Source organism: Panicum virgatum, chromosome 9K, assembly GCF_016808335.1.
Source record: "Panicum virgatum strain AP13 chromosome 9K, P.virgatum_v5, whole genome shotgun sequence".
Lineage (NCBI taxonomy): Eukaryota > Viridiplantae > Streptophyta > Magnoliopsida > Poales > Poaceae > Panicum > Panicum virgatum.
Window position 1 is genome coordinate 16,278,821 of NC_053144.1, and position 111,954 is coordinate 16,390,774.

Consider the following 111,954-nt stretch of genomic DNA (forward strand, 5'->3'; position numbering starts at 1 on the left):
CCAGCCACCAGCACCAGCACAGCGAACAGAGTGATAGAAGGAACGGCCTAGAAATTATCTAACTCTGCCACTACTGTATCCATCCATCCATGGCCGCCTTCTTGCATTGGGAGCCTTCAATTCTGTAACTCTTATTAGCAATAATATGCTTTATGATTACGTGTTCTGGTTCCATATATATATATATATACCGCAGAACAAGGAGTGCTGATTCCCTGCCCATGTAATCATCTCTTCACAAAAGAGAGAGAGAGAGAGCTTGGGATCAAACGAAATTCACGTTGGGATTATTATCTGCTATAACATGTGTTTTTTTACCTTTTATTTGTTCATGCATTTCTACATGACACAGCCATGCAGTAGTACTGTATTATTTCCTACATGGCGCAATCTTTTTCTTCTATCTTCTGCGCTGTGTCAATATATAGTTTATTAGTAAAATATATCACCATGTAAAGTTAAATGTCAGCTCAGTTGCTCATCTCTCTATCGCAGTATTTGTCCCTATTTTTTAAAAAAGTTGCTCCTCTGTGTATCAATGTGATTGTGGTACTAGTCACTTTAGACGACTTCAGTGTGATAAAAGCAACTGTATAAGACAAAGCAAGGACTGTCTTCATGTTCAGCTTATTTGTTTCATTCATTACGAGTGATTTCATGGTAGTGATGCTACAAACAATATATAATAATGCGCCTCAAAAAGTTTCATTAATCAGATTCTCACTTGTATATATGCTGCGCAACCAACACCTCTGTTCTCTTAGCCAGCATCACACCTCTTCCTCCGGTGATCATTGGTGACGACCATGGGATGGAATTCGGGGAAGGAAAGGTAGTCCATGGCATGCATAAGCAAAGTTCCCAATAAAAATAGGAATCAGAGACACCAGGAGCATGAAAGGTCCGCAACCTTTCCTCCTTAGCACTGCCGGCCAAGAAGATCGGTGTCCACAGTGATCCTTTCACGGTCGATGCCGGAGAAAGGCAGAAAAAGCAGGCAAACGCGGGGCTGAGTGACAATGGTGAAGTCAAAGGCCAAAGGAGGGCACAGCTGGATTCAAAGAGGTGGTGGCCGGCAGGCGATAGGGGCAAGGGCCACGCCTTGGCAAATCGAGACTCCGTGTAATACCCGCCTTCTGTGTGCTGCGATGACACTGGTACAGAGGATAATGTCAGTGGGGGCTTTGGTGTACACTGATTACTTGGTTTGTTTGGTTCCAAACTGTGTAATAGTTGTATCAAACACAAATTATACAAATATTAGTTGTACTTGGTTCATGGGCTAACGCGCTACATCACCTGTACAAGCTAGGCGTATCAGATCCGTGGATCAGGCAAGACAGTACGTGTTCACCCCACTAGTAGTGTCTATATATATATATATATATATATATATATATATATATATATATATATATATATATATATATATATATAACCAAGTGTTCGATGAAAGTGTCTCAACAATAGATACAAATACATATTTGTATAGCCGTTTATTTACTACATTCATTCATTACAAGTCAAAATTGTCGCAGACTGCACTTCGTGCCGTTCATTGGTTTGATGCTCCAGATCGCAACGGTGGTTGAATCCTCGGCTATGAGCTACCGGGAGTTGGAGACACCAGGAACATCAAATCTCTTCCCTGGGGGCATCCGGGCCGGGTGTTCTTCTTCAGCCAGCATAGAGACCAGTTCATCGTTAGCTCGACATCTCTTGCGGCATGGCGATTTAGTAAACCTCGCGTCGTCCTTGGAGTGCGCTGGGCACAACGGTTGATGGTACGTTGGCAACACAGCGCCCCGCCCACTGCTCACATCAAGAACCTTTCTAGCGTCCGTAACGTCATCCTTGTCCTCATTCGCATCGTCTGGTTGAACCGGATAGAATTGTACTGCACCTCGTCTGCTCCGATCTAGGAGTGCACGTCTGGATGCAAGTGCATGGATCTCTTCACATATCAGAAAGGCTGGGAAAATCGATCACGTAGTGATTTATCTGATTTAACATGTATTTCTTTTTACCTTTTGTGTGCGCATTATTTTTCTACAGCCATGCAGTATGTATAGCACTGTATTATTTTCTTTTGAAAAGGAGTAACTTTTAAACCTCGTTTATACGTTATAGGTTCATTTTTCCAACGATGAAACAAACCATCTAAAACACAACTTGGTCTTAACGCTCACAACCAAAAGAATAAGGGTGCGTTTGTTCCTGGCACGTGTTACTAGACATCATACTATCGCACGGGTCCATCGAAAGTAAAGTATTCTAGAGATAGAAATTATTCTAGAATAAAATAAAATATTTAAACACCATACTATTGCACAAGTCCACCATTGATAAAATATTCTAGTGACAGAAATTGTTCCAGAATAAAATAAAATGTTCCAAAATAAGATAAAAATACTAAAGAGATATAAATTATTTCGTAACAAATAAAAAGGTTTAAGAAAGAATTATATAAACATAACTAAGTGTGGTCTAGTCTTGATGATCTCGTCGTAATAAACACAACAGTGCAATTAAAATTTAATTTGAACAATTAGTTCATAAGATAGAACATTTTTTGTTTGAAGCATATGTTGCACGCAAATTCGATATGTGGGCTGCGGCAGATCTCCTCCTGTGATGCATCGGTGCCGGCTCGAGCGTGCTATGAATAGAAAACCCCAAAGAAAAAATGCTGCCACAAAATCGAAGTGTGTTTATTTGGCTGATGCGTGAGGCCATCCGATCCTTGAGTCCAGCCGTCACCAAATCTGAAAAACACAAGTGCTTGCGGAGGACTATCATCCACAGAACTTCTTCCGTCTCTCTCCCCTATATCTTATCTGCACCTTGTCAATAGTTTATTAGGATTAATACATCACCACATGAAGTTGAATGTGATTGTGAGGTACTGGTCACTTTAGACTTCAAGTGTGATAAAAGCAACTGTATACGACAGAGCAAGGACTGTCTTAAGTTGAGTTTATTTGTTTCATTCATTACCAGCAGTGATTCCATGAGTGCTAAAAGGAGTGATGCTGCAAACAACAATAATGCACCTCAATAGATTTCAATCATCTTTTAGCAACATCTATTTATGTTCTTCATCTTCCTCCGGTGATCACCAGTAACCATGGAATGGAATACCGAGGAAGGAAAGGTAGCCAATGGCATGCATTGGCAAAAGTTCCCAAAGAAATTAGGAATCGGAGACACCGGGAGCACTAAAGGTCCTCAACCTTATCCTCAGCACTAGAATGGTCACTTCGCAAATAGGAGGTTGAGGAACAACATCGCGCGAGCACCAACAACGACTTCCTCCGACATCACAGTGGGACGCTGAAACAATTCCTTGCAGGGCCGTACCGGCAAATTCGAAGGCCCTGTGCGAAACTATGAACTGGACCCTAGTACCATCGTTGCGCCTGCAAGTGCCCAGTGAAATCCGGAAGGTGGAAGTGCAGACGTGACTTGTGTCGTGCCTGGCGAGCGGTTATAGTGGAAGCGAAAAAGATTGCACTGCGATCTGCAGATTTGATTGAAAGACAATGGTCAAGCGGCATATTTCCTCTTCTATGACATATTTGGGCTACAGTTTGCTTCGTATTGGATCAAAATATAACTAAAACAAAATCTACTATATAACTATACTTAGTATACTCATTATATTTTGGGGCCCTAAAATTTGAGGGCCCTGTGCGGTCGCACGGCCCGCACGGGCCTAGATACGGCCCTGATTCCTTGGGGTCAGGCGATTCATGGCTGCCACCCTATACAAGCTCGATGTCCACAATGACATCGATCAAGTCTTGTCTCTCGATCAGTGGCGCAAGCAATGCTCGAACAGTCGCACAAGCCGAGGTCGGGCGAGCTCGCCGCCAGATTGGTGTGCATAGCCACGCGCACGCGCTCTCCAGCATCCATGCTTTCCTGCCAGAAATGGCGATTGGTGCTGTGCGCTCCACAAGCCATTTGTGCTCACAAGCATATACTATGGCGTCGGGATCGGGGATTTTCGGGTCATGAGTTAATTGCCTTCGATGGGGAAGAGACGAGTGCGGCTTTCTGTAAACCCGCTACAATTCACTCAACGTGTGGATTCAATTTCAAAAGAAATGGATTTTTAATTAATTGAGAAATTAATAAACCAAGCACCGTCTGTTTTTTTCCTTTAAGCTATATGCTTTGCAGTCTGCGTACTGCAGTTTGTGTTGACTGTAGACATTCGATTGTGAATGTTTAAGCAGGCTGGGATTTTCCTTAATCTAAAAAAAAAAACTAGGCTGAAGGATCAAACCTGGAATCTCTTAGACCGTCGCTATCCATTGGGCCATGGGGTCATCATTTGACGATAAGGTAACTAAATATAGTACACTGATGTGTTTCCTTCTCGATCTCCATACATTTGTCAGCTCTGGCCAAAGAATACATAAGAGATGCTACGAGTGTAAGCAGTAATATATTTAACTGAGCACTATATTATATGGGGATAGAGGCATCGCCTATCCGAGCCCACGTTTTTCTAGTATTTGAAGAAGAAAGCATCTGAACATTGAGCAAGGCACAAAATTAAATCTGCATGTTCACACTTTTCTATTGCATTCATTCATTTGTATGAGTGATTGTAGATTGCATTTCGTACAATTCATTGGTTGATGCTCCTGATTGCAACGTAGTTGAATGTGCATGTTCTGATGATCAGTCTCCCATCTAGAATATATATGCACACTTCATCTGGCCGCCTCATAATAAGACACACACGCACACATGGAAACAGTACTACTCCAAGCAAGGCCTCAGCTATCTGACCAAGTTATTGGGAGTTGGAGGCACCAGGAGCATCAAATCTCTCTTGGATGGGAACGAGCATCCACGCCACGAGCATCCTTCTTCAACTTCATTAAGGCCTTGAGCATGACGTCTTGCTTCACCTTCGTTATGGCATCCTTCTTCAACTTCCTTAAGGTCTTCCTCACCATACTTGTTCCAACACATGTAATTCTTTTTGAGTCCACATGTGATCAAATGATGAAAAATGGTGTCCCGTTGTCCGAACTTCTTCTAGTTGAGACAATCAACAAAGGGGCAATACATTGTGGCACACCCCGATTTCTCATGTCTGCCTCTGCTTGAGCTAGAAAATCATTGACCCCACTTAGAAATGTCTCTCAAACTCGGGGTTGTCTGTACATCCAAGTCCGATCAGCCGCCATCTACAAGTTCAAATGTTCAATAAATAAATTATTTTGAAAGAAATAATATATCATCATAATCTAAAGAGGAGAAGGGATAACATATTCTCTTCATACAATTACCACCAAGTTTGGGAGAGGCAAATTCTGTTTTTTTTCAGATATATAGTTGATAATTTGAGCCTTCCCTACTAATTAGCAATATTAAGAGGGACAATTCCATACCTTGACAAGGAAAGGAGGGTGGAGCCGCGCTTGAGGGTGGTGGAGCGACGACGGCCGATGGGACCGGCGGTGACGACGACCACGTGCGCCGGAGGGTGGTGGAGCCGCGATTGAGGGTGGTGGAGGAGGCGGAGGGGCGAACAAAGGCACTGGAGACGAAGGAGAGGCGGCGGCCGTGGCGGCGAAGGAACTCCGGCACCGGCAGCGCCGGGTGGACACCCACCGCCTGTCGCAGCCTGTCGCAGCGGGAGGACGACGATGACGCTTCTACAGTGCTACTACAGTGCTAGTAACGGGCGTTAAGTTGCTATACGTAACGGGCACACACTAACATTACCAACATAGCACATCAGTAACGGTCTTTAAGATCCGTTACTCATAATTGTGCTATTAGTAACGGTCATTAACCGACCGTTACAGTTATTGGTATTTTTAGTAGCAGACGTTAAGCGACCGTTACGGATAATGACTTCATTTGTAATGATTGTATTTAAGGACCGTTACGAGATGACGCCAAGTAACGGACTTGTTAAAAGCCCATTACCATTGTGACTTATCAGTAACGGCTGTTGTGGTGGCGTGGTCGGGCTCGGGCTTGCCAGACTTATTGGTAATGCGCGTTGTTTCACGGCCATTATATGTTCTGATTTGTAACGGGCTTCAAGCGCCCGTTACTAATGTTGTGTTACCCATTTAAGGTTTTCACGTAGTGAAGCATCCACGCCACGAGATCCACGCCACGTAGTGAAGCATCCATTGATTTGTCAACATCGCTTGCACCATGGCAACTAGAGGCTGTGTGCAGTCGCATAGGCTGGGACGTGCCTCAATGATAGTTTCAATCAATTTGTCACCTATTAGGAGTTACGAGTATATGCGCATTAACACCACACAGGCGTCTCAGCAAATACATACATTATTCCGTTGATCACTGATGACCATGAGATTGAAGACCAGGACAGTAAAGGTAGTCCATGGAGCAAAAGTTCCCAAAGAAAAGAGGAATCAAAGACACCGGAAGAACAACAAAGAAATACCCTCTTCTTTCCCCAGCACTAGGCACTAGCATCCAAAACGGTAGGAAATTGGAGGTTGAGGAAGAGCGTCTAGCCGGAGCCAAAAGGACCATCATAATAAGTCAACGATTGAATGGCACTGTTGTCCTTCCTTTTGGAGCCAAGGGTGACGATTGGTACACAGATAAACAACGGCTGGCAGGGAGCTGTAACCAAGCGGCGGTGGATGGCGAGGCCAATGGCAGGCAGGGGCCATTGTTAGTTATTCCGTTTGCCAACAATCGTTATCTCAGCACTACACTGTAGACAGAAATGAATGTACCATTAATATTTTGATGGAAAATATATCAGTACCCTTTAGTCATGTTTGTATGATACAAGATAATTAAGTAAGATTCGTTCATGAATCATTTTCAAAGGATAATATACTTGCCAATTCAAAGTACACATATGTGGATAAAGTATATATACCTTATCCCATCAAAATAATATCCCATCCAAGCATAATTATTTATTTTCCCTTGGTATTTGATGAAAACATATGAACAATAGAGCGAGCAAGGTTCACTCTGTGTACATTCACTTGTTAATTACTTAATTGCATTCATTCATTATGAGTGATTCGTAGGACCCACACTGATCAAGCAATGCACTTTGTGCTATAGCAGCGTGGTTAATGCTGCTGATTGTAGTGTGTTTGAATGTGCATGTTTTGATGTCTAGCTCCTATCTATACATATGCACACTTCATCCCGCGGTCTCGTAAATAAAACACACATATATCACTCAAGTGTTTACTAGTAACCATGAGAGATGGGAGATCTAGGAGGCGTGCTAGTGCCTAGTAGAGAAGTACCAGTCCATGGCCTCAGCTCTTTGACCAAGTTACTGGGGTTTGGGAGCCACCAGGAACACCAAGGCTCTTTGAGGGGACCATCCGTGCCAAGAGACCTTGAAGGACTGCAGGGATGATTTCATTCCAAGCTGGGTATCATGGGTGCTTCGCAACCCTGACGACATCTATCCTTGATGTCAGCTGTAACATCCAAGGTACATCTCAATGGCTGCAGATTCACGCTGGTGCGCCATCGTGCCTCCGATCACCCAAACCTCGCCCCTCATTTCCTTGGATTCTCACGTGCACATCTAGGCACCAGTGTAGCTGTGCAGGTTGGCCCGGTGGGTGGACATATATCTTACCTGCAATACCTTGCCCAAGCAAGCGCTTTCGAATCACTAGTATGCTTGACATTGAGAGTGCTAATTTTGCAAATTCCTTTGTACGTAAAGGCTGAAATTTTGGTAACATGTTGCTTAACTTTCAATTCTTAACTCTCACCACAAGTACCATACCAGAGCTTGATAGAGGACACAGTAATGTCGATCAAGGTTTCTCTATGACAGTTGGCAATAATGTCCTGTTTTACCATGTGAATAATTACTGATACAACAAGTACATTGCCATATCTGCTAAAATTTTAATAACCCGTCTACCTTGGGTGTGTTTAGATCCCAAATTTTTCCCCGCACTACAGTAACTTCCAATATTTGACCACTAATTAGAAATATTAAATGCGGATAGCTGATAAAACCATTACATAACCCTCCTGGTGTAATTGCGAGACAAATATTTTAAGCCTAATTGGACCATGATTAGATAATATCGTGCTACAGTAAACAATCTCTAATGACGAATTAATTAGGCTTAATAGATTCGTCTCACGATTTCCCATTAATCCGTGTTATTAATTTTATAATTAGATCATGTTTAGTTCTTCTAATTTTCTTTTGAAAATTGCTACATTGAATAACGTCCAAATGTTTACGGGATCTAAACACACCCTTTGTTTTTGGTTTCTCCATTTGTCAGCTTTTGGGCTGTTTAGAGTCATTATGTACGAGAAAGGATAAGAAAATGTAACCAATATCAATATCATAATATAAAAGCTACATGTGGGAACACAAAGATAATAAAAGAAAATCGGATACATATGCTATGGATGTAAGCATAATGTTTTCCTCGTGGCTAATCTATACTATAAAAATAAAAAATAATTAAAATTTTTTCTCATCCAAGATCGGACCCACTGTATTACTCACGTGCGTCAGACGTGCCTGTTAAGCGGAGAGAGTTGGAGAGTGTTTCCGCCAAAAACATTTTTTTTCTCTCACCCGCGTTTGTCAGACCCGCCGGACCGAAAACACTCGCCGGCCCTTGCCTCCATCTTCCTTTCACAACTCCCCTCCCTCTTCCTCCACTCTGCGGCCTCCCTTCCGCTCCTTCCCTCCGCACTCCGCGGGCGGCTCACTGAAGTCTCCACTGCGGGACGACCAGTGCGCCAGCCCGCCCGCATGCCTCTCTTGCAGCGAGGCTGAAGCTTCGCTCGGTGCAGGCAGACTGCAGACGGAGGCGGCACCCGCACGGCCGGACGGCTGCTATGGCCACAATCCTGTGGGCAGATTCCAGCGAGAGCTCGAGTGCACGTATGAAACGACGGTCATGGGTCTTGCAGGGGGAAGTAGGCGGGAGCTCTGCTCGCGAGCAAGCGAGGAGGCAGGCAAGGAGCGGCGGAGGTCGGCAGGAGCTCTGCTGCAGCAAGCATGGAGCGGCGGAGGGATAGGAAAGCAGAGTGCAGATGCCAAGCGGTGGCGAGGCCTCCGCACAACCAGATGGCTGGGCAGCCGGAGATAAGGAGGAAACCACCGGGCCAAGAACTCGCGCCGGTGAACTGCGGGGCCTCCGGGACGGGCGATGCTGGCAAAGGAAGAAGAGGATCGAGAGATCAGGAATTGTTTTCTTATTTGGAACGGGACCCACGATTGGTCTTAACAGAACTAGCTCGACCTGAATCTACTATGGGCCCCACTCTTACCTCTTAAGATCAAATACACTCCTGACGCCCTTAGCGGTGGAAAATTGTGGAAGTGTCGAATTGGTAGCAATTATTTTGTGAATAAAGTGGAATGTCCACGAATTTGCTTTTGTTAGTTCTTTTTGTCCTGAATCTGTGCATAAAGCAAATTTGAACAACGGATTTTGCCATTTCTTTTCAATGAAAAAGCAACAAGCAGAATAAGACTTACCTAATGGTATAATCATGTATTCAGTAATTTTCAAAAGGAAATATATTCATTTATGGCTGCGGCCGTCTGGTGTCATGTTTGGCGCTAAGAATTAAGTCACATTTGGTAATCAATTGTTTGATTCCATGGTCCAGAAGGTTGCGGAGTCAGTCGACATGCATAGATGTATCCTAGAAGGTTTGACTTGGGTATTCATACCATAAGGTACCTCTACTTCATGACAGCTTTGCTTTGCTTTGCTTTGTCAAGATTTTACTTTTATTTGTTACAATAAAACTGAATCAAATAGTATCATTTGGAGATGGTTTCTTCAAGAATCCATCTAGAGTAGTTTTGCTGTCGCAGTTCTTATATGTAGGGCCATTTTATTAGATGCAATGCCAAAGCTGTGTTTGGTAGGTCCCCATATCAATTTATTTAGGGCGTGTAAATTGAACCAATACCATTATTACTAGTATTGTCTCTGTTTTGCCCCACTTCTTATAAGCATTTTGCTTGAATACATTGTTTTAATTAAAAAAATCTTATTTATAAGTTTTTTATTTTTAAAAAATACATGTGTGCAGCACGTGCATCTCTACTAGTAATATATATAAATATAACCGGGTGTTTGATGAAAGTGTCTCAACAACATATCCAAATACATTGTCTGTATAGTCATTTATTTATTCCATCCATTCATTATAAGCTAAAATTGTCGTAGACTTCACTTCACACAATTCATTGGATGATACTCCTGATCGCGCAAGGTGGTTACGTTGAATGTGCATGTTCTAATTAGTCTGCCATCTAGATATATATAGGCACCCTTCATCTCTTTTAGTTTCCTCATAAAACGCACACACATAGAAAATGTACTACACCATAGCCTCGGCTATAAGCTACCCGGCCGGGAGTTGGAGGCACCAGGAACATCAAATCTCTTCCATGGGAGCATCCAGGCCAAGTGATCTTCTTCTGCCGTAGACACCAGTTCATTGTTAGCTCAAGATTGCCTGGCGCATCGCATTTCTCACCCCCAATTTGGAGTCCGCTGCGACATTCGCGGTACATCGCCTCGGTTGCTGGTACGTTAATTGGGGGACAAAATTCCGTCTCCACTGCTGACAGCAAAGTACCCTGCGAGCATACGTAATGTCATCATGGCATGTTTCGGATCTGCTTGAACCGGAGGTGTACTGCACCTTGTCTGCTATGAGCCTACGATCCTGCAAGTGTTTCTGAATGTCTTCACATATCAGAAAGGCTGGGATCAACAAAATTCACGTAGAGGTTATCTGATTTAACATGTGTTTTTCTTACTTTGTGTTCAGATATTTCTAGAGTACATGACAAAGCCATGCTGTATATTTTATTTGTTTGCTAAAGAAAAGAAAAAGGAGCAAATTTTAGCCCTCGTTTATGTGGCACATGTTCATTTTTCCTACTATGAAATAAACCATCTAGAATGCAACTCTGCCTTAACGCTCCCAACCGACAGAACAAAGCTAACCCCTTGCCAGTGCTTGGCTGATGCATCAGAACGTACGTTCTTGAATCCATGCATGTCACAAAATCTGAAACACAAGTGCTTATTAGTCACCTGACCAATCTTACCAAAGAACCTCTTCCGTCTCTATCTCCTATCTTCTGCACCTTGTCAATAGTTTAGGAAAAAAAATATTTCACCATATGAAGTTAAATGCGATTGTGAGGTACTAGTCACTTTAGACTTCATCAGTTTCATAAAACCAATGCAACTACCGTGCGACAGAGCGAGGACTGTCTTCATGTTCAGTTATTTGTCTCATTCATTACCAGTGATTCCATACTGCAATTAAGGAGTGATGCTGCAAACAATAATAATGCCCCCTCAATGAGTTTGAATCAGTTTCCCACTTGTTTGCGCAACCGACAGCGCTGTTCTCTATGCAACATCTATATATATACTTTTCCTCTTCCTCCGGTGATCACCGGTGACCATGGAATGGAATACCAGTGAAGGAAATGTAGCCAATGGTATGCATCGGCAAAAGGTCCCAAAGAAAATAGGAATCAGAGACACCAGGAGCATCAAAGTGCCCCAACCTTTCCTCGTCAGCACTAGAAGAAAGCTCAGTTTGCAAATACTAGGAGGTTGAGGAACAACGTCGCGCGGGCACCACCAACACCAAGGACTATCTCCGAAGTCACAGTGGGCTGCTCAAACACTACGCGCCGATCAGGGGATCCACGCTTGCTCGCAGGAGATGGCGATTGGAGCTGCACGCTCCACCAGACATGCATCTTCGCAAGCATAGCATGGCCTCGAGGTCGGAGATTTCTGGGTAGTGAGTTGGCTTCGATGGGGAAGAGACGAGTGTGGCTTTCTCTCAACCCACTACAATTTCGATCAACGTGTGGGTTCAATTTTTTTAAAAAATGGAATTTTTTAATTAATTTATAAATTAATAAACCAACTAGAGGCTGAAGGATCAAACCTAGAATCTCTGGTTCCATAGAGGCATAGACGATCATTTGATGACACTCAACATGATTATGGTAAGGTAACTAAATAGAAGAAAGAATACAGAAGATGCTATTAGTGTAAGTAGTGAAGCAGGGCTACGTACAATGTTTGTTCTCACAGCTAGTAATATATTTAACCGAGCACTTTGAGCACAAACCAGCAGTGGGTGAAAATGGTTCAGTGACCATTGGTGGTGGACGGCGAAGCTAATAAGGCATCCACACTGAAGAATTAGAACTCCCAGTGATGGCGCTTCTTACAGCTGTGACACTAAATAGGCTTCCATCAAGTTTATCTAAGATTCATTCTTCGATATATTTCCAGCTGGTCGATGCCTTTGTTATGAACCCAACGATCTTTTTGCAGTTCATTAGCCTGAACAATAGTAACAATGAAGACAGGCGACACAATTATTATTTGCTTAGTTTGCAATAATAGTGATCTCAGCATTATTGGTCGAAACATTTTCAGCACCCTTTAGTCTTATACAAGTGAATCAAGATTCATACATAAATAATTTTGAAAATAATTGCCAAGTGCACTTATGTGGATAGAGGCATCATCACCTTAATTATTCCATCCAAAAAAATAACTGATCCAAGCCCGATTGTTTTCCTCTAGTGTTTGGTGAAAGACTCTGAACAACAAAGCGATGTACACCGCCTGCAGGCTGCATATAAATTCATTTATTTGTTGCAAAATATTGCAATAATTCACTACGAGTGATTCGTAGGACACCCGCACTAACTAGACTTTATACGATACAATCAATGCTCCTGATTGTAATGTGTTTGAATGTGCATGTTTCGATCAGTCTCCCATGCTCTCTCTGTATATGCGCACCTAGCACCCGGCCGTCTCATATATAAAACACATATAACTATCAAGTGTTTACTACCAGTAACCATGAGATCTAGGAGTGGTCGAGAAGCACCAACCCGTGGCCTCAGCTCTCTGACCAAGTTACCGGGGGTTGCGAGGCACCAGGAACACCAAGGCTCTTTGAGGGAACCATCCGTGGCAAGATATGCCCAAGATTAGTAGAGGAACATTTGTATCAAGCTCAGAGTAGAATCTTGGTGCGCCACAACCCTAACAATATGCTTGATGTCCTCTGCGACATCCAAGGAGCGTGATGGGGGTGGGCCCGGTGATTCTTGCTCCATCCAATGGCCTCGGAGTCTTGCGAAGCACACAGATCGACCACACACTGGACAACACCGCCCATCGCCTACATTTTCGGGGGCGGAGGGGTGGGTGATGCCCCACCCGCCCCTAGAAATGATTTTTTGGTTCTAGAATTTTATTTAAATGAAACTAAAAAACAATAAAATCATATTTCAGCATATATAATAGTTAAGAGTGTGAAATCATAATATATAACTAACTCATTTTCTAATATCTCGTACAACTTAAGGCTCACTTTGTGGTTTCCACACTCATTAACTTTATAGACTGAAATATACTATTAGTATTTTTTCTCTAGTTCCATAGATCATCATAGGCTTTTGCTAAAAATTTCACTTTTCATGTGATTTGCTTTTTTTTGAACTAAATGAATTTTTGGAATAAATTTGAAAATCATTTGTAGAGGCTGATGAGACCTGCCCCCTATGAATAGTATTTTTAGGGGCGAGTCACCCCCTCACCCACCGTGTTGTGTTAGCCTGATAGGTGTGATATAGGAACACCTTATGCTGCAAACAATAATAATGCCCCTCAATGAGTTTCAATCAGTTTCTCACTTGTATGCACAACCAACATGTCTGTTCTCTTAGCAACATCTAAATATATATATTCTTCCTCTTCCTCCTGACCATGGAATGGAATACCGGGGAAGGAAAGGTAGTAGCCAATTTGCATGAATCAGCAAAAATTCCCAAAGAAAATAGGAATAAGAGACACCGGGAGCATCAAAGTGCCCCAACCTTTCCTCGTCGGCACTAGAATGCTCAGTTAGCAGATAGAAGGTTGAGGAACAACATCGCGCGGGCAGCACCAAGGACTATCTCCGACGTCACAGTGGACCACTCAAACACTTCATGCGGATCAGGGGATCCATGTGTCCGCCACTCTACAAGCTCGATGCCCACAGTTCCTGGATCAGCCGCGCAAGCAATTCTCGATCAGCCGCACGAGCCGAGGTCGCGGGCGAGCTCGCCAGCAGATCCGTGTGCATATATAGCCACGCGCCCACGCGCTCTCCAGCATTTGATGAAAGCATCTGAGAACACAACAGAGCAAGGCACATAATGTGCGCATGTTCTGATGATCCCATATATCTGGGTATATATGCACACTTCATCATCTCGCCGACACATAGAACAACACATACTCACATGGAAAAACTACTATTCCATTGCCTCAGACCCCTCAGTAGTCAGTTGTTTGACCAAATTTAATTATCGGGAGTTGGAGGCATCAGGAACATCAAATCTCTTGGATGGGAGCATTTAGTCCATGTCAGGAGATCTCTTCTAGAACCGTTGAAGAACTACAACATCCAACAATAGAGAAAAGAAGGTTGAGGAACAACGTCTAGCCGGAGCCAAGAAGGAGTCCTCGATCAGACATCTATCCTGCATCCAAGCCTTGGCTCAGGAGAAGGGGATGGACCATCCACAGCCTCCAACGAGTAAGCACCACTAAGCAGCAGCGGGCGAAAATGGTTCAGTGATGATTGTTACACAAACAAACAGCAGGGCACTTGAGCCCAAGAGGTGGTGGGACGGCAAGGCTAAGGCATCCACACTGAAGAATTAGAGCTCCCAGTGATACACTAAATAGGCCTCCATCAAGTTTATCTAAGATTCTGTCACGGTACCAGGCTGCGATTCCACAATCCCGGATAGAATCGCAAAGACTAGGGAAGAATGGAAGAACTGGAGGACGAAACAGAGGAAGAACCCGAGGAAGAAGATGGAGATAGGTTCACGATTCTGTTATTCGATAATCTATTCAGTTACAGGAGCGGGTCTATATACCGCTCATTCACGGCTCGCAGGCCGGCAAAGGCCCATGGGCCAAATAAGCAACGGAACGGTTTACAACTCCTGTGCTACTCACTCTTGGTGGGAGGCTGCTGGTGGGCCCTGACATTGCTCCCCCCACGAAGACCGGCTTGTCCCCAAGCCGGGGCATCAGGAAACTGGCGCTGTACATCAATAATCTCCTCCCAGGTACTCATGGATGACGGCAACTCGGACCAGCGGATGCGGAGCTGATGAATCGGTGAAGTTCCCGTGCAAATCACACGTTGATCCACCACCGCAATAGGAGATACTTGCTGCATGGGGTCAGTAGGCAAGGAGGACAGATCAGAACTGACCTTGGTTGTAGCTGGCACATGTTGCTTCAACTGGGACACATGAACCACCGAATGAATCTTGCATTGGGGAGGAAGGTCCAATTTATAAGCCACCCGACCGATACGCTGAAGAATTTTGAATGGTCCAAAGAAACTGAAGGAAAGCTTCTGGTTTGAACAATTCGCCACTGATGTCTGAATGTAAGGTTGTATCTTCAAGTAGACAAGATCTCCTTCCTGAAAGACTCGCTCAGAGCATTTTTTGTCAGCATGGGACTTCACCCTTTGCTGTGCACGCAGCAACTGTTGCTGAATCAGTCGCGATAGCAAGTCACGCTCCTTGAGCCAAGCATCAAGATCAGGAATGGAGTTTGCTGTCAGGTTTGCTATGCCAAAGTGTCGAGGAGGATGGCCATAAAGTACCTCAAATAGAAATTTGCCCAGTGCTGAATGGAATGCAGTGTTGTACCAAAACTCTGCTAAAGGAAGCCACTTGTGCCATTGTCTTGGACAGGAATGGACAATGCATCTCAAGAAATTTTCTAGACACTGGTTTAGCTTCTCGGTCTGCCCATCTGTTTGCAGGTGATACGAAGAGCTCATGATCAACTGAGTATCAGTCAGCTTGAACAGTTCTTGCCAAAGGTTGCTTGTGAAAATTTTGTCTCTGTCAGATATCAATGATTGTGGGAGTCCATGCAGCTTGTAGACATGATTCATGAATGCCTGAGCAACTTGCAAAGCAGTAAAAGGATGGGCCAGGGGAATAAAATGGGCATACTTGGTAAACTTGTCAACAACAACCATAATGACATCACACCTGTTGGATATCGGTAAACCCTCGATGAAATCCAGGCTGACAATTGTCCAAGGCTGACAGGGAACAGGTAAAGGGTCCAATAATTCAGGTGTTTTGACATGCTCAACTTTCGCCTGCTGACAAATGGGCATTCCTTAATGAACTGTCTAATAGTATCTTTCATTTTCGGCCACCAAAATAGTGCTTTAACTCTGTGATAAGTAGCATGGAATCCTGAATGACCCCCCCCCCCCCCACTCCACTATTATGCAATGCTTGTAAGACATGTTGCTGGGCCAATTGGTTCTGGCCTAACCAAACTCTACCCTTGTGTCTGATGACTCCTTCCTCCAGACTGAATCCAGTTGCATTTGGTGAGTGCAATGCTAATCCAGTGAGCAGCTTCATAGCGAGGGCATCATCTTTGTACCCCTCCACCAGGTTTTCAATCCAAGCAGGTGTACAGCTCGAAATGGCACAAATAGAATGCAAGGATGGGTACCTGGACAGAGAATCTGCTGCAGCATTATTGCAGCCTTTTTTGTAGACAATTCTGTAATTCAAATCCATCAGCTTCAACAGGGCTTTGTGCTGAATTTTGGTATGAACTCTTTGCTCAGTTAAGTGCAAGAGGCTCTTATGATCAGTTTTGATGATGAATTCCATGTTCTGCAGGTAAGGTCTCCATTTTTCCACTGCCATCAAGATGGCCATGCACTCCTTTTCATATACTGACAGTGCCTGGTTTTGTTTGCTAAGTGGTTTACTGAGATAAGCAATAGGGTGGCCATCTTGCATCAAAACTGCCCCTAACCCCAGGTCACAGGCATCTGTCTCCAGCACAAAAGGCTTTGTAAAGTCTGGAATAGCTAGTACTGGTGCTTTTACCAAGGCATCTTTCAGCAATGAGAATGCCTCCTCAGTAACTGTAGTCCATTGGAAGGGTGCTCCCTTTTTCAGAAGCAGAGACAGTGATCGACTGATCAAGCCATAGTTCTTGATGAACTTTCTGTAATAGCCAGTCAAGCCCAGGAATCCCCTTAATGTCTTCAAATTTGTTGGGGTAGGCCACTGTTGAACTGCTGTCACTTTTGAAGGTTCAGTTGCAACACCCTGTGCAGAGATGCAATGCCCCAAATATTCAATCTCCTTCTGAGCAAAAGAGCACTTGGACAACTTGATGAAGAATTGGTGCTGCTGGATGATGTCAAACACCTGTTTCAGCAAAGCCAGGTGGTCTTCCATGGTCTTGGAGTAAATCAATATGGCATCCATGAAGACCAATACACCTTTCCTGAGTAAGGGCTCAAATATTTTGTTCATCACTCCTTGAAGGTTGACTGGGGCATTAGTGAGCACAAAAGGCATTACCAAAAACTCATATAGGCCACTATGAGTGTGAAAGGCTGTCTTGTGCTCATCTCCTTGTGACACCCGGATCTGATGGTATCCTGCCCTGAAGTCCAACTTTGAGAACCATTGTGCTCCAGCTAGTTCATCAATGAGCTCCTCCACTACAGGCATATGGTGTTTTTTTAATAGTAATATTGTTCAGATGTCTGTAATCCACGCAAAAGTGCCATGTGCCATCTTTCTTTCTGACCAACAGGACTGGGGAGGCAAAGGGACTAGAGCAGGGTCTAATGATACCATTCTTCAGCATGTCAGCTGTGGCAAAACCACCTGAATTGTCCCGGCTCAAGTGCGCTGGCCATCACCATAAAGGCAACACCGACACAAACACACTTCAAACGGAATAATTCTTGGTCTGTCGGGTAACGTCCCGATACAACCACCGGTTCTCGGATCGAACAAGCATACCCCGCACGAAGGCGAGTCCAGAGATATTACAACCACATATTTTACAACACAAGCATAGTAGTTATTACAAACCAGTTCAAAGCATTATTACAGATCCAAACTCAGTAAACGTTATACAAGCCATAAGTTTAAAGTTCAGAGTTTAAAGCAGCGGAAAGAAAACACGACGGGTACAACACGTCGCAAAAGCATACCAAGCTAGCCCAAGCAAGGTATCACTCATCGGGGTCATTGCTGGCCGAAGACGGATCCCACTCTACGGACCAGCCAGGAGGCAAAGAGCAGGGCCAAGACAGACTAGCGATCTGGTCCTCAAAACTCATACTTGAAAAAGGTTTCAACAGCAAGGCTGAGTATTCTAATACTCAGCAAGACTTAACCGTCAACGGATATACTTAGTCCACCTAGCTAGACTATGCAAGGTTTTGTATGCTCTGGTTTTTCTTTTGCTGAAAAGCAATAAAGAGTAGGTCCTTACTTTCAAATTTTAGCTTCCAAGATTCTAGTTGATTAACCATTCTATGTAAGCAACTACTCCTATTCAACCATGGTAGAACTTTAAGCAAACATCAAGATTGATCATAATAATGTTACTCTTATTACTCTGTGTGGCAAAGCGATCAAGCAGTCCCAAACCGTGAGAAGCGGATGATTCGAATCGAATTTGTTAACCTGGCCAAGCGGACCTAATACACACGTTTGGAACACCGTCGGGTTGTTCCCAAACAACTGTTTACCTTTCATTCTGACCTGTGGATAGGGTTACTCTACCCGACTACAGGGCACCATCTTCCTCCCTGTAGCCGCGGTGTTGCGCAACATAAACATAAATAAAAACCTATCTCTAAGAGAGAGTGAAAGGTATATCCACTCACCGGTCCGATCGGCTACAAGACTTACCACGTACCATATTTACGGCATGTGGCTAGTACGTTCAAAAACTTAACCACCACTACCACACACCGCGACCTTAGCAAGTTCATCAACACAGACGGGGTCTCACACAAGGTCATGATATCGAACACGACCCCGTCCGTCGTCCTTATATTGATAGCAGAAAGTAAACAAGCAATTCCTATAGAGCTCGTGAGTGACAGGCAATCAATCGACTTTTACTGGTCCTATAAGATTAGCAATTATTCGAATTCAGGTCTAGTGTGTTCAGTACATAGGTTCCTAGGATCATGCATCTAGGGTTTCAATTCAAATCCTAAGAACTGTAAATGCACAAGTAATAACGATAAATTGTAATAATTTGAAATACTGGGTTATGTCCGGGGCTTGCCTTCTCGGTAGTTGCTAGCTAAAACAGCCTTGGGCTCTTCCGAACTTTGGTCCGGGTCTTCAGTCAGTTCAGCAGCGTTCACCTGGGCTTCTGGATCACCTCCTTCAGACTCCGGGATCAACTCGTACGTCCCGTCCGCTAGAGCAGTCGTATCTATATGTGATGCAAGAACAGTATTACACAAACACACTTCACGATAAAGTTGTAGTCCAACATTTAGCAAACAAGCATTCATATGGGCAAGCGTTTATAGGGTAGTTATTTAACAATGATTACTACACAAAACAACAAGATCAACTTCACAAAACAATTTGATTAAACTTACAAAGTAAGTGTTAGTTAGTTTATATAGCATATAAATCATGGTTTGCAAAGAATGGAGTACTCAGTATACAAACAGTATCTAACTTCAGTAAAATTACTTCAAATAGTAAATACAGAGAGCAATCTACCCTGTAAAATTCATTCCATTTCATGCCACCAATTAATCAGAAAAAAACAGTTATTCAGACTACACCTAGAGCAAGATCAAATTCTACAGAACAAACTACAGTACTTATGAAGCTTAAAATTTTTCAGAACAGGATTCACATGATTATGAACACCTCATAAATTTTTCAGAATTTATATAGGCATAAAACTGAAATAATAATTTTGACAAAAATTAAACCACATATGATAAAACTAATTAGTAAAGGAAGTTATATAGTGTTTCTGGATCCTAAATTTTACACACATTAACATATGACCAAAATAGAGTTCTACAAAAATTCTCAGAATTTTCTAAGTAAGGAAACTATTTATCACAATTAAAGCCTACTTAACAAGCATTAAATCAAAGAAATAGTTAAATAGATCGAAAATTTTCCAAACTTGGGCAACAGCAATGTTTTAGTGACATGTGATCATGGAAAAAGTTTCACACACAAACCTTTATTATTTCTAACAGTACAAATAAATTAGCAAAACTAGTAGATTTAAGAATCTTGAAACTTTGACCTAGATAATGATGTCAAAAAGGTTTCAAATTTTTACCAGATGCTAACAACACTGCAAGACACATCCTAGCCAAAAACCACATATAGTTACTAAGTAGAACTCATGGAACAAATAAAGTCTATTTATTCTATTCTTTTTCTTGGATTAAAATACAGATCAAAACTGAAGATGTGAATGTAACAAATTTTGTAGATCTTGTAACAAGGATTCCAAAACATTTGGGTTTGTATTTTTATGATTTTCTCCGAATTTCTAGGCATTTTCAAATTTCACTGGTTTGAATTCTAGAGTTCATGAACATTTCTCAAATTAGCCCCTGGAACTTTCTTTTCTTTTCAAACGAGGTCCCTGGCCGGAGCAGGGGAGGGATGGCGCTGCAGATCCCGGCGAGGTCCGGCCCTGGGGCGAGGGGGGAGGTTAGGGGAAAGAAGGAGGAAGTCCTTGCGCACCTTTTTGTGGTCTTGGATCGGTGGGAGAAGGTCGGGAAGGTGCTCGATGGCGGTGGACAGGGAACAGCGGCGGAAGTTCAACGGCGGCGAGGTTCTCCGGTGAGGGATTGGCGACAAGGGGAGGCTGGTGAGCTTCGCGGGCCCAAGGTGGAGCTCGCTAGGTGGTCGAGAGGGTCAGAAAAGGTCTGGAGCGGCGGGTTCACGGCGGCGTCTAGCTCACCGGAGTTCGGGCGGCGGCAGTGGTGTTCTGGGGTTTCCAGGCAAGGAATTGGCGAGAGAGTGAGTGGAACAGAATGAGAGGGTTCCCCTGGTGCCGAGGCACGCGCGAGGGAGGGAACTGGGGCTCTGTCCCGAGCTCTCCACGACGACGGCGAGGTGGCGGCCGCGCGGATGGCCGGGGTGGCGTGGCGAAGACAGGGAAGCTCCAACCCGAGGGGAAAAGGGCGGCGAGGAGCTCGGGCGCGACGCGTGGGTGCCACGGAGAGCAGGAGGTGGCCTGCGGCCCTCCACGGCGGCGGGCGGCGCCGCTCAGCGCCGGCGGCAGAGAGAAACAGAGAAGCAGAGAGGTGGGAGATGAAGTCTGGACTGATTTGCAATTTCCAAAAAGTTTAGGGGCCCTACTATAAAACAAAAATATATCCTAAACTAGGGCTCAAATGAAAAAGTGCCCAACATGAAAGTTGTTCAACTTTTCAAGATCTACAACTTTGATGTTGTGCAAAAATTGATTTGACCAAAGGTTAAAGAGTTATTTTGAAAACATATGAAGGATTTTGAATTTAATGGACTTTTGTCTTTTCCAATGCAAATTCAGTTTAATTTCAAATTAAAAAGCAAAATTTTCTGCCAAGCAATGATTACACTGAATTTTACAAATAAACCCTCCACAAAAACAATATTTGCTCTCCCTATTCAAATTAAGTTATAGAAAAGACACTGCATTAAATCATATTTACACAACTACCCTTAGATTTTTACAATAAGATCCTTTTTCAAGCAAAATAAGCACATGATGTATAAAATAAATACAATTCTACTGTGCAGACACCTAGGGTGTCACATCAGCCAACTGTTTTTCAATTTCATTCTTCTGTGAAGGGGCATACCTATAAGCCCTCACATTCACTGGTGAAGCTCCAGGAAGTAGTGCAATCTGATGGTCACAGTATCTGGGTGGTGGAAGAGAGTCTGGTTCTTTGAATAGGTGCCTGTACTCATGAATCAGCTGCTGAACCTCTAGAACAGTAGTGGACTCATCTAAACTGTGGATGGTCTGGTTAGTCAAATCATCACTGTTTGTTTCAACACCCATAGTTTGAGGCCACAATTGAACACAATGGGATATGGCTTTCCTCTTTAGCAGCCCTTTCAGTTTGTTTCCACTGATTGCAGTGCACTTGGAAATTTCAGACTTGATTCCATGGAGAGTGATCCTTTTCCCATTGTAGGTTAGCTTCATGACTTTCTTCCCCCAGTGTACCCACATTGGATTGCAAGCCTCCAGCCAATCCTCTCCCACAATCATGTCAAAACATTTCAAGGGTAGCACCCTGGCATCTGAGAGGAATACATGTCCCTGGGCTGTCCACTGGAAGTTCTTGACTTCTGTGTTACAAGTCATAGGATTGCCATTGGCAGTTGTGTACTGAGATGCTGAACAAGGGACAAGCTTATCTGTCATATGATTGGCCAGATTTTCACTGATGAAGGTCCCAATGCTACCAGAATCGACTAAGATGACCACTTCCAAGCCTTGTACTGTGCCATGTAGTCTCATTGTCTTTCTTCTACTCTGTTCAGGGAGAGCATCTGAGCTTACTGCCATAACCACATCACATTCTTCAGTGCATTCCTCAGATGATTCAGACAAGCTTCTTCTGGTAGCAAAGCCTCCCATAACTCTTCTATCACATGCAATGAAATCTATGCTAGACAAGTATGATTACGGTCCCACTTGTCACCACATTTGAAACACAAACTGTGTTTCCTTCTGTACTGCACTAGTTCCTTTAGTTTATCAGAATGGTCTGCTTTGTCATTCTTCTGTTTTGGAGCATCTTGTTTTTCTTCAGACAACGTTCTGAACTTCTTTGCAGAATTGGCCTTGCCGCGGACTGAATCCTTCAAGATGAATTTCTTCTTGCCTTTAGCCAATTCTTCCTCCTGTAGCAGGGCGAGGGAACTTTCTTCTGCAACATCTTTGGGACGGTGCAGAGCAATTGCCGCACGTATCTCCTCCGATAATCCACCAAGAAATCGAGTGACGAAATATGTGTCATCGTAATGGGTGTTGTACTGAAGAATACCATGAGAAAGCTGCTCAAACATTTCCAGGTACTCTAATATAGAGGATGTCTGTCTTAGGAAGTCAAGCTGACGAAGCTGGATCTGGTACTGGTCACGATCGAAGCACTTGAACACCTTCTCGCAGAACTCATCCCAGTCTGAAATGCGGCCTCGGCGTTCCACGGTCTGCAGCCAGATTGCAGCTGCCCCTTTGAAGTTGAGTGCCACGAATCGCGTCTTCAGGTTGGGGCTCACCGCGAACACCTCGAAATACATATCACAATGATCACGCCACAGTCTAGGGTTATCACCATCGAATATGGGGAAATGCAATTTGGGCAGATGTGGCGCTCGGCCAGCAGCATCTCTAGCCGAATCGCGAGGAGGAGCAGGGATGAAATCTAGGCCTGGAAACATACCCGTGACCGGGCGCGGCAGGTGGGATCCAAGGATTCCCCCGCCCACGTCCCGGTGGTGGTGGTCGTCGCGGTGCCCGCTGGGCTGCTCCCCGTTCGACGCAAATGGGCACGTCGCCAGTGGTGGAGCAAGATTCAGGTCGAAGGGATCCGTCCAACGTGATGGAGGTGGATGAGACGCTGTGGCAGGCCGCAGCGGGGGCGGTGGAGGAGACGGAGGTGGTGGCGCCGTCTCGAGTCACTGTAGACGTGCCGTCAGCCGCTCGGACTGCGTGAGGATCCTCCCGGTGGCCTCCTCCGCGGACGTCCTCCAGGCTTCTAGCCCGGATAGCTTGTTCAGCGCCTGAGTCATCAGAGCCTCGAATCCCTCGAACCTCTTCGTGAGATCGTCCATGGTGGTCATCATCGTCGCCTCAAACTTGGTGGGCTTTCGTGGCGCCAGTTCGCGGCGCGGGTCCGCGTTCCTCAACTATCCTAAGCGGCGCAAGGGAACAAAGTGGGAAACGACACCGGAGTGGCTAATCGATGCTATGCGGTGGCCGCCGACGACCCGCCGACGACGAGTCGTCAGCAGCGGGGCGTGGACGCCGGAGTCAGAGCGACTCGGCGGAGCGTATTGGAGCAGAATGCGCTCCTGGCGAGGAACGGGAGAAAAAATTTTAGGGGAAAAGCGCGGAGCAAGGCTCTTGATACCAAATGTCACGGTACCAGACTGCGATTCCACGATCCCGGATAGAATCGCAAAGACTAGGGAAGAATGGAAGAACTGGAGGACGAAACAGAGGAAGAACCCGAGGAAGAAGACGGAGATAGGTTCACGATTCTGTTATTCGATAATCTGTTCAGTTACAGGAGCAGGTCTATATACCGCTCGTTCACGGCTCGCAGGCCGGCAACGGCCCATGGGCCAAATAAGCAACGGAACGGTTTACAACTCCCGTGCTACTCACTCTTGGTGGGAGGCTGCTGGTGGGCCCTGACAGATTCATTCTTCGATATTTCCTTTTTTTTCTTTTTGAGATCATTCTTCGATATGTCCCGATTGTGTTTCCTCTAATGTTTGGTGAAAGACTCTGAACAACAAAGGGATGTACACCGCCTGCACGCTGCACATAAATTGATTTATTTGTTGCAAAAATTGCAATAATTCATTATGACTGATTTGTAGGACACCCGCACTAACTGGACTTTATACGATACAGTCAATGTGCATGTTTTGATCAGTCTCATGCATCTCTATATATATATGCACAACCTACCATCCGGCCATCTCATATATAAAACACATATACTATCAAGTGTTCACTGCCAGTAGCCATGAGAGTCTAAAGCTATGAAGAAAAACATAGATCTAAAGCTACAGCAAAAAAATTGTACTAAAGCATACCATATTATATGTTCATTGTGTAGATCTACTCATTTGGAGTCTAACACAATTTGATTTTCTATTTTATGATTTTTCTGTGATTTACTATGATTTTTCAAAACTGATTTAGGGGGTAATTTGACCGGTTTTGGAAAGTTCAGGGGGTGATATAGACGATTTCATAGTTTGGGGGGTTATGTAGACCAATCCCATAGTTGAGGGGGTGATATAGACTTTTTCCTCGACTAAATGTCCATCCAATATTCAAGCGGCATATTTGCCTAAGCAACATGCAAGTGCGGCACCTAAAATAATACACTCAAATATTATGAAGTTCTATAAGGGGCTTGGCATGAGTTGTGTAGTGTTGCTAGCTACGGAGGTTTAGTTGAAACGAGGTGATGAAATTATTGCTGTAAAGTTTCATGAACCATGGATATTGCAGACCGATCTTCGAGGACTGGAGGTGCAGTAGAGTTTGAACCTAGGCCTTGTTTAAATGCATAAAGTTTTGGGTGTAAAACACCGTAACATTTTCATTTGTATTTTATAATTATTGTCCAGCCATGGGTTAACTAGGCTCAAAATATTCGTCTCGTAAATTATAATTAAACTGTGTAATTAGTTATTTTATTTAACTATATTTAATACTTCATGCATGCGTAGAAAAATTCGATGTGACAGGGAATCTTGTAAAGTTTTGGAATTTTAAAGGCAACTAAATGTGGCAGCACCGCCCAAATTAATCCGGCTCAAGTGCGCTAACCATCACCCTCAAGGTAATCCCGGTTAACACGCCCTTCAAACGGAGTAATCCGGCAGGGCTGTCGGGTAAAGTCCCGAAAAATCCACCTGAGCGTCGATCGAACCCAAAGCTTACATGCAACCCACACGAAGGTGAGTCCAGAGAGTACAACATTTCACAAATACATTACATTACAGAGTCTTAACTTAATTATTACAAACCAAGTTCGAAATCTCAGAAAGGTACTTGAAGTTCAAATTGAAAGTAGTTCAGTGTTCAACTACAGCGGAAATAAAGCGAGTTCTAAACGACGACACAAGATGTCATGATGAAGCCCGTACATGACATCACTCGGCATTGTCATTGTTGGCCGGAGTCGTATCCCACTCCACCGACCAACCAGGAGGTAAAGTACACGGCCAAGTCAAGCTAGCTATCTGATCTTCAAACATATCACCTGAAACAAAGTTGAGCCACAAGCAAACTGAGTATACTAATACTCAGCAAGGCTTACCCGACTAAGGGTATACTTAGCCCTTAATCTAGACATGCAAGGCTTTTGGCTTGAGGGGTTTGTCTTGCCGAAAAGCAGTAAAGAGTAGATCCTTAATTTCAGGTTTTATCTTCCAAATTCTAGTTCAATTAACCAATCTAGGTGAGCATCTATCCAATAGCATACATGGTGGAAAACAATTATTTTTCATCATTCAACCATATTCATCATCCTCATTGTTCCACTTCTTACTCTATGTGGCAAAAGGGTTAAGCAGTCCCAAACCGTGAGAAGCGGACGATTCGAATCGAATTTGTTAACCTGGCCAGGCAGACCTAAATACACGCATGGGAACCCAGTCCCCACGCAACATTTCCCCTTTCTTTCCGGCTCGTGGATCAGGGTCACCCCCTTCGACTACAAGAGCCCCACGCCACGGTCGACGCCGGGTCGTGACCACGCTTGCACCCGCATGTGGCCGCATGAGAAACAACGTTCAAAGAGGGTGAGGGAAAAGTCCACTCCCCAGGCCGATCAGGTATTTAAGCTTACCGATTACCATATTTCTCGGCATGTGGTTAGTACGTTCAAACGCTTAACCACCACTACCACACACTGCGGCCTTATCCATTTTCACTAAACAGACGGGGTATCACAAGTACAACAACCCCGCCCGTAAACCTTATGATTGCAGCATGTAGTAGACATTCAACTCCTATGAGCTCGCGAGTGACAGGAAATCACTCGACTTCTACCGAACCATTAGCATAGCCAACTAGCGAACTATACATGCTAGTATTCAAATATAGGTACTTAAGATTATGCAACTAGGGTTCCAAACAATTCCTACAAACTTAAATGCACAAGTAGATAGGAATATAAGCAGTTGCATAAATTTAAAATAGATAGGACATGCTCCGGGGCTTGCCTTTCTAAGCAAAGTTAGCCTTGGGCTCTTCCGAACTTTGGTTCTGGTCTTCGGCGGCTTCAGTTAAATTAGCTTGGGCTTCATGCTGCTCACTCTCGGACTCCGGCACCAGCTTGTACGTACCGTCGGCGAGAGTAGGCGTATCTATATGAAATGCACATGCATGAGTTGTGTGACCATAACAATTTATTATTTCCTTCACTATAAAGTTATAAAATATTTCATTTACATCTCCTTGGGCAATCGTTTATAGAGTATTACCTAGATTAACTATTTCACATTAAGTGAGGGTTTTGCCTTTTTATAAAAGCTATTTTCATGAACAAACACAAATTATTCCTAACTGTTGTTAAAGATAGTTTCCAGTGCTGAGATTTTTATACAGAGTACTTTGCTGAAACACAAACCTACTGTCAAAAATTTCAGACATTTTCGTCAAGCAGATTAATCACTAAATAGCGTAAGCTGCTACTACTAGAATCAAGATTAAATTGTACAGGTGAAACCATGCGAGTACTAGTAACGAAACCTTAACTAAGTGTTGAGGATCTGATGATGAACCTACTATAATTTTTCAGCTTTAAAAGAGAAACATACAAGGCATGAAAAAATAAAGCAATATATAGTGGCATAGATCAAGATTAATTTATACATACCATTATACTGAGATACTGAGCCTCAAATTTTTACAGAGTGATTAGGTGAACATAATAGACTTATGGTCAAAATATCATGTTTTTCCAGGCATAGGAACTATTTTCCTTGATTTAATGTATTTATCCTTACCAAAAATCATTTGGTCCAGTTGGGTTTAACTAAAAATTCTCAAACTTTTTCTGTAGAATCTGGGAACGAAACTAAAGGCACTGTAAAAGTTTGAACCCATGAATCATATCATAACAACTTGGACAAATAAAACCATTTATCCTAGGCATACATCAAGTCCTAAATAAAACCTATAGCTAGGAGTGTCAACTAGACACCAAACTTTTACACATGGCTAAACTTCTAACATGCAACATACGGACCAAAAATAGTAGACATTCAGTGGATACAACTTGAGATACACTAAAAGCTATATTTTCTTTGTATTTTAAATAGAGCAAAACCTATTGAGCAAAATAAAAAGTGCATGTAACAAAAGTTGTAGATCTAGTCACAAGGATTCCAGAACAGTTGAGTTTGTATTTTTCCGATTTTTCTAAGAATTTATATCGATTTTACAAGTTCGCTGTTTTTTGAAACAAAAAGAAAAACAAAACCGACTCTCGCATATATACCCCTGGAAAGTTTTGGGGAAATTGCAAAAAGGTCCCCGCCGGACTTAACAGGGGAGGGGCGGACCTTGGGGGTTTAAATCCGGCGAGGTCGCTCGCCAGCGGCGAGGGGAAAGTGGGGGATTAGCACCAGGGGCTCAAGTGGAACCCGTAGGTGGTCTCGGTGTGCGCGGAGGCGGCCTGTGGCGCGCCGGCCACGGTGAGCAGGGGCGGGCGGCGGGCGGACGTGGCGGCGGCGGCGCTCCGACGGCTTTGGGCAGTGGAGGTCGGGTCGTCGAGCACCGGTGGGAGGTGGGGGAGCTCGTGGGCGAGTCGATTTGGGTCGAGGAGGGGCGGAAGGGATAGCTCCGCGTGGACAGGGGAGGGGCGGCGGCAATGGCGGGCACCGGTGGTGGCTCTCGCGTTCCGGCGAGGGCAGTGGCGGGAGCGGCTGAGTGGCGGCTTGGGGAGATGGAGTGGAAGGCGACGAACGTGTCTGGGTGGTCGTAGTAGGTCGAGGCGAGCCCGGATGGCGGCTCAGCGTGGAGGGCGAGTTCGGCGGCGGTAATGGTGGCGGCCGTGAGCTTTTCTGGGCACAGGGGAGGCCGAGGCTTGGTTCTTGGGCGAGAGGAGTGGAGAGGGGAGGGAAGCGAGCGTTCTGACTAAAGGGAAGGGGCCTGGGGGTTTGCGGGCGTGGCATAGGGAGGCACTCATGGCCGGGCGGCGTCGCAGCGAGACGGTCAGGCAGCGGCGGTGAGCGCGCGTCGCGTTGCGGGCGTCGGGGCGCGGCGTGTTCGGTTGGAACGGGGCGTCAGCGGGCTCAGCAAGCGCGCGCGGCAGCGGCGCAGCAAGCGGGCAGCAGGGCGCAGCGAGCGCGAGCGTGCGCACTCGAGCACTCTGCGCACGCGGCGTCAACGCAGAGAGGAGGAAGGGGGAGAGAGAAAGAGAGTAGAGAGAGAAAGAGATTTGACCTTAAGTTTTCTCAAAAATTTTCACATGAACTCAAAAATCTCCAAAAACAAAAGTTGTTCAAAATTCCAAATCCTACAACTCTCATTTCAGGCACATTTTCATTTGAAGCTCCGTTTGAAAGTTAAAATTTGAAACTTAAAGGTAACCAAGAGTTCCCTACACAGTTTGTATTTCAAAATTTTCTCCAAATTTTGCATGGCAACTTAAAAACTTTGAACATGAAAGTTGTTTGTCATATAAAACTTTACAACTTTGGTTTTAGGCAAAAGTTTATTTAAGCAACGGTTTGAATTTTACCTTTTAGGCCTAATTAAAGAATTTTCAAAATCAATATATGTTATAAAACTTGAGTTGAAACAACTTGTCATTTCATGTACAAAATTTTATTTTCTCCTCTTGAGTTCAACTAGACTTTGGTTCATCATGATGTTGGTGAGATGCCTATGCAATTTCATAAGCATACTCACAATGGTTAAAAAGTTATTCACGTGTTCTGACTTAGGGTCAAATTAATTTGATATGTTTTATTCCTAATTTTTGTTTATAACTTCTTTGCTCGTTTTAGGTCTAACCCACGCTGAATTGCCATTAACAGTTTGGGCGTGTTCTCTCAGTGGTTTAAATGTTACGAATGGTTCCTAAATTAAGGTTTAAATTTTGTTAACACGCGTATAAACACGTGTAGGTGTTCAAATTAAACCCACTTCAAAATGCATCTTCGGAGGATTAATTCTTAATTAGCGTTTTAAGAATCTGGGTTATCACACTAAACAAGGCCCTAGCATATGTTCAGTTTACCGATATGATTGTGGTATGTTGGCACGCCTTACAAAAATTTCAGATTCGGATGTAAATATAAATATAAAAGTGTAGGAAAGGTAGGATGCGGATAATGTAGTCAATTGTATTGCAATGAGCCCTTTGGGCGGTATATATAGGAGTACAAGGCTTGGAGGGCAAGGCACCTCCCCTAGAGATAAGGAAGGTTATCACGGGATTACATCAATCCTAAACTACCATATATGGAGTTGCCTAATATACTCTAACATCCCCCGCAGTCGTAGCGGTAGCAACACGAACAGTCAGACTGGAGAACAATGGAGACGTATCCCCCCTGCAGTCGGAACGCCGGTGCGAAAGCTTTGACTAGAGACTCATGCAGATGATAGCCCTTTAGTGCCGTAGTAGCCGAGGTCGAGGTGGACGTGGTCGAAGACGTGGAGGGGGCGCGGGTCGAAGCGTCGTCGAGGTGCTCGAGTACGCAAACTCAGCAGCTTCTTGCCGAAGACAGCAGCAGGACGGTGCGGCGGATGACGATGGTAGACGACGCGGTTTGCGACTTAGGTCACGCTCAGGATAAGGGTGGCGACGGCGCAGGTTGCAGCAAGTGTCGCGCTCAGATCAGGGGTGGCGACGACGTCTTCCTTCAGGAACATCGGCGGCGATGTCCGCGCGAGAACGGATGGAGGCGCGGAGGCGGATCGAGCGCCTGCTTGACGAAGACCGGCGGCGAGTGGCGCCACCGCCTGAAAAGGCGGCGACACCGGTAGGGTGGCTTGATCACGAACGTCGTCACTGCAGCCTAGAGGGCGCAGCAAAAACCTCGTCCTTCGGGAGGGTCGACGATGGATCGAAGACGAACGGCAGGGCGACGCAAACCGATCTTAGATCGAAAAAAGGGAAAATCAGCAGCAGCATCAAGACGAACATGCGGGTACAATCTCGGGTGCACCAAGTAATGCCCCCTCAAACCTTATCCTCATCCGCCTGTTGGCCAGAGGACAAAAGAAGGGGCAAAAACAGAGGGGGCGAGACCCGAGCGGCCTCTACTCCAGCTGCGGAGTGGACCGGCGGCCCCCGGGCCGCCCTAGCTGCTGCATCCTCGCGCACAAGGCGGCGGCGGAAGCGGCGCTGAGGACGAAGGGGACGCAGGCTTGACTGCGCGGAGGAGAGAGCCGGCGATGGAAGGCGGGAGGGGCGAAGCCCCTGGGCGCTGCGGCCCGGCGGCGACGTCGATCGGCGGTGCGGTGGCCCGCCGGCCCCGATGGCGCAGTGGCCTAGCGTCCCCGCGGTGGTCCTCCGCAGCCACGCGCTCGCGCTCATGGCAGCGGTGTGGTGGCGCTGGTTGGAGTCGGGGCGCCTGGCCTGATGCGCGGGAGGGGCGGGCGGATCCGGATGCGGAGCCGAGAGGGAGGACGACGCGGAGGCATGCAGGCCCAGTGGCGCCCCCATGGCGATGTGGTACCCGATGGGGACGTCGAGCGGCGCCGCCATGGGGCGGCCAGGGAAGAGGTAGGTCTTTCTGCTGTGCTTGATGACGACGGCGGCGCGGATCAGAGGGATCCGCGGCGCATCCTAGGAGGGCGCTGCCCCCGGCGGAGATCAATCTCGATCTCCCCGGGGGCGCGCGGGTGCAGCGGAAGTGGCGGTGCAGCTAGGGTTAGGATCTCGTAACCTACGCGTCTGATGCCATGTAGGAAAGGTAGGGTGCGTATAATGTGGTCAATTGTATTGCAATGAGCCCCTTGGGCGGTATATATATAGGAGTACAAGGCTTGGATGGCAAGACACCTCCCCTAGAGATAAGGAAGGCTATCACGGGATTACATCAATCCTAAACTACCATATCTGGAGTTGCCTAATATACTCTAACAAAAATTAATTTTTCACTATGTTTTTCTATAATACGTGCGTGCCGCACGTACACTCTGCTAGTATGATAAAGGTTCTGAACTTCTGTGTTATATTATATTAGTAAGGAGTTCCTGCTTGGATAAAGTGAAGATGTATCTGAAACCTATCAGAAGCAAGAAATTAATCTAAATGAAATACTCTGTAATGAAACCGCAACTTTAATATCGTTATCCCACTACTCAGATTAGACGATGGCAAAATATATTAAGAAGGCACTCATTGGCAGTTGAAATGTCTAAACTGACTCAGAAAGAAACCTATTAGTTCATCCATGAATATTCAATACCATGCAGATGCAGGATATATTAACATTTGGTGGCTGATACCATCTTATCACCAGCAGTAACTGATATTGCCCCGCTAGACAGTTTATTTAATGGTTGGTACTAGGCTGCCAACACCACCCAGAATTAAACTGCTAGTCTTACAGGTGCAACTCTGTGCCAACCTTTCCTTTATAACTTGAGATTTTAGCTGAACAGGTTAACTCAAGACATCGATATGGTAACCAGGAGGTCATCAATCCAAGATTTAACAGGGACAAAAGATTTTAGACAAAGAGAGCGACAGGGATACGCTAGGTCATACTCTCAATCCAACCCATAATAAGTTGAAGCTATACAGCTAGCTGAGCCTAGAAATGAAGGATTGTTCAAGAATGAACAGAATCTTCACGTTCAGTTTTCCAAATTTTTTTATTTTCGCAACAAATTAAGCCATACAAATGATCAGTGCATTACACATTAGAAACGATTGAAACAGGCAATGCAGGCGATAATGTTGAGAAACATTGCGATGTTTGCAGAGACGAATGACAGATGGCAGCAATTTATGGTAGAAAGCTCAACTTATATTTCCTAAATAACTGGCCTTAAAAAACCCATCAGATTTGATATTTACAATTAGTTCTACTTTTTGGAACCCTGTTTCCAACAATAATGCATATATGAGGGGCTTTATTAGATGGAATGCATTCTAGACAAATATAGGTACAGTTACCAGAAACTTACTCTGCTTGAAGAGTTACGAGTCCTCCATGTTCACCCCATTCAGTGATGCACAATTGTGAGACAAGGACATGTATCCTTCATGCCTTGTTGCAACTTGCAAAGCATAGAACAGCCAACTGCAGACTCAATTTAGGCCAAAATAAATCTGTAATTCCTGTATTTTAAAAAATATTTTACCTGAAAAAGAAACACGCTGCTCAGTTCTGTTACATAGATATGCTGGATAACGAAAAGCATAGCTGATAACATCAAAGGGGCTCCATTCCATGGTTATTAGTGACTCCATATGGCAGCGATCTAGCAGAAAGAATGAACAAAGATGTCATTCTAGGCCAAATTCCTGGCATAAGTCACATTTACATTGTCTCCAAGACAAAACTTGACGCTATCAACATGTTAGGCTTACTTTTGAGGCTATTAGCCTATACTCAACAAACCTAAAAACTGCAGGTTTATGCTAATAGTTATGAATCCCAACTTCAGCTACCGCAGCCAGGCCAGTTCCCATAATAAATATAGGAATCCAGTATATAGCCGCTCCTTTTTCACTCCACGTATGCAAGTTCACTGGTTGACGAGTTTTCTGATTGCAACGCATCAGGAAGTGTGCGGTATTCCCTCTCTGTGATGAACCTCACTTCATATTGCTCACTGGTTGGATCTGCTCTCTCTTTCGGAAGGAAGCCCCGCTCTCGTGCAAGCACCCACTGATCGATGACACCACATTTAATAGCATGTTTGACTGCCTTGTGCAGGTAAACCTTGTCTGTGACCAGGTGAGGGTTAATTGCCAGCATCCTTATGAGGGCTGAAAAAATAAAGAAGACACTAAATGTTAACCCAGACGAATGCATGTCAGACTAACAACATGGGCCTTAGAATCACATAAACAGAAAAGATGAAAACAGTTTTTAATCAAGCTGGCATATTGTCGCCACAGAGTAAAGTTATATTGTCTTTGTTGCAGCTGGAGGATGCCCGGAAAATGGCCCTCACGGAGTGCAGAACTTAGGAGGTTACAGTCTGAGTTCTTTGCCAAGCACAGCGGAAATGCAATTCTTGGGTGAGGGAAGGGGGAAGTAATAGGCTATGTCTGCTAGATTTATTTTCCAGTTATCATAAAGCTTACTGTGACTAAAACATTATAATGCGCAAGTCTATGCATCAAGATGCATATACTGGAGGTTTATCCTTCATCTTAAAACAAAATCAGCATTATCTCCACATAGTGAAAGTGACAGGACATATTTAGAGATTCAGTGCCTAATGTATGGCATCATTATGAAAAAGTAACATATCCTGTAGGAGTATAAAGGAAAAAAAAACATATGAGGTACCTGCAACAATGGCATCACCCGATTGTGACATTTCACTGGTGAAAGGAGTGATCGGTGCATCTTCTGTCCCACGAACCCAGCCATTGTGCTTTTCTGTGTAATAGTGAATCTTGGAGGTACCGTTTGTCACAAAGAGGACCTTGAGATTATCATGCCACAATTTCATAATAACTTCTGGACTGTAGTGTGTAAATTTGGACTTATTATTATCATTTGTGTCAAATTTCTCAGATGGTTTAATATCGCAGAGAAACTCGAGTTCTTGTTTCGTGACTTCAATAATATTGGCAGCTTCCCATGCCTCCGTGATGAGTGACATGGTTTCCTTACTGGATGACCATAGTGGAAGTGGAAGATTAAGATCAAAGAATATTATACCACCAAATTTCTTTGAAACATCAATGGCTTTTAACAATGATGACCGTGTAGTGGGCTCAAGCAAAGCTGATGAATTATAGTAAAACATCTTAGCCTGTATTAAGATGAAGAAGAAAGTTAGAAAAGATATTATCGTACATGTTCTGGGTGCAGCAGCTGTCAGTGCCTTGACACTAATAGGTTCTTATGCAATTCTTAGTATTGTTTAACATATCACTGGTATATTGATTTTTAATGTGGATTACAGAATCAAGTTAAGACATGGCCTGCAAAAACAGATAGTAAAGCAGTACGATAAACGGGTTCCTATATTTGGTTCCTACTGGGCCTAACTATGAAACAGGTTAACCCTGACCTGTGCATCAAATATTTCGTTGTCATAATGATATTTATCCATTTATGATGCAAACTTAAAGCGACATGAGTCATGCTTTACAATTGATTTATGCCAAATTTTATTAGATCTAGCAGCTAACTGTTAGTATTTGCTTCGGATCTACAATAATCTCATATACTGGCTCTGTTTGTTCTTCAGGTATAGGTATTGGAAAAAATATGTACAGAATGGCATCAACATCTGATTATGAGATGGGGTTCTATGTATTGCAAATTACCAACAGAGGTACAGGATGCCGAGGAAAGAATAGAAGTATTGCTTTAGCTTAGACATATTAATCTTGATATAAGTTATACAATGAGCTAAAGTTTTGTTTGTGACACTTAAAAATCCATATCATATTAAACATGAATATCAAGAGTATGTGCAACAAATTCGAAACACTTTGGATAGACTCTTAACATACTTGTAGCGGTATTTCACTCCTATTTTCATCCTCATAAATCACAAATAACGCGTAACACAACATAAATTACAGGCCAAGGGTAAGAAAATATATCAAAGAATTGGAAAAGAAAAGGAAAAAAAATTGACCATGGGAAGAATACATTCCGCTGAGACTGATTTAGGAGAGGGGGAGTACCAAATCCTTTAGGGAGGTAACCCCACAGCATGAGAGCACCCAGATAAGAGAACTAGAAAAATATGAATGCAAGTTGAGAATACGACTTACTGCATTATTAAATATTTTGAAAATACATCCTTATAAACTGAAATAGGAGGCAACCCACACCTCTATGTGTAACAAAGTGAACACCTAAACTTTTTCCAGGATCATAAACTAAACACACAAGAATCAGATGTTTTCATACCATTATTAATAAATAATAATTAATAATTACACAGAGCATCTAAAAATGACAAAGTATTATACTGAAGAAATTATGTCACAAATTTCATACCTCCTTTAGAACTGCTGGGTTGATATCAGACTGCAGAAAACAATCCTCAGCGCATGGTTTAACACAGTTTGCCTTCAGACTGCCTTTGCTTGTGACCTTCATCAAGGACATGGCAGTTGGTGCTGAAGGGTCCATACAGACTGCTCGTGTTTGAACTCCATTGATGTTTAAGTAGTACAGCAAACTTTGACCATACTCATCATCACCTAATTTTCCCATGAATGCAACCCTGCCACCAATCGCTGCTAAAGCTAGAGCAACATTGGATGAAGGCCCTCCAGGTGCCCTCATAAATTTATCTGGAGACCAAAACATGTCCTTCATTCTATCATGAATCTCATGATCTATCAGCCTATTAGCAGGTCTCCCAGAAGGAATAAATGAGTATTTAGCAGGTCCAAAGCAGCACACTAGTGGCATTAAACTATCAACCTCTCCAATATCTTCATGCAATGCTAACTCTATTTTAGTTTCCAGGTCATTGGCCAAATTCTTTATCACAGTCTGATCTTCTCTTTCATTAGAGGGCATCAGATCTTTGCCCTGGTCATCTCCTTCATTGTCACTAGATTCCTCTGTAGTCTTATCTTTTCTTCTTCCCCTCTTCTTTGGCTCCTTTGCCTTGTCCATCCCCTCCTCTGAGCTTGCAGTAGTAGCAGCTGTAACATAACAGCGAAAAAATATGATGCTGCAACTTATAGAAAGAAAGTGCTTCAGATGACCAGAACTGCAACCAGTATATTTACCTTTCTTACGGCCTCGCCTCTTAACTTTCTTGGTCTCTTCAGGGGATTCTTGTTCAGAGCTTATTTGGCTTTCTTTTCTTTCACCTTCCAATGTTTCTGTGGTGGCTTTCTTTTTCCCGCGACTTGGAGCTCTTTTCTTTTTAGTTGAAGTTTCACTGTCACTATCTTCATCACTTGAACCTTCCACAGCATTTTGAGAAGTCCTTGACGCAGCATTCACAGTTCGGTTAAGCAACCGCAATGTAGGCTTAGCCATGTTCTTCCCCAAAATGTTTGTCTTGTAATGTATTTGACTCCTGCACACAAGTCACCAGATTATAGGAGTGCACCCTAAAAGTATGTCATCTGTAACTTTACAAATTCAAAGGTCATGTTTTGTTTAAAAACAAAAAAGTGTACTTTTAATATAAACCAGCTATTCTGAGAGAGTAAAGACATTTCAGTATGCACAATGCATGTAGGCACGTACTAGCAAATACTATTAAGGAAATGCATCAGAAATAAAGCATGACTTGGATCTCTGTCATTTTTCTTGCCCGTACACCAATCTGACACATACATGTTAACACAACCCAAATGAATTGACCAAACATTCAGGTCCGTCAGTCCGTGCATAGGCGGACAGAGCCGCATTGCTAGTCCCAGAATGAACAAAAAGACAATTCTTGATCCTAATCTCACCTACCCCCACTGCAGATTGCAGCGACCATTCGGGGGAAAACGGCATCTTTCACAAGCATTCACGCTGATAATTGGAATATAAAGCAGCGAATCGTTATGTCGAGAGATTACCTGATGCGATGACAAGAGGGCAGGGAACAAGTGAGCTGCGGAGGGAGAAGAAGAGAAGCCATCAATGGAGGGGAGTCGCAAAAATCCTCGCAGCTCCTCCTGGGACAGGGAGAAGCGCGACTGGTCTGTTCAGCGCTCACCAGCGAGGGACAGCAAAACCCTGTGTGAGGGGACAAGGAGGGGATTTGGCTGAAACAAATTACCTACTTGCCCATATTTCTGAGGATAAGGGGCATAAGCGTAATAAGGGCATAGGCCGATAGGCGTATTCCACGAATACGCTTTCTTGGTCTGTTCGTGTAAAAAAACATTTTTCTTTCCATCGGTGCCGCGCTCTGCGAACCGCCGCCGCCTCCGTTCCGCCTCGATGAAATCCGGCCCCCTTCGCGCTCCCGATCCAATTTCTCCGCCCGAAAGGTATTGATCTCTTCTTCGTTGCCCCGATCAAGTGGCACTCGAGTTGTTTCTTCTCACATTCTTGCTGGCATTTGCAGTAGAACCCTTGATTCCTATCCTGCCTGCCACCATTTCAAGTTGTTTTAGCGATTTTTTTGAAGGAAATGTTTTAGCGATTATTTTTAAGGATGTTTTAGCGATTATTGTTGTCGTTGGTGTTTAACTTGGGAATGCTCTGGAATATCTTGCCTCAGGGTTACAGTGATCCCTCGACTCTTGGTCGTCTCTGACTTTTCAGCACCGGCCACTGTTGCAATACTATCTTCCCGCTGTTCTAGGTCTTCTCATTGTTACTGCTACAGTGCTACAGATGTGTGAAATGAAACCTCTCTGTGCTGGTACCATCGTTAGAATGGACTTGGTGCAAATCATTGTAAAACTTACCCAAGCATTGCACTGTGAGTTTTTTGTGAATTCAATAGTGTGTTCTGATCAATTGCATTGATCCGACCTAGTGGTTACCATCTTTGGTGTGAGAGTGAGTTAAGCAGATGATTCGTGCAGCAGATTACTGTTCTAAAGGATTGGTTGATATCTCCTAATTCTCATTCTGATATAACTTGAGCCCTTCATTTACCTCCCTTTTTCTTGCACAGTTGAAACAGTTTTACTAATGTTCTTCTCATGTTGGCAGTAAGGAGCCTGTTGGGTCATTGACAAGAGCAGGTCCGCATTTCCCAAGGCGCTGTTCATTTGTGGAATCCTTTGTCAATGCAAGTTCCCAAGAGCAAGAGATTGTCATTGCCTTAGGGAGCAATGTGGGTGACACTATCAGTACAGCACCTGACCAACCGCTGTTCCTATACTCTGCTGTAAGAGGGACAGCCAAGCTTTGGACCATGAGTTAGGTCAAACAAAAATTGACTAGGGTTCAGGCCCAACTGATGAAGAAAGATATTGTCCCAGACCAAGTGATCATGTTGTGATATTCTATGGTAAGCATCACATGAGTGGAAACACGAGGCCATTTGTTCTAGTTCCTTGATGGAGCTAGCAATCCTGAGATGGATGCAAAGTTGGCAGTCACTCAATATGCAGAAATGCATTCAGCTATGAAAGAACCTTGAGCAAGGAGATACTTTGGTCAGAAAACTGAGGCCTATGAAGGGTGTCGCCTGTACGGCTGTACGTCATGGGCATACGAAATCTGATACCAGATAGTTTTAGTGATCAATGAAGATTGTAGAATTGGATGATGCCATTTCTCTGGTCAAATTGCTCGTATCTGAACACGTGGATATAATTGAAATTTGTACACGATCCACACACCCTTTTGAAATAAGGTTCTCGGAGGATGGGGAGCTTCAAAGATTGGTGACTATGCTGGATGCAATCCTGAAGATACCCCAGCAAAAGGGAAGCTATTATCAGTTGATACATTATATGTTGTTTGGGGGGGGGGGGGGGGGGGGGGAGTTGAGTCGTGATATGCAAAAAGTCACAGGAGAACTGTGGATCAAGGAGTATAAATAGTTGATGATTTACCTGGTGGGTGTCTTAACCTTGGTGTTCCTTAGAGTGACTGGTAGGAATACTTCATAGAAAATGATTGTTATCATCCAGCTTCGTTCTGTTATCATCTATCATAAGAGAGATGTGGCAAAGAAGGATTGGTCTTCACGTGTGCTATTTTACTTGAAAGTTGAACCATCCAGGAAAAGATTTCTATGTGGAAAATGTAACTGTGTCAGTCGCATTGGGAGGCATACTACCACTGTTTCTGCCACCACATATGCCATATTGGGTGGCGCCAACAAAATTAGAACTGACGATGCTAGATTTGGTGTTGATACTGCAAACATATGTTAAGCGTATGCATTATTTGAAGCAAATAAAGCTGGAAAAGTTTTCTGACACTGAAGTCTTGGACTTATTTTCCTTTTAGACAACAAAGCAAGAAATGTGTACTAACCAATCAAGTTTATTTTGTATACCTATTTACAGTTTTGGCATCTGCATGTAGTTCATATGGCTGAGTGACAAAGATGGGGCTACTTGACTGCAAGATACTATTAATCCTAAGTGAAAAAAATTACTGTTCTGTTTAAGGGCACTTCCATTTCACTTGATCTTTTTTTTTTAATCTATTTATGGATTTTCTAACTTTTTTCTTTGCATAACCATTTTTTACATTGTCTTCTGTCAGCCATTTATCTATTTGGGTTTGAGAACTTTTGCACTTGTTTTGTTTTTCTTATGCAGATTTTTGCCCTTGTCAATGAATATGATGTTGCTCTTTCCTTTCTGGATACAAACTGTCTTGTTAGTTAATAAGAATTTCTGTACACTCTGACTTCTGTGCATATGCATGCCTGTCAGTCAACTGATTTCCAGGTGCAATGAAATTTGGGGAACATACAACGCATTTGCATCTCTTGTACTCGTTTCATCACATGGGATGCCATCAGGGCAGTGTGTTACTTTGCATATGCCTTCTTCTGCTTGAGCATGTACCAGCCCTTGTGCCCTGTGCACGATTGTTCGCGCAACGTGCGTCTGTCGTTGTCTATTGTTACTTCTGAATTCTGATCATAGATAGTGCGTGCAAGAAATGTGGACTGACAGAAACTCTCTTCTGTGAGTGCACTACAGAGTGGAGTTTGCGTGTCAATTCTTGTGAGTGCATGCATGTGGTTGTACCCTGCAGGCCTGCACCCTGCCTGTATTTCTAGTCCATGTGGCTGGTCTGATTTGTATCTTTTTGCATACTCCCTCTGTCCATAAAAGAATGCAACTCTCACTTCCCTAGAAGTCAAACGGTTTCAAGTATGACCAAATTTAAAAAAAATACTAACACTAAAATTGTTTGACTCATCGGAAAACGAGAGTTGCATTTTTGGGCGGACGGAGGGAGTAGTCATTTTCGTGAAGATGTGAAAAACAGCTAGGCTAGGCATTTACTATAGGCAACATATCAGGTGCAAATCAACCTCTTCGTTGAACAACGTGCAAACTTCTAATCTGGGTCATAGGATCAACATCAGGGGTGCGGTGATTAAGTGGAAAATTATTCTATCCCCCATGCCCCCTGAATGTTGATCCTATGGCCCCCCTAAATCCTAATCCTATGACCCAGATTAGAAGTTTGCACGGTTGCACGAAGAAGTTGGTTTGCACCTGGTACGTTGCCTTTACTGTAAGCATTTGCAAATATTTTGTATTTTAGCTAGAAGTTACCTAAATTAGATTATAGTCTGCATTCTGGACTTTCTACCTTAAGACTCACGACTTGGGTTCAGTCCTTGATGCAATTTGTAACTATTGCCCTGTCATAATAATATATTTGGGTTTTGTACGAATTACATAACGTACTTCTTAGTGTTAAGAGCTTTCTCATACGCAATTTGTTCACAGGTCACAAGTTTTCAATTTCATCAAACAAAAGTGCATAACTATTTATCTCCTAAACTAAAGTGAAATGACAACGTTTTATGGATGCTTTGATGATACACCCCCCTGCAATGTTGTTGAAACAAAAAAAAAAACATAGGTAACGAAAAAGATCACTCTTTATTAACATGACTAAAAGGCGTACCCCAAGTCTTTATTAACATGACTAATCTAGGATATTTGTTATTCCATGGAAAATTTACCACTCACCAAATGTTGAAATATTGTATTATGTACAGTTGAGATTTACTATTAGTGCATTAGCAGCATTGTTCTGAGTATTTTGAATAATGCAGTTTTATTTCCAGTATAGATTAGCAATGGTGATGTTTCTAGATTCCAACAACCATTGACATCTATAGAAGAAGCAATCAATATTGCCTTTCATTATGTTGAGCCGTTGAGATGACAAGAGTGCTTTTCCTTTCATCAATGTGTTGCCTGACCAATTGGAGGAACTTGAATTGTTGAACATGAACTCATTCTTACTTTTTTAGGGAATCGAATGTCACTACCATTGAAGTAATTTATCATCTATACCCTGCATATTAAGGTAATTTAGTACTTTTTTTAGGGAATTGAAAGCCACTGCCATTGCAGCAGTTTATCATCTACCCTGCATATTAAGGTAAAAATCTTACCCCTCTCTTCCTGCATTAGTTGTATTTGCTTCATTTTTGCAATCAGTGTCCATCCATCTTACTATTACTAATTGAAGGCTTCAAAAACTCCTTTTGAAGCCTCCAGGTGAAGCCACCTAGGATTCTAGGTGGACAGTCTAAAAATATAGAAAAATTCTATAAATTCTCACAAAAATCAGAAACCTCCGGCCATCAATCCAGCAACTCTAATCATAATAGTCATTGGATCTGTTATCTTTTTTGAATAAATTACCAACCTTTGCTATTATGAAAATAGACTAAAATAACCCCCTAAACATACATTTAAATTACCCACATTTGCCATTATAAAAAATAATCTAAAATAACCCCTAATCTTCATGTAAATTACCCACTTATGCCATTATAAAATAATATCAAATAACCCCCTAAGTTTTCATATATATTATCTAATGATAACATAATAAAAAGTTAAAATCACCTCAAATCTGAATCAATTATGTTATTATAATAAAATCTTAAATTGCATCAATATAAAATTCTAAATTATTATTTCTATCATTATTAATATATTATTTATATTATTATTTATATAATCATTTATATAAACGTGTATATATATATATACCATGTTTGTCACCATATATTCATGTACAAGAGAAGAGATAAAAATACCAAATTTCATGTTGTTCATATAGCTCAAATAAAGTGTTCAATTAAACACATATCAAACATATATGGAGGTGATGCAAAGTGAGAAAAAATTGTTAGTAACTAAACTTATCACATTGATTATAATTATATAATAATAAATATGTATCTTTGCTATACTGGATTAGAATATTTAATTGATTAAAGAGAGCGTAAGATATATGGATAATTATTAGATATCTCTAACTAGTCCGTGCGAGAGCACATGTTGATAGACTAGTATTTTGGAATCAGTTGGTAATTCAGTGGTTGCATGAAGCCAGAGATGAATGGGTAACTGAAGTATCAAGTTCAAAAGCATAGAAGCCAAATGAAACTTCTGTTATAATTTGAAAATTGATCGTCCAAAAGAATACAGGAGCATCTGATGGCTTTCTACATCAATTCCCTAGTAAACCTATGATACCTATATCCTCTCTATATCATTCCTATTGACATGGACACATTTTACAAGCACCAATGGCTGTCCTAATCTTTTCAAGCAGCCAGCATCGCAGAGTTATTCTATCTGAGTCTAAATCCTTTCTAAACTTTGCAAAATGTCTCGCAAGTTCAGTAATCTTGAACTCGGATATGTAGCCCGTTGGGAGCTGCCACTCTCGGAAACTTCGATATTGTGTTGTTTCCTTCCTCCTCCCATCTGCAGGACAAGATCAGTGCCACAATGTCGTCAGTAAACTGTTCTTGTGGGTTTTTTTAGCTTTCAAGGATTTAAGAGAGAAACAGACCTGTATCGTGTGACAAAATAGTGAAGGAAAGTTGCAATTTCAACTGTTCCTACTTCCTTCCCTGGGCACATACGGGAACCTCCTCCAAACAACATGAAGTGGGGATGTGATTCCAGGCCCTTCTCCTATTGGCAGCAAGAATCATCAGGTTAGAATTTGTGACAAATCTTGTTCCATGTTTATTATGTGGAACATTTGCTTGCTGTATTCCTTACCAGCCATCTCCATGGGTTGAAAACCATCGGTTCTGGATACAGGCATGGGTCATAATTTATCTCCCTTGTGTAAACATAAATTCTCCAACCTTTAGGAATAACATACCCTGAAAAAAATACATAACAATGCATCAGAACTAGCTTGCAATTTACATAAAAATGCTATCAGTAGAAGTATGGATCCCGTAGGATTCTCACCATTCATTTCGACATCCTGGGTAGTTTTCCTCAGGAGCCCATTGACAACCGTAGCTAGTCTTAGAGTCTCATAAATGACCTGCATATTAGAGGAACCAATTAGTTTATCATGTCCAGAGTACAGTTCTACTCTGGTTGCTTTTTGGGTGTCATCTCCAACTTACAGCTTTGGTGAAGGTCATTGACTTATAATCATTCCAGTCAAGGGCATCGCCTGGCGATTTTCCCTTCCTGATGTCAAGGTGTTCTTTCTGCAACAGCCAGCAGATCACCGGTTAGCTCAAGGATTATAGGACTGTCTTTTGGAACTGAACATGGTTGTGAAGTATATATGTACCCTGATTTGTTCAAGAGCTTTTGGATTGTCTGACAGGTACTTGACCGCCATCATGGATGTCGTCGACACGGTCTCATATCCAGAGTATATGAGGGTGATGAGCAGGTCAATGATCTGGTCATCGCTGAGTTTGGCCCTGGTACCCTCGTTGCCACTCAAAAGCGCATCCAGCATGTCATCTTGAGCGCAACCAGAGGACCTCCGGTCTATGATCATCTGCCTCAGCATTGCCACAAGCTTCTTCCTTGCCTGAAAGACAACATCGCTGCTGTTAGAGGGCTCAATTCTGCTCAACTTTTCTCTGATGTTTTCAGGCATGCAAGGAGCAAACAGTACCTGAAGCCCTTTGCTGTAGTTGGTTCCTGGGATGTTGATTGGCAGGGAGAAGGTACCAAGTACAAGGGTGTACAGCTCTGCCTTGAGGGCGTCAGAGAGTGGGCCAGCCGAGATGCCAGCAATCTGCCTGAGAGCTGATAGCAAGGCCATCTGATGGAAAGAAAAAAAAAAGAGGCAGATAAGATTCTGTAATAATAAAGTTGCCATGTCATGCAAGAAGTATGAAATTCAGCACCCAAAAGCAAGAAACAATGCCAAGTGTTCTTTTGCATTGAGACATGTGATGGTGATGATGGTGCATGGAGTGTTTGTTGTGCACTTTGGAATGTGTAGAGAGAGATGCAGATGGCTTTCCCCCCTGTCCGGCCCCTTTTCTTCAGCTCAAATTTTTTCGGCTATCCAGCAGTGCAGTACAGGTTCTAGAAAGCCAAAGATTCCCCTTTTGGTAGAGAGAGGAAAGGAGGGGGAAGATCCCCCCCTTTTGCTCTCAACTCTTTTTTCAGCAGTCCATGAATTTCAGTTTTCAAATGGGCGCCATCATTCTGCCGTGTCGGCCTGTGGCCTTGCCTCACTGGATTGGAGGGCAAGTGAGTGAAAATTGGCAAATGCTTTTTATAAAAAAAAGAAAATTGGCAAATGCAGTGAAAAGGTGAGAAGAAACGTCAACTCTCTCAGATTTGTTGCCAACCAGATTCAACAACAAAATGGGACTGGTGTTTTAGGTCTCAAAATGCGGCACTCAAGGTAAACCAAGATTTTCCACCGTGGGGCCCACGGAGTTACTGCCCCTCTTTTTGCTCACGCTCCTCTGCTTTGGCCTTTACTCTCAGAGTAGTGATATGTGATTGTTTTTTCTCTGTCAGCAGGCTCTCAGTCCAGGCAGCAAGCAACAGGACTACAGGAGCAGAGAGGTAAAGCAAGCCTGAGGTGTTACCTCCTTGGTCATCTCCTGGATGTCGACGCGGCGGCCGGCCCAGCCATGGAGGTGCGCGCGCATGAAGGCGTCGATCTTGGGGAGGAGCGCGCCGCGGATCATGGCGGGGCGGGTGAGCGCGAGCATGGCGCCGCGCATGGCGCGGTGGAGCGGCCCGTGCACGGCGGCGATGTTGTTGGGCCCCAGGATGTCGAGCATGGACTGCGGGTAGCCCGGGACGAAGCCGGCGCCCTCGCTGGCCAGCGTCCGCCGGTTCAGCTCCGGGTCCATGCACACCACCGTGGGGCACCCCAGGATGTGCGTCCGGAACAGGCTCCCGTACCTGCACAGCTCCACCGTGAGAAAAACAAGTTCTTCTCCAAAAGAAGGATGGAGATTAAAAGGAAAAAAAACTTTGGAGCAGAGCAGGTGGGGACACGGCCTCTCAGGAGTTGTTTATTGGGAGTGAGGTAGGAGGACTGGAGGAGGATGATGAATGGCATGGTATCTTGGAGCAGGAACAGTGGGGGGCTGCGAGCTTTTGGGGAACACGGCACTGATGTTCCTCCCCTTCTCCGGATCACTTTTTCTTGCCACACTTTCCACCAAATGATTGATCCGATGAGGCGGCACGGCACCCGGGACGACATCGACATGGCTGGAGTCTGGCGAGAGCAGAGCACGTAGCTCCGCCGTGTTCTGTTCTGGGTCCGTTCATGGCATGGGAGGAGAGAGCAGAGCAAAGGCTGGCGGCGGAATGCGCCGGCCAGCGCCGCGGTGGGAGCCGCCGGAGGAGGAGGAGGAGGCGGCGGGGCGGGCGGGTACCTCAGCCTCCTGGCCTTCATGAAGCTGGGCCCCTGCTTGAGGAACTCGGTGGTCTCGCCGAAGAGCGGCCACCCCATTGTGCCCGGCGGCAGGCCCCAGCGGCGGCTGTACCGCACCTCGTTCCACCGCAGCAGCAGGCTGCTCGCCACCACCGCCGCCGCCGCGAGGACCGTGAGCAGGAGCAGCAGCGCCATCTTTCTCGCTCGCTCTCTCTCTCTCCCCGCCCGGTGTGCCTCGAAGAGGGAGGAGGATCGGCAGAGCAAGGAGAAGGGGGCGCTTGCTTGCTGCTGTACTGGGGAACCGAGCAGGCCTTTATATAGGCCGCGGCCACCCCGCTCGGTCACTGGACGGGGAGAGAGCAGGAATTATTGCCACCCGGGCCTCTTTCACTTTTTATTCTATTTATTAATTTACCTGCTTCAAAAAGAAAAAAAGATTTGTGTATTTACCTCCCTCTCTCTCTCTTCTCTCTCTTAAATTGCAAGCTGCAGGGGATTCAGATTCTCTGACTTTACGAAGGAAAGGCACGCGTGCCTTTACACCTGCAGTCCCGCCCGATGCTCACCACTTCCAGTCAGCTTAAGTATCCAGCATTTCTGTGTGGCCCGGCTCCCATTATCAGCCCAAGTAAGGCCCAATCTGAGAAAAAGGAAAGCTGCCTCATGGTGCTATCTGGCTGCCGGCCGCCGACGCTGCCTATTTGCAATTTTCAGTATAGAAACACCAAGTATAACATTCCAAAAGCTGCAAACAATGAGGCTTCTGGAGCTCAAAATACACTAGCTCCAAACATTCCACCAAAAACTGCTACTACAACAATGAATTTCTATAGTTAGCCCTACAGTTTGCATGGTTTCTAGAGCTCAAAATATACTAGCTCGAAATGTTCCACCAAAAGCTGCTACTACTGCAATTAATTTCTACAGTTAGCCATATATTTTGCATGCCTCCAGGAGCTCCACCTATTATCCTGAAATAACAAAATATCATCATAAAAGAACAAAATATCCTTGCACATGACAGGAGCTACTAAATGATGCTGTAACCCCTAAAGAAGATCTTGAATAGGCATATCATCAATTTCGCTAGGACCCTGCAAAACACAAATAAAAAATTAAAACAAGGCAATAATTGAAAATAGTTTAGAGAAATGAGAGAGCAATATGGAAAACTACCGTAAGCAAATCTCTAAAGCTAGTGAAGGCATTGCAATCCACATGAGAATTGTCAGGTGGTACTTGACTTTCTACATTACAACCACCCTCTTCATGCTGCATAAAGCATAAACCTTGCTGTTTAGAAAGTAGCAGTAAATACAAATACTATATTGAAAGGGTTTTCAGCAGCATACAGTAGTTTTATTTGGCACTTTCTTTTTATACTTCCGTGTCTTGTCAAGCCAGCTTCTATGTCTCTTCGAACTTCTTGGTTGAACCTCTTTTTTCTTTAGGCGTGCAGCACTAAGCAAAGCCTCATCTTGGTGAACATCAGGTTGGGGTGCTGATTCACTCAATATATTTGTAGAGGTGCAGATTTTGTCCTTTAGCTGCTTACCAAAAAGTTCAAGTGCATCGTCCATCAACAAGGAATATTCTGTAGACCTTGCAGCTTCATATGCCAAATTCAAAGATTTTTGAGACAAAAACCTATAGCGGATCATAGCGTCCAGTTTTGGATTTTCAATGATCCTTCTTCCTTTGCTGTCATGTATGTTTCCCTCCCTTGCTTCCCTTGTCCAACGCTTCAGAACATGCTTCCTGCTTGACCATATGCCAACTCCCTTTGGCATCTACCTTGTAAGTAATTTTTTTGATCACGACAAGTGTAGCTAAGATTGATTGCTCCTCCAACCATCCGACTAGCCAACTCATGTGCTGCTTTTGGCCTAATTCCTGAATCATCCGCGGCCTCAATTTCAAAAGCTTGCACTTCTGAAATCCTTCTCTGTGATAGCAGCAGATGAAAGGTTTGTGGCAAGTGAAGAACATGATTGTGTGCAAGCACTAGATCTAACACTTCATATGTTCCTTCCACTCGATCTAATGTAAGACCGATTCGAACTGGACAACCTGTCCTTGTTTTAGCTCGAGGATTCTTTGTGTTATGATCTCTCTTGTCTCGTGCTCGATAGCCCTCTTTTGCACACACAAATCGACATGAAGTTATCTTCCCATCATATTTGCTTTCATTTGCGTACCTTTTTCTGACCTCAAAACCTACATGACCTCCATAATCTACCCAAAATGTCCAAGCATCATCTAAATTTCTAAATTTCTGACCAATTTGAGGTACCCAAATAGGATTAACATTCTCCCTGTGTGGAATAAAATGCATACGTATTGCTTACAAATCAGGATGTAAACAACAATCAAAGAAAAATAATACGAAAAACCTAGCTTACTTGTTGGGTTCTTCAACTGAATCTTCATTGGCCGTCGGCTGCAGCACAGCCTCCAGCAAGCTTGAACCTTGTGCCTCCCCATCTTGGCCAGGTGTTGTGGTCGCAGATTGATGTCCTGAAAGCACAGCCATTGTAGAGGTCGGCACTTCGTTGTCCAGCACAGCACACGAGCAAGATCCGCGCAGCACAGACTGGCCGTCCTTTGCAAGTAAAGGAGGCGCAACGCGCCCCCGTAGAAGCTGAGACAGCGAGCAGCACGGCAACACCGTCGTGGACGGCCGCGGCGGCAGAGACAAGGGCCAGCGATGAGAGAAACTGCGATTCGGAGAAACTGGAAAGCCGCGCGGCGAGGTCCGCTCGCGCGTCCTCGCGCGCTAATTTTTCCCAGCGCCGGCGGGTTCCGCGCCAAAGCGTGCGGCGGCGGCGGCCGGATTGCGGCATGAGGCAGCGCTGCCTTTTTTCCCTCTTCGATTGGGCCTTACTGGGCTGAGAAAACTGGGCTGACTGTAAAAAGATTGAATCCTCATCATCCATTGGATGGAGAATGGAGGGCATCCACAAGGGGTAAAGGCACGCGTGCCTTTGCTTCAGCAAGGCAGACAATCTGAATCGGCTGCAGGAGGCTGCAGATAGAGGAGGGAGGGAGGGTCCACATTCCAAGGCGGGGCGAGGCTTGGCCTTGACCGTGGGGTCGCGACAAGGGTCAGAGCTCTGAACGGGCTCCTCCGTGTGCTGTGCGCGCGCGTGTGAACCCTGCGGGGCTGGTCGTAGTCATGTGATCGTCCAATCCAACGGCAAAGAAAAATGGAGCCCCAGCTTGAGCTTGCAGCAGTGCCCCGTCCGTCGTCTACCCGTCTCCACTCCGGAGCGCCGTGGCCTGCCGCGGCCGCGCATGCCCGGCCTCGGGAACGACGCCCGCGGTGGGCGGCGCCCGTCGTCCCGCTGTAAGGATGGCAAAGGATCGATTCGTATGGACATAGATTTAGATATCTCGGATAATTATATTTGTGTTTCTTTCTAATTTTCATCTTTTAGGATAGAAATGGATTGAATTCGCACGGATACGAATTCGGATATCTTAAATATTTTCAGATATTTATTTTCCTATTTTCTTACCGTTTTCATCCCAGTCCCTGGCGCCTGGCTCCGCGCCGCTCCGGTCAAAGCCAGCCGAGCCGAGCCGAACCGAACCCCATGTGTGCGCCTGCGCTGCGCACGCTCGCTTGTTGTTTTCTTCAGGCCGTGCGTGCACACATGCGACGCCCACTGCTCACAGCTCACCTCACTCCTGCCGCTACACGGCACCCAGCAGCCTGCCCTCCGAGGCCCTGACGGTGCTGGTGCCGTATCCACGCCATACGCTTTGATACGGTGGGCAGAGCAAGTGCAAGAGATCTCTTGTGCGTGCGCCGGCGGAATAGATTTTGTCGTTATTGTATTATTCTTCGGAAATAATCACGCGTATTTCGTTTCATATATACAGTACTAACCTCTACTTGGTTCATATATATAGGAACATATATATTCTGTTTCATATATGTTCCTATATATGAAACGAGTGCGCCGCCGTTTCATATATAGGAACATTTATTCTAAGGATATATAACAGGCAAGCTCTACTTCGGTTCGTTTTAGAAAAGCACATTTACAAGCAACGAACTCGTTTATCTTCTCCACCCATTTAGTAGTAGCACATGACCTTGTTTGGCTGTCCTTCTCAGTGGCCTTCTTTTCTTTCTTTTTTTCTCTTTTTTTTGAGCATTCGTCAGTGGCCTTCTAAGAAGGACAGCCTGTGCTAAAACCAAATAGAGGGAGTCTGCTAAAACCAAATAGAGGGATGATCATAGAAGAAATCACCAAGCAAAGGCAAAAGCCTAGTAACACCACGTCATACAAACGTTATTGGTTCCTTGATCTCCGGGATCTTAGCGAAGAAAGCAGAGGATGGAAACAAAATAAAGAGTGCTACATTCTCTTCTCTTTTTGTGTACATAGTTGACATATGATTGTTCCTAGAACCTTTTTTCTTTAGAAATCTACTTGAAGATTTCTATTAAAACCTGCCCCTATGTTCATGAATTCCTAGAACCTTCATTTTAGTGTAAGCCATTTTGGAGCGTCACGAGGGCTTCTCCCGTGAAGACATTTTCATTTTTCCCATTTGGCAGGGCTCCACCAAAAATGGAAAAAGTCTTACTAAGCACATCCTAAATAGAGCGAGAATATTTTAAAATATAAATCTTCTAATTGTATAATTTCTATACATTACACATGCTTACAGTGAGATTAATATTGGTTAAATAGAATTAGAAGTTGTGCTCTAAAAAATAGAATTAGAAGCTGTCGGAAGTTATGGCAATCATTCCTTCATTTCTCATTTCTAGTGCACCACACCCAGCAAGTACAAACCGAGCTTTGAAGTTATATTATCTTGACAATTATACTAAATGACCAGATCTTTTCTAATGCATACTCCCTCTGTTTTTATTTACATGTCATTTTAGATTTGTTCTAAGTTAAAATTGATTAACTTTCACCAGGTCTATGGAAAAACATAACAACAACTATACTATCCAAATGTACTATCAATGTATTTCAGGGTGGATTCAATGGAACAAATTTAGTATTTAAATGTTATTATTTTTTTCTATAAATTTGTTCAATGCTTGTCAAATTTAACTTAGAACAAATCTAGTACGACATATAAATAAAATAGAGGGAGTAGAAGAATTGCGCATCATTATTGTATCGATAGATAAACGGCTCGAGATCCTCCACTCCTTCCACTCCCAAGCTCCTCAACTGCCCAACACAAAGAACTTTGCAAGCTCAACACCGGGACATCATGAATGTGAAGTGATCATTCGCTGCATAGTTTTCATCTTGAAAGGAGATGCTGTCCTCGATCCTAAACGGAGATTTGTTTGTGAGTGGGGCTGATCCAATCAATCATGAGATTGGCAACAAAAGAAAAAATGGGAAAGGGAATGCATGCATGGGTGGTCGACGGCCGGCGCCATGTGCAGCATACATGGCCGTGTCCAGCTACTGATTGCTCATGCACTGTGCTGTGCTCCATGAGATTTTTGATTGCATGGATAGATTTGATTCTCAATAACTACTACTACTACTCTAGTAGTAGTAGTAGTAGAATAATGAATCCATATATGTCTGGTAGCCTAGTGTAGCATAGTAGGTTCAAAGCTTTGTAAAAATTGATCAAAATAAAAAAAAATGAAAAGCACAGAGAGAGATGCTGGTTGCAAGCAACTGAGGTGGCACATGGGGTGGTTCCCATTGGACCATTTCTGTGGGAGGGGTTGATTGAGCATAGTACGAAGGTACTCGGGGGGCAGCAATGAGCAAATACAAGAGCCAGATCAAGCCGGTAGCAGATCAGTACACCAGCAATCACCTCACATGCAGATCAAGTATGTGGTTACAAGGTTTGTTAGATCTTGTGATTTAACAAGCTACACCACCTGTGTTTAGGTGAGGATGGGAGAGATCTTTTCAGGAAGAGAAGAGGGAGGAGCTCTCCGCCTCGGGGCTCCGGCTCTGGCTGGCCAAGACTCACCTACTAGGTGCATGTGAGTGTTGGTGGCAGCACATAAATAAATCTGTGGCCCTACTACACGGCCGATTCCACTAGTGCACACCCCTGCTCCTCTCTGTTCCTACTCTGTTCCCGGCCAGTTTCACTTTTAGTTTTACCGGTACCTTCCTCTCGCTCGAGTTACGACTGCTGGTAGTACTTGGTTATTCAAATGTACTAGTGTAAATACAGATGTAAGGAATTTACACGTGTACTGTATTTTTTACTCGAAACATAATGCTAAATTTGATATTTGAACAATCACGGGTGCCATTAGACAGTAACTGTATGTTTCACTTAGCTGGAAAGTACGAGTTATGCCATATCGAAATTTACATGTCCCATACAGAGGTTTCAAGTCACAAAAATGACTTGAAAGGCAGTTTTGTGACAGCATTATCTATTATCTTATTATTATGCAAACAAACGGAGCCTCCACGTTCGCTCTCAAGGTCTAGAAAATTCTTACATTAATCGGAGAAAATAAGAGAAATTAAAATTACCCACCACTGCTATTATGATAAAAATCGACCCAAATATCTTTGTGTCTAACTAAATATAGCCCACCACGGCATTACAAAGAAATTAATCTAATATTTAATATAGTAATGAGACTCCAAACAACTAGCGTTGGGTAAGCTAGGAGATTCTTAAAAATTACGATCATGATTTTAATTCATTTTTTCTACGGGAATAAATATTGACAAAAAATCTTGGATAAGCTTCAGAAAAATATTTGCACACCATAGCACCATGCTGGAAAAAGTAGAAAAGTTATAGCCTCACAGTGTACTGAGATGTCTTATTATTTGGTCAACAAACGGAGCCTCCACGTTCGATCTCAATGTTTAAAAATTCCCACATTTATCGGAGAGAATAAGAGAAATTAAAATTACACACCACTGTGTTTGACTAAATATAGCCCACCATGCCATTATGAAGAAACTAATCTAATATGTAACATAGTAATGAGACTCCAAACAACTAGAGTTGGTTAAGCTAGGAGATTCTTAAAAATTACTATTATAATTTTTTTATTTATTTTTTCTACAGGCATAAACATTGATAAAAAAATCCGGACAAGCTTCAGGAAAATATTTGCACACCACAGCACCACGCTAGAAAAAATAGAAAAGTTATAACCTCACAGATTACTGAGAAATACTATCATTTTAGTTGAATATTATAATTTTATTTTTAGCACACAATCGAAACATGTATAGACAAAGTTAATATGTGTTCTGTTTACTTATATTTCAGTCAAAAGTCATGTTGAAACTAATAAATGGCGCTGAAAAAATCAGAAACGACCTTATGTCACCCATTGTTTTTCTCACTTAGTCAAATCAGTTGCAGCATATTTGAATTGATTAAATGAGTACCCAAGGCTAAGAGAGAAACAAAATAGGTGCACTATATCCATATGCCATTGAAAACGATAAGGGGCATGAGAAAAAATAAGAAAAAAAAGAAAAGGAAAATGAGAAAAATGAAAGACCATAAGCCAGCGCGGATACGGAGTGGACGACGCGGAGTGAAGTGTGGATGAACTATTATTGGATTGGGGCAAAAACAAAGAAATGAATAGTTGGGGGAGAATATGATTCACACACTCTATGGATTCTACAAATTAAGCTGGGAATAAGAGAGTAAACCTCTCCTTTTTGTCTCTCCACTTGAGCAACTAAGATAACAGCAAACAAGCAACAGCAGCAGATGAGTACTAGGAAGACGCCAAGAAGCTGCCGCAAATCATTGACTTAGAATCCAAATTAAATAAATAAAAACATTACGCTGCAACATTAACTGCAACACATAAATCTAAAAAATGCTGAAAAAATTTCTTATGTCTATCTTCTAATGAATAATAATATGTTTGCCATTGATGCAATCCTCAAAACACAACTTTGAATACTGTTAAAAAATTTACACTTTAGTGAAACTAAATATTTTTTAATCAACGTATACAACAACAAGCTTAGAACTATCTCAAAATAGTATCCAATTCAAACCTAGAAGGAGTATGAAAATAAAATCAAATTATTGATCCTCAAAATAGCTTTAATAGATCTTAATTTTCGTCAACAAAAAAAAGTTGATTTATGAAAGCCGACTAAAAAACGTAACCTTAAATATACTTACACCTAGCCACATAAATAATAAATATAAATAATTAAATAATTTAAAATGTAACATTAGAGATGACAATATCTAGCCGCATAAATGCGCATGTGGCCTTCCTAGTTCTCCCTAAATTTCCATCGACCATTAGACTTATCCGTAATTGTAAGCAAACATGGATGGGTGCGTTCGCATGATCGAGACTTGGGCACACATTGTGGAGGCACGTAAACACACTCATGTAAGCACAAGCAAACTTAGTTTAGGCACCTCATAGCCAATCCACAGGTGATGATGTATCATGATCATTAGCTGCATATATGCCTCAGTGTTTCTAGGAAGACGTCTGCGTATCTTCTGATATCCATTCGTGCACGCACGCGTAACAGATACGCGGAGACGCGTCGGCGCAGCTCAAACCCATCGCACCACGCCGGCGGCGCTTTGTTCCGTTGTGCTTTGTTTCTGGGAGCCGGCGACTGTTGGGCGAGATCACGACGGATTTCGTAGGGCATGGCCGGCGCCCGTCGTTCACCCATCCACCACGCACGCACGCAGCACGTCCACAGTGCCCCCGATCCGTGCGTGGATGGAAGATGGATCATGGATCCATCGCAGCGCAGCGCCCTCTTTGTTGAGCGAGAGCCTAGAGGGAGGCCGCTGTAGGGGGTTTCTATATCACAACTATCATACACAATTCCCGAGAAAAGAATCTCACATGCATGGAGTACTAAACAAAGTTTATTTGCAAAATCTTTTCACGGATGGGTGTAACTTTTCACGACGAATCTAATGACAGTAATTAATTGATGATTGACTACAGTGATGCTACAGTAACAATCCTCCAAACGCACGGTCAGAGACCTCGTTAGGTTCGTCTCGCGAAGTAGCGCAGGGTTGTGGAGTTAGTTTTGTAAATTACCTTTATTTACACCTAATTATTGGATAAAATTTTTGTGCTACTTGTACTACTTCAAACCAAACGGTGCCAGAGGTCACCTGTGAGAGTTGCTGCGGCACATCCATCAAATCCAACAGCATGGATGGGGATGGAGGGGAAGCCGCGCCAAGGCCAAGCCAAAGCCATCTTTTTGACCCGATGGGGACGGCGACCACCGGGGCTTTGTCGTCGGCCGCCGGTTGATCCGCCGCGCGCCCTGCCCTGTGCTGCCGGCGCACGCACACGAGGGCAGGGCGCGCGGCGGATCCCCCGGCGGCCGACGCGTGTGCGTGCGCCGGCAGCACAGGGCAACAGCAGAGCACAGCCGCGCTGAGCAGGGGAGAGGGGGACGTGTCGCAGGCCGTCGTGTCCGACATGGCGCGCACTAGTCCTTGCGGCCTCTCATCTGATTTTGAATTTGTGATTTAGGGCTTTGCTTTATTGCAGGGGGAAGATAGTGCACTGGAACGTGATATGCACAGTAGTTTTCCCACCAGGCTAAGGCAGTCCCAGTGAGTTGGTGTGCTACCAGAAGGATCTTGTCTCGGTCCTGACACTCGAACGGCTCGAGCTTCCTCTGAATCACATGCATCCAATCGTCTGCATCCAAGGGGTTGCTAGATCCGGCATAGGTGGGCGGCTTGGTCCTCAGAAAAGCTGTCAGCTTGTCATTCATGGTTTGCTCTCGAGGCCGCTTGTCAACGAGGGCATTGGCCAGAGTTTCTAGGATGAGGGCCTGGTTGTATGTTATCTGGGCCTGGTCTCCGAGGGGTGGTGGTGGTGGCAGTAGCACTTCTCCTTGATTCTCTCCTCGGTTCTGGCTCACTTCTTGTTCATCCTGGGGCGGGTTCTGTCCATTAGGCTGCACTCCCGTACCAGCGACTGCAGGGTTCCGAATGCGGGAGGCCCTCGTAACGCTTCGGTAAGCCATCTGTTGATTAGGTAGAGTTTTTGTGAGATTGGGATTAAGTGATGTTTAAGTTGTTTATTTCATATTTTTGAAAAAGGCAGAATCTACCTTCTGCCGATAAGCACACAACCAACCAGCACACAAATATAGCAAACAACAAGCACAAACAACTTCATTACTTGCAAGGGAGGGTACAACACGGGGCAAGACTAAAACACGTACTACACGTCCGGATACAGATTCATACTTAAGGGTACGACTTGAGCCAAGGGGCTTGGGAGGGTGCAACAACAGAATGGCATCGGTCATTCTACTCGCGGGGCGAGCCTTCTTCTAGGGTGGAGTGTGCGAGTAGACCTTGCTCGCCGTTCTCTAGGTTTCCATTTTCCCTGGGTTGCGTATCTGTTTCTCCTTCATCAGCAGTAGTAGACCTTTCAGGGTTCTCGAGTGGGGCTTGTGGAGTTATCACGAGTGGTCCCCATCCTATGACGGGTGTCCCGAGTAGAACTTGGTCTTCCCCAATTGCCGGGACTGGGGTTCCACTTCTAGTCCATTCTTGCATTCGCCGGTCTCGGGCTTGCCTGAGGCTCTCCTGAGCAACTGCTTCACTGCTGACCGCGGCTGCGGCTCTTGCCTCGGCTTGGGCTGCTCGTATCTGTTGCAGTCTCACCGCGAGCTCTGCTTGCTCGGCTCGATGGGTCTGCTCCCTCAGAATGTTGGCTTGCTCGTCAAAGAGCTGATCCAAGGAGGCTAGGTACGTAGCCACTTGGTACAGGGAGTCTTCTTCATGGCGGCGCCGTTCCAGACTTCTCATGCGGGCTTCCCAAACTGGGGTTCTGATGGCCGATGGAAAGAACCTCATTGGTGTGGAGGCGAGGTGTCTTTCAAAAATCCGGCACAAGTAACGGAGTGCCTTCCTGATGGCCAAGGGATAGGTGTCTTGGTGCCTAAACCCTGTAGCGGTCACTCGCCATGGCTGGATGTCGGGGTAGCGGTCACTCCTGGTGATGAATAGGATCATCCTGCAGCGGAGGGTACCATGGTGCTCGTACTATCTGTTGTAGTACCTTGAGCGTTCTGTAATGCCAAGGCTTTCCAGGGCGTTGATCAACAGGCTGGGGAAGCCAGGTGCAGCTTGGCAATCGCCCTGGGTCCATCCTTCCTCAGCCATCTGAAAAACAAAGATTAGGTGAATCCGTTTTGCCTAAAAACGGTCTGTGAGGTTAAACAGGATTGGACCTAATGGGAAGGGCTTGGAAAAAGGGGTCCCGCTCCTAGGGGTCACGTCCTACGGCCAACCTACGGCTCTGATACCACCTGAAGCGTCCCCTCATGAGAGAAAACTTAAATGTGATACAAACATCAGTCCCAGGAGGCTGATGACACGTTTATTACATCAGATGATTCATTACCATACAACTCTACGCGGTAGTGAGCAGAGAAGCGCCACTATCGCAAGGATTACAACCCACACCCACACAACGATATTAATAATAAAAAGAGGGTCATCAGAGTCTTGCGCCATGCGGAATCTCCTGCTGGTGACCCAAATCCACAGGCAAGGCTAGGTGCAGGACGGTACCCTACTCAACGTCCTCTGGAACGAAGTCTGGGTCTTCCTCTGTAAAAATTAAGAATGGAGTGAGTACAAATGTACTCAGCAAGTCCAACCACATCCACGGAGGGGGTATAAACAGAATATAATGCACAGGGTAATTCAAGGATAAGGTTAAGGTTTACTTTTGCGGAAAACAATATTTTATGCAAGGGTTCATTTGAAAGCAAGCATTTTCAAAACCAGTTTTCTTGTACCGAGTAACACGAATGGTTGATCCACACAGGATCCAAGTTTTAGACTGCTACCGGACTCCTCATCCGTCGTAGCACACGGCACAACTGCCGAACACATTTCCAAAACAACTCACGCCAACCCATCCCACAATAAACACTAGTTATGTGACCACACCGTAACTCGCCCAGTACCGTGGGCACGGCTATTCGAATAGGTTTTAACTCTGCAGAGGTGTGCAACTTTACCCACAAGCGGGGTACCGCAACTCGATCACCTTAGTGTCGGTGCAGATCCCAACAAAGCCATTACCCACCTTAGCTAGACCTGACTAGCCATCACGGGATGCACCAAGGGGTCATTGACCTATCACAGAGGTTTTAACCAGGGCGTAAGTCACACAGAGCTAATCCCTTCTCCTTGATCACCCGTTGCTCTCAGCTCTCCTGATGGCTATCAGACTAACTAGTGGGGTTTATGCTAGGCCGTTGCCCATACAACGGTCGAGTGGTTTGCACGATAGCGGAGTTAGGTGAGATGACACACCAACTCAGTCCTTAGTGGTGACAAGATGGATATCTCCCTTCCTTGCTTTGCCACACAGGCACAAGCACACCAAACGGCAAATCACACAGAAATGCCATCCATCCCGTTTAGACTTATCTTTTCGAAAATCCCACTTTTATCCCTTCCCCCCCCCACACACACCTTTTCTTTATAAAACAAGTTGTATTGTGTATAAGATCCTAAGCGTTTTAGCAGCGATTAACGTCCAAACAAAATCAGACATTAATCTAGGTGGTCAAGGAATAGTTATCACAAATCAAGGGGTGGCTATCCAATCGTGTTTTCAGCAGGCAAAACATATGCAATTTTGTAAAATAGGCCAATAGGTTGTGTTTATAAAAACTAGGACAAAAGCATGCATCAAAGGATAGGATTGAACTTGTCGTCTTCAAATCCTTCCGGGAGGTCCTGATCGAAGCTCTGTCCTTCGGGTTCGGGGTCGCGGAACTAGTCCTCATTCGCTGGCTCGCAGTACTGCTCGTCAACGGGTTCTCCCTCGATCACACCGTGATCTACAATGCATACAAGCATGCACACAATCAAGAAACAGAAATAAAAGTTTTATCATTGAGCTCGAATCGGAAATAGTTAAGATATGGAGTTCGGGGTAATATTTTTGGGTGGTTTCCTAATGGCATGGTCAAAACTATGTTATGAGGGGCGTGATAAAGTTTTAGGTCGATCTGAGACTATTTGGCGCATGAAATGATGGGTTATACACAGGTTTAGGGGTTAAATAAGGATCCAGGGACTTGTTTGTAATTATATTTGAGAAGGCAGGGGCTTGGTTTGTATTTTAGAAACTATTTGGGTCATTCTAAAAAGGGTCAGGGGTTTATTTATAAATATGTTGTATAGTGGAAGGGTTTGTTTGTAAATATCATAAAGGGCAGGGATGCTTTTGCATAAAAGCCAAAGGGTGGGGGGTTCTTTTAACTATTAGAGGAAAGGGAAGGGGGTTATGGGCAAAATGCCCTCTTCTTCCTCCACCCCACGCTGGAAAACAGGGGAGGGGGCGGCGCGTCGCCGGCGGCGCCCGAGCGGCGGCCCTGGGTCTCGGGAGCGGCTCTGGAGTGAGGGAAAAGAGAGAGGGAGGATGGAGAGCCCGATTCCCCTACCTAGCTCTGGACGGGGTGAGGTAGGGAGGTGGGGCGACGGGAGCGGGTGGCGGTGGCGACGGCGGCTCTAGGTGGCGGCACTGCGGGCTAGGGAGGAGAGCTAGGGCCAGCGGGTGAGGTTGTGGGGAGGGTGAGCCGCACTGGGAGCCTATTTAAAGGCGAAGTAAGGCGGTGGGGGGTGGAGTGCGGCGGTGGCGGTCGGCGAGCCTCGCGGGCGCCATTAATGGCGTTCGGGGCCGGCTGCTTGTGTCGCGACGCGGCGTGCGGCGATGGCGTGGGCGTCGAGGCCGTTGTCGCGCACGTGGAGGAGGGGGGCGCGAGCTGTGCTCGCTGTGTGCGCGAGCGCCCAGGCGGTGTTGCTGTGCCGAGCGGCACGGCGTGGCGCGTGGCCCGCGCGCGCGGACAGGGAAGTGAGCAGTGCGCGTGTACAGTTCGTGGTGATAGCGGTGCTGTGCGCGGCCGCGGGCGCGCGTAGGCGAGCGGCGGGCTGCTGCAGCGAGCGGGACCGGGGCGGCCGGCGAGCGGCGCGCGTCGCGTGCCGCACGCGTGCGTCGAGGCGGCGAGGAGACTCGGCGGGCGCGGCGGAGCAGGTGACAGGACGGGTCGAGCAGCGGCGAGTGGCAAGCGGCGCGGCGGCGTCCTGGGCACGCGGAGCGCGTGGGTGCGGCGCACGGGCAGGGCTCGGGGCGTGCACGTGGGCGAGCAGCGCGGCGTGCGCGGCCCGGGGTGCACGGCCAGGGAGGGAAGGCGTGTGCGCGGCGTCGCGGCGAGCGCGTGGGCACACGCGCGTGCTGGCAGGCCGGGATCGGGACGTGGCGGGGGTGGCGTGCGGGCGTGGCCGCGAGCGGCGTTCGGGGGGCGCGGGAGCGGGACAGAGCCGAAGGGGGAAGAGGGAGAAGCAAGGAAGGGGGTAGAAAAGAAAAAGAAAAAGAAAAATAGGAAAAGGGAAAAGGAGGGAAAAAGGAAAGGAGGGGGAGAGAAAAAGAGAGAGAGAGGGCGAGCGCGCCGGCGCTGATCGCGGCGGGCGGTCGCGCATGGGCGACAAGCCGCCGAGCGGCGCGGGACGGGATGACGACGAGGGAAGAAAAAAGGAAGGGGTACGGTCGGCGGAAAAAAATGGAACGACGAGGGAAATTGGATGTCAGGACAGCGGAAAATTCAGGGAGGAGATTAGGGTTTAGGATTAAATGAGCTCAACAATGAAATAATTTTGGAAATAATTTAGCGAGTGTTTTATTTAGTAAATTTTTCTGGATGTCACAGTCTCCTTACTATGTTAAATATTGGATTAATTTATTTATAATGGTGTGGTGGGCTATATTTTATTAGACATATGGGTATTTTGGGTCGATTTTATCATAATGACAGTGATTAGATTAATTTCTTTATAATGGCGTGGTGGGCTATATTTAGTCAGACACAGGGGTATTTTGTATCGATTTTTATCATAATGGCAGAGGTGGGTAATTTTAATTTCTCTTATTTTTTTCGATTAACGTGAAAATTTCTAGGCCTTGATGGAGCTACTGTTTGTCTTTTTACGGCAAAGATCTTTTTACTGTTTGTCTCTCCGCCACCTCAACATATACGATGGAGCTAAAAGTTACTCCTTCCGTCCCAAAATACTAGTCATCCTAAGATTTAAAATTTGTCCAAAAAAACAAGTCACCCTAATCTATTTAAAAAGTGCATGTGCATGTAAGAATCAATTAGTGCCAAATATGGATAATATATAGGGGAAAATATGGTCATTTTACCTTCTTGTTAATTTGTCTTAGAATTACTAGGATGACTAGTTTTATGGGACGGAGGGAGTAGGCTGCAAAGATCTTTGCCGTCGGCAGATAGTTGTATTATTAACTCAATTTTATCGTAGAACATTTTTATACTATACTAGTAGTTGATTCGCATCAAGGCGGCAAGACTAGCGGTGCTAGGACAGGCCACAGAGAGAGAAACCGATACCGCTTCGCCTGGGTTGCCCCCCGCGCGGGTGACCAGGGCGAACCCTAGCACTGCCGCACCCCCACCCTCTCCCCTCCCTCCACCACCTCGCCGCCGCCAGAGACGAGCCGCCGGAACCTCGTGCGTCCTCTCAAGGAAGACGGCGGCGAGGCTTTCGCCAGGAGGGGTGCAGGGGACCTGCGCGGCGAGGAAGCTCGGCAGCCATGGCGGCGGCGTCGCGGTGGGGCGCGGCGGAGACACGGTGGGGCTGCGGACTAGGAGCTCGGGAGGTGGAAGGGGTTGGCATGGGGCGGCGGCCTCCTTCGATTGCGGCGCCGCCTGGTTCCATCGGAGATGCGCGTGCGGCGGCGGCAACGTGCGGCGGCGCGGCGGACGGCGGTGGGGTCGTGAGGGGGGGCTGGTGCGGTGCTGCAACACTGTGCCCCCCTCGCTTCCCTTCTTGTCTTCAGCAGCGGCGGCGGGGACGCTGCCGCATCGAAAACAGGGCTTGGGGCGCCAAATCCGCCGCCCAGGTGGGTTAATGCGGTGCCCTCGAGCCTCGATCTACGCATTCCGGCCGTGCTGCGGCGGCGGCGTGGTGTGCGACGGGGTCTCCGGCGGATGGTTCGGCTCCGCCATGGTGGTGGGGCCAGGGCAACTAGGTGGTGCTCCGAGGCACCATGGTGGTGCTGCAGGGCATGCTGTGTCGCTCCTCCGGTGGTGCCTGTCGCGGGTTTCAACCGCCATTTCGTTGTTGCTGGGCGGGCCGTTTTGTGCTGCAGGCTGGGGTGCGCTCCGGGCGAAAGCCATGGTGACGACGGCCTCGGGCGTCGCTCTCCCCGTTGGGGGCGCCAGGCGGAGCTGCTCAACCTGTTGCATGAGAGGTTTCCGGGTGAAAACCCTATCCACTTGTGGATGAGCGTCGGCGGCATCTTTGGCGTCGCTTCCTTCTTGAAGGCGTCGCTTCGAGACTGGGTCTAGGCTTGCGACGGTGCGTCGCCATTGGTGGGGGAAGGAGGCCTTGGGTGGAAGTGGTCCGGGGGTGGTGGTGATTCGTTCGTGTCTGTGTTGGGAGGTGCTGAGGGCTCATGGTTGCTGTTGGGCTGTGGGTCGGCGCTTGTGGTGCGGTGGTGATCTCGGTGGGGCAAGTTTATCTTTGAGCTATGGCAGCTTAGCAAATTTTGGCGAAGCAGTGTCCAGCGGCGGTGCGTCGCTTCAAGGTGGTTGCTTCTGTGTTATGAGGAGGTGGATATGGCGAGCCCCCCACTAGTTTGAGGTGTCTTGAGGGTCAAGATTTGACTTTGCTTAGCTGTGGTGGCCGGGATATCGATGACTATGGGCGTGTGGCTCGGAGTTGGCAGCACTATGGAGGAGGAGCTGTGGGTCTCTACTCGAGCTTGCAGCGGGCTGCGTCATTTTTGACGTGGAACAATGTTGCATGACTGCCCTTGTTTTGGTAGATTCTTGTTGGTTTCTTTTCTAGTTGTGGTGGTGATGGCGTCGTGTTGGGTTTTCACTCGATTTTTTTATTTTTATAATTAACTTAGCATTGTATGGTTTGGTCTCGTTTATCTTAATACGAGACACCTTCTTCTTAGGTCAGTCTCAATGAGAGTTTTATGGAGAGTTTCATGGCATTAAATATCATCAATTTTGCTGATGTGGCAAAGAAAGTGAAGCATGGAGTTTCATGGGATGTGAGGAGAGTTTTATCATCATGAAACTCATCTGGTACGGCTACCTAGTTTACAGATACACTATGCTCTGCCTTTAATTTTAAAAAAAAGACTTGCGGTGTTGTGCCCTGTTTGCTTTAGTTTGTGCTACGAATAGTGCTACTTTGACCATTAATTACGAGTATTAATGAAATCTAATTACAAAATTACCTTAAGAATCATGCACTATTTTATGAGACGAATCTAACGAGACTTTTGACCGCACGATTAGAGGGCGGTTACTGTATCATTACTGTAGCCAATTATAGATTAATTACCGTCATTAGATTCGTCGCGAAAAATTATACTCATACATGAAAAAATTTTACAAATAAACTTCGTTTAGTACACTATGCATGTAAGATTTTCTCGTTGCGCTGGGTGCAACCAAACAGAGCCAGTGTTGTGCCTGCAGTACAAGAAGGGGAAGGAGTACGGGAGACCGCGGCTGAACAAGGTGTGCCCTACTACGGCTCCATAGCTGCTGGCCTAGCTACTGCACTAATGAGCGACACAGTACCTGTCGCGCGCGCCTCAACACCGCACACACAATTACTAGGGCCCTGTTTCACACTCGGCCTGCCCTGCCCTCCCTGGCCTGTGACCCCTGCTGGCTAGTGGGAGCACCGCACCCACGACCCACGACACCCTACTGGGCGGCCGCGGCAGAGTTGCGGCGGCGGTGGCCGGCGACAAATCAATGGCGCGCGCGTGCACGTGTGGGTGTGGCCCGGGTCCCGCCCGTCGTCCATCTGGACGCCGGATGCTTGCATTTATCGCCGGGCGGGCCGGCCGGCCGGCTCCTGCGCCGCCGCCGCGCAGCTAGTGGCAGCTCCTCCATCTACTGCATCCAACGAGCGATGGGTCGATCGGCAATGTTCCTCAGCAGCAATGAGCAGATGGTGCGCGCGCGCGTGCGGGGCGGCCGGCAACGGCATTGATGGGCATTTGTTGCGCACAGGTAGGCGATGCGGGCGGGGCGGGGCAACATGACACGCATGCAGATGGGGTCCGACTCCGATCGATCGACACCCCCTCTGCAGATCACACCACACGCACGCTTCGCCCGCTTTGCGGTGGGGGTCGAGGGCTACCGCTACGCCAGAGCGGCGGGCGGCGGCACCACACTAGGCTCGGAGGCATGTAGGCCGTGCGTAGGCGTAGCCTGTGCCTGGCGGCCTCAGCTCCTGCCGCGGTCGGAGCAGCCGATCGAGCTCTGCTGCAGGGGGCCGCCCGCCTGGGCTGCGGCGGCAGGGATAAGGTCCTTTCTCCTTGTCCCCTTGTGTACGCCGCCGGCCGCAGTTGAGCTCGACCAGGAGATGGATTGGATCCAAATTCTACCACAGGACGGCCGGATCGACTGAGGTGCCAAGGACACGTATCTCATCTCTCGGTACAAGTTTTGAAAAAGAGAAGTTTTGCGGTACAAATAAAAGGGAATAAAATGTACTAGTACCTAGTTTAGTCAGGTGTAAAAAGTTTTAAACTTTAACCTAAATAATTTGAAAGTCCAATTCTAAAAGAGTCGGACTTTTATCTTATACTATAATTTAAGCTAAAAATATGTGAGGATTACACTGCATTATGAATAGACCACTCGAGCTATGACGCGTAGGACCATTAAATTACCACGCTGCAAGTGAGGTAGGAGTAGACCACCGTACGCACATGCACGAGGGACACAGGAGCGCTCAAATCACCTCGCGCGCGTCGGAGGAATCTTCGCGGAACGTACGCCCAGGCATGCATCAGGGCCGAAGATCCACCGTATCGCCCAAAAGGCAGACTGTGCGGGTACGGCGGTACTTGCCGATCCGACTGGGTACAGTACCATCCTACTCCCTCCGTCCTAAAATAAATGCAATTATATGGTTCAAATTTTATCTCACAAAGAATGCAACTTTAACTTAGTAACCACAAAAGACAAGAGTCTCCGGAAACTTCTCATAAAAAAACAAGCCAATATTTAGATTTTTCTTACAAAAGACAAAAGGCATTTTGGTAATTTGCAACTAGCATTGGTTCATGTGTTCGGTCCTAGAATTATATTTATTTTGAGACGGAGGGAGTACAACGAGTAGTCCATACCCTCCACCAGCTCTCCACCAGCAGTCCCCACCAGACCCAGGGCCGCCATCCATCAAGACAGAGAACCAAGGGTAGGGGTACGGCGTCTCGTCGAATTAATGTAGCGTGGAGTGAGTGTGTCCAGCCAGGCAGCGTCCGTGCCGGTGCCGGCACCGGCACCGGCACCGGCACCGGCGTGAAGTGAAGGCGGATGGATCGTGGTCTGGATACGAGCGCAGCCACGCGCACGAGCAGGGAACGACGGAATGTCGCTGCCGCGCCCTCCTCCTTCCTCCGATCCACATGCACGCCTGCGTCCATCACCCACTCGCATGGCAACCAGACTCGCACATGCCCATCATCCAACCACATCCTCTGCTCTCGCCAGCACGACGACGTGTGCCTCTTGTTGCTTCTGCGTCGAAGGCCGCTAGCTGCAGGTGTTTTTTTTTTAACAATATCCACCCGTTCGTGCGCCCCGCCTCCTGCGGGTTTTCAGCTCCATCTTCCTTTTTTTTCAATATCCCGCGTACTGTAGTGGAGAAAGGAAGAGAGAGCTTGTTTGTTGCGTTGTTGCTTGGCTTGGCTTGGCTTGGCATGGGGACGGACGCAACGCCCGGCTGCCGGTGGCGCTCCACTCCGCTCCCTCCGCTATCACCCAATGCAATCAATCAAATCATAGTTGCACGAGCGCCTCCCCCTTGTCCTGGCATTGGCATGCTTTCCGTCCTTCCCCCGGCGAGCGGATGCCGCCGCCTCTCGCTTTCGGCTTTCCGGCACGCCGGCCGGCCACTGGCTGCTACTCGTGCGTGTATTTTACATAGCAAGCCGTCCATGTGTTCGCCGGCCGCGCATCTCAACTCGCTGCCTGCCAGCGTGCGCTACAAATTCCCGGCCCTCTACTGGCCGGCCGGCCGTAGGAGCGTACGTACTCTAGAGTCTAGTTATTGAATCCTGTGGCGCTACCGTACTGGCGTTTACATGGAGCCCCGCCCCGCCGTCCACCCACGATCTATCAAGGAAGTCTTTGCGAATTCTTTTTTCCCAGATAGGACTAGCTAGGTAGGAGTTCATGTGCTGGGGGAGGCGCCAACAAAAGGAATAGTGCCGTTCAAGGTCGTATGAACTTTCGCGGCTTTCTTGAAATCAACAAAAGTTTGCTGCCCGTATAGCCTCTCGCTCGTCAAGATGCAAGAAACTTTGGCACATCACCCGGGCCACGCTAGATTATTGCTAGTAGTACTAAATACCAGAGGCCTACCACGTAGAAAATCGTGCGAAGAGAAATTGGACATCCCACTCACCGCGTCGTACTATGGGAGCAGCAGCACCTCATGCAACGCCAAATTGAAACCAAGGCTAGCTAGCTAGCTTGCTTGTCCGGCGATCGGCGGCTAGCAGAGACGACGAGCGAGGGAGGGAGAAAACAACAAGCCCTCCGGTGCTCACTGAAAGGAACAGGATGACAGCTACTTGGGCGCAAATTTGTCACCAGATCATCATCAGCAAATCATTCAAGGATCGAGCCGTGTTACCTCTCGCGCGCCAACACGCCCGGCTCTGCTGGCCGGCTCTCCTAGAGTACTAGCTAGCTAGGCAGCTCCTATACCGGCCGGCTCCGGCTTCAGCTCTTCGCTGTAGTATTCAACACTGTTCTGCACTATTCTGCACCGAAACGTGAAGCCGGAACACAACCCAATGGCCAAACTGAACTGGGAAACATGCGAAGCCGGCGAAGGCAGTTTTCTTTGGCTTCACAGGCTTTGTGCTACGGTGGTCTATAGTATGTGAACAGTGACGAAATCGGAGCTGGTAGAAGCTCTCATATCATCGGTTGCAGCTAGCATTGCACGGATGGATGGACGGATATGGGTCTGCAAACTGCAATTGTATGTCAAGGTCACGGTAGGGGCGCCGTTCCCATCGAAAATCCGGGCATTACGTCCTTAAATACAAAATAATTGTACATCAGGTGAGTAAACCACGCCTAGCTAATTATGTATACGTGTGGCCGCTTGCTAGCTGCGTGTAGCGATCACACATTCAATTGGAAAGGGGTGACGATCGAGCTTCCAATCATCAAAGTGCTGTTGTGGCAGCACTGTTCTCCGTATATAGGACGCGATTGCATGATTAGGGTTTGATAGGATCCCTCCCATCCCATCCCCTCGTGTGACAGGGACATCATTTTAACTATCTCGCGTCCGGCCAACCTTCACTTGTAGCTAGATAGTAGCGTCCTGGAATGTAAGTTATTCTAGAATTTTTAGGACAAATTATGGTTGTGTAGAAAAGACTCTTCCACCCCTAATTATTAAGTATTGGAAATGTGCTAAGATCAGTCTCAATAGAAGTTCCACGAGGGTTTCATGACATGAAATAACATCAATTTTGCTGACATAATAAGGAGAAAATGATGGAGTTTCATGTGATGTGAGAAGAATTTTATCACTATGAAACTCATCTGGTACGGTTACCTAGTTTCCAGTTTAGATATATGTTCCCATAAAACTCCCACTGAGACTAGCCTAATTAAACTAGCATGTCTTTTCCCATGCACCCCCCATATACTCCCCCCTACATGGTTGTATGCACATCTTTCTATTGGGAAAGACCCGAAAACGATGCACAATTAAGATGATTGGGTCACTTTCAACCTAGAATGACTTATATTTGAGGACAAATTTTGAGTCACAGAACGACTTACATTTGAGGACGGAGAGAGTAAGTCGCTAATAAGTCTTTGGCAAGGAAAAGGAGCCCTATGGTTAAGGATGCTTGAAACACCAGCTGGGTCATTGAAACGGGTGTGTTCTTCTTGGTGACTTGTAATAAATAAGTGACACAAAGCCTTAGAGGGTTCTTTTTTTCCTTAAGGATCAACATTGACACCTTTTTTTAGACTAATCAACAGTGACACCTGAATAATTATCGAGATCGACCTCTAACTTTTCGCTGGATGAAAGGCTTATTTAATAAGATGCTTAAATTGACCAGCAGGGCCTGAATTTTGGAAACTCTCGGCCCTTTTGCTTTCCCAGGGATAAAGAAGGCCGGAAAGATTATTCAAACAAGAGTATCTCGGCAATGGGGAAATAATTGTGTTCCAAGGAGCTAATCGTGTTATCACCTCCATCACACAATAGCAGGCGTGCATCCATGTACGCGTGGACCGGGACACCTCGGCGTGATGTGCACTAGTGCACTGATCCATCGAGGTTTTCAACTATTATTGGGCTTTGGATATACATGTTGAATCTATTTGTGGAGGCAATTCCGATAGTACTACTCCTTTTGATCGAGCTTATCTGGATTGTAATCCTGTTTCCCTAACAGCTTTTGTAGTACTGTGTATACCACATATATATAAGCCATGCATGCATGGACACATGAACATAAGTCGTGCAGCGTTAATTCTAAGCATTTAGAAGGACACATTTATTTCTGCTCTACCTTATGTTCAAAGTATCATATCAATCTGGTGGGAAATTTCCAATCAACTTTGATGTATATATATGTACCCCCTTCTATGTGTTATATAAACATTTGGCACATGATATCTTCACCTTTCAGTGAAACAATATAAGGTCTTTTTCCAAATAATATTGTCACGGGCTGGATAATATATACTAGTATGTCATCAAGAGTAATAGCCACGATGGTGATGGCACGTAACCTCACATCAGGAGAGCAATGTATGAGGAAGAAGCTAGTAGGGAGGCAGGTTGGGAGCGAGAGAAGCACCGCCCTGCTGCTGCCTCCATTTGCGGCGGGTTCTTGTTTGATGGCGTGGCTCACCGAGGATGGTAATAAAACCATATCATTGTTTTTCTAAAAAATATAGATGATATATGGCATTTAAGATGAAATGCAATTTAATCTCCAATAGCGTTTTGGTTGGAAAATACAGGTAGACCAAATGGATGCACGAAACATTTGAAAAAGTTCCTTTTCATTTATTTTTATTGATGCCGAGCAATCAATATTCCAAATGCGACTCTACTAGCTAATTGAATTTGGAATGCAGAAACTAGTGCCTTCTCATTTATTTTTATTGAGTAACCCAAAAAAGAAGACAGAAATTAAACTAGTGCCCATATATATCCAACAGTCCAACACAACCACAAGTTACTAGGATATGCGTAGCGCGATCAAGGACATATGGTAAACATGCACGACAGACGACCGCTTGATCTATCCATCTACCCGCAGCAAAGCAGCCGTGCAACCGTGCGTGGCCAGCAAACCGTGGGCCCCACATTTGGTACACGTGACGGCGATGCTGGCTGACCTTTGCACTGCGTACAATGGATGTCCAGTTCTACTTCAATTCGTCCACTGGAGCTGGATATGCATGCGTGGAAAATTCCACGCAAAAAAAATAATAATAATGTAGCTGCAGATGATGGACACTGGCGCTCGCGAGTGACGGCATTCTGAGCTATGACAATGACAATGTACAGCTGCGAGCTGCAGCACCCTCGCTCGCTCGCTCACGTCCCAGGTCGTGTCCATCTCTCCATCACACGTGCACCTGGCCGCTACTACTAGCTCCTTGATCGATCCGATCATTGTGCCTGGGCACGCTGTGCCCACGAATGGTGGCCGTGAGCTGCGCGCACGCACGCCGACCTCGTCTGATAACCTTATCAGGCAAAAAAAAAGGCATGGATGGTGTTCAATGCAGACTTCTGAGTTCCACTAGTATTTTCTAACTAGATGACGATGCACTTACAAAGTGAGGAAAAATAAAGACACTGCATTCATAATTTTTTCTAAATTACACAGTACAACTCAGATAGTCACAACGCATACACACTCATCCCTAACGCACATACATAAAAACCCTATCCCTATGAGCATCTTCGAAGACTGAACTAGATTGACAAAGTCACCACATGTACGAACGGTAAAATTATAGATACGTTTTTCCATGTTTCTAAAAAATCATACGGAGTTACGAACAGTCAGCGAGAGTCAAAGTTTCAAAAGTTAAATAATTCACAGCACTTTTTGGAGAATAAGGTAGGCGCCATGCCCGTCGACGTGGCACATTGGCGGCGCTTAGACTTTGCGGACCATTTCCGTAGAGGAAAAGCAAGTCGATGACTGATGGTGACTCGATCGTACGCGCCGGGTTTGGTCTGGGTCGTGGCTGCCTGCTTTTCCCAAGTACGGGCGCGAATTTAGAACGCGATCGAGAGGCGCCTTTGGTGTACGACTAGAATAATGCCTCCGGGCAGATCGCAATTTATTGGGCTCGCACCTCGTGCGAGAGGGACTGGCCCGCACGGGCGGCCGCGTGGAGTTGGTCGTGGATCCACCCAGTAAACGATCGAGAAGTGGCCCGCAGGTGCGCACGAGCTAGACGACGTCTCGTGTATGCGAGGCCCTTAATTTCGGCTGGGAAAGGGGCGAGCACTAGTTTAAACTATTGGCAGAAAATTAATTCTGGACGCTAGCAAGCAGCTGCTGGCTGCACACGTACGCTGCCAGTAGCACTGACGAGCGATGACTAACGCGGCAGCAAACAAAACAAATGGTGGTGCCGGATCGGTTTGAATCAATCCCCCTGTCCGGGCTCCGGTTTCCAGAGCCCGTGGATTTTTAAAGTCTCGGTCGTCAGTTGTTAATCTTCCTTGTTTCCCACTAATATAGGCCACGCCAAATAAACTACTCGCGCTGGAGGCCAGGACACGCACTTGCAAATCGCATCACCTCGCAACCGGACATGATCCACCTGCGTACGTGCGTGGATGGGTCACGATATACTAGAACATTGCGCGGCAACGCCGCGCAGAAATATGCCCTCCAGTTTAGGTTTATTTTAAAAAATTAAACTGCAAAAAATCCGGGGGGATTTTCGTAAAATTGGTAGACTGCGTGGGTTATTTGGTAAATTTGGCGTCGACGGAGTACCGGTCGATTACTGAAAGGTTCAAGGGTTTTTTCATAAAATTGATGGACTTCAGAATCATTTTAACAAAGTCCAGGGTTTTTTTTACAAAATTCACGGAGTACGACACGATTACTAAAAGTTTAGGGTTTTTTTTTGTAAATTAAGGATCCACAAAGTCTGAGGGATTTTCCATTAAATTGATGGACTCTATGTTCATTTTAATAAAGCTCGGGGTTTTTTTGCAAAATTTACGTCCGTATCTATTTCTGGCCGTCGGATCGCGATCCGACGGCCGATATTTTCCGGCCTACGTGGCCCATCTCCCTGGCCAAGACCGCTACGCGGTTTCAGTATTGAAAGATATCCGGGCAGGGCAGAGGGCAGCGGCAGCTTTCGCTTTTGAAAGAAAAAAAAAGAGGGGCGGATGAGAGCGGACAAGCGGCGTCACCTGATTTTCTACGGGAACCGCGGAAAAGGTGCCCGTCTGACCGCCGCTGTGTTTTACTGCTGCATGCACGCACGGCTGTGCCCTTTTGTACTGCGCCTCAGGATATCCGCCTTTTTTTTAATCGTCTGCCGACGGTTTCTGCAGCGCGGGCGACGACTGTAGTGGAGGTTCGCGCGTGATTAGCGACTGATGGTGGTGCTTTATTGATTAGCTGTGCCATTGACCACTAAGCCAGATGCTGGCGTCCGACTCCGGCGAACAAGACACCCGAGGAGGAAAAAGTGGATCATCTGAATCTGCCCTGTATCTTTATTTGCTTGATTGTCCCGTTCACTGCTGCATTGTTAATTGCAAGATTTTTTTGTATGTGTATGGCCAGTTTCTGGAACGCATAGATGTGCCAAAAAGAATCAAGGCGGTGACCCAAGAGTACACTCAGTGAGTATCTCCACTCGCCCTGTCGCTGCCGACGAGGAGCTTGACAAGCGAGTAGCCGAGTACAGTACTACACTACACGGATAGACGCGACCTGTAGTGGGAGAGGGACATACAGGCATGAAGCAAAGCAAGGGAAGGCAAGTGTTGCTGGTAGTGGTAGCCGTCGGAGCCGTTCGCGCAACAATGCAGGGGGTAGGGTAGTACGGCGAGCTAGCGGATGGATCGCAATCGCATCGTATCGAACGCGCGCACGAGCGGCCTGGCAGGTAGATGCCGATGGAGCGCCTGTCGGACAGGCACAGGTGCGTACGCGCCGCACTGTTCGCGGCCGTCCTGCTGATGCCGCCCGCCTCTACACAACACCGCATCTGCATCAGCATCTGAGAAATTAATAAGGCCGGACCCACCGTGCGCTTCCACCTACGAGTAGTATATTTTCTGCATGTATATTTTTTTTAAAAAATTTTGCAACGAAGTTATACGAGTTGATTTTGCGTGGCCGTCAGATTGTTCTTACGGATTAAAGAAGCGGTGACTGATTAATTAATTAGTCGCAGCAGCAGCATGTGCAATCCTGCTGCTGGGAGAATTATTGGTGGGGATGGATGGAAGAAGCAAGCTGTACCGGGTTAGTTTTTGCGTGGGGCTGGGCCTTCCTGTCGCGCGGCCCATCTAAGGCTGCTGCTGCTGCGCGCACGAGCGCACCTGCTGGCTGCGCACTGTTGGCGCACTGGCACAGTACTTGCCGCCGCAGAAACGAGAAGGAAATAAACAAATAAATAAATAAAGCAACCTGGAGCAAGTGACAAACCGGGGGGGAAAGTTTGCTCCCGGTCAAAAGCGCCCCATGGATGGACTGATGGGTGATCGATGATGCCGGACGGCACAGGATCCATCCCAACAGCACCAGTACCTGTTGTCAGCGCGCCGGGGAGGGACCCGCCGCCGGGCGTGCGGCCACACCCCCACGACCGAGGACGGAAGGGAAGGGAAGGGGAAGGGAATCCCAGGCGGCAGGCACCGCCCCCCCGTGCGGCGCGCGTCACGCCTACGTATACGAGCGCGCGCGGCCACGAATGATTTCGGCTGCCGCGCCGTGCCCGTGCGGACTCGGCGGGAGCGTACACAGCACGATGGCCTATCGTGTCGACCGCGGATTCGTGCGCCGAGCTGCCATCTCTTTTTTTTTTTTCCTGATTGCCCGAGCTGCCATCTCCAGCCACTGTGACGCTGTCAGCCATGTAGGCATGTACCCTTGCCGTCCCCTCTGAACAGCTGGGCCTCCGTCCCCTGCGGTCGGTAATCCGGCGCGGCCCGGGAGGGCCCAAGAGGCCAAGACAAACGCACTGGCCGCGCTGCGTGCATCGGATGCCTGGCGCTGGCAGAGCTGCCGCTGCTGGTGCTGGCCACGGATTGGATCCAGGCACATGTTGCGCGCACGATCGGCATCCAGCGGACGCACGCCGCAGCAGCTCATCATGGAGTCTCGGCAGTGGCTGCTCACTGCTGGAGTAGCTCGATCGGCCGGGCCTCCGGTTGCCGGCTCCCAATCGGATCTAGCAGCACAGTAGTAGAATAAGTACTTCTACAAGGATCAGTTACAGCCGTGCATGCAACTTGTACCTGAGTATGTGTGCATGATAGTTTTTTTTTCTTGAGAGGAATGTGTGCGTGATGGTTAGGAGGAGCACTGTGTTGTTGGGCTAGCGAGGGCTAATCCCACCCAACTCCTCCAACCAGCAGCGCGAGGGCCCAGCCCAGGCCTCCAAACAACTGCCCCAACTGCCGCACACCCCACCCAGCACGCTGTGTCAGTGCGTGGCGTGTCCTTGCGTGTGTGTGTTCAGGCCACCAGGACCCTGATGCGGCCAGGGAGATTCACCGCTCCGCTGGATGAACGCAGGGGCGCAGGGTTACACTACACGTGTGGTTCCTTCCAATAATGATTCATGCACACGACTACACGTACAATGTGCTTATTGGGCCGAATCATACGATGGGCAACTAAAGATAAAATGGGCTGTGGGCATGGCGGATCCAGCGTATTTGGGCCGAAACATATGATGGGCTGCTCAGGTGAAAAGAATCGGAAGAATCTGATGCAACGCCGGGCATGGTTTACCTTTCAGCCAACATCAATACATGCATTTTATAGAAAAAAGAAGTACTGTATGTTTTCAGCCAGATGCATTTTTATTCATAACCGAATACGCACGCTGATCCTTTTTCAAGCACTGTACTATAATTTACTTACGCACAGAACCGGCTGACGGGCCCACCATAAAAGAAGGTGTTGCCACCGCCGGCGTCCACGGCCACCTTGTAGCACCGCTCGTCGTTGGCCACGGCGGCCACGCTGCGGAGGCTGGGGTCCGCCGGGTAGGCCATGCGGTCCATGAGGCTGATGTCCGCGAAGTAGGCCGCCCGCGTGTACCCCTCGCCGGGGCCGTGCCCGCTGCCCATCGCCGGCGGCGCGTCGCCGCGCCGCGCGGACCCCACGGCGCCGTACCACGCCGCCTCCGTCGCGTGCCGGGACAGGCTCGCGAAGAGCGACGCCGGCCAGTGGCCCAGCGGGAACCGCACGGGCCCCGCGACGCGGTACAGCCACCAGTCGCCGCCGATGCCCGGGCGCTCGTCCTGATGAAAATAATGGCACAAACTCATTACGCATCACACATCCATTACTGAACGAGATGCTCCATCGACATGGCAAGCAAAGCAACCTTGACGATCTGGAGGATCATGCTGGAGTCGGTCTGGTTGTAGGAGGAGAGCGCCTCCACGACCATCCCGGGCTTGGGTATCCCAGTGTAGCTGTCTTTGAACGGCACGAACCCCGGGCAGTCCGTGTTGTAGCAGCCCGTTCTCCAGTCCCTGTCCGTCTGCACAGGTTGATCATCACCATCAGTTTGAATTTGAACGAAATTTCGTCGAATCGGGGATTGTTCGAGAGGAATTCATCCAGAGAAGAGCATGGCCATCACTGACGTACCGTCCATTGTGCAAACAGATGCAGCTTGGTGTCCTTGTACAGACTGGGGAGTGTCTGCAGAAACGAACAACAGCCAAAAGTTAGGCTGACCACAGCGGAGGGAGCAAGAGCAAATTTGCTCCCTCCTCGTTTTCCACGCCCTCTCTGTCTACAGTGCCAAACAGTGCATCTACAGTGTCAAACAGTGTATTTGCTCCTTCATTTGCTCCCTCCACTGTGGACGGTGATGAAAGAAGGCTTCTACTGTTTGAGCAGACCGTGATGAATTCAAGTCAAGGTCGCAATGAGATTCTGTGGAAGTTAACGGCATGTGTATGCGTACATGAAGCCCTGCCCTGATGGCGTTGTACTCGGCTCCTTGATCGTTGGAAACCTGTATTACTGCGGCGCTGTAAGCATCAGATTTTGTGTGCTCATGCCCCCACGCGCTGATCCTTGCGTAGATGCCAAACACTTGATCGCTCCTGTTCGTCAATCCAGCAATCTACCGCAGGGGAAACAAAACAGAGTAGTAAATCTAGCATGAACAGGGAATTTCACAGGTCTAAATTGAAGTAATAATGTGCATGCAGTGGATCTTCCCCCCTACCCCTGCATATTTTATTGAAAAAAGCATATAAACTTACAGAATTTGCAAGAGTAGGCCTCGGGAAAGAAACGTCTTTTGTGCTGGATTCTCCTTGAACTCCTGGATTTCTATTCTGCCCGAAAAGCTGTATAGCAAATAAAACTCCATGGAATTAAGTCATCGAATAAGGGCCTCAATGAACTGTTTGATCTGGATCCAAATCCTTGAAAAAAATTCAGAATTGTACCCCAAATTTTCAGAGAAGCTGGTTAATTTTGTTCAAAATGGATGGGATTGCAGCTCAATGCATAGCTGTTTTGAGTTTTCAAAGCCCTTATTTTTTGAAATAATACAGGAGCACTGCAATTTGCACTAGAGAAGGAAGCATGATCATAGTATTTACAGAGTTTGAGTTCGACTTACACCGGCAGCGTTAACCAAATTCTTCATCGGCAGAGGCGCTCCTGTGACAAAGCAGAAGGATTGAAGGTAGAGAAACGTGAGAACAGTTGCTGCGTAGCGATCCATTTTCATAGCGTCTGGCTACGATGGCACGCATAAGAACTCCTATTTATGAGGCTGGAAATGAAGCTTCCGATATCAAGAAATAAATACCCATATATGGCAACCTGATATGTTATCTCTACCATCAAATAATTTTGTTCCATCTTTCCATTTTGTTTTGAAATGTCCAAAGATTCTTATGGAAAGATATACTAAATGCTAACATTTCTTTAGAACCTTATTTATAGCACTCATATACTGCTACATTAAATGGCCGCATCGTATCCAACTTCTGAACAAATTTATCGATTTCCCTATTCTTATCTCATCAGTGGATTGGGAGAAGGAATTATCCTAATTGATTTCTACACAGCCTGTCTTCTCTATTTGCCTTTCTCCAAATGAATAAAAGGCCATGTTTGGTTAGCCTCCTGAATTTTTTTTTCACAAAAAGACGAATATATGCATGGAGTACTAAACGAAGTTTATTTGCGAAACCTTTTCACGAATGGGTGTAACTTTTCGAGACGAATCTAATGAGCCAAGTTCCACCACGATCGGCTACAGAGATGCTACCGTAACCGCCCCTAATCATCCTATAATCATGCGGTCAAAAGCCTTATTATCTAAAACACATGCTACAATACCATAATTTGAAGGTTGTTTTGTAATTAGACTTCATTTAATACCTCTAATTAGTGTAGAACCCCTAACAATCACTCCCTTTCTCTTCTTATTTTGTGCAGCCTTATCCATCACTCTTACTTTCTGCTCTGCATCAGATCATTTCATAACATATATAATTTATACCTGCTAAAAAACATATACCTCATCGTTCTCTCTATGGACAAAATATTGGCTCTATTCTTTTTTTGATCAAAATAATTTCCATTCCAATTTACGAATATAATTTTTCCACGTTAGCACGACCTTTTCACTTGTTCTTATACAGGAAATAGTTTTTTTTTAATTGTTGAATTGCGTTTGTTGCTATGTCCTGCCTTTCAGAATTGCTGAATGGCTTTTTTCTTTTCTTTTTAGCGTAGTGTGATTTAGAGTAAAAGCAAATATCCAACGTGCAATATGCACATGATCTACCCGCAAAAAAATATATGCACATGATCTATTTGAAATTTGGCAAAAAGCATGGTTTATTTAGACCAAATGTACGCGTATGAATTTGATTCCGGTTCGAGTTCAGCCCGTTGAGGCCGTAGCTAAGCAAACAGAGAAGGCGGAGCCAAAGGTCCCAAACAACCCCCGTCTTGCTGTCTCTGCCCCCCTGCGCATCAGCAGTTCAGCACCCCACTCGCCGCCGCCGGAGACATGAACCAGCCGGTGCAGAAGAACACCCTCTATGTCGGTAAGTGCATCGATCCCTTCAGGCATCTTCCTCTTCTAGGCTTGGCCGAGCACGCGCTCTCCTCCCTTCTTGGCCGCGCGCGCCGCCTGCTCGACGAAATTCCTCACCGGGGAACTCCCGGTGGCCACGGCAGGACCTCGTACTTTCCTGGCCGTCCGCGGGGCGAATTCGCCTTGCGGGTGTCCTAATCCGAGCCCCCTCGCTCTTGGTTGGCGCAGGTGGCCTGGCGGAGGAGGTGGACGAGAAGATCCTGCACGCGGCGTTCGTGCCCTTCGGCGAGGTCAAGGACGTCAAGACGCCGCTCGACCAGTCCACGCAGAAGCACCGCTCCTTCGGGTTCGTCACCTTCCTCGAGCGCGAGGACGCCGCCGCCGCCATGGACAACATGGACGGCGCCGAGCTCTTCGGACGTGTCCTCACCGTCAACTACGCCTTCCCCGAGCGCATCAAGGGAGGGGAGCAGGGATGGGCCGCGCAGCCGAGTAAAGTCCAATGCTTCCTGTTCCTGCCTCACTGCCCGATTGCTTGTTTTGGTGGCCTGACTAACTTATTAGGGCAAGAACTGCCAAGTATTATTCCTCTTGACAAAAGATTTGATTGCAATGCGGTTCAAAAGCATCACTGGAACATTAAGGGTGAGGAAATTGTAGGATTTGGGGCGGCGAGGCTTATGATTTGTAGGTACTGCTATGCTAATAGAAGGTTTTGGAATTTTATTACAATCTATTTTAAGGTTCCATTATAACGCGATTTCTCCTGTGCAATTGTGATGATATTCCGGGGGACAAAATGAGAATGCGTTCATGAAAACTCAAAAGGTAAGAATTGTTGAAATCCTACTTACCTGGGGAAAATGGGTTTATGTGAAAAGTGAAAGCTGAAATAAATGCTTAAACATCATACCAGTACAGCACTACAAATGTTATTCAGCTGTAGCCACTTCCGTCTTCAACCATTAACAAATTTCTTCCCACATGCACAAGCAGGATGAATCCTTGTGCTTGAAGTTTTTAAAAGATGTCACCAAGTTGTAGTTGCCGAATGTTCTTTGCGTTTGCATATAAGGTCCTTGTTTATTCATTTAAAGTATTCAGTTGTAATTCTTTGTACTTAGTAGCAATGAACAGCCAGATGGGTGTGTTTGGAGATTTGCAACTTTTAGGTCCTTGTAGTTACCTGAATGGTTGCTTGCATGATAGAAATAGCAACCTCTGCTTGGTTTGGTTCAAACCCCTGGGTTAATGTTCTGTTATCCTCTGGAATGTCCCAAATCTTTCAATCTGTGTCTTCTTTGTAAGCATTGCAGAAGGAAAGAAATTTTTTTGTGTTATATAATGATTATAGGAAGATATTGTTGAAGAAACCATTTAGAGTTGAGAGGTTTTATCTTCATCGCATTACCATGTGACATGTGCTAATAGTAACGTGGTTCATGCTTTTCATGCTGCAGCAATTCATTGGTGTCCTCAAGTAGTTCATTGGCTTAGACTTACTTTTTTAAAAGATGCATGTTATAGTAGCACTTAATGAACATAGAGGATCTGCGTATTATGCAGTTCCCATTGCCTCCTTTATCATCAACTAACTTAGTCACGGGACCTATCTAACCAGATAGGTTAGTTTTTTTTTTGAAAGCACCCAGGAGCACTGGGGAGTCGTGTAAGATTTTAGGCGCCCACGCTGACCGGACTCAACGCAGACGAGATTGCCCGAGTAGTCTCGGAACGTGCCCACCGAGCAGACTCACGCACACACACCCACCCTCACACCCACACACCCACCTGCTCAGCCTTGGTGCGACACCCAAATTCGTTCCCGATGGGAATCGAACCTGGGTTGGTAGCGCTCCACTGAGCGAATCTACCACTGAGCCAGAGGCTCGTTTGCTGGGTTGGTAGCGCTCCACTGAGCGAATCTACCACTGAGCCAGTTGACCAAGCTGTTCATCTAGCATGTGACCTTGATCAACACCATTCATTGGGATTGATAGAGGGAATTTAGTAGATAATGGAATTTTTCCATATGTTAATGTTTATCATTCAAGCCTGATTTGTCAAACTAGACACCATTTTTTCAACCTGGAGAACCAGGACAGATTGGGTTGGGTTACTCATGGCTTTTCACCATCCACCCATCCTAATCTAATAAGCTGTCCAATGGTAGGTCAACCTTTTTACCACATGCCTTCACATTATATGAAGTGAAGTGATGCTCTTGCTGGCAACAGTCACCATGATGGTCCGCTACTTTGCTTGTTCATCTGGAAAATAATCTGATACAGAACCATGCGTCGTCCTGTTTTCCTAAAGGACCATTTTTTAGAAAATCAAGGGAAAGTATGGTCTAATATGCCTAAGTGGTTTGCTGTCTGGAGGATTGACTTGCAACCTCACCCCTCCATGCCCCAGTTCACAGACTGGGTGATGAGTGGATGGCCATCTGATTTTCCTGCTATGGAGCCTGAAAACTATAATTAAAACGCTCACATTTATCAAATTTGTATTTAACTATAAAGATTTGAACTCCTGGTCGAACCATATATCTGCATGTTGTACCGTTCAACTGATGAACCGAGCATCTCTATGGTATGGTGTCAGTAACTATGTGTGATTTGGCACCAAGTTTACCTGACATGATGACTATATCATTGATGTTTTTATGTAGCTCAATAAATTAGTTTAGTACAAAAGGAACTTATATACAATCTGAAAAAGAGTGGTTTACGAAGTGAGGAACATAATTTTTTTTAACTAACATAGAGGAAAGGCCTTATTATGTAATAACACTTTATCGAGATAAGATGGTACAGATAAGGCATAGGTTTCGGTTTATAGGCCTTTTAGTTTTTTATTGCCCTATACACCATTGTTGGCCCTTCATTTCTCACATTTCTCACATCCAATTTGCCTGTTAGCATGATTGTAATCCTTTCCTCGAAACCTTTGATATGTATGCCTTTCATTTTAATACTGTAAATTTGTGATGCTCCAATGAAACCAAGTTGGCAACACCAACCTAACTTCTAATGAATCAAGCTAATGGTGCGTTAGTAAAAACTTACTGCCGATTCTCTTATCTCTTGCCCCAAAAAGAGCATGGTTACTTTGCTGCATACTTTTTTGTTACTGCAGTTCTCCAGTATTAATTATTGCTTATAGTAAGGCCCGAAATAAATTTCTGCATAATTAGATAACCTTTGAGTTGTGCTGTGCTGTACAGGGTTCACTTTTTTTGAGTTTGTAGGCACTTTGTCAGTCTTTCATCAACATGATTACAATTATATATAACCTTATTGCTCACGAATTTCTTGTTTCTATTCAGTTTGGGCTGATGCGGACACTTGGTTCGAGAGGCAGCAGCAGGAAGAGGAGATGCAGCGTCTGCAGGCAGAGCAGCGCGCGGCAATGCAAGTAGCAGAGAAGCTGCACAGAGAGAAACTTGCTGCCGAAAGAGAAGGTGAGAAAGAAGAGGAGGCGGATCCCATGGCTGCAGCAGAAGCTCAGGCCTTGAAGCAGAGTTCTTAAGAACTGGATATAGACTTAAGAACATCTGCCGCTTTCCTGTCCATTTGTCAAATACACATGCTTTTCTCGGCCGTGGTTAAGGTGTGACTAACATGCTAGACTTGGGAGTGCTGTTTGTTTAGTTGAAAGAATCCTATTTGTCTTAACGTGGGATGCTTTGTGTTTTGTTTGGCCTTCTGATAGACTAAAATGTACTGCACGCTCGCACATTGACACAGCATGTAGTGAGTGATATGCAGGTTAAATTTGTATGTTGAAGTGTGCAGTCAGCATTCCAAGTGGTATAGTAATAGAGTAGATAGAACAAGGCCGGGCAGGACAAACCACTTCGCCCTCCCTTGGAGGCTTTGAACTATTTAGGGCTTTGTTGTAATGACGTGGTATGCGCAACAGTCAACGTGGAAGGCACTTGAAGCTGTCTAGTTGTAAATTCGAGGTGCTTCTGCTGGACCAGTGTTAAAAAAATAGTATGTACTAAACATCCTAATTAAGTATTTGAAATGCCGCGTGCGCCGCACAACACTTGCGAGTAAGGCTGGATATCAAGCCGGCTCGTTAAGATAACGAGTTGGCTCAGCTTGGCTCATTATCTTCATGAGCTAAAAACCGAGCTCGGCTCGGCTCGGCTCGCTTGACAGCTCGAGCCGGCTCGAATACAAGACAGCAGCAACTTTGATTGCGGCCTCGTGTGGAGCAGGGGCCTCGAGGAGGCGTGAAGCGGAGCCTGGGGGCCGGGCGGCGCGCGGCAAGGAGCGCAATAGTGGCTGGACTGTGACGGAATCGACAAATTAAAACTCTAATTAAGCATAATGATCGTCATTTGAACACATCGGGCGCATTAGCTTAACGGCTTAATTTGACGATCCTTTCTCAACCCACGGCCCGATCGAAACAACACCGGTAGTCCCACGCGATGGTGGGCGTAGATGGTACAAGCACGACAAAATACTTGAAAATATACAAGGATGAATGAACCGATAAACAAGAGTTTTACAAACTGAGTTCAAATTTACACAATGATGGTATAATTTTACAAAACGTAAAATATAGGTAACCGAAGTTCAAAAAGAAAAGAAATCTAATACTACATTAGCCTTCACCAGTTCTGAATTTTCATGACCGGTCAGACCGGTTTATCCAACCGGTCGGACCGGTCTCCTCTCCTCTGCAGCCTCCACCGGTCTGACCGGTCTGTGCAAAACAGAAAGGCTGAAAACTCTGCCCACAAGTGATCCCTAACCTACGGGTCTCGCTCCACCACCTCCCACCCCTCTGCATCCCGGCAGATGAACTTGACACAGCAGGGGCAGAAGTCCACGTCTGGGTGTCCTGTAATAATAATGGTGGCAACAAACCCTGAGTATTCTAATACTCAGCAAGGCTTACCCGACTAGTGGGTATAACTTAGCCCACATATCTAGACATGCAAGGCTTTCTGGCTGGTGGTTATTTTGCATAAAAAACTTCTAAAATGAGTCCTTATTTTTCCACTTTTAGCTCACAATTCTATATACTATCATTCTCAACTAGTATTTGCACCTGCTAAGCAAATCATGACAAACATGGGATAATGATTTATGATAGTCATTTCCAATCATCACTTAAAATTCCATATAGCATTACTACGATGCGGTGCTGCGATCAAGGTGCTCATATCCGAGAGCGACTGACGGCGAATCGATCCGATTTAACCTTGCAAGGTGGACCTAACCAACACGGCACGCGAAAGCCCCATCGGACCCCACGCACCAACCTTTCCCCTCCCCACCTCGAACTACAGGAACCAGCCCAACGACATATGGTCAGCCGAGCTCAACGTGAGACCACCAAAAGTAAACATATGCATCCCAATTCTCCGCGACTACTCGACTCGCCCCAGGAGTTGGGTGCGGGTTCCTGTACTTTCGAAGCAAAGCAGTACTCGACTTACCGGTTTCGACTACCTCCTACTCCCGGTATGCGGTTAGTACTGTTCAAACTCAATCACAGGGCCAGACAACGAACAGTCCTTAACCGACACAGACGGGGCTAACTTTTCCCCCGCCCGGTCTCCAAATTCTTTTCCTTTCTTACCTAATTCAATATTCCATATATTCAAAATAACCAAATACACTATATCTCGCGAGTGACCCGAAATCACTCATCTTCTACCGAGTTCTATTAAGCATAGCATTTCTATCGTCCTCTACATACTAGTATAACTCGAGGAAACCTAGGGATCATGCAACTAGGGTTCCAAACAATTCCTGAACCTAATGCACAAGTAATAGAAACATAAATATAGGTGTCATAATTTGAAATAGAAGGATGTGCACCGGGGCTTGCCTTCGGGCTGCTGCTCGACACTGGGCTCAGCTGGGCCTTGGGCCGAGTCCTTGTGAACCTCCTGCTTGGCTCGCTCTGGTTCCTCCTGGGGCTCTGCAATCACCTCGTACACAACCTCCTCTACGGCGGCTGCTACACGTATGCATATGATATGAGAAATGCAATTATGATTTGTAGTGATAAATTAGTCATTGAACGAGTATAAGTACTAATAATCTACCTAAAAATACACCCATACTAGTCGACAACATTTCCAGAGATCCGGAATATCCGGACCACTACCCGGAGTGTCCGGACCCCCAAGTCCAGAGTTTCCGGGCCTATACCCGGAGTTTTCCCCGGAGTGTCCCAAACCCGGAGTATCCGGGCTTATACCCGGAGTTTCGTCCGGAGTGTTCCAAAACCCGGAGTATCCGGGCTTATACCCGGAGTCTCCGGACCCGACTGCATTTTCGCCCCAAAAACTGAAATCTTGATTTTTGGCAAAACCACCCCACCAAATTTGAAACCCTCTTGAATCCTAGTTGAAGGATGCATATAGAGATGATTGACTAAAGGAAATCACCTAGAGCATCCTAAAACAACCAAATCGGCGAGCCCTAGCTTCTAGTACCTTGAGCTAGTTCCTCTTGCAAGAAAACTTGAAAACGATGTCGCCCCAAGGTGGAATACTAGTAGAAGATGATCCCCCACGCCGAGTAAAGCTCCCTTGGCCTCGGAATCAAGTTGAAATGAACGATTTCGGAATCTAGAGCTTAGGGGAGAGGGAGAGCTCGGGAGGGAGGTGAGGGAGAGAGAGGTAACGGGAGAGAGTGAGAGTGAGGGGGGGGGAGAGTGATATTTTCTATTTAAATGATTGTGGGGTCCAGATGACCAAATTATGGAAATAGAAACTCCACGCCCGGAGTATCTGGGCTAATGGCCGGAGTATCCGGGTGTTACAATCCTTCCCCCTTAAAGAAATTTCGTCCCGAGATTTAATGGAGGTGCTAAATTAAGAAAATTAGAAATTGGTGAGTACCTTGATATGTTTGTAGTAATTCCGGATATTTAGACCGAACAAAGTCCTCCGTCTCCCAAGTAGCTTCTCACTCGGAGTGATTACTCCATTGCACCTTATAAAATTTGCTAGTTTGATTCCGAGTGACTCGGGTTTTGAAATCAACAATTTTCACCGGGTGCTCGGGATACACAAGATCGGGCTCCAACTGTAGCTCCTCTAGATCCACAATCTTGGTGGGAACACGGAGGCATTTTCTGAGCTGAGAGACGCGGAATATATTATGGACCGCGGATAATTGTGTAGGAAGTTCCAGGCGATATGCCACTGGCCCACATCACTCAATAATAGGAAACAACCCAACATAGCGAGGGCAAGCTTTCCTTTTACTCCAAATCGCTGGACCCCCTTCATTGGAGATACCCGCAAATAAACCTGATCCCCCACTTGGAAGGAGATAGCTTGCCACTTTTCGTCCGCATAACTCTTTTGGCGGGTTTGAGACGCTTTCAAATTTTTCTGTATGAGCTGAACTTGCTCCTCAGCTTCCTGAACTATATCAGGCCCAAAGAAATTTCTCTCCCCAGCTTCCGACCAATTTAATGGTGTTCTACACCTCCGTCCATATAATGCCTCAAAAGGAGCCATTTTGATACTCTCCTGGTAGCTGTTGTTGTAAGAAAATTCTGCAAGTGGCAGTCATTCATCCCACTTTTTACTGTAAGAGAGTACACAGGCTTGCAGCATATCCTCCAGAATTTGATTGATCCTCTCTGTCTGACCGTCCGTCTGAGGATGATAAGCTGAACTACGAATGAGCTGAGTACCGAGGGCTGAGTGTAACTGCTCCCAGAAGCGTGCAACAAACTGGGCACTACGGTCAGAAATAATAGTCCGGGGTACCCCATGCAAGCTAAGAATCCGACTGATATACAACTCCGCATAGTGCTGTGCCCTATAAATGGTCTTCACAGGTAAGAAATGGGCTGACTTCGTGAGACGGTCCACAATCACCCAAATAGAGTCATACCCCTTTGAGGTCTTGGGAAGCCCAACAATGAAATCCATACTAATATCTTCCCACTTCCACGATGGTATACTCAGGGGCTGCAAGGGACCAGCTGGTCTCAAATGACTCGCTTTCACCCTTCTGCAAATATCACACTCAGATATATATCTGGAAATTTCCCGCTTCATCCTCGTCCACCAAAATCGCTGTTTCAGATCTTGATACATTTTGTTGCTGCCCGGGTGAATAGAATATATGGAAAGATGAGCCTCATCAAGGATTTGTTTCCGAAGCTCAAAATTTTTAGGCACTACTAACCGATCTTGAAACCAAAGAACCCCCTCACTATCTCGATGGAAGCACTGCACCTGAGGATCATTCTCACTGAGCCGTTGCCTGATCTTATCCATGCCCGCATCATTTTTCTGAGCCTCCACAATTTGATCTCTGAGTGTAGGTGTGAGGGTAAGATTAGTAAGTGTGCTTTCAGATACAATAGCCAGATTTAATTTTTCCATTTCTTGGCACAAGGTTTCATGCACCACTGAGGCTAAGGTGCAACTGCAACTTGCCTTGCGACTCAGTGCATCCGCAACGACATTCGCCTTACCCGGGTGATAATGAATCTCCAAATCATAATCCTTTATCAACTCTAACCACCGCCTCTGGCGCAAATTGAGCCCACTCTGGGTAAAAACATACTTAAGACTCTTGTGGTCCGAGTATATGTGAACAGGATTGCCCAGGAGATAATGACGCCAGATCTTTAATGCATGTACTACTGCTGCCAGCTCCAGATCATGAGTGGCATAATTCTCCTCATGTCGTCTGAGGGCTCTGGAGGCATAAGCAATCACTTGCTGGTCCTGCATTAGGACGCAGCCTAGGCCCATACCTGATGCATTACAACAAATATTAATGGCCGAATAATATCCGACGAAAACAAACAGGGATGAGAATGTAGTCGAGACCCGTACCTGATGCATCACAGTACACATCAAAAGGCCGGGTAATATCTGGCTGAGCGAGGACAGGGGCAGACGTCAGAAGCTTTCTCGAAGTCTAGAAGGTCTGCTCGCATTTGTCGTCCCAACTAAATCTCACCCCTTTCTTGAGTAACTCAGTCACGGGCCTAGCAATTTTTGAGAACTCCGGTACAAACCGGCGATAATAGCCTGCTAGCCCAAGGAAACTCCGGATCTCTGAAACAGACTCTGGAGTCTTCCAATTCAGGACATCCTGAATCTTGCTAGGATCAACAGAAATCCCCTTGTCTGAGATGATGTGGCCCAAGAACTGGACTTCCTTGAGCCAGAAATCACATTTACTGAATTTGGCGTACAGTTTGTGCTCCCGCAGGTGCTGAAGCACAATGCGGAGATGCTCTGCATGTTCTTCTTCATTCTTGGAAAATATCAGGATGTCGTCAATGAAAATCACAACGAACTTATCTAGCTCGGACATGAACACCGAGTTCATGAGATACATGAAATGAGCAGGGGCATTCGTTAGCCCGAAAGACATGACCAGATATTCAAAAAGTCCGTATCTGGTGGAAAAAGTCGTCTTGGGAATATCCTCAGCTCTAATCTTTATCTGATAATAGCCAGAGCGGAGATCAATCTTGAAAAATACTTTGGCCCCGAATAGCTGATCAAACAGAATATCAATCCGGGGAAGGGGATATTTATTTTTGATGGTGACGGCATTCAGAAGTCTATAGTCCACACACAACCTGAGGCTTTGATCTTTTTTCTTAACAAAGAGTGCAGGACAGCCCCAAGGTGAAGTGCTAGGACGAATGTAACCCTTATCAAGCAACTCTTGCAATTATTTCTTTAGCTCGGCTAACTCATTGGGTGGCATACGGTAGGGTCTTCGGGAAATGGGTGCCGTGCCCGGTTGCAACTCAATGGCAAACTCCACATCACGATCTGGAGGCATTCCAGGCAACTCATCCGAAAAGACATCCGGATACTCACATACCACTGGTATGTCTGCTAACTTTTTGCCCTCAACCTGATTGACCGTGGGAGTCACTGACATGTGATCCCTTAAGTTCAAGGTCATACTACCATGGATAGAAGATTTGATGTGCACAGATTATGAGGTCGTGTCCAGATTAACTCCCTGACCTTCCATCCACTTCATGCCCAATATAATATCTATCCTTTGTGTTGGTAACATTATCAGGGTTGTAGGAAAATTTTTTCCATGCAATTGCAGGGGTACTTGCTTGACAAACTGATTAGTGATTAACTTTCCCCCAGGTGAGTAAATATGATACGGTTTGGGCATGCTCTCTATCTTCAGCCCTAATCTAACTGCACATTCTTTGCTAATAAAAGTATGGGATGCCCCTGAATCAAATAATACTGTAATGGGTCGATCGTTTACTGAGAACGTACCCGCCATCACTGGAGCGCCCTCAGGAATACCCTCGAGGTGGTGTAGTGCACTTGCCCCGTCTTGAAATGAGCCACGTGCTGCTTCTGGCTCTGCTGACTGGACTACTGGCCCTGTTTTGGTGGCATCGGGTAGTTCCGTGCAAAGTGCCCCGGCTGCCCACAGTTGTAACATGGAAACAAATTGGGGCGTACTCCCGGCTGCTGCACCCAGACCTTCTGCTCGCTCTGCTGAGGAACAGGAGGCCTGACCATCCTTTGAGGCAGTGTATACTGGGGTGGCCGATACCCCCACTGCTGCTGTGGCTGGTGCTGAAAGGGGGCTCTCTATGGGCCTGACTGGACAAGGCAAAACCGATGTGGGGCGCTGCTCGAAGATCCTGCTGCCGGTGCTTTTCTCTTTTTCTCTGCCTTATGAGCCAGGTGGGCGTCCTCCTGTATGATAGCCCCATTCACTAACTCGCTGAACGTGTTGAACTTGAACATTGCCAGGCGATCCTGGAGCTTGCTGCTAAGCCCCTGCCTGAAGCACGCCTGTTTCTTCTCATCAGTGTCTACATGATAACCAGCATATTGGGATAGGATGTTGAACGTCTGGGCATACTGCATCATACTGTTGTTGCCCTGCTTTAGGGCCAAGAACTCATTCAATTTTCTTCTAATTACCCCTGCTAGAACATGATGTGCCCTGAAGGCTTCCTTGAACTCTGCCCACGTGAATTGAGTACCAGCAGGAAACATAGCCACGTGGTTGTCCCACCACGTACGTGCGGGACCTCGGAGCTGCTGTGCTGCAAAGTCAGCTTTGTCCCCATCATTGTATGGGTATAGCGTGAATTTGGACTCGATGGTCTTAAGCCAGTTGTCGGCTTCCAATGGCTCGTCCGCTTTGTGAAAGAGCGGCGGCTGGGTCCCCCGGAACTCTTGGTACCCAGGAACAGGTGGTGGGTGGTGTCCTGGCCGTGGCGCTGCCCCCTGCTCCACGAGCTGACGAAGGAGTGCTGTCTGCTCGTCGCGCCCAGTCAGCATGCCCGCAATGGCCTGAGCCAAATCCGGAGGGTTCGGTGGTTCCCCCATTCTGCATTCAGCCATAGTTGGATTAGTCCCATAATTTTGATTACAAAACAATCAACCATGGAAGAATGCAGAAAGCATAAATTAAATCAAAAAGCCGGGAATCTTTTTGCAACCAAATCCGGAGTATCCGGATTATCATCCGGACACCCCAATCCGGACTATCCGGAGTATCCGGACACCCCACCCGGACTATCCGGACCTTTGTCCGGAGTATCCGGTTACATCACAAGGCCGAAAGTTCTGCATAACCCCATCTGAAATATCCGGACTACCATCCGGAATGTCCGGACACAACACCCGGAGTATCCGGACCTTTGTCCGGAGTATCCGAATACCCCCGTGGTGTTTCACTTCATTCCCACCTCCAAAATGCATGATTTTTTTTTAAAACAATGAATAACATGATGCATAATCGCCCTACGGTAATCTCTCAGCCCAAACCAACCATCTACACGCGACTCTAATACTACCTCTATAGGGCTTAGTACGAATAACCCCACCCAATTTATTTTAAATTAGAAATTCACTGTTAACTTAAGAAATTAAAAAAAAATAGTCGTACTCATACCACCTCCAGTGCGTTTCGGCTCTGATACCAGCTGTGACAGAACCGCCAAATTAAAACTCTAGTTAAGCATAATGGCCATCATTTGAACACACCGGGCGCATTAGCTTAACGGCTTAATTTGGCGATCCTTTCTCAACCCACGGCCCGATCGAAACAGCACCGGTAGTCCCACGCGATGGTGGGCGCAGATGGTACAAGCACGACAAAATACTTGAAAATATACAAGGATGAATGAACTGATAAACAAGAGTTTTACAAACTGAGTTCAAATTTACACAATGATGGTATAATTTTACAAAACTTACAATATAGGTAACCGAAGTTCAAAAAGAAAAGAAATCTAATACTACATTAACCTTCACCAGTTCTGAATTTTCATGACCGGTCAGACCGGTTTATCCAACCGGTCGGACCGGTCTCCTCTCCTCTACAGCCTCCACCGGTTAGACCGGTCCCACGGACCGGTCAGACCGGTCTGTGCAAAACAGAAAGGCTGAACACTCTGCCCACAAGTGATCCCTAACCTACGAGTCTCGCTCCCCCACCTCCCACCCCTCTGCATCCCGGCAGATGAACTTGACACAGCAGGGGCAGAAGTCCATGTCTGGGTGTCCTGTAATAATAATGGTGGCAACAAATCCTGAGTATTCTAATACTCAGCAAGGCTTACCCGACCAGTGGGTATAACTTAGCCCACATATCTAGACATGCAAGGCTTTCTGGCTGGTGGTTATTTTGCATAAAAAGCTTCTAAAATGAGTCCTTATTTTTCCACTTTTAGCTCACAATTCTATATACTATCATTCTCAACTAGTATTTGCACCTGCTAAGCAAATCATGACAAACATGGGATAATGATTTATGATAGTCATTTCCAATCATCACTTAAAATTCCATATAGCATTACTACGATGCGGTGCTGCGATCAAGGTGCTCATATCCGAGAGCGACTAATGGCGAATCGATCCAATTTAACCTTGCAAGGTGGACCTAACCAACACGGCACGCGAAAGCCCCGTCGGACCCCACACACCAACCTTTCCCCTCCCCGCCTCGAACTACAGGAACTAGCCCAACGACATATGGTCAGCCGAGCTCAACGTGAGACCACCAAAAGTAAACATATGCATCCCAATTCTCTGCGACTACTCGACTCGCCCCAGGAGTTGGGTGCGGGTTCCTGTACTTTCGAAGCAAAGCAGTACTCGGCTTACCGGTTTCGACTACCTCCTACTCCCTCTATGCGGTTAGTACTGTTCAAACTCAATCACAGGGCCAGACAACGAACGGTCCTTAACCGACACAGACGGGGCTAACTTTTCCCCCGCCCGGTCTCTAAATTCTTTTCCTTTCTTACCTAATTCAATATTCCATATATTCAAAATAACCAAATACCCTATATCTCACGAGTGATCTGAAATCACTCGTCTTCTACCGAGTTCTATTAAGCATAGCATTTCTATCGTCCTCTACATACTAGTATAACTCGAGGAAACATAGGGATCATGCAACTAGGGTTCCAAACAATTCCTGAACCTAATGCACAAGTAATAGAAATATAAATATAGGTGTCATAATTTGAAATAGAAGGATGTGCACCGGGGCTTGCCTTCGGGCTGCTGCTCGACACTGGGCTCAGCTGGGCCTTGGGCCGAGTCCTTGTGAACCTCCTGCTTGGCTCGCTCTGGCTGCTCCTGGGGCTCTGCAATCACCTCGTACACAACCTCCTCTACGGCGGCTGCTACACGTATGCATATGATATGAGAAATGCAATTATGATTTGTAGTGATAAATTAGTCATTGAACGAGTATAAGTACTAATAATCTACCTAAAAATACACCCATACTAGTCGACAACATTTCCAGAGATCCGGAATATCCGGACCACTACCCGGAGTGTCCGGACCCCCCAAGTCCAGAGTTTCCGGGCCTGTACCCGGAGTTTTCCCCGGAGTGTCCCAAACCCGGAGTATCCGGGCTTATACCCGGAGTTTCGCTCGGAGTGTTCCAAAATCCGGAGTATCCGGGCTTATACTCGGAGTCTCCGGACCCGACTGTATTTTCGCCCCAAAAACTGAAATCTTGATTTTTGGCAAAACCACCCCACCAAATTTGAAACCCTCTTGAATCCTAGTTGAAGGATGCATATAGAGATGATTGACTAAAGGAAATCACCTAGAGCATCCAAAAACAACCAAATCGGCGAGCCCTACCTTCTAGTACCTTGAGCTAGTTCCTCTTGCAAGAAAACTCGAAAATGATGTCGCCCCAAGGTGGAATACTAGTAGAAGATAATCCCCCACGCCGAGTGAAGCTCCCTTGGCCTCGGAATCAAGTTGAAATGAACGATTTCGGAATCTAGAGCTTAGGGGAGAGGGTGAGCTCGTGAGGGAGGTGAGGGAGAGAGAGGTAACAGGAGAGAGTGAGAGTGAGGGGAGGAGAGAGAGTGATATTTTCTATTTAAATGATTGTGGGGTCCAGATGACCAAATTATGGAAATAGAAACTCCACGTCTGGAGTATCCGGGCCAATGGCCGGAGTATCCGGGTGTTACAATCGACGGGCAGAGTTACAGATTGCAGGCGAGGCGAGGGAGGGGAGGCCGGGGAGGTCGGCAATCAGGCGATTATGCGGCGCCGGTGGGCGGCGGGCGACCATGCGCCACCGGCGCGAGGCGAGCGGGCGGGGGCAGCCGGGCAGGGGGACCGGACACCAGGTAGCCGTGCGGCACCGTCCGGGGGCACCCAGCCGCGCGGTCCCTACAGGCTGCAACTGCCTTCTATCGTCTGTGCGAGCATCGATTGGGGTGGGGAATTGGGAGCGGCGGCCGGCGCCATGGACGCAGTCAGGGAGGAGGGAGCAAGACAACGGGAGTTGAGCGGCGGCGGGTGCGTCGCATAGGAGCGAGAGAGATCGAGAGTTCGAGGGCTTTTATTTATTTATTTTTTTGACGCAGGGGTCCCTGTTTGGTTGCAGGGACTTTTTCATAAGTCCTTGGGATATTTGGGACTAAAAACTCAAACAGGAGAGACCTTTTGAGGCTAAAAGTCTGTTAGGGGTTAAATTTTAAAAAGTCCCTCAAGAGGAGTTTTTTTTAAGACTTTTAGACCCAGATTCCACGCTACCCTCTCCCTTGGGTCCACGAGCGAGGCCACCCATGACGCCGTGACCCCTACCTCCTGCTCCCCCGTGAGGTCTGCTGTGCATGCAGAGCTGCCCATGCGGCCATGCAAGTGCATGCAGGCATGCAAGGGGTATTTGAGTCCTTTCATCACTACAATTAATAATCTCTAGTTCCTTTAGTCTCTCAAATCAAACGCGGAGGACTTTTTATTTTAGCTCACGGACTACAATTAGCCCAGGGACTATTGGGAACCAAACAGGGTCCGCTCGAGCTGGATTGGACTTTTTTTGGAAGAAATACAGGTGGATTGGACTTCTTGTTGGGCTTAGATTTAGGGCATCCGTAGTGTATAAGGATGGAGTGGACCTTAAGGTGGGACCCGCTGGCGATAAGGTCTGCCAGTGTTATGTTTAAGGTCTCACGTTGCCTCTAAGGTGGGACCCATGTTTAATTTAAAAAATCCTCTCCACTCCAGCTGCTTGTCCTTCCTATGAGAGTCTCCACAGGTGTCCGCCAGGGATTGGTCTCAAGCTTAAGGTCGGGTTCTACCCTTTTTGATCTTAGGACCTCCTTAGGACCTGCTGCTATTATGTATAAGGTGGCCTCTAAGGGCTTAAGACCCCCTCTATTTCCCACACTACTGATGTCCTTATAAACTTCAGCTACATGCTCCAACTTGTTTGAGCTCGCGAGCAGCTCGAGCTGGCTCGTTATCTCTAGCGAGCTAAAAGTACAGCTTGGCTCGTTAAGAAATGTGAACGAGCCGAGTCGAGCCGAGCTACTAATGAGCCGAGTCGAGCGAGTTAACGAGCTACGAGTTTTTCGTCCAGCCCTACTTGCGAGTATCCGAAGCTAGCAGCCTCATACTTCGCGTACTGGATCAGAATGAAGCAGCCCGTATGAATGTCGATGATTGGTTCCCTATGCCTCCCGTGCCTATATGCTGCATGATAATATATGCCCAGTTTCTTTTTTATCTCGAAATTTCTGTTCGGCAAAGGCCAAATCTTAGATTCTCATAAGAACTCTACTATGCTTCTAATATGGTTCAAGAACGAAACCAGGCAAGAATGCCCTCAAGTTTTGGTCCATGATATTGCCTTATAAGAGTCTACCCCTACCAGAGTTAGGCCACCGAACAAAATACACATTAATACAACTTTATGAGAAACCTGGAAATTATTTCCTTTTTTTTGCAGAACACTACAAAATAAGTTAGCTTAATTTGTTGGTTAGATTTCTTGTGGCCGAATCTACTCAGTGAAGCTACCTAACAGAGTAGCTCAGTTTGCTCAAGTGGAGTCTTTCATCAATAGATTTATTTAGACTCTGTCGTAAACCATGCTAGCTACAATTATACAACAAGCCAACAAGGGCTAACAAAGCAACGTTTCATACGTTCAATCGGTACCTCAATTTATACTTGACAATTAGTTTCCATGAACCAATTTCAAACAAGCAAAGCGTGCGCACTATACAGTATACATACAGCCTTTCTATGAGGGCATTCGTCAGTCCTGCTAACCGCTGGACAACCTCCGTTCCGTATTGTAGTTTGTTTGACTTTTTTTTATTCTAAATTTGATCATTCATCTTATTTAAAAAATTTATACAAATATTACCAATTTAAATCATTCTTGAAGATCTTATATTTATAAAGCAACCTACAACAAAAGAAGTGATATTTTACACAAATTTTTGAGTAAGATGAGTGGTCAAATTTAGAGTCAAAAAATCAAAAAGATCTATAATTTGAAATGGATGGAGTACGTCGAGCACGGTTCCTGTTGCCGCATTCACATGTAGTATATCATTATAGGGCGAGTTGATGGTTTTATTTGATGATTTTTCCTCCGCAAAGCTTGCAAAATTCTCACACTTGTACAGACACATCTGAGAACTTCAACCGCAACCCTGGATTGTAGTAAGACCCTACTACGTCCCGCTATTATGGAAACGCACTTTATTTCAATAGTGAAGCACTCTGCTGCTTATAAGATCAGCTAGATGTACAGCTCTTCGCACCTTTCTGTTTTCTTATCTTCTCTTTTTCCACGATGCTTACGAGTTTTAGGAAAATCACAACACTAATGAAATCAGGAGGGCTGCACTGGAGTTAAGAGAAACTGTCGATGAGGATCCTAGTACCTACCATGCCTATAGACGAAAGCCGAAATTCCAAGTTGCTTGTTGTGTGACAAACTACATACCGAGCAAGGGGTCAGGGGCGGGCCCCATTGAATTCAAGGGTATTCGATTGAATACCTATTATTTTGAGGAAAAAAACAAGTATATATAGTGTATACATGTATGTATATTCAGAAAAATGAGAAAATAGAGAAAATCTCGTGAATCTCAGTATTCTTTTCCGAAATGGGCCGAGCAGCCCAAATAACAGCCCAATTGGCCTGCCATCTTATCCCCCAGGCCTCCTCACCGGCCCACCCCAGTCCCCTATCGCCCCCTCCTCCCACACCCTCTCCCTCAGCGTCAGGTCGACATCCGCGCGGCGCGAACAGCCGAGCAGCAGCAGCTAACCCTAGCGGCGCAGCGGCCGGGCTGCAGACGCACGGCGGCGGCGGCGCGACGCGGCGCAGCGGGGGTGCGGCAAGCCAGCGGGCGGTGGCGGACACGCAGGCACCAGGCGCGGCAAGCCGAGAGGCCGCGACGCGAAGCTCAAAGGCACGAGCAGACCGGCGCCGGCTAGGCGCAGGCGCGCACAGCGGTGGCGGCCGGCTAACCCGAGCTGGCGGCCTGCGGCAGCAGCGGCGCGGGCAAGCGGTAGCGAGCGCGGAGCGCTGCGTGATGCGGCTCGGCTCGTAGAGCGCTGTGCGGCCACGGGCCCACGGTGGCCGGTGGTCCTGCTCGGAAGCGGAGGTGCGGAGCAGCGGAGCCGCGGCCCGCGGAGGGCAGCGGGTGCGGCGCGCCGGCGCAGCACTCGCCCCTCAGCTACTCTCGTACTTAGCTACGGCTTGTGCTCTGCAGACCTCACGGCGGGCAGGTGGAGGTGGCTTGTCAGAAACTCACAATTGAGAATTGGTAAGATAATTGTGCTAATTGCTATTTCAATTCTCTGGAAAGAAACTCACAATTGAGAATTGGTAAGATAATTGTGCTAATTGCTATTTCAATTCTCTGGAATTCGTGACAATGGAACAGAGGCAGTGATGTAGTGAGCATTTCTTGATTTTGTAGATCCCAAGTGAAGTCTGAAGTATGAGGAGGAAGAGTGGTAGTGCTACTGCAGATTTGAGGTCTTTCTTGGAAAGAGCTGCTGCAAAGAAGGGACAACCTGATCCGGAGAATGTTACTCCATCTATAAAGAACCTGCTGCAAAGAAGAAACAACCTGACGCTGTAATTTGTAAGCTTTCTTATCAATGTTGTTAGGCTATTTTATGATTTTATTCTCTATATATTTGAGATGTCGCTCCTTGATATATTTATTATTTAGTACATCTATTATCTATATATATTGAACAGTTTCAAGTTATGATAATTTTTGTGATGTTAGTACTCAATTATAAGTTATGAATCCGTACTAGGCTGTTAAAAAATTGCACCTGTCAAAAATTTTGAATACCCAAAGCCAAAATTCTGGGCCCGCCCCTGCAAGGGGTACAGAGTAGACAGATCGACAACAGTGCTGGGAGGAAACAAATGTTGCACGCATGTTTGATGTCAGGCGTCGAAGCACTCATATAGAGAATTCTACTCCATCCACTAGGAGCGCTGATAGCCTTTGTCTACTACTTAAATATATATAGGGCTCTTTTTTAAATATATAAATGAACTGAAGGGTTCATCAAGGAACTTTACTGTAGAAGTTAACCTGGCTACTCGCATTGAGTGAATATATCTTGCTCACCGAGCTGGAGCAAGGCATGGACGAGTAGCGCAATTTCTTAGCGGCGGGCCTCAAGACTCCGCTGGTGATCGCCTCCTGCCGAAGAAACTCAAGAAGGGCGATTGGAAAGGCGAAATCTACTAGGCTCATTGATCGGGCAGACCTCTGGTTCTGCTTGCTTTTCTTTTCGCCATCGCTTCCTGGTTGTTTCTGTTGTACCGGACGTTTTTAGCTGTTGGCTGTTTTCACCACTGTTGGTGATCCTGAACGTCGAATTTGTGCTTTGTTTATATGGCCGTTAAAACTCTGTGCTGTAAACGCGCTTCTGAGCTTCATTTTCTTAATGAAAATGGGGCAGGGCTACTAGCATGTCGTTCTAAAAAAAAAGTATGCAGCTAGTCACTGTGTTCTTTTTTTGGAAAGAGAAAGAGGAATAAGCACTGTATTTTCGTTTTTTAACACACTTTTAGATTGATTGATTGATTGAACATCAAGTGGTACTGCCAACATCTTTTTATTTGAGCATCGCAAATTAAAAAAAATGTTGCGAGCAACAAGCAACATTCCACCATAAAACTCCAGATCTTCCTTATGACCGCCCTCACATCTTTCCAGACCTGATAATGAAATACAAAATCATTTCTCTCATGTTTTAATCAGCACCAGTCTCCCAGCACAGGAAAGAAGTTTTCCTCCCAACCCACTATCCTTTTCACTATCCTACCTACCAAGTCCACCAAGGGTTGCAAATCCTCTCTCCTCAATTTCTGGTAACGCAAAGGGATACCTAAGTATTTTATTGGGAAAGACTAGCTGCATACTCTTTCTTCTTTATTGCAGATCTGTGACATTGATTTTACGTTCAGTCTCAACGCCAAAGAAAATTCTGTGTAGCGAGATTATCCCGTTACTGTCGATTCTTCATTGTTTTTTTTTTTTGAGTTTGTAGACATCTAATTGTTGTAAGGTTTGGCATTTAGTCACAGCTTTGGCTTCTTGCTTACTGTTATACCAAAGGTCTCGGTCATGTCAAGTTCTTCAGACTTGGTGCCACCAGGCAGCTCCCAATTGAAGTGATAAAGAAGACTAGCGAGCAACTCTTTGTTGGCTAATCCGAGCATCATGCCTGGGCGTATTCTCTTGCCTGCACCAAACGAGGTGTGGTTAAAGTTGGTGCCCTTGAAATCAATGTTGCTGCCGTCAAATGTTTCTGTCCTGAACAGCTCACCATCACCCTCAGAACTTGTTGTCCCTTGCTATTGCCCGAACGTTCACGAACACCTTTCCCTTCGACACATTGTAGCCCGAACCTGGCATGTCTCACGACACTATCAGTGGAACAGGAGTGGTACTGGAGGATGCAGCCTTTAAGTCTCCTTGAACACCAGATGCACATAGAGCTAGCTTAGTTTGTCAGAGGTACACTATCAGTGGAACAGGAGTGGTACTGGAGGATGCAGCCTTTAAGGCTCCTTGAACACCAGATGCACATAGAGCTAGCTTAGTTTGTCAGAGGTGAGGGAGACCTTGAGAGGATACGATGTGACGGAACCGCCAAATTAAAACTCCAAATTAAACATAATGGCCGTTATTTGAACACATCGGGCGCATTAACTTAATGGTTTAATTTGGCGATCCTTTCTCAACCCACGGCCCGATCGAAACAATATCGTTAGTCACACGCAAAGGTGGGCGCAAATGGTACAAGCACGACATAATACTTGAAAATATAGGAACGAAAACAATATGAAATACTTATTTTACAAGCTGAGTTCCAAATATATATAAAGGGTAAAAAACGAAATAACTTTTACAAAACATTACAAGAGTAGCCAATGTTCAAAGGAACAGTTTCTACACCTAACTTTACTCCACCCTATCCTGCCTGCACCCAACCGGTCAGACCGATTCCTTCAACCGGTCAGACCGGTTGCCACTACCTGATCCACACCACCAGTCAGACCGGTCACACTGACCGGTCAGACCGGTCCTCGCAAAACAGAGGGGTTGCACATACAGCCCTCAAGGGTGCAACCCGACAACTTCCTAGTCTAGGGGTCTCGCTCCACCACTTCCCACCCCTCTGCATCTCGGTGGATGAACTTGACACAGCAGGGGCAGAAGTCAACATCCGGATGGCCTGAAATGATTGTGTCAACAAACCCTGAGTATATTAATACTCAGCAAGACTTATCCGACCAGTGTGTATAACTTAGCCCACCTACCTAGACATGCAAGGCCTTTGGCTAGTGGCTTATTTTGCAGAAAACAACGACTAAAGCAATTCCTTAAATTCCATATTTTAGCTCCAGGTTCTATATAAATTTACTCTAATCTAATATTTGCACGAATTAACTATATCAAACATGGTGGTGCAATCAATAATAATTCAATGTTTTTATCATCATAGATATATAAATATACTCATTATCCCATCATAATACTACGATGCGACACAGTGATCAAGGTGCTCATATCCGAGAGGGACTGACGGCGAATCGATCCGAGTTAACCTTGCAAGGTGGACCTAACCAACACGGCACGTATTTGCCCCGTCGGACTATACATGCCAACCATTCCCCTCCCCGCCTCGAACTACAGGAACCAGCCCAACGACATATGGTCAGCCGAGCTCAACGTGAGACCACCACAAGTAAACAATGCATCCCCATTTCTTCGCGACTACTCGACTACCCCAGGAGTTGGGTGCGGGTTCCTGTACTTTCGAAGCAAGACAGTACTCGGCTTACCGGTTTCGACTACCTCCTACTCCCGGTATGCGGTTAGTACAAATTCAAACATGATCAGCAGGGCCAACAACGGTACGGTCCTTAACCGACACAGACGGGACTAAGACACTCAGAAACCCTGTCCTGCTGTCATACCTACATATCCACATCATTCCCGTCCGGTCTCAATTCTCCATTCCTTACATATCCAATTCAACAACTCATATCCTGAAATATTAATATATCTTGTATCTCGCAAGTAACCGGAAATTACTCGACTTCTAATTATCCTATTTCTCGCGAGTGACCAGAGATCACTCGTCTTCTACTGAGAATCATTAAGCATAGCACTTCTATCGTCCTATACATACTAGTATAACTCAAGGGAATCTAGGGATCATGCAACTAGGGTTCCAATCAACTCCTGAAACATAATGCACACGTAATAAATACATATATAGGTTGCGTCTGCTGCTCAGTGCTAGGGTGAATTGGGCCTTGGGCCGGCTCCCCACGATCCTCCTGCTGCGGGGCTTGCCTCTGCGGCTCCCGTGGCTCCGCAACCACCTCGTATATCACCTCCTCCGCGGCGGCTGCTACACGTATGCATATGCATATGACATGAGAGAATGCATGCATGATTTATAAAAATTACAAGTAACCAATAACCAAATCAATTTCGATCTATTTTCACTAACCAACCCTGATTTAACCCTCTCAGCCCTATTAGCACCGGTCAGACCGGTCTGACTTGTGTGCGACTCGAGACCAAAAATTCCAGGGTATCTGGACACCTACTCGGAGTATCCGGACTCCCAAGTCCGGAGTTTCCGGGCCTAAACCAGGAATTGCCAAAACCACCACAAACCCGGAGTATCTGAACCAATGGCCGGACTGTCGGGACCCCTACCGGTCAGACCGGTCCCTCCGACCGGTCAGACCGGTCCTACCCAGAACAAAAGCTAAAATACATGTCGTGGTGAAATCCGGCCATTAATCCTAAAACCCTACTAGGAACCAGTTCAGGGATACATTGGAACGTATTTGACCGGAGGAAATCACCTAAAACCATCTAGAAGAGGAGATCGACCATCCCTAGCAAAATACCTTGAATGAGCCTCTTCCCCACGAAAAACTTGGATTCCACTTCACTACGGGAAGGAGCACATGGAAGAGATGATCCACCACGCCGGATTGAAGGTTCCCTCGGCCTTGGATCGAGTGGAAAAAGAGGATTGCAAAGTTTAGGGTTTGGAGAGAGGGGGAGCTCGAGAGAGAGCTCGGGCTGGCGTGAGAGTTGGTGAGGATGAGTGATCTGGTGGAGAGAGAGAAGAGTGTGATTTCAATGCTGTGGGCCCAAACGGTTGACCCAGGTTCGACCGGTCAGACCGGTTGTCTCGACCGGTCAGACCGGTCCGGCCCAGGCTGACATGAATTTTTGCTAACTCATGGTTTAGTGTTTAGGTTCGAAACTAATGCCCCGGATTAAACTTAATTAAAGTTGATTAACACCTGGGTGTTACATAGGACAAGTTAACTGAAGATGGCATGATGTCCAGATTGCAGTGGTCATAACTACAAGCAAGAAAAATACTAGAAATAGGATCAAAACCGGATCCAAAGTATTGAAAAAGTAGAGTACCAACATATAGATTACATTTTTAGAAAAATATCGGCACCATTTTGTACTTTTCTATATGTAAATTATTTATGATTTTTAATTTTTAATTTAAATATTTTTAGTTTTTATAAAAATAAAAAACTCCTTTGAAACCACTCAAGAGGTCAAATGTAGCCGATTTCAACTGATGACGACCCTTGCTATTTGATTTTATATTTGAAGGTTGAAAATGAGATTCCGTGACAATTGGAGTGTGTAAACTGAACTTTTATCAGGCAAAACACCATCAAGTTTTTGTTCTAGATAACCAGCCACATATATGATTTATATTATATAAAGGAAACCAGCAATATATTTTTTTTTGTACAAGAACCTGATCGCTGGTACGATAGTTTCTCTTCACTGCTCATTAGTCATAGCTCGGGGTAGTGAATGGTAGTTGTCAAGTTGCCAGCGCTGCTTGTCAGCTGAAAGAAGTCCTGTTTGCAAAAGCGTGGTACCACCTATTTGGAAGAACACTTGAGTCTATTGACCTTGTTCGACTAGGGACTGCCACGACCTTGCTGGCACGGTAGCTTTTTGGCTTGGGCGTGGAACTGTTAAATTTCTCGGCGCCTCCCATGTCTAGATGTGTATCTATTAGCTAGCAAAGAAAGTTACAATACAAAGAAAAATACACACGGTTATCAAGCAAAGTCCAAGATAACGCATGCATGGTGGATGCACCCTCGAGGACTCATATATGCAGAACGAATCCTAGCTAACTAGGTTTCACAAGCCACGTCCACTAGACACCACTGGTTCAATTGCAGAGTACAGTTATGCTATAGCTCGCCTTTCATCACTCGATATAGATTCGTAATATATATGATTGGTTGGTTGTGGCTGGTAGCTAGTGCTGATTTGTTGTGAGCGAAAAATACTGTTGGTTGGCTGGTGGCTGATGCTGGTTTGATGCGGAGAAAAATATTATTTGGCTGGTTGCAGCCGAACAGAGTGAGTTGAATGCCATCTCTACTAACTAGTACAATAGCAAAGGGCTCATCAATACATAGCCTGTAAAATTGGGTGCGTTAACAATTGCTTTGCACATGTCAAGTTTCAGGAGAGGTATTGTACGGTGTACCGTGTACATACTGCAGATCCCCTATACTATACCCACGGAGTACTATCTGCAAATGTGTCATTATGACTTTATTACTAGAGTTGTTGGATAGGTTTAGAAACCGTAACAGAGTAGATAAAATCGATCGGCGAGAATGCGAGATTGCGTGAACACCTCACCGCCGAATACTCCGGCAAGCTGGTAAGTGGCCGCCAGACCGTCCACAGTGGAGGGAGCAAATGAAGGAGCAAATACACTATTTGACACTGTAGATGCATTGTTTGACACTGTAGACAGAGAGTACGTGGGAAACGAGGAGGGAGCAAATTTGCTCTTGCTCTCTCCGCTGTGGTCAGCCTAATAGCCTAGCATTTCAGATTTCTGTTCACGAGCACGGCCAACTACCAAGTGGACTGGGGGGGCTCCTATACCCCTTCCGAAAGATAGATAACAGACTATCTATAAAGCCTAAAGCCCATTATCGTTGGTGTCGCAGTCCATCAGAGTCAGTCATGTGCTGCGTTGTCAAATCGTGCAATCACATGCAGTAAGCATGTACAGCTTACACTTCGCCACTTGTTAGGAAGGTGCAGGTGGTGGAAGGCGTTTTTTTATTTTTTTCCCTCTTCAAGCTGCATCAATAATTATCACTTTCTCTATACTACTACGGTCAATATTTCAAAATACAAAATTCAACATTCATTCAAACTTAATACAACATTTCTTATAAACTAGTTAAACATTTTATATGAAAATGTTGAGACCGTATGTACAAAATGTTCAACATGTATACTCAAATGTTGCAATAGTATACTTTGATTGTTGATATTTTTAGAAAAACTAAAATTAAATAAAACATATGCATATGTGATCTTGTTTTGTTGCATAAATTCTAAATAGCATCATGGTTGAAACGGAATTCAAAATGTATTTACAGTTTGAAAGAAAAATAGGATTAAAGTTTTGAATCTAAATGGAATCCCCACATTAACCAGCCATGCACGAAGCCGCACATGCGCCATGCACACTAAGCAGCGCATGCGCGCAGCGCTACTGTGCTCCAATCTTATCCTCTTGATGCACTCCGCACGAATCTCAAACACTGCAAGTTCAATGTCTTTTCCATTTTTCGGAAGATGTATAGGATTCCTGGTGGACTCGGTCACCCAGCTTGGGCCGACGTACTTCAGGTTGGGCCGGACAGCCCGATGCGTGACTGGTGGGCCGGTCATGGTTGGGGCCTAAGCGTAATGGGCCGTTGTCCGGAGTTCCTATATATCTTCTACAAGAAAATATTCAACTTATTTTCCATCATTTGAGATTTGTGCAGCCTGTATCTAACGGATGAGATCTGAGCGGACCAAGCACAGCGCCAAGCGCCCTCCCAGCACGCACAGCATTGGAATGGGACAAGTCACAAAAAGAAAAAAAAACATTGGAGTGGGACGTGTCACCACGTGGGTGGCTGATGTGCATGGATGGATGTGGAGATTCTATTTTGATTTGAAATTTCAATCTCATTTTTCTTTCAAATTATAAATGCATTTTGAATTGCGTTTGAACCACAGTGTTGTTTAGAATTTATGCAACAAAACAAGATCTCATATGCATATATTTTATTTTTTAAAAAAATCAGCATTAAAAATATACTCTTACAACATCTAAATACACATGTTCAACATTTCGTATATATGTTTTCAACATTTTCATATAAAATGTTGAAGTATTTTATAAGAAATGTTGTACTAAATTTAAATAAATGTTGAAAATACTATTTTTAAAATATTGAGTAAGTAGTTTAACGAAAACGACCAGGCCAATTGACACAGTGTGTGCACTCTTTACGTGACACCATCACACCAGTGATTCACATGTTTGCAAGTTGCATGATTCGACGATAGTGGACAGAACCTCTTTAACGGGCCGTGGTGGGCCGTGCGACACCGCTAATTCCCATCACACGGAAATATGGCCAGCCTTCTGTTGAGGAAAACAGAATTTTTTTATTTTTATATTTTTTTCGTCGATTTATCAAAAATATATGTGGCTATAATTTTTTTTCAAAAATGTCACCCTGCCGCCGGTTGGTTCGGCGGTAAGGAGTTACCGCCGGTTCATCCGGCGGTAAGATCCTTGGCCCACGGCCCATGGAAGATACTGCCGGATCAAACGGCGGTAGCTCCTTACCGCCAATCGATCCGGCGGTAAGTACTACCGCCGCGCTGTAGCCCGGCTATAGCCGGTTGCTACAGCCGGCTGTAGCTGGCAGCGCCCTACCGCCGTTTTAAATGGCGGTAGGTGTTCCCCATATTTTTTTATTATTTTATAACCTTTCACTGCTATAATTTTTATTTTTAATTGTTTTATAAGCTTTCACTGCTATAAATAATTGTATAATTATTTTAAAGACTATCTGAACTGTAATTATTATCTTTACATTTAGAGATATTTCAGAAAATAATAGAGATAGCGGAGGTTAGGGAAATATTTTTTAAAAATTTATACAAATTAGATTTAACTCTAATAATCTGTGAAAATATATTTTCATGAGATATTCATGAGTTTCAATTACCATTTCAATGTCTTGTCACCTTGCATCAGATTCTTCTGCACCCCCACTATAATTAAAAACATGGGAGTACTTACCGCCGTTTCAAACGGCGATAGACATGCGTGAACCATGCCTATAGACCAAATAGCTCCATCTATAAATAAAACATCGCCCCATCTCATATGAAGTCAGTAGCCATCTCATACGGAGTCTTTAGCCATCCACGCACGGCCACCATGTCTTCCTCTGGTTCTACCTACATTCCGTGGAACAAAATTAGAGAACCTGTGCCTCAAGGAGTGCAGGTTCCAATGTGCTTCTGCGGTTCGTTGTGCAAGCTGATGGAGTCCAAAGTTTTGGGCGATGACTTCGGCAGGAGGTTCTTCATGTGTGAGAACTACGAGTTCGATCCGCCAAAGCGCTACGGCAAGGACAAAGCGAAGGTATCACCTCGCACTATCTAGTTTGCGCCTTCGGAGTTCAGTATGTTAATTCTAACTCGGCTTCGAAATAGAGTCCACCACCTCTTTGTGATTTCATACAGTGGCTGGACACGGAGCAATCGACCGAAGCTAAGGAACACGTTGAGCGCCAAGCAAGGTGGGCTGCGGAAAGGTGGCAGCGAATGCTGCAAGAGGAAAAAATGGAGGAGAAGCGCAAGAAAGATAAAGAAGAGATCGAAAAGAGGTTCGCAGAAGTTGAACGTCGGCAGGCGAAGGAGCGTGAAGCTGATAGGGAGAGGAAGCGAGAGAGGGCCCGCCGTGCGAAGGAGGCGGGACCCGAGGCTATTAGGAAGGGGAAGTATCCTCGGTGCACTCAGTAGATGACTATCATGTAATGTTCGAATTTCATATTCCCTAAGGCATGTTAGGTCTAGATGGAACACGACGTTACCATGTTCCATGTACATGCCAGTGCAATTGTTTTTGTAATTTCAATCTCAAATTAATCGGCATTGTGTAATTTGTACTAGCTGCAACAAAATTATTCAGAAGCATTGCCCTACAAATAAACTTTTCAGACCGACGCGATAACAACTCCGTTGGCATATATCGGCCAGTACACACAATAAAAACAATGAAAACAATCACCGTTCAAACATTGAACACAAATTAAATAGTGGTCCACACAATTCAACGCACAGAACACATGATGATGAGGACACCACGAGTACGTCTACACCAGCAGCACCTTCTCTAGTGTCTCCAGATGCACCTCCACCCCAGGCGCCACCTTCTGGGCCAATCACTCGGGCCCGTGCAAGAGAATTGAACTTCGTCATGCTACTGAAGAATGAAGGCCCAGAAGAATAGAAGCTGGCCCAACAGAGGCCCTTGTGTGGGCGCTTAGGGTTGCGCCCTCCTCCTTTGCCCTGGACACCAGGGGCGGCGCCCCATCTCCTGGCCGCCTTCCCTAGGGGCTGCGCCCCCTTCTCCCTCTATTTATAGAGAAGTTTCTTTTCAATTCAGACTTGAGTTTTGTTTACATCTAGCTTTAGCTACTCTGGAACACGCGCAAAACAGCGCTGTCCTCGTGTATTCAGAACTCCACCTTCGAGAGATAATCAGATTGCTCGCATCCTTTTCTTGTTCGTTCTTCGATTGCGGACAGGAAACGATCTTCGTGATCAGGCTGATCTTGCATCAACAAGGTCGGTAACCACAGGGAGTTGGTTCAGCGATTGCATTGGCGCTTCGGGTTCACTCGTCGTAGTCGGATCGTGAGGGTCTTCTTCCGCCAAGTCGAATTTATCCCTACTCACCGAAAGATCGGGCACTCCGGCTCTATCAAGTGGTATTAGGTTTCCAGGTTGATCGGTGAGTTTATCTAGTGTTCTTCCCTTTCCTACAGTCCACAAAACCAAAAAAAATTATTATCAGGTTAGATCCTTGTCCCAGCATCCTTTTGAGCCTTGCACTTTCTTTCAATAATTTGCATTGTTGAATTTGTGTGCTTACGCGTTCAATTGTTGCTGGTTACTTTGTGTTCTATCCTTGTTTTCTTTTCGTCTCACCCTAGCGCCGCCACCATCTCTCTGCCCCTGATCGCCCTCCCCTGCCTTGTGTGTTTGGCAAGTCAAAAAAAAAGGAAAGAGAGAAACACAACCGCGTGCGTGATTTCTGGTCGCGCCTCTCACGCGCCGACGCCCCCACCCCTTTCCTTTTTCTGTTTCGGATCACACCTCCCTGTCCACCGGTTGTGTATTCCTTTTAGCAAGTTTAAAAGGTTTGCCTAATCCTGATCGACTTCAATTGAGAAAGTCTTGGTTGCCTCGGCAGTCCTACCATACAAAGGGACATCCGGATCTTCTTGTTACCGGAATACCCCTACTTTTCCTGAAAAGTGTGTGTGGTAACTTGCTCATTTGTATTCCTTTGCTCATATAATCAGTTTGTGAGTTTCTCCGGAAAAAAAAAAACAGAAACGAAAAAAAAAGAAAAAAAAACAAAAAAACAGGGAAACAGAACGGAGGTTACCTCATTTGGGCGCATCACGCAGGAGGCCTAGGTGTGCGCCCCTGCTGCTCCTTGTTCTTCACTTTTGTGTTTTCCTTTCCCCCATACCCTTGCTCAACTTTTGCACCTTGTTTCCAGCAGCTTTGATTACGTGTTTGGCACTATAATTCAACCTTGCATTATTGTTTGATTGTGCTAACCCTTGAATTGTGTGCAGCCTACCCAGAACCCCACATAGTTCTACGACGAGCAGACTTTGTTTCTCCAGGCAATCGCTCCTCCAATCTTTCGCCGGTTCTACCTATTGGTTGCAGATCACCCCTGTGTGCTTGGTAAGAACGGATAAGAATTTGATAACAGCACTACTGTGAGCGCCTTGTGAACCGTTACACCCTTGTTGTCGTAGGCTTTGTTTTTGTGTTTGCGCTAACTATGGCAGGAGACGAAGGCATGACGGATGAAAAGCTGCAGGACATGCGGACACGAGTTGATGGACTGGCCGCGGACATGAAGACGATGCATGAACGGCTTGACTCGACGATCACGTCATCGACCGAGAGGTTCGATCAGCTCGACCTCGCTCAGATGGCCGCTAAGACCACGCTCGACACCATCGTGGCACGGCTCGACACATTGTCCACATCGATCACAGAGTTACAGAAAGATTATGGCGGTGACACGGAACAGGAAGAGGGTACTCGCACCGGTCGTGCCCGCCGTGTGGTACGTCATCAAACTAATGACTCATTTGCTAAGATTAAATTTAAAATTCCGTCTTTTAATGGCAAATATGATCCTGCTGCATATCTTGATTGGGAACTAGAGGTCGACCAGAAATTTTCATGCCATGATATTCCTGTTAATTCTCAAGTTAAAGCTGCTATTAGTGAATTTACTGATTTTGCTTTAATTTGGTGGCGTGAATATAAACAAAAACATCCCACTCCCACCACTTGGACTCAATTAAAAGTTGCCATGCGACACAGATTTGTCCCTTCATATTATGCACGAGATTTGCTTGAAAAAATGCAGTGCTTTCGACAAGGTCAACAGTCTGTTGAGGACTATTATCAGGAGTTACAAAAAGGTATGATTCGTTGTGGTTTGTTTGAGACAGATGACGCTGCTATGGCTCGTTTTCGCGGTGGTTTGAACCGCGAAATTCAGGACATCCTTGATTATAAAGAATATTCTGATATGACCACATTGTTTGCATATGCTTGCAAAGCTGAACGTGAAGTGCAGGGACGCCGTTCGAAGACATATCCTAACTCTTTTGCAGGAAGAAGGCCGGCAACCAGCTCAGCGCCTGCTCTACCTGCGTCATCCACGACCAGCAGTACACCACGCGAGGGGTCGGCCAAACCTGCAGCACCCCCTCCCACAGGTGCTGTTCCTTCCACAAGACGTACACGGGATATTCAGTGCCATCGTTGCAAAGGATTTGGGCACATGATTCGGGACTGCCCAAACAAGCGTACCTTGCTTATCCGTGACAATGGTGAGTACTCTTCTGAAAGTGATTCCGAAGAAACTCGACATGCTATGCTTGCCACTGACCATGCAGCTAATGAGGAGGTACATGTCACCCCGGGCGATGCGGATAGGTATGAAAATCTTGTTGTGCAGCGTGTTCTTAGTACACAGGTCGCCCAGCCCGAGAAAAATCAGCGACACACTTTGTTCCATACAAAGGGCGTTGTGCAGGAGCGGTCGATTCGCATCATCATCGACAGCGGCAGCTGCAACAACTTGGCGAGTACCGTGCTGGTCGAGAAGTTGTCATTACCCACTCGTAAGCATCCGAATCCATATCACATTCAGTGGCTTAATGATGGTGGAAAACTTAGAGTAACACGGTCGGTGCGTGTCCCTTTCTCCATGGGTGCTTATTCTGATTTTGTCGATTGTGATGTTATTCCCATGGAAGCATGCTCTTTGTTACTTGGTAGACCTTGGCAATACGATACTGATAGCTTGCATCATGGTCGTTCGAATCATTATTCTTTCATGTTTAAGGGTCAGAAAATAATTATACATCCAATGACACCTGAACAAATTGTTCAAGATGATCTTGCTCGAGCTGCTAGGAATGCTAAACAACTTGAACCATCACCATCGCCCTCTAATTCTGAAATCAAGTTGAATGCTCCTGTTTTACTTGCTACACGTGCTGATTTTGATGATCTCTGCGATGCTCATTTGCCCTGCTATGCACTTGTATGCTATAGTGTGCTCGTTTCACTCGATGATGCACCGTCTTTGGATATTCCCCCTGTGGTTGCTAACCTTTTGCAGGAGTACGCCGATGTCTTTCCCAAGGACTTGCCATCGGGTCTTCCACCACTCCGTGGTATTGAGCACCAGATTGATCTCATTCCAGGCGCACAGCTTCCGAACCGCGCACCGTACCGTACAAATCCAGATGAGACGAAGGAGATCTAGCGCCAGGTACAGGCGTTGCTCGACAAGGGTTACATCCGTGAGTCTCTTAGCCCTTGCTCAGTTCCTGTGTTACTTGTTCCAAAGAAAGATGGATCATGGCGTATGTGTGTAGACTGTCGTGCTATTAATAACATCACCATTCGTTATCGATATCCTATACCACGCCTTGATGATATGCTAGATGAGCTTAGTGGTGCCATTATTTTCACTAAGATTGATTTGCGTAGTGGTTACCACCAGATTAGAATGAAACTGGGTGATGAATGGAAAACGGCTTTTAAAACGAAATTTGGGTTATATGAATGGTTGGTTATGCCGTTTGGATTGACTAATGCTCCCAGTACCTTTATGCGCTTAATGAATGAAGTTCTAAGGCCTTTCATAGGATTGTTCATTGTTGTCTATTTTGATGATATCCTGATTTACAGCAAGTCTATGCAAGAACATTTAGAACATTTGCGTGCTGTTTTTGATGCGTTGCGTACTGCTCACTTGTTTGGAAACATAGAAAAATGCATCTTTTGCACACAACGTGTCTCGTTTCTTGGCTATGTTGTTACTCCATAGGGCATTGAGGTGGACAGCAGCAAGATCGATGCCATTCGGGAATGGCCTACACCGACGACGGTCACACAAATTCGGAGCTTTCTTGGACTTGCCGGTTTTTACCGTAGGTTCGTCCGTGACTTTAGTTCCATTGCAGCCCCTTTGCACGAGCTTACAAAGAAAGGTGCGCCATTTGCTTGGGGCGACTCGCAGGAGGTAGCGTTCAACACTTTGAAAGATAAGTTAACACATGCTCCTCTCTTGCAATTGCCTGATTTTAATAAAGTGTTTGAGCTTGAATGTGATGCTAGCGGTATTGGGCTAGGTGCTGTTTTGTTACAAGAAGGAAAACCGGTTGCTTATTTTAGTGAGAAATTAAGCGGTGCTAACCTGAGATATTCTACTTATGATAAGGAGCTTTATGCTTTAGTTCGCACTTTGCAAACATGGCAGCACTATCTTTGGCATCGCGAGTTTATAATTCATTCTGATCATGAGGCTTTGAAACATATTCGTACCCAAACAAATCTGAATCGTCGTCATGCTAATTGGGTAGAATTCATTGAGTCTTTCCCTTACATTATTAAACACAAGAATGGGAAGGAAAATGTCATTGCTGATGCTTTGTCTCGTCGATATACCATGCTATCCCAGTTAGATTTTAAAATCTTTGGCTTGCAAACTGTGAAAGATCAATATGTCGATGATTCTGATTTTAAAGATGTCTTAGCTCATTGTATGAATGGCAAACCATGGGGCAAATTTCACATGCAGGATGGGTTCCTGTTTCGCGCTAACAAGCTGTGTGTTCCAGCAAGCTCGGTTCGTCTTTTGTTGTTGCAGGAAGCACACGGAGGCGGTCTCATGGGACACTTTGGCATCTACAAGACGCATGAGGTGCTGGCCGCCCACTTCTTTTGGCCCCGGATGCGCCGTGATGTCGAGCGCCTTGTTGCCCGCTGCACTACTTGTCAGAAAGCTAAGTCACGACTGAACAACCATGGTTTGTATATGCCTTTGCCTGTCCCTACTTCCCCTTGGCTTGATATTTCTATGGACTTTGTTTTGGGATTGCCTAGAACTAAGAAGGGGAGGGATAGCATTTTCGTGGTTGTTGATAGATTCTCCAAAATGGCTCATTTTATACCATGTCATAAAACTGATGATGCTAACAGTGTTGCTGAATTGTTCTTTCGAGAGATTATTCGTTTGCATGGTATTCCGAATACAATAGTCTCTGATCGTGATGCTAAGTTTCTCAGTCATTTTTGGAGATCACTTTGGAATAAATTGGGAACTAAATTGCTGTTTAGCACAACTTGTCACGCTCAGACTGATGGACAAACTGAGGTGGTTAATAGAACTTTGTCAACCATGCTTAGGGCTGTTTTAGACAAAAATTTGAAACGTTGGGAAGATTGTTTGCCTCATATTGAATTTGCGTACAATCGTGCCACACATTCTTCTACAAAGATGTGCCCTTTTCAGATTGTTTATGGTTACATTCCTCGGGCGCCTATTGATTTGTTTTCGCTTGATGCTGAGGGCGCCCCACATATAGATGTTGTTGCACATGTTGAACACATGCTTAACCTCCATGAACAAACACAACAAAACATTGCTGCTACTAATGCTAAGTATCAGGTTGCTGGTAGTAAAGGAAGAAAACATGTTACTTTTGAACCAGGTGATATGGTTTGGTTGCATTTACGAAAGGATCGTTTTCCTACTTTGCGTCGTTCTAAATTGATGCCTCGTGCTGCTGGTCCTTTTAAGGTGCTAACCAAGATTAATGATAATGCTTATGTTCTTGACCTGCCTGCGGAGTTTGGTATTTCCACTAGTTTTAATGTTGCAGATTTGAAACCATATGCGGGCGAGGATGAGGAGTTGCCGTCGAGGACGACTTCAGTTCAAGAAGGGGAGGATGATGAGGACACCACGAGTACGTCTACACCAGCAGCACCTTCTCTAGTGTCTCCAGATGCACCTCCACCCCAGGCGCCACCTTCTGGGCCAATTACTCGGGCCCGTGCAAGAGAATTGAACTTCGTCATGCTACTGAAGAATGAAGGCCCAGAAGAATAGAAGCTGGCCCAACAGAGGCCCTTGTGTGGGCGCTTAGGGTTGCGCCCTCC

At 45.8% G+C, this 111,954-nt stretch overlaps 6 protein-coding genes and 1 long non-coding RNA gene across 10 annotated transcripts; 2 read left to right on the forward strand and 5 right to left on the reverse strand.

The window, feature by feature from the left end:
* Positions 1 to 25,651: 25,651 nt before the first annotated feature.
* Positions 25,652 to 37,567, reverse strand: LOC120650402 (fructokinase-like 2, chloroplastic). Of its 3 annotated transcripts, XR_005665593.1 has the most exons (8): positions 37,378 to 37,536; positions 36,586 to 36,881; positions 35,840 to 36,498; positions 34,163 to 34,634; positions 33,232 to 33,633; positions 33,003 to 33,122; positions 32,826 to 32,918; positions 25,652 to 25,929 (listed from the first exon to the last, which is right to left on the reverse strand). XR_005665593.1 is itself a non-coding variant. In XM_039927521.1 (5 exons), exons 1-5 carry the CDS (start codon positions 37,437 to 37,439, stop codon positions 33,371 to 33,373), a joined length of 1,752 nt encoding a protein of 583 aa, XP_039783455.1. In that variant the 5' UTR covers positions 37,440 to 37,545; the 3' UTR covers positions 33,069 to 33,370. The 3 variants fall into 3 exon arrangements, 1 of the variants encoding a protein (XP_039783455.1); XR_005665594.1 differs by lacking the exons at positions 25,652 to 25,929; positions 32,826 to 32,918 and having other exon boundaries at positions 32,977 to 33,122; positions 37,378 to 37,567; XM_039927521.1 differs by lacking the exons at positions 25,652 to 25,929; positions 32,826 to 32,918 and having other exon boundaries at positions 33,069 to 33,633; positions 37,378 to 37,545.
* Positions 37,568 to 37,662: 95 nt separating this feature from the next.
* Positions 37,663 to 38,999, forward strand: LOC120648547. Of its 2 annotated transcripts, none has more exons than XR_005664988.1 (2): positions 37,663 to 37,794; positions 38,468 to 38,999. It is a non-coding gene; the product is annotated as an uncharacterized LOC120648547 (long non-coding RNA). The 2 variants fall into 2 exon arrangements; XR_005664989.1 differs by having other exon boundaries at positions 37,671 to 37,794; positions 38,028 to 38,999.
* Positions 39,000 to 42,854: 3,855 nt separating this feature from the next.
* On the reverse strand, positions 42,855 to 46,386 carry LOC120650403 (cytochrome P450 85A1-like). Its single transcript, XM_039927522.1, has 9 exons — positions 46,107 to 46,386; positions 45,303 to 45,624; positions 44,369 to 44,518; positions 44,033 to 44,281; positions 43,860 to 43,946; positions 43,696 to 43,774; positions 43,498 to 43,604; positions 43,283 to 43,407; positions 42,855 to 43,194 (listed from the first exon to the last, which is right to left on the reverse strand). The coding sequence occupies exons 1-9, from the start codon at positions 46,298 to 46,300 to the stop codon at positions 43,107 to 43,109; spliced, it is 1,401 nt and encodes a 466-aa protein (XP_039783456.1). The 5' UTR covers positions 46,301 to 46,386; the 3' UTR covers positions 42,855 to 43,106.
* A 598-nt stretch (positions 46,387 to 46,984) lies between these two features.
* On the reverse strand, positions 46,985 to 47,846 carry LOC120648548. Its single transcript, XM_039925297.1, has 3 exons — positions 47,458 to 47,846; positions 47,282 to 47,377; positions 46,985 to 47,199 (listed from the first exon to the last, which is right to left on the reverse strand). Exons 1-3 carry the CDS (start codon positions 47,764 to 47,766, stop codon positions 47,155 to 47,157), a joined length of 450 nt encoding a protein of 149 aa, XP_039781231.1. The 5' UTR covers positions 47,767 to 47,846; the 3' UTR covers positions 46,985 to 47,154.
* Positions 47,847 to 47,849: 3 nt separating this feature from the next.
* Positions 47,850 to 48,827, reverse strand: LOC120647754. Its single transcript, XM_039924606.1, has 2 exons — positions 48,508 to 48,827; positions 47,850 to 48,420 (listed from the first exon to the last, which is right to left on the reverse strand). Exons 1-2 carry the CDS (start codon positions 48,636 to 48,638, stop codon positions 47,850 to 47,852), a joined length of 702 nt encoding a protein of 233 aa, XP_039780540.1. The 5' UTR covers positions 48,639 to 48,827.
* A 25,481-nt stretch (positions 48,828 to 74,308) lies between these two features.
* On the reverse strand, positions 74,309 to 76,152 carry LOC120647756. The gene is made up of 6 exons (XM_039924607.1): positions 76,042 to 76,152; positions 75,677 to 75,763; positions 75,373 to 75,534; positions 75,051 to 75,104; positions 74,782 to 74,940; positions 74,309 to 74,695 (listed from the first exon to the last, which is right to left on the reverse strand). The coding sequence occupies exons 1-6, from the start codon at positions 76,150 to 76,152 to the stop codon at positions 74,309 to 74,311; spliced, it is 960 nt and encodes a 319-aa protein (XP_039780541.1).
* A 1,153-nt stretch (positions 76,153 to 77,305) lies between these two features.
* Positions 77,306 to 81,267, forward strand: LOC120650404 (peptidyl-prolyl cis-trans isomerase E-like). Its single transcript, XM_039927524.1, has 3 exons — positions 77,306 to 77,485; positions 77,704 to 77,967; positions 80,807 to 81,267. Exons 1-3 carry the CDS (start codon positions 77,449 to 77,451, stop codon positions 81,007 to 81,009), a joined length of 504 nt encoding a protein of 167 aa, XP_039783458.1. The 5' UTR covers positions 77,306 to 77,448; the 3' UTR covers positions 81,010 to 81,267.
* Positions 81,268 to 111,954: the final 30,687 nt, after the last annotated feature.

What these genes read in the sequence shown, in the direction of transcription:
- LOC120650402 (XM_039927521.1), bottom strand. Translation starts at nt 37,439, where the DNA reads ATGGCTTCTCTTCTTCTCCCTCCGCAGCTCACTTGTTCCCTGCCCTCT. An exon ending in CCCTCTTGTCATCGCATCAG is followed by an intron (nt 36,882 to 37,377) that starts GTAATCTCTCGA and finishes ACTTGTGTGCAG; the next exon opens with GAGTCAAATACATTACAAGA. An exon ending in GAGGCGAGGCCGTAAGAAAG is followed by an intron (nt 36,499 to 36,585) that starts GTAAATATACTG and finishes GTTATGTTACAG; the next exon opens with CTGCTACTACTGCAAGCTCA.
- LOC120650403 (XM_039927522.1), bottom strand. Translation starts at nt 46,300, where the DNA reads ATGGCGCTGCTGCTCCTGCTCACGGTCCTCGCGGCGGCGGCGGTGGTG. An exon ending in TCCAGGAGATGACCAAGGAG is followed by an intron (nt 44,519 to 45,302) that starts GTAACACCTCAG and finishes TCTTTCCATCAG; the next exon opens with ATGGCCTTGCTATCAGCTCT. An exon ending in CAATGACCTTCACCAAAGCT is followed by an intron (nt 43,775 to 43,859) that starts GTAAGTTGGAGA and finishes TCTAATATGCAG; the next exon opens with GTCATTTATGAGACTCTAAG.
- LOC120648548 (XM_039925297.1), bottom strand. Translation starts at nt 47,766, where the DNA reads ATGATCCGCTATAGGTTTTTGTCTCAAAAATCTTTGAATTTGGCATAT. An exon ending in AAGTGCCAAATAAAACTACT is followed by an intron (nt 47,378 to 47,457) that starts GTATGCTGCTGA and finishes TGCTTTATGCAG; the next exon opens with CATGAAGAGGGTGGTTGTAA. An exon ending in GCTTTAGAGATTTGCTTACG is followed by an intron (nt 47,200 to 47,281) that starts GTAGTTTTCCAT and finishes TGTGTTTTGCAG; the next exon opens with GGTCCTAGCGAAATTGATGA.
- LOC120647754 (XM_039924606.1), bottom strand. Translation starts at nt 48,638, where the DNA reads ATGGCTGTGCTTTCAGGACATCAATCTGCGACCACAACACCTGGCCAA. An exon ending in TCAGTTGAAGAACCCAACAA is followed by an intron (nt 48,421 to 48,507) that starts GTAAGCTAGGTT and finishes TATTCCACACAG; the next exon opens with GGAGAATGTTAATCCTATTT.
- LOC120647756 (XM_039924607.1), bottom strand. Translation starts at nt 76,152, where the DNA reads ATGAAAATGGATCGCTACGCAGCAACTGTTCTCACGTTTCTCTACCTT. An exon ending in ATTTGGTTAACGCTGCCGGT is followed by an intron (nt 75,764 to 76,041) that starts GTAAGTCGAACT and finishes TTTGCTATACAG; the next exon opens with CTTTTCGGGCAGAATAGAAA. An exon ending in CCATCAGGGCAGGGCTTCAT is followed by an intron (nt 75,105 to 75,372) that starts GTACGCATACAC and finishes TCGTTTCTGCAG; the next exon opens with ACACTCCCCAGTCTGTACAA.
- LOC120650404 (XM_039927524.1), top strand. Translation starts at nt 77,449, where the DNA reads ATGAACCAGCCGGTGCAGAAGAACACCCTCTATGTCG. An exon ending in GAAGAACACCCTCTATGTCG is followed by an intron (nt 77,486 to 77,703) that starts GTAAGTGCATCG and finishes TGGTTGGCGCAG; the next exon opens with GTGGCCTGGCGGAGGAGGTG. An exon ending in GGGATGGGCCGCGCAGCCGA is followed by an intron (nt 77,968 to 80,806) that starts GTAAAGTCCAAT and finishes GTTTCTATTCAG; the next exon opens with TTTGGGCTGATGCGGACACT.